The following is a 143220-nucleotide window of genomic DNA, read 5'->3' as shown; positions in this document are numbered from 1 at the left end:
ATGGTGTACCAAGATAGAACTAATTACCCCCAAAGTAAACAGTCACCGGATTTCAGCAGAGAAGAAAGTATTGCTAGAACGCAGGTAAGAAATTATTGCTAAACGGTTCACTTTTTTGAAATGTAAATGATGGTTTAAGGTTCTAGTTTTTGATATTTATAGAAACAAATCAGTTTAGACAATTCAAGTCAACATGGTTATGCATTAAACATTGCTGTGTAAACATTACTGATAATTCAAGATGGTTATCCATGAATCATAATTGCGTAAAAAAGGCCCTGATTTTAGGAGAATCATCATTCATTAGGTTATTACTTAGTAGTTTGTTTGTAAAAGAGTCAGAGACCAAGTCAAGTTTTGACAACACAGGAATATTCATGTAATTTACCCAATTTCCTTCTATTACTAACTTTATATACCAAATTCTTGCCTTTCCGTCATAATTCCCTCCAACCCAAAATGAAAGGCCAAATTAACCCGGCAAACTGATTTTAAACACAGCATATATTCATTTTATCTCATTTTCTAAACTCTAAAGTTATTCAGCTAAAATTCAAGAGCATTGTTATTAGACAATGAAGTTAACATATACAAGGGGAGTCTCATTACTAACATCAACTCCTGGACCAGACCTAACGTTCATTTTATAGCTAACATTTATAGAGTTCAATTTCAAACAATTTCAAATTTCTAATTGGTGAACTATGCTATGAAATGCCAAATTGTTAATGGTCTAAGAGCTTCTAATTTCACATAAAAATTAATAGATTTGACCACAATTGTACCTCTTCAAAAAATAAGTACCATTTGCCTTTTTCATAAACTCAACCTTGAAAGATAGTCGAACAACAGGAAAAGAACCACCCATGCCACTAAAAATAAGACTACAGGATGTGTGGATTTTGATCTCACTAAAAATGAAAACAAAATCAGATCAAAACCAAACAAACAAATAAAATAACCACCACAAACCAAAAACCAAAATCCTCAAAAACATAAGTTATACCTAAAATGAATGAGCTTGAGATCATTACCACCTTGGAGTGCGGAAAAAATGTAATAACAACACCAAGCTCACCTGGGCAACCCACTCTTTAGGCTCATCCTCCTCCATAAACACCACTAATTCCGACCTCCTACTAATCCATACCGGCGTTGCCTTGCCGCTCGAAATCCCCATCCCAATTCCCTTACCATAACCCTCCCTCCCAATTCTTTCCCCCAAATCTTTGCCATACCTACCACCGTGGAATCCGCTCTTTGAATCTCCTTGAAGAAATAGACCCACCATTTGATTCCTCATAACTCTTCCAATTCTCACTCCTCCCTCCCGCACATGGCTTGCAGTTCTTGTACGCCCCAGATGCCTTCATTGCCATCCACTTTATCTGCGAGCTCCAGCACGTGTCTTTTAGAAAATTTTCCTATCCCTTCCCTTCCCAAAGAAAAGATCAAAAACAATATTAGTTTTGAACTATGTTTAAAAGAAGTGTTTGTCAATTACTTCATATTTTTAGGGATTCAATTACTTGAGGTCCTTGAGGATTATTGTGAGAACTAAATCTAGCATCACCTAAGTTGTTTTATTTGACCCCAAGTCATCTAAAAGGAACTCTTCCATAATAAAACTCTCCCTGGGTTAAAGATTGAGTAGCTAACCAGATAAGAGATATCTCATCTGTAATCAATCTATATTGTCTCAATATCCTAGCTTGGCGGAAAATTCAATGGGTTCTTGTTCAGCTAGACCTTTTAAAATTAGACAAAAAACAACCAATAGAGGGTTATTGTTTCTCATACACCCATTTACCAATTACTACATCCTTTAAGACAATGTATCATTGTCATGCAAATCATGCTTATATAATGATATCAGCGTGCATCTAGCTGAATTCAAATTCTCGACTATCCTACTATAATAATAGAACTACATATTCAAGGGCCAAGAAACTTCAATTGAAATTAAGAAGGTTGAAGAAAAGACTAAAGTGATATATGTTGCATAGAACTCCTTAGGAGAAAAAGCTCATTACTCACCCAAATATCAACTGAACCAAGTTCATTTACAGCAAAATCAGCTAACTTTCTCATGTCATTAGGGTTGCAAACATCATATGGTATGCCTACCACTTTTGCATATCTCTGATTTTTCCCATTTACAACTTTCATTTCCCTAAGACTTTCTTAAAGCTCTTTAACAATTGCATCCACTGAATCAGCACTACCTTCACGGTAGCACACTATGAGTTTGACATTTAAAAAAAAAAAAAAACAAAAGGTGACCTATACCCTAGAGTTCCAGAATACAACCTGCGTGAAATAAGAACCACTCAGTCTCCAGAAGGAATAAATTCTCTAGCAAGTGCTTCACCAAGTCCTCTAGTATTACACCAAGTAATGAGAGAGTCAGACTAAACAAAGATAGAAATGCTTCAAAAGTTCAAAGTAACATTTGGGATACAAGATTTCTGAAATAAATAAACAACCAGACTACCAATTCTTATCTAAGTCGTTTAATAATATCTTTAGATAGGCAAGTCACATTTGTCTAATTATCCATAAATTTCTTGCCTAATGAGTAACATATGCAGATATGTTGTTATCTGTCACAAATAGACTCATTTGTCGATCTCAATTTTCCCTATGGATTACGGACAATCTAAGGTAATCAAAGAAAACATGAGCCAGGAATGGAAAATATCTAATCAAACACGAAATGTAGGCTATCAAAGGCTGCCACTCACCTTTCCTGCATGATCAACATTGCATTTCAATATCACTAACATTCGATAAACACGTTTTAAAAGCTCAAACATAAAATAAAAACTGTAAATCCATTTCATTCAACTAATCCCGTTCTAATCAAGAATAATACAATTCATACCATTAATACCATCCATTGAAGATTTCACAATAGGCTGAGTAGCAATATCGTAAACCTCCCCCGTTGTCGCATTCGGCCCAAATACCTTGTCTGCCATTACCAATACAATCACAAAATTGACTGAACTCCACTCAATCTCTATGCTCCAACTACAAGCAATGCATTATGTATCTAATCAGAAGCATACACTAACAAAACAAACATTACTTCAATAGAAAAACCATAAAAAAAGAGAGAGGGAAACGTAAATATGGTGTTTCTTCTCCTTGGTCCTTACCTTCCCCAACTTTTCCCGGTTATGACACTTACTTTTTTCCATCACAAACATAAAATATTATTGACATCCTTCATCTATGGAAAGTAATATCAGACTATTGTGCTTATCTAATAGGATATCAATCATTCAAGCTAACAATTCAACTACGTCATTCTCTTTGCCAAGACTTGGATAACAAAAGGTGGTTACAAAATTACAATTGTAAAGCTAGCTTCTTGAAAAATCCATCCCCATGTACAAATCTGTGATTGTGGTTGCAGGGCTTAAATGAAATACAAATGGGTGCCAAAGAGGCAATATAAGTGCACATAACATCTTTCGGGTTCTAATAAATAGTCATATAGACAAAGGTCTCAAAACTAACGTACAACCGGAGCAAATAAAACTCCAGTGTTTTCATTTCTATAAAAAAAACCACCTATGTAACAATACTAACTAAACAAATAGAAATAAACAAGTTAGGTAAACTATACTACTTATTCTCTAATATCATCCATGGTGAAAGAAACAAGCCATAATATAAACTTGTACCTATTATGTTGGAATGTAGAACTATAATGATGATCAAGATACTACATTTGGTCTGTGGCCTTTAAAGATGAATCCACTTTAGGCGACTTGAAAAGAAAATTCTGCAGACAAGAAATACGTTGGAATTAAACATTAATACCAGTCGTAGTTCGATCAAGTTGGATTATAAGGTTCAAACATGTACATGAAAATCTACCTTAGGTTTCAAATCACGATGAACTAAACCATGTAAGTGACACTGAGCAGCGACTTTCACATCTAACGCTCCACCACTATCGCGTCTTTCTCTGAATACCGACAATCATTTCTGATTTGAATAACAAAAGAAATTAACATTAGAACATTTATATAACAAAAATATAACATAAACGCTTAGTATCGAATCTATTAGAATGTTGTAACTTAACTCTACTCAATCTCAAAGCTCCAACTGCAAGCAATGCATTATGTATCTAATCAGAAGCATACACTAACAAAACAAACATTAATTAAATAAAAAACCATTAAAAAAAATTAACTCAATTCATCAAATTCTCCAATGAAACCTAATCAAGCATTACAACCCAATAACTGAATTCATCAAAGTAGCAACCATTACACTAATTAAATTGATCCACCACATTAATTAAACCCCAAACACAAATTACCAATTATAACCAACATCAAAAATCAACTGCAAGATAAAAGAGGCAGTCCCCCATCATACCTATGAGCTAAAATTAGCACAAAAATCAAATTAAATAACAATTACATAGAAACCAAATATGCATAAAAATCAAATTAAAGACAAAATTGAAGGTGGGTAATTACTAATGTTGCCCAAATATGCATAAAAACCAAATTAAAGACAAAATTGAAGGTGGGTAAGTTACCATTGTTGCCAAAGATGGCGTGGAAGCAGCCAAGCGTAAACCTGTAATTGGTGGCGCTTTGTAGCCATATCCCCAAACTAATACCTCAAAACCAAGAAAAAAACACCAAATCAATATTCCAAATCAATTAAACCATCCATAATTCAACAAAATCAACAATTAAAAGCAAGAAAAAACCCTAATTCGAAAGATCCGGAGAACGAGAACCATACCAAGGAGTAAGAGACGAATTAATAGTGAGGAGATTCAGAAGATCGGGAAAAAAGAAGACAAGTATGTAACAATGGACAACAAACGAAGAACAAAGAAAATGAAACTGGGAAGGGAAGGGAAGGGAAGAGCAGAAATGGAGGCACCGAAATGGAGAAGAGGAAAGGGAAAAACCCTAAAAAATGAGAGGACGGGAAGCAGAGAAGACTGGAGAGGGAGAAGGGGCGCAATAGTAACGAACTAACGATGGATGAAAAGCGCACGTGGCATAATCCGGAAAGAAGGGTAAATGGGTAGTAAAGAGATATGATTGGGGCAAAACCGTCAGAACACTATTGCTGCAATAGTAACTTAAACTTTACATGTTTTAAAGTGTTAGGACTCTGTTAAAATAACAAAATAAAAACACGTGCACAGTTCTCATTATGCACTCTTTAACAATTTTTCCTTTCTCCTTCTTTGTTCTTCAATTATTTGATTCTACTTCCTATTTGTTCATTTTCTATTTTTCAGCAACTATATATATAATAATTGTACTTATGAGTCATAACCATTAGTCATTTTATAAATACATTTTAGAGAGAGAAAGAGAAGATGATTTATATTCTCTCAACATAAGAGAGATTTTTTGAAAGAGAAAGAGTTAGATGGTGAGTGATAGAGTAAAAAAATATTTTCTCCTTATTCTCTCTCTAAAATTCCTTCTGAATATTTCTTGTTTGTTGAAAATGAGTGAATTAAGAAAAAACACTAGTTCAATTTGGTTAGTTTTCGAAGCAAGAGAATCTCTGGAGAGCGTGATATTTTCCGAGGATTGAGATCAATTTTTTAAGATTTATTAAAAGATATTGATGTTCCTGATACATGTTGATCAAGTGATTAAGGTACGTTTCCTTGTTCTTTCCTCTAATGTTCTTTTTCAAGTTGTTATGTTCTTTTCACAACTTTACTTTTACTGTGTCATCAACATAGTTTGTTCTTTTAAATCAACATAGTTTGTTCTTTTATATCAACGTACATAGATTGTTAAAAAAGAACATATAATGGTTTGAAAAGAACAAATAACACTTAAAAAAGAACATAGTCCGATTTGTGGTAAAAGAACAAAAAATACTTTTTAAAAAAATATAGATTTAGTTTTAAGTGCATCAAAAAATCTTCGTTTCGTCTTTTTAATTAGAACATAAAATCGTTTGAATAGAACAAATAACACTTAATAAAAGAACATAGTTCTGATGCGTGGGATAAGAACAAAAATACATTTAAATAAAAATATAGATCTAGTTTTAAGTACATCAAAATATCGTCGTTTTCGTCTTTTTAATTAGAACACTAAGTGGTTTGAAAAGAACAAATACAACTAATAAAAGAACATAGATTTGTTGTTCTTTTCGTCCCTTTCATTCTGTTCTTTTGTTTGATAAGGAAAAAGAAAATGTTGTTCTTTTCCATGTGTTTTGTTCTTTTTTCTTCTGTTTTGTAAAAAAGTTGTTGTTCTTTTTTTAATTATTTTGTGTTCTTTTTAACTTATTTATGTTTTTTAATATTTAATAACATTATCGATAATATTTTTTTTTGTTTTTCTGTTGTATTTTTCACACGATGTTCTTTTTGAAAAATAATTGTTCTTTTTATAGTTTATCAGGAGAGAGAATATGTTATTTTCATTTTTGTATATTTTCTTTAGTTTTTTAGCATTAGTGTTCTTTTCAGGTTTTAGTTAATGTTCTTTTCGTTTACTTTATTATGTTCTTTCTGTTTAGTTTGTTATGTTCTTTTTCGTTTTCTTTTAATGTTTTTGCGTTTTGGTGCAGGTGCACGTAGATCTACGTGCAGGCCCCTGCACCATCCGCGCGTTGTCTTTCCCTAACCTTTTATCCAAAGAAAGGAACTTACGGAGTATATCCTTTCATTTCCTTCCCTCTCCTTTTCTCCAATTTCTGCTATCCTAACAAGTTGTAACTATCGGTCTTATAGCAGAAATCCGCAAACCGAACACACTTTGTAAGGTCAAAATTCTAAGGTATGTCTCTGATAATAACATTAGTACTTCCTCCGTTCTTTTTTAAATGACACAATTATTTAGGCATGTTTGCAATGCACGATTTCAAACATTAATATCTCTAATTGTGGATCGAAAAAAATTATAAAAAGGTGATATTTAAATAATATTTACTGATACGAATCTAATAAAACCTCATACGACTATGTTTTTTCTTATGTATAAACCACAAAAGAAAGTCAAAAAGGAGTTTGTGTGAATAGTGTCAATTGTGTCATATAAATAAGAACAGAGGAAGTATATCATAGGATGTGGCATGCTATTTTCATGCTTCGTTGACTTTGCTGTGTGATTCATGCCACATTCTTGGGCCGTTCTAAATAAATTACGGGCCAACTCTAGTGGATTACAAGTTGTAATTTACTGGACTTTGCCTTTCTAGCTAAGATAAATTATGGCATCCTAAAATCAAAATTTAGAAATTTGTCAACTAAGCCCATTTATGAGGGAATATTTGGTATTGTGAATACAAAGTACAACAATTCGGTTGAAAAGGGACTGGGGTTGCCACGTGTTGGGTTTATCGATTCAAGTAAGTTACGAATGTTATAGGGTAAAATCAATTTTCGGATTGCTATCGGGTTGAATGCGGGTCCGGTTCGGTAAAAGTTATCATAAGCAAATCGAGTTGTATGTCTCCTCGGGTTGCTAACGGGTTCAGATCTTAAATTAACGAGTTAAATCAGATTTTGGGTCAATGTTAGATCGGGTCGGTTTTGAGATTCATATTTCTCGGACATATTCGATTCGGTTGTCGGTTGGTTTTGGTTAGTTTCTTGAGTCGAGCCACGTTTTAACAGCCCTAAATGTCCCCAAACATGTAGGTTGGCCTTGAGGATGTTCGAAGTAAAGCCATTGCGAGTTTGCGACGCCTAAATAGGCCTAAAGGAGAGTAATAGGTGGTCTTACTAGGTACAACCATACAAGCATGAAGCATGCAGGTGTAACTAATGAACATACCTTGTAATCTCAATTTGTTGGTTATTTAGGGCCTTTAAGCCTTGATGGCTTAATAAGTCGTGGACCTTTGGCTGTCCTTTGGACCAATTCCTCTATATATTGACCAGAAAAGCCTTATTGAGCTTTGTCAATATTATGGCCATGTTGAAATTCAATTAGACACCCAAGACCTAGGAGTCTAGGATACAATTATCTTTTTCCGACTTTTTTATTGCATTGTTTTGTGAAGTGTTTTTTTTTTGTGCTCGACTAGGTAATTATGTTAAGGAAAATTTCACAATTATTACCTACCTTGTTGGTGACTTTGTGAATTACTTCCTACATTTTTAAAAGTTGTAAATTACTACTACATCTTTATCAATTGATGCAAATTACTACCTAGTTGTCATATTATCTATCTTATAACCAATTAGTCAACTAATAACACCATAATCAACCTAATTATATATTAATTATTTTAATTCATAAATAAAAATTAAAATCAATTAAAATAATAAACAATAAAGTCTTTACCAATATGATATGACATATTTCATGTCATAATTAAAAGAACAAAAAAGTAAATGTGAATGTTATTAATGCAGTAATCCGAGAAATTGTCCGAACTCAAAAGCTAGTTTATAATATACTTCTTAACTAATGTTTTAACTAACATATAAAGTATCAATTATGGTCAAAGTTTTTAAGCTTTGACCACATACATAAATAGTACTCCCTCCGTCTCTTTTTGTTTTTTACGTTTTCTTTTTGGGTATTTTAAAATGTTGTTTACATTTCCTTTTATACTATCACATAAATGACTTAGTATTCTATCAAAATTTGTGTCCATTATTATTTTAACCAATCAAATTCATTGGGTCATTTAATTTCTCACACTTTTCCATTGGGACATTAAATTTTTCGCATTTGCCAATATCAGAATCTTGATAAAAGTGAAAACATTATAAATAAACGTAATTTATCTCGTTTAAATAAAAAATTTGAGGAATTTCAATGCAAATTAATTATTCGTTAAAAAGCGTGAAAAATACCAAATGTAAAAAACAAAAAGAGACGGAGGGAGTAAATGTGAAAAACATTATGGAACAAAAGAAGTAGGTAACTACAACGGTAATTGGTTAATTCTTTTTTTTCCTAACTCATCTGATATGGACTCAACAAATGAGGTTTTAGCATAGTGGTTAAGACCGAGTGCCTATGTATGATACGTCTCATGTTCAAATCTCCCCGCCCCGTTTGTAATATGTATTGCCCTTGTGGCTCATTTGCACACAAAAAATCTGATATGAACTCAATTTTCCTAAAATAAGAGAAAATAAAGTGACCAGATTAGAACCTAGCTAAATTGGTTTTGATGAAGAATAATTGAAAAGGAATAATTGATGACCAGATCGAGACGAGGGTTGGAGTTTCTTCTTCCATGGTTGTGATAATTGGATATCATTAAGATGTACGTAGAGTAGCTTTTGGAGGGGCGAGTAGGTGTAGTGTAGCCTTGATTTCGGGTTGGTGATGAACCGATGATGATGAAAGATGAAGAAAATAGTTCCTCTGTAATAAAGAAAAGGTTAAAAAAATAAACAAAAATCCGAGTTAATTTTTACGGAAAATTTAAAAAAGTTGACCGAAAATGGTCCTTAAGAACATTTTGTGCATTTTTACATAATCTCGGAGATACTTGGTGCATTTATGAAAGTTGATGTTATTTCTCGCATTTCATTAATCTCGGGGAATTTAATGAAAAAAATGGAAATTTTATTATGTTTTGTGTTAGATTATGTGTATACAATCTTTTGTAATTGATATTGATTGTTGCTCAAATTGAAATAAGACGAGAGGTTACCTTAGTTGGATGTCATGTGGGATGTGACGCCCGTGTCCATGTACCAATTGTCATCCGGAACATTGAGCGACATAGTGTGCATAGCCGCTTCGATGTCGGTAGGAGCATAGCTACTGCCATTCGGAGCACCCCCGTAATTGCTGTTGGGCCAAGCTGCATAGGCCTGATGGGTTGGATGCTTACCAAGAATTCTAGAATTACCTGTTGGGCCTCTGACTTGATTGTACATTGGTCTGGCCCATCCAGAAGTTGGGTAAGGGCATGGAGGGGATGTCCATGAGGGGGGAGGGCAGTAGTTCCACGGTTGCTGCCACACCACGGTGGGTTGTTGTGGTTGCGGCTGGTGGTTTCCGCGGCCACCACCACCGCCACCGCGACCCTTTCCGCCGCCGTTACCATGATACTTACCTTTGCCACGACCCTTCCCTTTGTAATTGGGTCCTCTAAGCTACTTCTTAGGCATTGCTGTCACACGTCACTCAGGTGGCCTATTCTTGTCTCAGAAACAATATGCTTCAGATATTATTAAGCGTGCAGGCATGGCTTCTTGCAAGCCCTCTTCCACTCCCGTAGACACTAAGGCGAATCTAGGCGCCTCTGCGGGTCCCCCTACTGATGACCCTTCTCACTATCGCAGTCTTGCAGGTGCACTTCAGTATCTCACTTTCACACGGCCAGACATCTCCTACGCCGTTCAGCAAGTCTTCCTATTCATGCATGATCCTCGCCAAGAGAATATGCATGCCCTCAAGCGTATAATTCGCTACATCCAAGGTACTCTAGATCTTGGTTTGCACCTTTATCCATCATCCGTTTCTACTCTTACATCATATACAGATGCGGACTGGGGAGGATGCCCAGATACGAGACGCTCGACGTCCGGCTACTGTGTCTTCTTAGGGGACAACCTAATTTCTTGGTCTTCCAAACGTCAAGCTACACTCTCCCGCTTTAGTGCAGAAACCGAATACAGGGGTGTTGCTAATGTCGTTTCAGAATCTTGTTGGATTCGAAATTTGCTATTAGAACTTCTATGCCCGGTAAGCAAAGCTACTTTGGTCTATTGTGACAATGTTAGTGATATATATCTCTCTGGAAATCCGGTTCAACATCAGCGCACTAAACATATTGAAATGGACATTCACTTTGTACGCGAGAAAGTTGCTAAAGGACAAGTCCGTGTCCTACATGTCCCTTCCCGCTATCAAATCGCCGACATTTTTACGAAAGGGCTTCCGCTAGTACTCTTTAATGATTTTCGGGACAGTCTCAGCGTACGGCGTCCTCCCGCTTCAACTGCAGGGGTGTGTTAGATTATGTGTATACAATCTTTTGTAATTGATATTGATTGATCGTAATCTTTTGTAATTGATCCTAATTGATCTTGATTGATCTTGTAAATATCCTTGTGATATTAGTTACTTAGAATAGCTTATGTGTATACTGTATATATACTCATTCAAGCAATAACAGTCGGCAACCGATTAACTTCCTTTATTTTGTTTCACAAGATTTTAAAATAAGGCAACAAATAATAAAACAACTAGTGTGTGGCCCGGCCCGGGCGATGCCCCGATCGCTACATTGAATAGTTAAAATTTTAGATTTTTCTTGAGCTCAATATTTGACGAAATGCATGTATACCTTAAAGTGAAAAACATCAATTAAGTTTGTCAACTACACAGACACACTACGTCATTTATCATGCCAAGTAATTTTTCATTTAGATCATCTTACAATTGTATAATTTGTTTTCTAGTGGAACTAAGTGCTTCAAATTAATAACACCAAATTAGATATAAGCAGCCATGCAAGGTATTTCTATAGTTGATGCTTAAAAGATTCATGACATCATGTTTCTTCATAGTTGTCCTAATTATTTATTTTTATTTTTTTCAAAATATTCCATAGAAAATACTGTAAAAAATCAAATAAAAATTTAGTTGCTTTAGACTTCATGTTAACATTTATTTATAAATTAATGTGAAGAAATAAACCACAATTGGCGGTTGGTTAAGATGGTAATGAGAATTATCATTCAGACATGAGGTCTAGAGTTCGAACCTCGTTGTATTGATGGTTATCCATGACATGACATACCACTTGGTGAGTGAATGATGTGGCGCAGAGAGAAGACAAATTTATGGAAATGACCGCAAATAAGAAAAAATAAATCACTATCCCAAACAAGGTGAAAGACATGACAGATTGATAGAAATGATGCCTTATTTTATTTTATTTTATTTTGACATGAGCTTAAAGAATTAAACTGAGGAAAATTATTAAAAAGACAATAAAGTTAAGGAAACTTCTTCGGCAAGGTATGAGCTCTCTGTACTCTTAAACGATCCACCTTGTGTATACTACACCACTAAAACGTTTTTCCAAACCGTTTAATCTCTGCAACAGTCAGAGCAAAATGGACGTCAATCAATTCTTGCTTTATCACCATCTCAAAGAGCAATTAAGAATCAGTAAGGATTGTAACCTTATCAAGATTTTCCTTTACGTACAGCCCAACTTAACCCATAAAAATAAGTCAATGATTTTGAATGCAAAGCAGAATATGTCGTTCCCGAAAAAAACTTCTCCAAGGATTCTGGGGACGTTATGTTGTTTCCTTTCTCGGGCAATTAATACCATCCCATTTTTGCATTGCTGGTACGAGCATGCCAAGATCCATCAACTAGAATCATATACATTGCACCTTCTACATCCGTATCCACAATAATAACTCTCTATATATAAACCTTGTTATTAAGTTGAAGGGATCTCTGGAGGATGAAGGAAACTTAATGAATGATCTTTACCTTTCTTTAGAATGCCATAATGCCATGTTGATTGGTCTCCTCCTTAATGATGACAATGTAGTGATATTATTTGTCTCACATCTGTAAAATTCTATATATTATTCTTAATTGGCATTCACAGTGCCCATATTGTGCTACAAAAATAAACTGTCATAGGACTATTTCTCCCATCATGGCGGTAAAATTGCCCCATATAAAATCCTTAGAATCGATTTTCGGGCATCCATTCACATATATATTAAATTGAGATGGGCTAAGTGGGTTCTTGGGCTTAATGTGCTTATAATTGGGTTGATAATAAGATTATATATTATTAATCAAATACTAGCACTTAGCATGTGATACGAGCACAAATTAATTAACGATATAAATATGTTAATTAGCGTTTATCTTTTGCATTTATTAATAAAACTTACTTTATTTCGTATTAATTATTATTTTAAAAGGATTTTATCAAATGAAAGTTTTGGGATAATCATCCGTTTGTTTCCTATATATACTAATGCAAAGATTCACCAATTGCCTATTGGTTCAGTGTTGAGTGAGGTTGAACTTGGCAGGGAGAACCCCGTCAACCCCGTGTTCGATCCCCCGCAGCAACAATTGGGAGGGGACTGGAACCTATCCACCTAAAATTCGCACCGAATCCGGATTAGCCACAAGGGTGAACCGGGTGGAAACAACAACAACAAAAAAAAAAAAAAAAGGGCCTGGCCTAATACTCTCTTATACTTGTTATAAAATATTCTCGAAAAGACATGTTCATAATTGAGATGGTTGAATTTATTGTATTTCGTTTATATGATTAGCCAATTCTGAGGTGGATTAACTTTGAATTTCATCAACAATATATTGGATATTGATATTATCCTAAGGACAAAGATTAACTAACTCATTCTAATTTAGTTTCTGTAATTTTCATTATTGTAATTTAGTAAGACACTACGGAGTATTATACTAAAACAAACACCAAGAGTGATACGTGTCACCTAAGGGTGAAAAATTTTCCCACCAAAAATTCTCTTCTTTTTATTCATTTATTTATTTTAGTTAACTTTTATGAAAAAGATTTTGTATTTTGACTAAAAGTTTAACATTCCCTATTTATTTGATCTTCAACATAAATTTTCAACTGTAATTGATTTTATTTCTCAAAATAGTATTTGTAAAGTCATAAAATATATCCTAATTTTATTAATCTTTTGAAAATCAGCAAGATCGTTTGTACTACGTATTACTTTATTTTTGAACTATTATTTTGTTACTCAAATATTTTACAAAAATATGGTAAAATAATTTTTATGAATATTCGTGTGTGCACGGGATCTAATCTAGTAGTATATGAAAAATAATTAAATTAAATGAATACATATAATACTAGTATATTGAAACAAAACTTGTACTAGCTAATTCATTTATTGCAAATACCATTACGATCAATTACAAATAACGATAATAAACCACAACTACTGAATTACATAATTCATATAGAAATATGGATCGCAAATAAAATACACAAGTACGTAGTACTATTTTGGTTCTTGACCAAATATTCGTTCATTATTAGCTATAATATGTAAAATCAGAAATTAAGTTTGAGATAATAGTTTCAAGATCGATCTCCCAGTGTTGACTGATATGTTTTCTGCGGAGAATTGGGAGCGAAGTTGCTCGATCACCATCTCGTCCACCTGAAACCCCTTGGTAAGGACATCGTCCAGAATACGTGGGGTAGTCGCAAACACACTATCATCGACATTGACTCGCCCTGGATTTTGGCTTCCAAATGAGGCATAAGCCAAAGCATCTGTGTTACCAAGATTTAATTGGAAATGGATTAGACTTTGAGGGAACACAATAACATCACCCTTCTTAAGTATCGTGTTATATAGCTTGTAACTGGAGGTCACAAAGCCAGCATACATAGTTCCCTCCACCACGGCAAAAATCTCCGAGCCACGTGGATGCAAGTGAGGGGTATTTAGGCCATAGGGTGCAAAGTCTACCCGAGCCATGGCCACCCCTTGTGTGTTGACACCGGGAAATTGGTTTATGTCGACTAGTGTCGCATTTGCTCCCTGGGCGTTGTTTGTGTCTCTAGGTATGTTAAACCTTTTATACAAGAAATCATTTACTGTCACGTGATTTGGGTTCTTGCAAAGCCTCCCATTAACAACTACTGCAAAATGTTCATTAAAATAAATATTAAGTACCAATTAACGAATGGTTTAAAATAAGCAAGAACATTAGTTAGTATCTTATTTAATTTGTTTTTATATAAAGATTTAAGACATACACTTATTGAATTGTTTAGAAAATTAATACTCAAAGATTTCGATGATCAAAATAAATGAAATAGTTTTAAAGGTACAAAATCTACTGTACATTTGGGTTTACTTGTACAGTTGTGCTCTACATTAGGTGCACCAATAGGTAACGTGCCTTTCTCTTATTTACTCATTTGTAGTGTTTGCCTAACTAGCAAGAGGAGAAGAGAAAGACCTATCCTCCAAAGCTCATTCTAAAATTTTTAAAAAACTAGTTGTTGGAACGTGCGCTAGCGCGCACGTTGCCCCAAGATATAAAAAACTATTTTTCGGAACACTATACAAATCATAATCCTAATTACTCTATAGAAATGGTTGAAAGCATGAAAACAAACACCGCTGATTACTTGATGTAGGTTACATATATAGAAATCATGGCTAAGCATAAAAAAAAATACATGACTAAATTAAACACGACCGGCCTAATAGCATAAAGAATAGTCGTGATGGTTCCTCGCCCAACTTTGTGGCAACTTACAACTCTGCAAGAAAAGATACATGATTACTTAGTTAATCAATGGTGAAGCAAGAAAGCAAGAAACTTGTCTGTCCTGCAGTTATTGATTATACACAGACTATTGTCGTACTCAATCACCTGATATAAGGCCTTATTTTTTTCGTAGGTTTCCTACAAGAATTGAAATAATTATCACCCATACAAACAAATATATTAAACCAACTTGCATAACAAATAAGGAAATTTTGCTATATTTGTAGTTCTAATTTCTATCTTACTTCATACGATTGCTCATTACTGATTCAATATTCCATCGTTCTTAACTATTAAGTCAAGACATTATTTGTAGCCTAAAATAGCTTTTTCGCTCCCAACTTTGAACTAAATAACTTAAGCCACCATATGAAACCTTTTACATGTTTTATAAGCTTAGTTTTAACATTGTAAGACACATTCAAATGTATTTATTCACATTTAATGCTTATTGGGTCGTTATATAACCTATTTTGCCTAAAATGGCATTTTCTCGCCCAACTTTGAGCTAAGGAACCAAACATATCATTTTAAACCGTTTACATGTTTTCTGTGGCACATTCAAGGTTTCTAAGACTCAATCTAATGTACTTATTCACATTTAAGGCTCATTTGGTCGATATAGGTCATATTTAAGCTAAACTAAGGCATTTTCGCTCCCATTTTTTAACTAAATGACCTAAGGGCTGATTTTAAACTTATTACATATTTTATAGGCCTAGTGTTAACTTTCTAAGACATATTCAAATGTATTTATTCACATTTAATGCTTATTGGGTCGTTATAGGTCCTATTTTGCCAAAAATGGCATTTTATAGCCCAACTTTGAGCCAAGGAACCAAACTTATCATTTTAAACCGTTTACATGTTTTATGAGTCACATTCAAGGTTTCTAAGACTCAATCTAATGTATTTATTCACATTTTAGGCTCATTTGGTCGATATAGGTCATATTTAGGCTAAGCTAAGGCATTTTCGCTCCCCTTTTTTAACTAAATGACCTAGGGGCTGATTTTAAACTTATTACATGTTTTATAAGCCTAGTGTTAACTTTCTAAGACATATTCAAATGTATTTAGATATATTTAAGGCTTATTTGATCGTTATAGGTCATATTTTGCCTAAAATGACATTTACTCGCCCAACTTTGAGCTAAGGAACCTAACTTATCATTTTAAACCGTTTACATGTTTTATGTGGCACATTCAAGATTTCTAAGACTCATTCTAATATATTTATGCATATTTTAGGCTCATTTGGTCGATATAGGTTATATTTAAGCTAAACTAAGGCATTTTCGCTCCCATTTTTTAACTAAATGACCTAAGGGCTGATTTTAAACTTATTACATGTTTTATAAGCCTAGTGTTAACTTTCTAAGACATATTCAAATGTATTTATTCACATTTAATGCTTATTGGGTCGTTATAGGTCCAATTTTGCCTAAAATGGCATTTTCTCGCCCAACTTTGAGCCAAGGAACCAAACTTACCTTTTTAAACCGTTTACATGTTTTATGTGTCACATTCAAGGTTTCTAAGACTCATTCTAATGTATTTATGCACATTTTAGGCTCATTTGGTCGATATAGGTCATATTTAGGCTTAACTAAGGCATTTTCCCTCCCATTTTTTAACTAAATGACCTAGGGGCTGATGTTAAGATTAATACATGTTTTATAAGCCTAGTGTTAACTTTATAAGATATATTCAAATGTATTAATTCACATTTAATGCTTATTTGGTCGTTATAGGTCCTATTTGGCCTAAAATGGTATTTTCTCGCCCAACTTTGAGCTAAGGAACCTAACTTATCATTTTAAACCGTTTACAAGTTTTATGTGGCACATTCAAGGTTTCTAAGACTCATTCTAATATATTTATGCAAACTTTAGGCTTATTTGGTCGATATAGGTTATATTTAAGCTAACTAAGGCATTTTCGCTCCCATTTTTTAACTAAAGGACCTAATGGCTGATTTAAAACTTATTACATGTTTTATAAGATTAGTTTTAACTACTAAGACACATTCAAATATATTTATTCAAATTTAAGGCTTATTTGGTCGTTATAGGTCCTATTTTGCCTAAAATGGCATTTTCTCGCCCAACTTTGAGCTAAGGAACCTAACTTATCATTTTAAACCGTTTACATGTTTTATGTGGCACATTCAAGATTTCTAAGACTCATTCTAATCTATTTATACACATTTAAGACTCATTTGGTCAATATAGGTCATATTTAGGCTAAACTAAGGCATTTTCGCTCCCATTTTTTAACTAAATGACCTAGGGGCTGATTTTAAACTTATTACATGTTTTATAAGCCTAGTGTTAACTTGCTAAGACATATTCAAATCATGATCATCATACAAATTGTAGCGTAGCCTAGATATATTGTACATATCTAATCTCAAGAATAAAAATTGAAGAACAATTAAGCTAAAACAATTCATTAGATAAAAGCCCCAAATTAAAGTACTTGAGGAGATTCATGTAATTGAGGGGATGGTGCCTTTAAAACCAATTTACTGTTCATTTGTTCGTCTTAGGCCAACTCATATAATGTCGAACTCTAAAAGTTAGTGAATTTGTACATCTACAAATGAAACATGGGTTTACGTCAGCAATCAGTAGTATATATCTCTATTTTCTTCCACACCTTAATACGTTGATCAACTAATGTCACTAAAACTCTTCGAATATGCATCAGACTCATTTTAAGTCTTCTACTAAACAATACAGCCCACCTAAAGATGGCTGTGGGTCGGGCCGGCCCGAAGCCCGACCCGACCCGGCACGAAAAAAGCACGGCCCGGCACGAGCACGCAAAAAGCACGGCCCGGCACGGGCACGTAGTCGTGGGCCGGGCCTGGGCCTTACTTTTTTGGAAAAAGCACGACAAGGCACGGCACGACAAAGCACGTTAAATTTAGCCAAATTAGCCTTAGGCACGACGGCCCGGCCCGGCCCGGCACGAAAGCACATGGGCTTGGGCCGGGCCTAGGCCTTATTTTTAACTTTTCGGCCCGGCACGAAACAACGTGGGCCTGGCGTGGGCCCGACACGGTTAGGCCACGGCCCGGCCCGACCCACAGCCATCTTTAAGCCCACCTGTCCATCTTACTTAGTAGAGTCATTAGATCACCTTAATTTTCCACCTTCCTCTTATACAAAAGGGAAATCAAATAGATTATCAAACATACCATTAAATACGTAAATACACAAAACAATTACTCCATCATACCTGTTAGCTTCTAATAAAACAAACCCAAAACCCCTGGAACGCCCAAGTCTTCCGATCCCACATTACTCTAGCATCTCTGCAATGAACAAGAGAAAATCAGATTCATAGTGCCCACCAGCAGTTGGGATATGAGAAAAAGCTGCCTAAATGGTAAGCTCGGAGGATGAAAAGCATCTTACGAGCAGGTTTGATAAGGAGAGAAGCATGCGAACAATGTAGCATCTGTAACCTCAAGGCTCAAATTCCCAACAAGTACGTCATGATGATCTGAAAGGAAAGTAGAAAACATGATCCATTATAAATACAAATCCATATAGGATAAATGAAATGGCCAAACAAAGAATACCACGGACACAAACATCTACGCGCCACGTACTCTTCGTGTCCTCTCTTTAACTGCTCGCATATGCCCAATTAACTTTGATAGGTTGTCCGGAACTGAAATTTACAACAAAAAAGCTCACCTAAAAGCTATATGATCAGAAAATTTAACTAATAAAATATCCGCACGTCATACTTACAGATGACGTCCATTAAGACTGACAATATTAAGAGAAGCTGATCTTCGATCATAGTAATCCACAAAGCCATAGGACGACTGACAACACAAGTGATGAGTGGAACATTAATCAACAAAAAAAAGAGAGCTAATGTAGACACTTCAGGCCAGTCAAACTTGTTAGGTTATGATACATATGATATTACATAAATCATGCGGAAACAACCATTAACCCAGGATTACATATTATTTACACATAATCATATAGCATAATTTAGATGCATACTCTTTGTTGCGTGCCCTCCCTAGCTGCGCCCGAACCAAACAAGAACAAGTCTTTAGGACTCCAAGTGTCGTCCCTCCGTAGATAGTCCACAGCACGTCCGGATCCGCCTTAAGATTGACCAACTAGAATCGCCCTTAAGGTACTAGAATTTTCGGCACTTTTGAGCAAGATGTGTGGCTGAATTTTTCTCTCAAAAACTCACTTTGAATACTTTGAAACTCGTTATAAATTGTGAACCCAGGCCACATATTTATAGGGTTATGGAAAGGGAATTGGAATCCTATTCAGATACAAATTAATTAAACCTATAATCCTACAAGAACTCTAATTTAATTAATTTATCAAATAGAATTAGGAATTTAATCATTAACCGAACTCTGCACGTTTTAGGAATCGTGCATGAACACAAACACTTACGCACACACACACGGCAGCCACGATGGGCCGCCCATGCGTGCGTGCGAGCAGCAGCCCACGCAGCGAGGCCTGCGCGAGCCACAAGCCCACGCAAGCACCCGCGCGCGCTGCGCGCGCTGTGCGTGCTGCCACGGCCTGCTGGGCCTGGCCTTGCGCTGGGCCTGGCGTGGCTGTTTGTGTGGCGCGCTTGGCTTGCTGGGCGATGGCCTGGCTTCGTGCTGGGCCCTCGTCCGGCAGGCCTCGTCCGATGCTTTTTCGTACGATACGCTTCCGATTAAATTTCCGATTCCGGAATTCATTTCCGATACGAACAATATTTAACATTTCCGATTCCGGAATTAATTTCCGTTTCGAACAAATATTTAATATTTCCGTTTCCGGAATTATTTTCCGATTCCGGTAATATTTCCGATTCTGACAATATTTCCGTTTCCGGCAATATTTCCGATTCTGGTAATATTTCCATTTCCGATAATATTTTCCGATACGTACCATGTTTCCGTTTCCGGCAACATCTACGACTTGGATAATATTTATATTTCCGATACGATCCATATTTCCGTTTCCGGTAATATCATCGTTTCCGGAGTATTCATTTCTTGCCTGTGACGATCTCAGCTCCCACTAAAACCAAGATCCGTCGATTCCGAATATCCATAGATAGAGTATTTAATGCCATTAAATACTTGATCCGTTTACGTACTATTTGTGTGACCCTACGGGTTCAGTCAAGAGTAAGCTGTGGATTAATATCATTAATTCCACTTGAACTGAAGCGGCCTCTAGCTAGGCATTCAGCTCACTTGATCTCACTGAATTATTAACTTGTTAATTAATACTGAACCGCATTTATTAGACTTAACATAGAATGCATACTTGGACCAAGGGCATTATTTCCTTCAGTCTCCCACTTGTCCTTAGGGACAAGTGTGCATTTCCTAATTCCTTTGTCGCTCGATGCTTGCTCTTGAACATAAGGTAAGAGTTGTCATCCTTATTATGTCCAGAGGTGTTCCTCGGTTTCAGAGTTCAACTGATCAAATAAACAGATAATCATAGCCTATGATTCATCCGAGCACGGCCATGCATTTCACAGTTTCTAGCTCTCCGAGTGGCCTTGTACAACTTTTAAGCATCTCATCCCGATTTATGGGAGGACAATCCCAATCTTGCGATCTTGAGATTAGACTTTGTTTGATAGGTGATTACCTGAGCGTTGCCTTTATAGCCTCCTTTTACGGTGCGACGGTTGGTCAACGTCAAAGCAACCAGTTCTCAAACAAGTAATCTCAAATCACTCAGGTATTGAGGATTTAGTATCTAATAATTTTAATGAAATTTACTTATGACAGATTTTCATCTCTTACAGTAAAGTTTCATAGGTCTTGTCCGATACTAGTCTTCCCAAAGTAAGTATCTATGCAAATGATTATGACATTGCCATGTCCACATAGTTCAAGAAACAGAACTACTAGTCATCTTGCATTCTAGTCGTCTAACGTTTTCTATTCGTCCAATTTTATAGAAAACTCCGAATAGGGACCATTTTCAACCTTTGACATTCAAGTTCACTTGATAGACATTTCTTAGTCACAGGACTGGTCCTGACAGTCTATCTTGAATATTTCGTCAAATTTGAAGGGACTCATCATTTAATACTAAACCAAGATTAAATGGAATATGAAAATACATTTCATATATGATAAATGTTCAACCCCAATGTTTTATAACCATGGCCCTCAAACCCATCTTCTAAAACAATTCATGGAATTCAAAGCTATGCTTGATTTCCAGTGCTACAACGTGAGTGTTGCTTCTCACTTGTTGCATAGGTTTAGTTATCATGCTTTGCCAATCTTAATATCCTTTTCATCGAATGTTCTTCGAGATATGATGATAAGATCTTTTCGAGTTTGTTTATTATGTGATCTAGTCTTTCTTACTTCGATGGTGGTTTTACTCATTTTGCAATGAAGAACCATCAAGTTAGCAGACGTTTTTCTTGCTTCAAGAGTGGTTCTACGCATTTTTCAATGAAGAACCATCAAGCCAGCAGATAGGTGATCTACCCAACTTCAGTGAAGAACTTTAAACAACTCTGTTTTATTGCTTTGTAGGCAATAATTACTTTTACTTCAACTTTATAGGTTGCTAGTGATGCTTTGTTTGGAATTACTTATCCAAGCAGTTCACAGATATGTGGAATACTTTCCAGCTGTATCTTAGAACATAGAAATTAATATTTTAATTTCCCACGCAACAACTCATGGTCTCCAATCCATGTTGCCATTTCAAAACACGATGCTCTATAGCTCGTCCTTATCAATGGTTAACTCCAAAGGGTCTTGCTTGATCCTTTGCCAGTGTTTATGCGTGTAGCATCAATATTTAGCATATCTTTATTTCCTTGAATCAAGAATTATTCCTATGTACCATTTCAAGTACCATAAGTATTCTTGATCTCAATCTAGTTGATCTTCACTTAGATCAATAGAGATTGGTATATGTTCGTCATGCCTAAAGTCATACGATACGTTTTTGGCGATCCTCATATTATATCATACATGATAAATTCTTTTGCAGAATAATTCCCAATTGAATTCTATTCATGTAACTTTAGCTTATCTAGTTTCAGTAGATACTAAATTCAGCTAAATTCTTTGACATATAATATAGGTTAAGAATCTCATTTAGACTCTTTGATGTTTAACTTAGTAAATGCTTATACATAGTTCAAACATCCTTTACTTTTATTCACATGGGTCAAATATCTCCAATGGAGACTTTCGTGTTTGATTTAGTAAATGCCATTACTTAATCCAAAACAATATCATAAGATCTTTGTAAATAGATCTTAATACCCAGTATGTACTAAGTTTCGCCATGGTCCATCATTGATGAATAATTTCAAATCTAAGTCATTAGCATTTGAATGTTATTTCACAATAGAGAGATATGTGTGTGATACACATAGGACCAAATAAGTTTTTATGTACTCCCACTAAACTTCTTATATATCTATAAGAATCATGTACATTTTATGAAACTAAAATACCTATTAGCTTCACTAAAATACAGTTCCAACTCCCAATTGCTTGCTTAAATCTGTACTTAGATTTCGTAAGCTAGCTTTCTTTTCAAGCATTTATTTGGATCCACAAATCCTATGACATTCCATGTACATAGTTTCTTCCATCATTTGATTGAGGAATACGTTTTGTCATCCAATTGTCATATGTACCAATATGCAATCATTGCTTGAATTATAGACTTGAGCATTATGATTATGCATGAGGTTTCAACACAATCCATGCCATGAATTTGCTTGTAACCTTTAGCAACTAATCTAGTTTTGTGTGTGAACACAATTCTTGTTTGATGGTTTTTATCCTTAAAACAAACTTGCAACCAATAGGTGTGAAACTATTCTTGCAAATCAACAAAATTTCAATTTTGTCATCAAAACATTGAGTATGTTTTATGGCCTCTAACCATTTAAAACATTTGAGTCTATATATGGCCTCTAACCATTTTAGGGAATCTGGGTTTCGTCATAGCTTTCTTACAGGTCACAAACTCATTAATCTACATGATAATAGTTTGACTGTAAGTTGTAGGTTTCTTCACTATCTAATAGAAGAATTGCATAGTTTCAGTGACCTGAACTCCATGTTTCTTCACTATAGAAGAATCTCATAGTTTCAGTGATTTGAACTCTATGCCTACTTGGGTATAGAACATCAAACAACAGAATATCAATAGCCACTTGAAAGTCCTTTGAATATTCTGTTCTCCTTGAAGCACTTGTAAAGTCTTCTAAGAGAAGTCTATTCTTTAAAGCCACTTCTAAAGTCCTTAAAGAATAAGTTCGGGTTTTCTGAAGCACTTCGAAAAGCCTCCGGAATGTCCGTTTATGTTTGTTGTTCGCCTCGAAGACTTTCGAGGAAGACTTTCGAGGTCTATTTTCTCCCACTTGTCATTTTGGAAACGAATCTCCAAAAGGACATTATTTCGAGCAAACAAACATTATGTTCTCAAAAATTCGTGGTAGAAACAATACCCTTGTGTCTCATTTGAATAAATCACAATGAAACATATATCTATACTTGGGCCTTAGTTTGTCGAATGACAAACACTAAGCTCCCACTGAGTTTTGCAACTCTCTAGATATATTTTATGAAAAGTTATTCTGAAATTACTTTTCAATAGCTTTGACGAATTTGGTTTAGTTGAGCATTTTGTTTTAGAAATTATAGGAAAAGTCTTTATGATTCATCATTAATCGAATCAAGTACTAATTGACTTCGATTATTCCAACTAAGATATGCCATATCTTATGGACCTAGATTGTGAAATTACAGCACACAATCATTGATGATCATATTTGGTCTTAAGTAATCATCAACATGATCTAACCTAGATCTTTATGATTTCTTGCCAAGTGGATTTATACTTCTGAATCTTTGAACTAGCCAAACAGATTCAAACTTATATCACATTGAGTAAATAAACCTATATTCACTCAAATCCATGTGAAATAATAAAGTCATAAAACCTTTCTTTAGCTTTGAACTCTATCGTCTAGGCGTTCTAACAATAGTTCATATTCTTTGTTACTTTCAACAAGTAAGACTAGCTTGTCTTAAGTTGATCTAGAAATCAACCAACTTTCAAAAAGTCCATCAAAATAGAGCTTATGAATGTTAACTTGTTGATATGGTCTAAGCAACAATGCCAAAGATTAATGGAACTCAAATCAAGGGTTTGATTTGAACCTAGTAAAGTTCTTTAAAGAGTTGTTTGTTTTAATCAAGCATATTGACTCAACCTGTAATTGACCATTTCATTCAAATAAACAAACAAACATTGTTTTTGTTTTTCTTGAATGTGAGTCTTTCTGTGTTTGAAGCAGAAATTTAGGTATGCTGATTATGGAACAAAATAGCCATTAAGTTCCAGCCTTTGAAAGGACTTAAAACAAACTAGATGACCCTACAACTAATGTAACATTGCCATGCTTCATTTCCCACTTGTAGGTCATTAGTGTATCCTAGCTTCCATTGTTTGAGTTATTACCGAAGTAAGAACCTCAAGCGGTATATGATACCAAGGAAGTTTGATTGCTAGGTCACTTCTCTTTAAACATAAACTTATAGGTAGAAACGGAATCGTAAATTCCTTTCATTTGTTCCTCGTTTTCCTATTTCTTGTACCCTTTCTTATAGTCTTAAGAATTGAATTCTTTAGTGTTGACTTTTATACTTTGTTAGACATGTCCAATGTCACCCCAACAAGGTTCTTACCATTTAATTTATGTTGAACATTAAGTTTCAACTAGATGATCTTACCACAAGCTTCTAAAGTTCTCTAAGTATCGATCTATTCGAATGTCTAGGGACTTAGACTTATTCGAGAATTAAATGGACAAAGATATTAGGTTGTTAACCATTGGTAAAGCTGAGCGTATTAAACTCAATGCTTTATGATCTCAAAACTACAGTGTATTTTGAATTCACAAGCACCAATTGGTTTGCCATTCGACTTTGATGTTCGAAAACAACCATAAAAGTCGCTAAAAGAAACGTACATTTTAAATTGATCATTTTCTCTCATTTCCATGAATCGTTCTTGGATTCACTACCAATCGAGGAAATTTACTGTTACCTTTCTAAAAGGATTTATTGCAGTGCAAGATATTTAATTATAAACAATAATTAAAACATACATTGAAGCATGCAAAGTCTAAACATTTATCATGAGTAATAACTTGAAAATCAAAGCAATCATGCAATTTCAACAAGTTATTAGCATTTTATTCAAATTTATTGTTCCGGCAGGTGTGAATAAAATGATTCCAAGATCCTAAAATCATTGAAGAACTAAGCACAGTTTGTCGACTTAATCCTAAAACATCTTAGGTAAGCAAAAGCCTTTTGCTAATAGTCTAGAAACTACTCTTGGTTGATAGGTACGTCTAAGAACTTATTAGGTAAACCTATCGATTTTGCCACGACATAAAAGGACTCCTTACTTATATCGTTGAGTTTCACCAAAACTAACATGTACTCACAATTGTTTGTGTACCTTGCCCCTTTAGGACCAATAAGTAACACCTCGCTGAGCGAAAACTATTACTAGATTGATGTAAAGGATATCCAAGCAAGTGTATATTTTGGCATGGCACCTTTTAACTCAATTTTTAAGTTTGGAACTTAAGGCTCTTACTATGTTGGTTAGATTTTAAGTGAACTAAAATCCTTAATCATGCAACATAATCAAGCTTTTGATCTCATGCATTTTAAGACATATTTAAAAGCGATAAATAACTTAAAACATGCATAAGATAAATGTGATCTAGTATGGCCCGACTTCATCTTGAAGTTCTGACTTCAAAGTCCGTCTTGAAAATCTCCGTGGGAGGCACCATTTTCTTCAAATAGGATAAGCTATAACTAATTACAACTATTTGATGGTACGCAGACCATATTTGAATTGAAAAATAACTTTGGTACTTCAGACCAATTACATTCAAATTAATGGTACGCAGACCATATTTTCTATCCTATTTGGGCCATACTAGTCACTTCATAACCTGCAAAACAGTACACATACAATATATACCATTCACCCATTCATTATCATGAATGGCCCACATAGCTGGTTAGTAAAACACATTATGCATCACGTAAACATTTGCAGCAATTAATCAAGGGCACCAATAATCTACCAATTATTCAGTCCTTATTAATTCTAATCAAGTTGTTTTAACCTTAAGGATTTGTAGACCTAATCAAGAGTTTATGACTAAAAAGCGCTCCCACTTAAACCAATAAATTCATATGCTTTACTAATTTTAAACATAAAAATGTATTTCTAGTCTAACCGGAAACATACAAATTTAATTAAAATTTAAAGCTCATATGAATTTATAATTGAATCCAAAAGTTTAATTTAATTTCAGTCGTGTTTAAATTAATTCATGATTTTAATTTTAGTAAAATAATTAGAATAAATAAAATTTATTATAATTACAATATTCAAAATTAAAATCCAAGAAAATAATTTAAATTATTAATTTTAAAATTAATTAAAATTACGTGAACTGAAATTTTCAAATTAAACATTCAAAACGATCTAATCGTAACGCAAACACCCTACGCATTGCACGCCCATGGGCCGCTCGCACACAGCCATCGCTGGCCATGTGCGCGCAGCCCATGCGCTCGTCGCATAGCTGCTGCATCTCCATCGCAAGCCATCGCACGCTGTGGTGCTTGCTGCGCGCGCGCCAGCGCTCGTCGCACGCGAGCCATCGCTCGCAGTGCGCGCTCGCCAGCGCTCGCTGTGCGCGCGAGCCATCGCTCGCTGGGCGCGCGACATCGCTCGCTGTGCGCGCGACATCGCTCGCTGGGCGCGCGAGATCGCTCGCTGGGCGCGCGAGCCATCGCTCGCTGTGCGCGCGACCAACGCTGGGCGCAGCGCTCGTGGCACGCGAGCTTGCGCTCGCTGCGCGCGAGGCTGCGCGCTCTTGCGCGAGGCAGCGCGCGTTGTGGCGCAGCTCGCTTGCTGCCCACACGCGACTGCCTTGGCTTGCCTTTCGCCCATGCCCATTCGTCCATTGCTCGTGGCCCACGACACAAGGCAGGGCTGTTGCCTTGTGCTCGTGCACTACGCCCTTGCTCATTGAATTCGTGCCGCACGGGCGACGAGCTCCCTTGCTCGTCGTCGCATGCCCGCATTATACAACACCCCTTAAGGGTAACACGAAGCGTCCATTGCTTTGTGCGTGCAAGTTATATGAACGAATCGCATAAAAATTTAAAATTTATATTTAAAATTAATGACAAATTAATAAATAATATTAATTTCATAATTTTAGGGCGAAAAATCAAAAATTTATTATTCAATTGATTTCCGATTGTTATGGATTCAAGTCTAGGTCATAAAAATTTAAAATTTATCATAAATTTACAATTTTTATGGTGGTTTTTAATCATAGGTTTCTAATTAAATTATAATTAATTATGAAAATCAAATTAATTCTAAATTATTCTAATTTTCAACAAATTAATCATATTTACAAATCAGATTGCATAATTAACAAGGCTAGGCATTCAAACTTGTTAAACATATGCAGTAGGTCAATCAAAAATTCAAGATTTATCAACAAGAATCGCAAATATTTAATTTAACATCTTAAATATACGAAATTTTGCATTCGAAAAACTAAAACCTCCGAAAAGTCATAGTTAGGCTTCGAATTTGAGAATTCTGGGTTCGGCAGAAAATTACTATTTTTGTCAAAATTTTAGAATGCCTTTTACATGCGGAATTGACACAAAAATCACTCGATTTGGATGAGTAACGAAGAAACTGCCGAAAAACTGCGTACGTATAATTAAATAAACGCAATTTGCAATTAATTAACAATTACGAAAATTAATCACCCCTTTTAATTCTTGCAAATTTGTAATATTTAACCATGTTCATGCAATTTAGATTATGAAAATAATAAGGGGCTCGTGATACCACTGTTAGGTTATGATACATATGATATTACATAAATCATGCGGAAACAACCATTAACCCAGGATTACATATTATTTACACATAATCATATAGCATAATTTAGATGCATACTCTTTGTTGCGTGCCCTCCCTAGCTGCGCCCGAACCAAACAAGAACAAGTCTTTAGGACTCCAAGTGTCGTCCCTCCGTAGATAGTCCACAGCACGTCCGGATCCGCCTTAAGATTGACCAACTAGAATCGCCCTTAAGGTACTAGAATTTTCGGTACTTTTGAGCAAGATGTGTGGCTGAATTTTTCTCTCAAAAACTCACTTTGAATACTTTGAAACTCGTTATAAATTGTGAACCCAGGCCACATATTTATAGGGTTATGGAAAGGGAATTGGAATCCTATTCAGATACAAATTAATTAAACCTAGAATCCTACAAGAACTCTAATTTAATTAATTTATCAAATAGAATTAGGAATTTAATCATTAACCGAACTCTGCACGTTTTAGGAATCGTGCATGAACACAAACACTTACGCACACACACACGGCAGCCACGATGGGCCGCCCATGCGTGCGTGCGAGCAGCAGCCCACGCAGCGAGGCCTGCGCGAGCCACAAGCCCACGCAAGCACCCGCGCGCGCTGCGCGCGCTGTGCGTGCTGCCACGGCCTGCTGGGCCTGGCCTTGCGCTGGGCCTGGCGTGGCTGTTTGTGTGGCGCGCTTGGCTTGCTGGGCGATGGCCTGGCTTCGTGCTGGGCCCTCGTCCGGCAGGCCTCGTCCGATGCTTTTTCGTACGATACGCTTCCGATTAAATTTCCGATTCCGGAATTCATTTCCGATACGAACAATATTTAACATTTCCGATTCCGGAATTAATTTCCGTTTCGAACAAATATTTAATATTTCCGTTTCCGGAATTATTTTCCGATTCCGGTAATATTTCCGATTCTGACAATATTTCCGTTTCCGGCAATATTTCCGATTCTGGTAATTCCATTTCCGATAATATTTTCCGATACGTACCATGTTTCCGTTTCCGGCAACATCTACGACTTGGATAATATTTATATTTCCGATACGATCCATATTTCCGTTTCCGGTAATATCATCGTTTCCGGAGTATTCATTTCTTGCCTGTGACGATCTCAGCTCCCACTGAAACCAAGATCCGTCGATTCCGAATATCCATAGATAGAGTATTTAATGCCATTAAATACTTGATCCGTTTACGTACTATTTGTGTGACCCTACGGGTTCAGTCAAGAGTAAGCTGTGGATTAATATCATTAATTCCACTTGAACTGAAGCGGCCTCTAGCTAGGCATTCAGCTCACTTGATCTCACTGAATTATTAACTTGTTAATTAATACTGAACCGCATTTATTAGACTTAACATAGAATGCATACTTGGACCAAGGGCATTATTTCCTTCAAAACTTATATCACAAAGACTCGTTGATAGACAACAGTAACCTACCTTCTCTTTCCGAATCAGCTTTCATCCTTCAATCATACCGGTGCTTGAGAAAACTTCCTGGTGAAGTGGATCGGTGACTTGTTCCCAACGTACCTACAATTGTGCGTCACAGATAAGAATTTCAAAAGATTACAACACGACTACAAATATACCTCAAGGTCCTTTGCAGCAGACATATTTTGCACTGACTTGAAGTTACAAGTTTACATAAAGCATTAAACTCGTAACCTAACAGGATCTCAAACACTATGTAAAAAACATATCTCTAACAAAGAAAACTAAAAAGGATGAACAACAAATTGACTCCCAAAAAGAGTGTTGTTACTTTTGGGTATGCTAGATTTAATGTTCTCAATTTTCCATTAAAGATAGCTGTAATGGAGCTATGGCTCTTTTTTCACATAATTGATTTCAAACGGCAAGTTGATTGTGGGAATAGCAGAATAGCAGAATGCAGGAAACCAAATAAGGCCATCCATGATTCCAATAATAAGGCATATGATATGTTTAATCCTTATAAATAGACATTAAATGGAACTTACAGATAGATGAATGTTCTTTGATCTACAAAATTCGTGCAGCTTTACTTGTTGCCAGATGCCATTCTACTTTGTTTACCGCAGGAGGAGCACGAGAAACTTTCAGAAACCATTTTGAATTTCTGTTCAAGAAAAGAACCAAAAATCAAATAAAATAGCAGGAAAAGGAACGTTGAAATAGTAAATTTAGCAATTCAATTAAACCAGCCATAATTTAATAAAATCAACAGTTAAACCCAAGAAACAAAACCCTAATTCGGAAAATCCAGAAAAAGGAGACTCAGAAGGAGTACGCGTTTTGTGATAGAACAACAAACAAAATAGAATCAAACAGTAGCAACACGACATACAATCAAATAAAAACCAAGAACAATAGCCAGCCTCAAGCAATTCAACATAGAAAAATCCACATATTCAAATTCTTAACACCAATAAACCAAAATTTCATACCCATAAAAAAGAGGGGAGTAAGTACTAAACCTCAGTGGTGAGTCATATCAAGCTTAGACTTCTCAAAGTAACAACAAAACAACACAAACAACTCCAAACTTCCCCTTCATAGACGGAAAATTAAAATCAAAAAATTATAACCCATAAATAAATTAAGAAGTAATAATCAACTAAACCCTATATTTAATCGAAAAAATCAACAAAATCCATAAACCAAAAACCAGAAAAATAATTTAAATCGGGCAAATTGAAGAAAAAATAAGACAAAGACGAAATTTGTATACCTTAACCACCAGCTATAGTAGAAGATTCATCAAAAACCCTAGCCGCCATTGTAGTATCAAGTTCATCGAAAACCCTAGCCGTCAAATCCGACACCAACATCGAAGGAATTATTCTGTGTAGAGTACTCGTAGATCAGATTAGAAGAATTAAACAAATTCCTATATCCATGAGAAATACTCCACATCGGTTCCTCTTCTTCCTTCTCTTCCATTTCAGATCTCCAAAACATGGAGTTGAATGTGAAGATCGGAAGTAGAAGACAAGAGAAAGGAGAAGCAGCGAAAATTTGAAATGCAGTGAAAGAGAAGAGAGAGCAAAAGGAAAGATCGGAAGAGAGCAGACACAAAGTTGGAGGAAGAAAGATCCAGGAAGAAGAGAGAGAAAAAAAAGAGAAAACAAATGAGAAAGCTGGGCAGAGAAGCTAACGTGGTTTCATTAGGAGAGAATGGCAACTCAGTAATAAAGAGGTAGAAGGGGGGCAAAAAAGGTAACACACTATTGCTGCAATAGTGAATCAAAGTTTACATGTTTTAAAGGTATAGGATAAGATAAGAAATTATCCTTTGACGAACCTATAGTTCTAGCTAGGTGCACAACAGAGGTGTTTAAAGGAAAATAGATAAATGATAATATTTTTAGAAACAGAAAAAATATGTAAACGAGAAAATGTTATATCTGCAGAATTAGGATCATTAACACCCACACAAAAATCTTGAAGGGGTGTAGGATCGGAAGCATTGGCCACGTAAAACATCGTAGCAAAGGCAGCCATGCAAAAAGTAGTCAAGGCCAGTTTTGGTATGTTACTTCCCTTAGTATTCACCATATTAAGCGAGAAAAAGTATAAGTTTAAAATGAATTGCTTTTTAATTATTTTTGGAATTTGCCTATCTAATGTGTTTCCCACTTCAGAATGATATATTATAACTGCGTTTATATTTTGTGAAGAACTAATGATATCTAAAGGGTATTTATAGTTGAGATGGCCGTAATCAAATGTGTTTTTTCTTTTAAAAAGTCATAATTTAATAGTATCTTTGGAAAATAAAATTATACTACGTATTAATTTAGAAATGGAAAAGTTAGACTTTGCTCTTAGAATAAAAAATTATGTAAGCATTTAGTTAAGTAATGAGGTCAAGTATAAATTTGATCAAGTACATACGGGAGACCTTGAAACGAAAATAATTATGACATGAAGTACATTGCACTAGATATGAAAACAAATTATGAAAGCGGCGGAGCCAGGATTTTTGAATCAGGGTGTCGATATTTTTGAATTGGTCGGGGTGTCGACATGTTAGTAAAACAGTTATTTATTTTGTATTAATCTATTTTTTCTAATAAATATAAGATATAAACGCTTTTTTGTCACAAAATTAGGTGGTCGGCGGCCCACCCTTAACACCCCTATATCCGCCACTTATTATGATCGTGACATACTCCTATTAACTAGTTTTACATACGATATAGATATTTTACACACGATGTAGACATCTATACCTAGTCTATAAAAAGGATAACCATAGATAATTGAATGACACGTGTCACTCCCATCTTTTATCCATACATTTATTTTTTATTTCTAATTTTTTTTCTTTTGTTGTTTGTTATACGAATTATTTTACAGCCTCAACACCTATTCCACAGTTCCACATCATCTTCCTCTTTAACACTCGATATTAGTTCATCATTTAATTTGTTTTTCAACTTTCACCTTTACAATCATATATTCCCACCAAAATCACAAAACCTCAATCAAATTAGCACTTACAGACGACTAAATAACCACTATATAATTGCCCGTTCTTCGAACGGGCTTAAAATCTAGTTTGAATCTGAAAATGATTGCCCAATCCTAATTATTGTGTCGGCCGCCTTCAAGTTTAACGTGACTCGCTAACAATGTGCTATCTACGTCCACATGTAGAGGGGAGGAAAGTTTTATAGATCTTGGAGAGGACAAATTACATAATACAACTAGGTTATGACCTAGAGAGTTTATATAATACTCTAGACAGATGCTGAAAAGCCCAGAAAATAAGCCCCAAACAAATAACCCTAGGGTACAATAACAAATATCGTGATAGGGCGATGCAGCAAGGGGCTTGACTGATTCAAGTCATTATTATAACAAAAATAAAAAATTATGTAAGCAGTTAGGTAAGTAATAAATCAAGTCTAAATTTGCTTAAACAAAAGGTCTTGCGCGCACAAGGTGTACAATAAATTTATTGTACACCAAGATAACTTTTACCCATTTTTTTGTAACTTTAACATAGTTTTGATTAATTTTTATATTAGTAAAAAAAAAAGTTGATAGATTAACATTTTAAAGGGTTAAATGATTAATTTCATACATTATTAGTGATTTTGAAGAAATAAGTTTTATTAAAATGAAAAAATTTATCACTAAAAAAAGATAACTTTTACGTATATAACCTTAAATTTTAAGCATTTTGAGTCAACTTTTACTCTGATGTATAATATTTATTGTACAACCCTTGTAAATAAGAATTTGTGTTGCCTAAATACATACGTGGGGACAGTCAAACGAAAATAATTAAGACATATATTGCACGAGATTGATAAATCATGTTACGATGTAGAGATTTAATTTGAATCAGAAAATGATTGCCCAATCCTAATTATTGTTCCGGCTGCCTTCAAGCTCAAGGACAATATTTACCAAATTATGAGTCAAGCCATGCAAAATTGATCATTTCTAGACATATGTACAATGTATGTGGTATGAATTATAATATGAGTTCATGCGTGATTATCCATTACTTGCTTAGTTTCCTTGCGAATTCTTTACTTCCATATATATTGGGCTTGTTGATAATTAGAGGATACATGTTTGGTGGTTTGGCTAGTTGTTCGCTGTTAGATATTTGCTGACCAGATGAAGCAGTTAGAGGGTTGGAGTTTGTTCTTCCATGATTGTGATAATTGCATATCATTAAGATGTACGTAGAGTAGTTTTTGAAGGGGCGAGTATGTGGTGTAGCCTTGATTTCGGGTTGGTGATGAACTGATGATGATGAAAGACGATGAAAATGGTTCATTTGTAATAAAGAAAAATGTTTAAAAAAAAAGGAAGAAAAATTCGACTTAACTTTAACGGAAAATGATCATTGAGGACATGTTGTGCATTTTTACAAAATCTCAGGGGTTCTTGGTGCATATATGAAACTTGAAGATACTTTTCACATTTCATTCAACCTTAAGTGCATTTAATGAAAAAAATGATATTTTTGTTTCTCAAGATTTAAATGAGGCATCGGATAATAAAACAATCTATACTATATATAAAAAAGCGTTTTTAAAGAAGTTTATGTGCCACGTGGCGCTCTGTTTGTGGGATATTTCATTTTACGTAAACTTCATATATTTAAAAATTTAGAAATGGAGCATGTATAAGATTCGAACCCGCGACCTCACGTTTAAACAATGAAGTGTTTACCATTGAGCTATAACACATTACATGCTAACATTGTAAAAAAAAAAAAAATATACTAACAAATGTAATAAAAATGAATTGATTAATAATATTTTCAAAATACGAAATAAGAATAATATAAATGTTACTAATGCAATAACCCGGGGCATCGCCCGGGCCTAAAAACTAGTTACTTGATTATAAAATGATGCCCTTACTCAAATTACATGGCAGATTGATAGAAATGAACACAAATAAGAAAATACAAATCACTATCCCAAACAAGGTTAAACAAATGATATGACAAATTGATAGAAATTTAAATAAAGCCTTATTTTTTGACATAAACTTAAAGAAATAAACTAAGGAACATTTTTAAAGTTAAAGTAACTTCTTTAGCGAGGTAATGATGAGCTCTCTGCACTATTAAACGATACACCTTGTGTATACTACACCACTGAAACATTTCCCCAAGCAGTTTAATCTCTGCAACAGTCTAGAGTAAATGGACGACAATCGATTCTTGCTTTATCACCATCTCAACGAGCAATTGAGAACCAGTAAGGATTGTAACCTTGTCAAGATTTTTCTGCACAACCCAACGTAACCCATATAAATAAGCCAATGATTTTGAATGCAAAGCAGAGTATGTCGTTCCTGAAAAAGTTTCACCAAGGATCCCGGGGACGTTATGTTGTTTCCCCTCCCGGCCAATACCATCCCATTCTTGCATTGCTAATACGAGCATGCCAAGACCCCTCAACTAGGATCAAATCCATTGCACTTTCTGCATCCGTATCCGCAATAATAACTCTACATAAACCTTGTGGATAAGTCAAAGTGATCTAAGGAGGATGAAGGAAGCTCAATGAATGATCTTTACCTTTCTTCAGAATGCCACATTGCCATGTTGATCGATCTCCTCCTTAATGATGGCCAGAACTGTAGTGATATCAGTTGTCTCACCACTACAAAAAAAATTGTATTTTTTATGACAACCTAATTACGACAGGTCAAAAGTCCCGTCGCAAAATCGATGGGGCTAACAACCAAACAAAGACGGAAACAACCGTCGCAAATATCTTTTACGATAGATTTACGACGGGATTTTTCATTAACGATATCCCCCTTTTATGACGGGTTCGTGACAAGAAATCTTGTCATTAATCAACGATTATTGGCCTTTAACGACGTGATTTCCCGTCGTTAATGGTACAATTTCTTGTAGTTAATGGTACAATTTCTATTATTTTTGACATTCATAGTGCCTATATTGTGCTACAAAAATAAACCGTCATATTATTATTTATCCCATCATGACAGTTGAAATTTCCGGATATAAAATCCTTTGAACCGATTTTTGGGCATCCATTCATATATTAAATTGAGATGAGTTATGTGGGGCATTGGGCTTGATGTGCTCATTAATCAAAGAATAGCACTTAGCATGCATATGATACGAGCACAGGTTTAAAATATAAATATGTTAATTCGAGTCAATCTTTTCCCTATATTAATGTAACTTACTTTATTTCGTATTTAATAGGATTTTATCAAATGACAGTTTTGGGATAATTGTCAGTTGGTTTCGTATATATACTAATGTAACGCCCCGACCTCTAATTCAATAATTAACACATAATTAGCAGCGAAATTAACCTAATTGGTCGGGACATTACCTGCCGTAACTTCCTTTTCGGAAATTACAAGGCAAACATCAATCATAAGCCTTTAAACACTCCAAAACAATATATATAATCTTTTATATTACCAAAATGAAAGTACATGACTTACTAAAGTCTTTAATTAAAACTTATTAAACTATTAGAACCGTAAATATAAACTAGGTGGATAATATTAAAGTGAAACTCCTCGCCTCTACTCGTTTCCATCGATCCCCGCAGTACCTAAAATGGAAAACAAAACGGTGAGCCGAAGACTCAGTAACGAACTATTCTAGCAACATAAATTCATTTCAATTCATTTTATTTAATAACACAGGGAGAATAGAATAATGTAAAACAATTTATAAAGTCCTTTATTTAATTCATTTTCAACTTTAGGGTGCACATGCTAGTCGTGGCAAGTATGACATGGTGGAACGTCTTCCACGATGGACCGCTGTCCATAAACATGGGGCCTTGGCCCGAAAACATGAGAGCCTTGGCTCAATGGGCGGATGCCCCATGGGTACATGCATGACCGAGAATCGTAACCTGTGAACATATACTGCCCAACGGACTAGGAATTTCACTTTCATTTATCATGTTTCGTTTAATTTTACATTTTAGTCTTTTTACTTCAGTTGAAGTAACATAATTCCTTTGGATCATAAGATCAAACATCCTTTCTTTCCTGGTTTCTTAAAAACAGCATTTTATAAGAAATTCAATCAATCATCATAGCATTTTATAATCAATCATAAAATAAGGAATAATTCCATCAAATCATATTATAATAAATTATTCAATAAAATCATATTTCATTTCCCGCAATTCATAAAACATGTCAAAACATTCATTTAATAAATCAATCATACGTTGTAATTTCATAATCACATTTATAAGGGAATTGCGGGTACTAGCAATAGCCGTTACCTCACTTCCGCGATTTGCTAAGGGTTTTCGTTGGTTCGTTCGTCCTGAGCTCCGAGTCCAATTTCTTTAAATAGTAAACAATTGAATTAGTACTAGATCGATAAATAATTTAAAATCAATACTTTATAACTAATAAATTCTATAAGTAACGTATTTTATAAATAATGAATTTTAATGAAAATATACTTTTCGAAAATATTATTAATCGGAATTTCAATCGAAATATATATATATAATTAATTCATAAATCGTTTTTCATGAATATTATTTAAATTCTATTTTTGTTAAATAAGCTAGTAATTTACTTTATTAAAATCGATAATTAAACCTGAAAGATAATAACGATTTATTAATAACTAATTAGATTATAAAATTTTGTTAAAACATGAAAATTAGTAATTAAGAAATCTGAAGATAACAATTCAGTTTCCAACTCACCAAGGCCCAATTTGAAATGGCCCGATTCTTAAATTTGGGTTTTAAGGAGAATAAAATCAAAGTTTTAAAATAAAAACCTTGTTTTGGATTTTCTGGGAACGAAACACACGAGCAGGGGAAGGGGAAAGGGGCCGAAAACAGGGGAAACGGAGCAAGGAGGGCACGAGGAGGAAGGAGGGAAGGGGGGTGAGGCGTCTGGCTGGGCGATGCAGCGCCGGAAGGCGACGGTGAGGGCGGTGGTTTGCGGTGGTGGTACAAGCGAGAGAAGGAGGGAGTGCGAAAATGAAGGGGAAGCAGGGGAGGGGTTGTGAGGGAGAGTTCTGGCGATTTTTGGGCGGAGCACCGGGGGTTTGTGTGGCGGCGGAGGTTGGTGTGTGGGTTGGTGATGGTGGGCGGTGGTGGAGTGCGATGGGGGTGGTGCTGCGAGTTGGAGAAAGGAGCAGGAACAGGGGAGGGGCAGGGCGTCGCGAAGGGAGGAGAGAGAGCAGGGGGAGGTACGGTGGGTGTGCGGTGGTGCTGGAGGGAGACGGTGGTCAAGGTGGTGGTTGGACGGAGGTGGCAGTAGTGGTGGCTGGTGGTTGCAGTGGTGTTTGCGGTGGTGGTTCGAATTAAGGAAGAACAAGGGGATGATTTTTTTCTCAGTTTTGTGAATTGATTTTTGGTAATGAAATTGATCAGAAATTGAAAGAAATTTGTAAGTTTTGTGAAGGATTCTAGAAGAGGAAGGCCTTGGGGCTCAAGAAAATGTATGGGGACTGATTTGAGGTAAGGTGGGATATGCGTGGGAAGCAAGGCAGTAAAGCAAAAATGGATTTTTTTTTTTTTTTCTTTTTTTTTTTTTCTTTTTTTTTTTTTTTTTTTTTTTTTTTTAAAATCCACAATATTTGGCAAAAATTCAGAATTTGGAATAAAATGTTTAATTAAAATAATTCCTTAAAAATAAATAAATTATCGTTAACGAAAATAAATAATTCGGTTTATAAATTTATCGTTTAAAATAATTCGTAAAAACGAAATTCGATTATTCGTAATTTAATTAAAACGAAATTAAGTTGATAAATATTTTTAATTTTAATAAATCGAGTTTAAAATTTCGGGGTATTACATCCTTACCCCCTTAGAAAGAGTTTCGTCCTCGAAACTGGAGCTCAGTCGGACTAGCCATTCATAGAAATCATACAATTCATACTTATTCGTTCTATTCGCTAGACAAACATGGCGGAATAACATTATAACATAATCATTCAAAAAGCATATTAGAATTCATACATCTTATCGTTTCTAAACGAATAACTGGGGATATTTAGCTCTCATTTGCGCTTCGACTTCCCATGTAGCTTCAGATGTCAAGTGATTGGCCCACAAGACTTTAACCATTGGAATTACTTTGCTTCTAAGTCGTTTCTCTCTTCGTTCTAGAATTTCGATTGGTTTCTCCTCGTAAGTCAAATCGTTTCGCAACATCAAGGGTTCGTGCGTAATCACATGGCTAGGATCAGGAACATATTTTCTTAACATCGACACGTGGAATACATTATGCACCTTTTCCAAGTCGGTTGGTAAAGCTAGTCGGTATGCTACTGCACCTACTCTTTCTAGTATCTCATATGGCCCGATGTATCTTGGGCTCAACTTTCCTGTTTGACCAAATCTCATTATTCCTTTTGTTGGCGAAATTTTCAAGAACACGTGATCTCCAACCTCAAACTCTAGTGGTCTTCTTCGTTGGTCCGCATAACTCTTTTGCCTACTTTGCGCTGCCATCATTCTTGATTGGATTAAACGAATCTTGTCAGTAGTTTCTTGAATCAATTCTGGTCCTATAACACGTGCTTCATCGATATCACTCCAACATAATGGTGTTCGACATTTCCTTCCATAAAGTGCTTCGTAAGGTGCCATACCAATGGTGGCCTGATAACTGTTGTTGTACGAAAATTCAACCATAGGTAGAAACTTTTCCCAAGTTCCTTGAAAATCTAAAACACATGCTCTCAACATATCCTCAACAATTTGGTTAGTGCGTTCTGTTTGTCCATCAGTCGTTGGGTGAAATGCAGTACTGAAGTTAAGTTTCGTCCCAAGAGCTTTCTGCAATTCCTTCCAATAGGTTGATTGATATCTTGTATCACGATCAGAAACAATCGAACTAGGCACTCCATGCAATCGCACAATAGTGTTCACATATAGTTCAGCAAGTTGATCTAAACTCGAATTGCTCTTCATTGCTAAGAAATGCGCTGACTTTGTTAATCGATCAACAATGACCCAAATAGCATTCATTCCCTTGGTTGATCTTGGTAAACCTATAATAAAATCCATTGAAACTGAATCCCATTTCCATTCGGGCACATCCAGAGGTTGCAACAACCCTGCTGGTCTTTGGTGCTCGATCTTGATTCTCTGACACGTCAAACATTTAGCCACATACTCTGCCACTTCTTGCTTCATGTTGCTCCACCAATACACTTGCCTTAAATCCTTATACATTTTATTTCCTCCAGGGTGAATCGAGTATGGTGAACTATGAGCTTCTTCTAAAATTCTCTTTTTCAACTTCTCATCATTAGGCACACATAATCTTCCCTGAAACCTTAACGTGCCATCTTCTTGAATGACAAAACCAGGTGACTTCCCGTTTTCCACTTCACTCCTCATTCTTTCTAATTGCAAGTCCTTACATTGCGCTTCCTTAATCTTATCAATCAAAGTTGGTTTCATTACCAACACATTCAAGCAAGCATCTCCTTTGATAAACTCAATTTCCATCTTTTGTAGATCATCTTGGTTGACTCGGGAGAAAGTTAGGATAGAATTTAAGTGAGACTTTCGACTTAATGCATCCGCAACAACGTTAGCCTTTCCGGGATGGTATTGAATATCAAGGTCATAATCTTTAAGAAGTTCTAGCCACCTACGTTGTCTCATGTTGAGTTCTTTTTGGGTGAAAATGTACTTAAGACTATTATGGTCGGTGAAAATTTGACACGAAACTCCATACAAATAATGTCTCCAAATCTTAAGGGCGAAAACAACAGCTGCAAGTTCGAGGTCATGGGTAGGGTAATTTTGTTCATGAACTTTGAGTTGGCGTGAAGCATAAGCTATAACTTTTCCGTTTTGCATCAAGACACATCCTAACCCATTCTTGGAAGCATCACTATAGATTACAAATCCGTCAGTTCCAGATGGAAGGGTAAGAATAGGGGCAGTGGTAAGACGTTTCTTAAGTTCTTGAAATGCACATTCACAATCATCATTCCACACAAATTTGGTATTCTTTCTAACTAATCGAGTTATGGGCAAGGCAACCTTAGAAAAATCTTGAACGAATCTTCGATAGTATCCAGCTAAACCCATAAAACTCCGTACTTCTGGTACATTAGTTGGTCTAGACCATTCCACAATTGCTTTTATTTTCTCAGGATCAACAGATACACCTTTCTCAGAGATAATATGTCCTAAAAATGATATTTCCATAAGCCAGAATTCACATTTCGACAACTTAGCATATAACTGGTTTTCAATCAACATATCTAACACTTTTCTCAGGTGCTCCTCGTGTTCCTCATTACTCTTAGAATATACCAAAATATCATCAATGAAAACGACCACAAACTTATCAAGGTATGGTTTAAAAATACGGTTCATTAAATCCATAAATACAGCGGGCGCATTGGTTAACCCAAAAGGCATCACAACAAACTCATAGTGACCATATCTAGTTCTAAAGGCTGTCTTTGGAATATCCTCAGGTTTAATTCGAAGTTGATGGTAACCTGACCTCAAATCAATCTTAGAAAACACTTTTGCACCTCGAAGTTGGTCAAACAAATCATCAATACGGGGTAAAGGATACTTATTCTTAATGGTAATCTTGTTTAACTCTCGATAATCTATGCATAACCTCATAGTTCCGTCCTTTTTCTTCACAAATAAGACAGGGGCTCCCCAAGGTGAAACACTAGGTCGAACATATCCTTTTTCAAGTAACTCATCTAATTGTTTCTTTAATTCTTGTAACTCAGCTGGTGCCATTCTATATGGTGCCTTAGAAATAGGGGTAGATCCTGGAATTAATTCAATGCTGAAATCTAATTCTCTTGGTGGGGGCATACTAGGTATTTCTTCTGGAAAAACATGTGGGTATTCACAAACAACAGGTATGTCAGTAATGGAAGGTACAGGGGTATTTAGGTCAACAACACTACATAGGTAACCAGATAACCCACTCTCAATCATTTTACGTGCTCTCAAAGCATGGACAATTTGAATCGTTGGTTTTCTTACTAACTTATGGAATGAAACTCTATCTCCACTTGGTGTTCTAAGGGTCACACTCTGCCTCGAACAATTAAGGTTAGCTTCATACTTAGTCAACCAATTCATTCCCAAGATTACATCAAATTCAGATAGGTCAAAGGCTACTAAGTCTGCTAGAAACTCTACTTTTTCTATTACAATGGGACAATCTCTATACATGGTTCTACATTTCACTATTTCTCCACTAGGAAGGAAAACACTCATAGCATGAAAGTCACAACATGGTTTCAAACTTAAACATTTAGCAAACAATGGTGAAATAAAGGAATGTGAAGCTCCAGAATCAAAAAGAACATGGGCAGGTAACGAATGGATAGAAAAGGTACCGGTGATAACATTATCATCCTCATCTGCTTCATCTTGTCTCATCACAAAAACTCTTCCAGTTGGCGGTGGTCGAGGTGGGTTGCGGTTTGAACCTCCTACATTGTTGTTCCGACCACGATCGTTGTTAGTTGAAACTGGTCCTCTCATGGTTGGCGTCACTTGATTTGGGCAATCTCTGACGTAATGATCATGGCTTCCACATCGATAGCAAGCATTCGTGCCAACACGACATTCACTCTCCACATGACTCCTTTTTCCACATTTGGCACATCCTTGCGACCGATTGTTCCTTCCTTGAAATCCTTGTCCCCTATTATTTCCTTGATTACCATCATTCCTCCTTTGATTTCCCTGGTAACTTTGGTTGGGCTTCTTTGCTCCTCCTTGGCTTTGGTTATCATTTCTCCTTTTATACCCAACATTCTTCGCTTCTCGAAGTAGTACCACTCGCTCCACATTAGCTGCAATATCAACCATATCCTGGTATGAAGTAAACCTCTGAGTGGACAACCTATCCTGGTACTTAAGGTGCAGACCTCGTTCAAAACGGTTCATCCTGGACTGCTCTGTCGACACCAAGTCTGGTGCAAACCTTGACAACTCCATAAACTTATTTGCGTATTCCAACACGCTCATTGTTCCTTGTTGCAAGTGTAGAAATTCATCTTCTTTTTGTTTCCTCAAGGATGGTGGATAAAACTTGTCTCTCATTAACTTCTGGAGTTCGTTCCAACCAAATCCAGGCCCATTCTTTCGTTCCTTGTTAACTTTCCACCATAATCCTGCTTGGCCTGACAAGTAGAACACTGCGAAATCAACTCTCCATTTCTCAGGGCACTGCAGGGTTTCAAACAACTGATCAATGCGACTTATCCAATCCTCGAACTCAACTGGATCAGGCTTGCCATCATAGGATGGTGGGTTGAGTGACGAAAAGTTCTTGAACATCGTTGCGCTCTCGTTTCCACTAACATCTTTCTTTTTCCGAGAATCATGGACTAATTCTGCCAACATTGAACTCACATTTTCCAATCGTTCCATCCTTTCCTCGTGGCCATTAACATGGACATACCCTTCATGAGTGATGTCGTTATCATCGTGAACATGATGCTCGTTGCGAGCTCCGTTGGTAACATCGTTGATAGCATCGATGGTCGACATTCTGCATAACATATCTTATCAGGTTAAAGCGAAATAATAATATAAAATAAACCCTTTGATCCCGTTCCTACACTCACACTCATATTCATTTTAACTTAGCAAGATTTTAGAACATTCTTTTTAACTCATTCCTTAAAATTCTTTACTTAAAGCCTAATGAATTCTATTCGTGCGAAAACCCGTAAGGTTTAGCACTTATGGTCCAGAACCTTTGCTCTGATACCAAACTGTAACGCCCCGACCTCTAATTCAATAATTAACACATAATTAGCAGCGGAATTAACCTAATTGGTCGGGACATTACCTGCCGTAACTTCCTTTTCGGAAATTACAAGGCAAACATCAATCATAAGCCTTTAAACACTCCAAAACAATATATATAATCTTTTATATTACCAAAATGAAAGTACATGACTTACTAAAGTCTTTAATTAAAACTTATTAAACTATTAGAACCGTAAATATAAACTAGGTGGATAATATTAAAGTGAAACTCCTCGCCTCTACTCGTTTCCATCGATCCCCGCAGTACCTAAAATGGAAAACAAAACGGTGAGCCGAAGACTCAGTAACGAACTATTCTAGCAACATAAATTCATTTCAATTCATTTTATTTAATAACACAGGGAGAATAGAATAATGTAAAACAATTTATAAAGTCCTTTATTTAATTCATTTTCAACTTTAGGGTGCACATGCTAGTCGTGGCAAGTATGACATGGTGGAACGTCTTCCACGATGGACCGCTGTCCATAAACATGGGGCCTTGGCCCGAAAACATGAGAGCCTTGGCTCAATGGGCGGATGCCCCATGGGTACATGCATGACCGAGAATCGTAACCTGTGAACATATACTGCCCAACGGACTAGGAATTTCACTTTCATTTATCATGTTTCGTTTAATTTTACATTTTAGTCTTTTTACTTCAGTTGAAGTAACATAATTCCTTTGGATCATAAGATCAAACATCCTTTCTTTCCTGGTTTCTTAAAAACAGCATTTTATAAGAAATTCAATCAATCATCATAGCATTTTATAATCAATCATAAAATAAGGAATAATTCCATCAAATCATATTATAATAAATTATTCAATAAAATCATATTTCATTTCCCGCAATTCATAAAACATGTCAAAACATTCATTTAATAAATCAATCATACGTTGTAATTTCATAATCACATTTATAAGGGAATTGCGGGTACTAGCAATAGCCGTTACCTCACTTCCGCGATTTGCTAAGGGTTTTCGTTGGTTCGTTCGTCCTGAGCTCCGAGTCCAATTTCTTTAAATAGTAAACAATTGAATTAGTACTAGATCGATAAATAATTTAAAATCAATACTTTATAACTAATAAATTCTATAAGTAACGTATTTTATAAATAATGAATTTTAATGAAAATATACTTTTCGAAAATATTATTAATCGGAATTTCAATCGAAATATATATATATAATTAATTCATAAATCGTTTTTCATGAATATTATTTAAATTCTATTTTTGTTAAATAAGCTAGTAATTTACTTTATTAAAATCGATAATTAAACCTGAAAGATAATAACGATTTATTAATAACTAATTAGATTATAAAATTTTGTTAAAACATGAAAATTAGTAATTAAGAAATCTGAAGATAACAATTCAGTTTCCAACTCACCAAGGCCCAATTTGAAATGGCCCGATTCTTAAATTTGGGTTTTAAGGAGAATAAAATCAAAGTTTTAAAATAAAAACCTTGTTTTGGATTTTCTGGGAACGAAACACACGAGCAGGGGAAGGGGAAAGGGGCCGAAAACAGGGGAAACGGAGCAAGGAGGGCACGAGGAGGAAGGAGGGAAGGGGGGTGAGGCGTCTGGCTGGGCGATGCAGCGCCGGAAGGCGACGGTGAGGGCGGTGGTTTACGGTGGTGGTACAAGCGAGAGAAGGAGGGAGTGCGAAAATGAAGGGGAAGCAGGGGAGGGGTTGTGAGGGAGAGTTCTGGCGATTTTTGGGCGGAGCACCGGGGGTTTGTGTGGCGGCGGAGGTTGGTGTGTGGGTTGGTGATGGTGGGCGGTGGTGGAGTGCGATGGGGGTGGTGCTGCGAGTTGGAGAAAGGAGCAGGAACAGGGGAGGGGCAGGGCGTCGCGAAGGGAGGAGAGAGAGCAGGGGGAGGTACGGTGGGTGTGCGGTGGTGCTGGAGGGAGACGGTGGTCAAGGTGGTGGTTGGACGGAGGTGGCAGTAGTGGTGGCTGGTGGTTGCAGTGGTGTTTGCGGTGGTGGTTCGAATTAAGGAAGAACAAGGGGATGATTTTTTTCTCAGTTTTGTGAATTGATTTTTGGTAATGAAATTGATCAGAAATTGAAAGAAATTTGTAAGTTTTGTGAAGGATTCTAGAAGAGGAAGGCCTTGGGGCTCAAGAAAATGTATGGGGACTGATTTGAGGGAAGGTGGGATATGCGTGGGAAGCAAGGCAGTAAAGCAAAAATGGATTTTTTTTTTTTTTCTTTTTTTTTTTTTTTTTTTTTTTTTTTTTTTTTAAATCCACAATATTTGGCAAAAATTCAGAATTTGGAATAAAATGTTTAATTAAAATAATTCCTTAAAAATAAATAAATTATCGTTAACGAAAATAAATAATTCGGTTTATAAATTTATCGTTTAAAATAATTCGTAAAAACGAAATTCGATTATTCGTAATTTAATTAAAACGAAATTAAGTTGATAAATATTTTTAATTTTAATAAATCGAGTTTAAAATTTCGGGGTATTACAACTAATGAAAAGATTAAAGGCCTAATACGCTTCTATATATATGTACTTTATTATAAAATAGTCTCGAAAAGATATGTTCATTGAGAATGGCTGAATTTGTTATATTCCGTTTATATGATTAGCGAATTTTGAGGTATATTAACTTTGAATCCCATCTACGTACAATATATTGGGATTGATATTATCCTAAGGACAAAGATTAATTAACTCGTTCTAATTTATTTTCTGTAACTCTTCATTATTGTTATTTAAAACATACAATTAATTGAATACATATATAATATAATACTAATATACTGAAACAGAACTTGTACTAGCTAATTCATTTATTACAGATACAGTTATAATCAATTAAAAATAACGAAAATAAACCACAACTACTAAAATACATAATTCATATAGAAATATGGATCGCAAATAAAATACACTAGTACGTAGCACTATTTTGGTTCCTGACCATATATTCGTTCATTATTAGCTAAAGTATGTAGAATCAGAAATTAAGTTTGAGATAACAGTTTTAAGATCGATCTCCCGGTGTTGACTGATATGTTTTCTGCGGAGAATTGGGAGCGAAGTTGCTCAATCACCATCTCGTCCACCTGAAACCCCTTGGTAAGAACATTGTCTAGAATATGTGGGGTAGTCGCAAACACACTATCAGCGACATTGACTCGCCCTGGATTTTGGCTCCCAAATGAGGCATAAGCCAAAGCGTCTGTCTTACCAAGATTTAATTGGAAATGGATTAGACTTTGAGGGAACACAATAACATCACCCTTCTTAAGTATCGTGTCATATAGCTTGTAACTGGAGGTCACAAAGCCAGCATACATAGTTCCCTCCACCACGGCAAAAATCTCCGAGCCACGAGGATGCAAGTGAGGGGTATTTAGGCCATAGGGTGCAAAGTCTACCCAAACCATGGCCACCCCTTGTGTGTTGACACCGGGAAATTGGTTTATGTCGACTAGTGTTGCATTTGCTCCCTGGGCGTTGTTTGTGTCTCCAGGTACGTTAAACCTTTTATACAAGAAATCATTTATTGTGACGTCATTTGGGTTTTTACAAAGCCTCCCATTAACAACCACTGCAAAATGTAATAAATATTAAGTACCAACTAACGAATGATTTAGTATAAGAAAGAACCACTAACGAATGTTATAAATATTATTATGAGTATTGTTATAAATATTAACATTATTGTTATTAGGAGTATTTATTATTTATTATTTATTATTTACTATTCATTCAGTTCAGTTCAGCTCCATTCAGCTCCATTAAATTTAGTTTAGTTCAGTTTAGTTCAGTTCAGCTTCATTAAGTTCAGTTCAGCTCAGTTCAGCCAAATAAAATTCAGAAGAACAGGACCTAAGCTAGATAGGGATGATCATGCATGGTAACATATATACACTTATACATATGTAACATATGTCTAGAGATAATCAACTTTGCACGGCTTGACTTGTAATTTGGGTAGTTTATGGAGATTTTGTCCTTAAGCTTGAAAGGCAGCCGACACAATTAATTAGGATTGGACTCATGTTCAGATCTGATCTTTATGTCGTACTCCCTCCGTTTCGGAATACTCGCATCAGTTTGACTGATATATAGTTTAAAACAATTTAATTAACTTATTATTTAATTAGGATTTTTGGGTGTAAATGAGCCACAAGGACGGGGATGAGAATCGATCACAGATCACCTGAAATCGGGATGGAAGCTCTAACCAACTGAGCTACCCATCACTCTCATTATTTAATTAGGTGGTAATTGATATTGGGTATTTTTTAAATATAGTAATTAGTGAGAAATGTGTCCACTTTTTGAGAGTGTGGGGGTGGGGGTGGGGGGGGGGGAGTGGGGGTGAATTTTTCAAATGTTTTTTTAGATGTTAGGAATACAAGTGGTACCTTAGGTAAGTGAGATAAAGATTATAAAATTAGAAAAATATGTCATTTATAGAAACAATGCAAGTATTCCGGGACGACCTTATAAGGAAAGCGGTGCGAGTATTCTGGGATTGAGGGAGTACCTCTTATGGTTTGTAATAAATACATCATTTTGACTTTTGCGCTATTCATTTACTAACTTTCACCAATTATTTTATTATTAATAAAGACAAATTTTTATTTTTAATTATTAATGGATTAATCTTAATATATATTTTTAAAATATCTAACTTTTATAATTGAAATAATATGTAATTAAATATATTGATTGCCAAAGTTTATATATAAATAGTATAGAAAATCATTATAAAATAGAGTAATATCTATTGTGAAACAGAATACTTATGTACGTAAATATACTATAAAACTCTGTATCGGCTCTTTTTATGTGTCATGATCATGATTAGTTTTGATCTCGTGCAATATACTTAATTTATTAACAAAAAAAACATAATAAATACAATTATACAACATTGTAGTATGGTAACTGTTACAAGAAAATCAGCAAATTTAGACTTGAATAGTTGAATAATTACTTAACTAATTGCTTACGTAATTTTTATTTCTAAGCATGATCGAATTGAATTTATTTTTAGCATTCCAAAATTACAGCAAAGTCTAACTTTTCCATTTCCAAATATAATGATTTTTTCTCAAATATACTATTACATTATGATCTTTTCCATTTACATTATGACTTTTGTATGAAAAAACACATTTGATTATGGCCATCTCAACTATATATACGCTTTAATATATCATTTGTTCTTCACAAAATATTGCACCAAAAAGAAAAAGTTCTTCACAAAATATAATCTCAATTATAATTAACTTATACATTACTTGTCTCGCTTAAATATGGTAAATATTAAGAGAGGTCGCATACCAAAACTGGTCATGACAACTTTTTGCATGGCCGCCTTTGCTACGATAATTTACGTGGCAAATGCTTCCGATCCTACACCCCTTCAAGATTTTTGTGTGGGCGTCAATAATCCTAATTCTGCAGGTAAAACATTTTCTTGCTTACATACTTTTGTTGTTTCTTAAAATATTACTCGTATCATTTATCTATTTTCTTTTAAACGCCTCAGTTGTGCACCTAAAAAGATTTTATACCTTTTTACACTGTTTTATATTTGTTTTATCATCGATATTTCCGAGTATTCTTAATTTTTTAAACAATTCAAAAAGTTTATATCTTAAATCTATATATAGAAACAAACCAAATAAGATACTCACTGAGTCACTGATGTTGTTGCTTATACTAAATCTTTTGTTAATTGTTACTTAATATGTACTTTAATGAACAATTTGCAGTTGTTGTTAACGGGAGGCTTTGCAAGAACCCAAATGAAGTGACAGTAAATGATTTCTTGTATAAAAGGTTTAACGTACCTGGTGACACAAACAACGCACAGGGAGCAAATGCGACACTAGTCGACATAACCCAATTTTCCGGTGTCAACACACAAGGGGTGGCCATGGCTCGGGTAGACTTTGCACCCTATGGCCTGAATACCCCTCACATGCATCCTCGGGGGTCGGAGATTTTTGCCGTGGTGGAAGGAACTATGTATGCTGGCTTTGTGACCTCCAATTACAAGCTATATGACACGATACTTAAGAAGGGTGATGTTATTGTGTTCCCTCAAGGTCTAATCCATTTCCAATTAAATCTTGGGAAGACAGACGCTTTGGCTTATGCCTCATTTGGGAGCCAAAATCCAGGGCGAGTCAATGTCGCTGATAGTGTGTTTGCGACTACCCCACGTATTCTGGACGATGTTCTTACCAAGGGATTCCAAGTGGACGAGACAGTGATCGAGCAACTTCGCTCCCAGTTCTCCGCAGAAAACATATCAATCAACACCGGGAGATCGATTTTAAAATTGTTATCTCAAACTTAATTTCTGATTTTACATACTATAGCTAATAATAGACGAATGTATGGTCAAGAACCAAAATAGTACTACGCAGTACTTGTGTATTAGTACTTGTGTATTTTATTTGCGATCCATATCTATATGATTTATGTATTTTAGTAGTTGTGGTTTATTTTCGTTATTTGTAATTGATAGTAACGGTATTTGCATTAAATGTGTTAGCTAATAAAGTTATGTTTCAGCAAATTTGTATATTTTTTATAATCAAATTAATTCACGATAAAAAGTCATACGACATTTACGTAAACATGTGAATCTAACAAATACATAACAAACGAATTAAATAACATATACAATTGCTCTTTCCCTATTTCTCCTCAACAATATTAGATATTTGGATCGATTGCACTAGAAGATCTCAAGTGGATATTTGGATCGATTGCACTAGAAGATCTCAAATGATGTATTTATCGGGTGGGGTGGGGGGGGGACGCGTTGCACTCCTTTTCCCTTGACCAAGGTTTTGTCCCACTGGGTTTTGTTGGCAATGGTTTTAATGAGGCAACATATCAAACGTATTATGAGGAACATTCTATACTCTTTTTTCCTTCACTAGGTTTTCATCCCACACGATATTCCTAGTAAGGTTTTGACGAGGCATAATCTTCAAGGGGGGGTGTTATTAGATATTATGTGGATGTTCATTATACCCTAGTATCTTTTTGGAATATTCTAGATCTAGGGTTTATTGTTCTCCAAGCAAACTTTATTCTATTGTACGTATATATACCTCATCGAGTCATCGTACACTTGCAATACACTTCCCAGAAACAACCAGTGTAGCTTCTTATGATTTTGTGTTTCATATTAACTAGCTTTTGAGCCCATTAAATGAACGTACAACTATATAGTCATCTTTTAAAATGTTAATTTTATTGAGGATTTAGGATTTTAGTGGGATATGTGATTTATAGAGGTGGAATGAAAGTTGAAAAAAATATATAAATTAGATGGTGAATTAATATTGAATGTTAAAGAGGGAGATGAAGCGGAAGAGGGTGAATGGATATATGAATTAAATGTTGAATGAATGTTGGATGAGAAAGGTGAAGTGGAAGAAGTATTGAAATTGTAAAATATTTCGTATAAAAGGAAAAATTCAAAAAAAAAAAGAATTTATGGATGAAAGATGGAGATGACACGTGTCATCTAATCATTTGTGATTTTGCTTTAAATACTAAGTATAGATACATATGCTTTGTTTTAAACGGTTTTACTTTTTTTTTTCTTTTTCTAACTTGACATATTTTCCAGAACTAGTAAGGGTTCATTGTCGCCACCACTACTAGAAAAAGGGCGTTTAACGACGAACAATTTTCTCGTTAAAAGCCTCAATTTTCGTCGATAAAACCTTTAACGACGGTCATGATGTTCGTTGTAACAGGTTCCGTCGTTATTGGCTTTAATGACGATGTTCATCGTTAATATTTAACGAACATTAACGATGAAACATCATGTCGTCGTTAACCATTAACGACGGATTACCGTTTCGTCGTTAACAATTAACGACGAATTAATTTAGGATTTCATCGTTAAAAGTTAACGACGAACTATTGTTTCATCGGTAAAAGTTAACGACGAATTATTATTTCGTCGTTAAAAAATAACGACAACATGATATTTCATCGTTAAATACTTATTTACGATGAACAATTAAGAAATACCGACCAAAATAATCATCATAAAATGTCATCCCAACGGTTAAAAAAATTAAATTTTTGGCAATAACGACGAACTATTCTGTAGTTAATATTGCAATCATAATAACATTATTTACATTCTTCAAAACACCTACATTTTCTCTATGAAACAATATACAAAACTATAAATCAATCAATTAAAACAAATGAAAATTTCATTAATCAAAAAAAAAAATTGACAATAGAACTTCAAGTTATGAGAACCCAACAATCACATATCGTTGTCTTTAAATTCTAAAAAACTAATAAATAAATAACTCATGTTCAATATAATAGAACAAAATAAAATCTAAATAGTTGAAGTCTCCTCTCTTGGAGCCTTAAGCCGTTGTAGTAACACTTCTTTAAATGATAGAAGTTCATCTTCAACTGAACTCATGTGGCTCTTAAGTGCATTGTTTTCTTCTTGTACCATATCACGCGATTGGTTCTTCTGCCTTTATTTTCTAAATTTCCTCCTACAACACATATAACCATGGTATTTAGTAGGAGAAAAGAAAAAAAAATACAGAGTAAAGTGCAGCATCAGTTTGTGTAGGATCAGGTTGTGGATGAAATTTGTCAGTTTGTGTAGGAGTAATATAAATCTGTCACTCATAACTTTCCCACTCACCAAACATGTCAGTTTGTGTAGCAATATTATAAATCAATCAGGTTCGAAAGAACGAATGAAGGATATACTCAGCTACTATTCCTTGTACACTTAGATAGTACAAGATAACCAGAGAATGAAGATACAATTTCTTTTTTTTTCGATATACAAAAGAAAAGAAAAATGGAAATGCTTACAAGAGAAAACAAAATTGTGTAAAGAAAACGAACCTTATACACATTTACCACCATATCAAGCTCAGTTTTTCATTCACAACCACTTACCATATTAAGTCTACGTTTAGCACGATCAAGAGTTATCTCCTTCCTGCAGAATCCATGTAGGTATTCTTAGAGAATTCATGCCAAGATCCAAGCTGCAGGACCCCCTTTTGTAATGCCTTCAGATTACAGGCACAGTTTTTGGCCTTCCGTGAGCACACTACATAAAGAAACTGTCAAAATAGACTCAGAACAGAACCTAGAGATCCCCATGGTTTTGAGACTTACTTGAAAACACAACGATGTTCGGCTCTTCAACAATGAGGGAACATTCAGACGACATGAGTGTGGTCATATACACTCATGGACTCATGGTGATATTAGAGAAGTCAAGAGTTAATCTCACAACACAGCTTAACATGAACCAGAGACAAACTAAGCGGGTTAATGCTGATATTTTTAACTTGTTACTTCAAAAGTGCTAACACTATTAACCCTTTTAAATAAATAGGTCGGGCTAAAGTTAAGTTTTCAAATAAAAAAAAAAAGAAAAGAATAGTACCTATTTGAAACCTACATATTTTTTTACAATTTTGAAACATCATCTTAAAATATCAAAATACTAAAAAATAAGGGGTTGGCCGAAACTGAAAAACACAATGGCACAACAAAGCCAAGCACAATAAAGTATTTTAGTGCTGAGATATACAGGTCAACGTGACGAAAATGATTGATCAAACAGGTTGATTAAGTTTCAAGTCTTTCGGCCTGTTAAATTGAATGGGTTGGGTTGGTTCAAGATATTCTCAATCCATTTATCTTAATATGAACATGAAATTGATAAAAGATAATTGCATAAACCCTTTTCCAGCTTTGAATAATAGGCTAAAAATGGGCAACCAAGCAGGCATAATGGAAACCTAAGCATCGTGACCCAACAACCTCTGGCCCAAAAAGTATAAGGTGAAATAAACTCTACTGCATAATAAGATCACAAAAAAAAAAGGAAATACATAAACTACTTGAAAGCCCACTTTAAATTCAATGACGAGATTGTCAACAATAACAGAAAATTTAGATGATGCTTTGAATTGGAAGTCGAGAATAGCTGGTGGAGGAAATAGTACGATTACCGTAATAAGTGTGAGAGAAGATGCTCGCTCATTTAGAAAACTTAGGATTTTGCAAAAATCGACAAATACATACAAAAGTTATTTTGAAGTGAGAATAAATTGACTGCATCTTATTGAAAGCTCTGACTGCTTAATGAGACTGAGAGCATAATGTTAAACTATTAGGTGAAAAGTAGCTAACCAGATTCTCATAGAGGAAATTCATAGGGTTTTCTAAATGTGTTTAATCAAATGTTCCAAGCATAAATCTTTCCTATATGAATTACTTGGAAATTGATTCATTTTTTGTTTGTCTTCTGTATGAGGCGTGATTTATATGTCTTCTATATGAGGTGTGTCCTATGTATGCAAGTACAAACGTGTGTCTTCTGGTCTGCTATGTGTGTGCATGTTTTTGCTTTAATACTAATGCCGTGAGGTGTTTGTGTGAGTGTGCATATATGCGTCATGCATGCATACATGTAGATGTGCATATGAGTGCTAGAAAAGGGGGAGGAAAAAGGATAAACATATGGAGAAAAAAAATTACTCCGCAAATGATCTATAATCTTGAGTGAAAATGTTGCATATCCATCCCCAATGCTTTATGTGATCAACATAATTCCACAGTAGTTGGTAGGCTATTTCAGGTAAAACCTACAATTGAAACTTCTGCACTCAGATAAAGTTACAAATAAATCAAGAGTGGCCTCTGCCTCTCTTGTCTCTCCACCATTCACTTCCCCCTCTTAGCAGAATTTCCATCATACCAAATTTTTTTCTTTATCCAGATAGTTTATTGACTTCAATTCACCAGAAAGAACCTGAAAACAAACCATACAATTGTAAGCATACAATGTCTAAAGAACCCGTAGACCTCCAACAACAACAACAATAAAAAAAAACATACAATATCCTGCAAAACTTGTATAATGGTGGTACCTTGTGACGCATTTCTTCAAGTCGGATTCTCTCATCTGCAGCATGCTGAAAAAGAGGCCAACATCAGGTCATAGATCCCACAGTATGCTTAAAGGCATTGATGTATAAGACAAAGTTATCCCATTAAAATTAAGTAGCAACCAAATGCCAAAAGAAACATTGGTACACAAGTAGACTCCATACTTACAAATATGATAAGAAGCAGCCAATGTGGCGGACCTGATGAATTACTTCTAAGGTTCCATTCGCCACTATTGGAATAAATTTATTATCAACCTGCACAAGCACCTTTTCTTTCTGCAAGCCATTTCTATTGATAGATTTTGGACTAATGAATCACAAACAATATCAAGCATACAAGACTAAATATCCAGTATTTCATTTTCCGCTTTGAGGTCATTTAAGTTCCTCAATTTTCTTAAAGATTAATAAATAGAACAACCATAAAAATTGTAACAAAAAACCTAAATTACCTTGAATTCGTAATAGAAAAACACTTCAATGAACCAATTGTCCTCCTTCTACCCGCGTCTCACAATTACTCTGCCTTTTCCTCAATCTTTTGGGGTTAACCTAAAATTTTAACAGGAATTTTGGAAGCCATTGAATCATAAAAAATAGCAACCATATGATAATTTCTAGCTAAAGAAGAAAAACAGAAAAACAATCTAAAAGAACCAAAGAACCAATTCGATAATAAAAAAAATATTAGGGGACTAATCCCAAATAATTGATGCTAAACAAATTGGAAAAACAAATTAACTTACAGATACAATAGACCAATCCTTTGATTTTCTGTAAATTGCCTTGACAAATCTTCAAACCCAGCCAACTCCTCTCATGATTTGCGAAATTCTTGGAATCATCGAACGGATGCAACTGCCATAATGGAGAGGAATTTTCGAGAGGTAAGAAACGAGTTGTGTTGAGAAATCGATAAGGGGTTCAGGGCACATATGCTTTGTGTTATGACTAAACTCAAAGGTACAACACATATTGAGTATCCAACAACTGAACTAGTGTGAATAGTCTTTTAGGGGTGGGATTTAGAAGATCAAGTCAAATCTAGTTGATCAAACACTTGACAAGTTGAACAAGTTAGAGACCTTGGTGAGTCTTAAACAAGATTCATCAAGCTCTCATAACTTACATACAAAATTCAATGTACAAGCAATACGAAATACGAAAAATATCACTACAAGAGCAGATTCCAAAAAAAAAAAAAAAAAAACACCCACAGCTGACCTCTTCGGTTTCTCAAGAAATTTAAGATAAATTGGAAATTTTGTGTTATTGGGGGAATATCTCAATTCATGATCTCATAATTCATAAGACGAATCATCCAGAGGTGAAATCTGTTCTTCTTTCTCCCAAGAAATTTAAGATAATTTGTTCTTCTTTCTTTCAGTTTAATTAATCCGTAAACGACTTAGTTTTATATGGTTTTTTTGTTGTTTTATTTAATGTAATTTTAATGTATAATAATAATACAGAATCAGCATGTCAAATGATTTGTTTGATGTTATTTTTTTGTTAATTTACACATGTTTTTAGTTCAATTATTCCGTAAACGAGTTTGTATAACATGTAATTACAATACAGAATCTGGGATCTTTCCACTATGATCGTAATATAAATGACCAATGCTTAGAATTAATATGGGCCACACAAAATTCTTTTCTTTTATCTTTATCTTTAAATTTAATGTAAATAATATATTTTAATGAATATAATCGTTTTATCTTTAAATTTAAATACACAATTTATTTTATGTAAATAGTTTTTGTAATTTATGAAAATAACAAAAATTAATTATTTGGATATTCTGTAATTAATAAATAAAATAATTAGGAGAGTTAATTGACAATTAACTTTATTTTTCTCTCCTCTTACTTGAGCTAATCCAATGTTATCACTAATTATCGCCGAAGTTCCGATGGCCGGCCAATCGAACCCGTCGTTCATCGTTGTTCTGTTCATCGTTCATGGGTGTCGCTAGAGTTCTTTAATCGTCATAATGGTTTCGTCGTTGTTCCTTAATCCGAAAAGCTGGGTTTGGTTTTGTGTTTGTTAGATCTGGAAATCAATGGGAAGAAGAAGAGGGAGGTGTTGAGAAGCAAAGAGCAATTAATTTCGGTGCTTATTCCATAGAATTTGCAACGATTTTTGTAGCCATGGCCGTAGAAACGAGAAACGAAAGCCTTTGGTGGCTGCCGGGAAAAATGGAGTCTCGACGGAAGTTTGGAAATTTGTCGGGCGTGTTAAATCTGTTGAAAAATAATAATGTTTTAGTGTGAAATCTGGAATTACAGTTGATTGAATGGTTGTCATGGCTGGAATTTGTTGCTTGGCAAAAGTTGCAGGTCTACCGCTGCCGTGGGAGAAGGAAGGAACAAACACATATTGGGAGTTACCATCCTTATGTTCATATGGATGCTACCAACTTCATCCATGGATAGTATCCAAACACGATAAAAAATAATAATTTAGGGCAACATGTCAGTAATTTCCCCCTTTTCTTCCGACAATGAAACCCTTCTACTCTCAATTATGCTTTCTTATTTTGTCGTTATTGGTGGAATTTTTAATCACGATGTAACCAATACCACAAAGGTAATTACCATAAGATATCAGGGTAGGTACCAAGATTATGTCGATTGAAATTAAATATATTCTTAATCAACTCTTTATTCAATTTCTTACACTAATTTGAAGATGTCTTAGTCATCCTATTTTTCTTATCTCCAAATGATACTACTTGCACGTGTAAAATAACCATTAACGATATCTTGTTCTTATTTATGTAAGATTCTATTACAGCTGATTATTCATTTGGAACTTGATCCGAGCCACCCTCTCAATAACGGGTAAAAGTTATATTAATGTGTTTTCTCTCTCAATTGTAGTTGATATAGAAAGAGGTTTTAATTAACACGTGTCAATTGTAGTTGATCGAAATCGAAATAGGTTTTAAATAACACGTCTATTTCCTCATCAAGTAATAGTGTACCATTTACTGGGCATTGGAGTTGATTATCTTTGTGTTACCTATAGTAACTACATTCTAACACGTGGCGATAAAAACGACAATATTCATTACAATTTCTATTGTTGTTATTATTAGTAACAACAAAATTCAACTACGTATCCAAAGCGATTATATGCAAAACACTACTATGTATCATATTGCTAGGCTTATATTTAAGCTTCACTATTAGTTTCATAGATGAACCCGCCGACCCCTTGTTAGTGTTAAACCAAATATAAGAACCCATATGTCTCTAAGAGTTATCAATTAGAGTTAATGTAACATGATAACTTACTATGTACACCCTACTCACTAGTAGTATTCTCTACGGACACAATAAGTTCAACACACGTATTCATTGCAATAGAAATTGTTCTTAAAAATGTTTACCCATGAGAAAGCCCTCACCCTAATCCATGTCCGTTATTTTGGTGGGGAAAATACATATGGAGATCTATTTTATAGATGAAAAAGATTTTAACTAAATCTCATACCCAACAACCACAAGATTTACCTTTCCACTTTGAGACTTTGATGTGGGTCACTACCTAGAATTATCTTGGTCATTACCTATAGATGATAACTTAAATTTACAACCACTCCACTTTGAGACTTATGATGTGGGTCACTACCTAGAATGGTCCTGGTCATTACCTACAGATGATAACTTAAATTTACAACCTTTCCACTTTAAGACTTATGATGTGGGTCACTACCTAGAATTATCGTGGTGATTACCTACAGATAAAAACTTAAATTTACAACCATATTTTGCTGGTGGCAACTACTGAGACATTACTCGGTAATGACCAAATGGTATACAACTATGTTGATATTCATCCATGTTCATAGTTCGTAATTACCCACACATGTTCACCAGTTTATAATCACTTTATTTGAGAAAAATCATAGTGTTTATGTTTAGAAAATAATAATTTTATTATTATTATTTTAACGAATAATACCTCCGTTTCAAAATTACTCATCTTTTTAGTCTGTTTCATGCACTTTGACTGGCACCTAGTTTTAGAAGAGTGAGTTGAATTTATTAAAATAAGATGAAAGTGGGGGTAGTGGCTGAATTATTTATTATAGTAAATGAATGATGTGCGTAAGTGTAGGGACCACAAGAAAGAGAGAAATATTAATATAATTAGAAGTGGGGACCAAAACATATCAAAAAAAAGAATACGATTTTTTAAGTTAAGTATATGGCCCTGTAACCTGTTTGGCAACTAGAGTTTAGCGTTTAGCTGTTTACTGTTCACACTAGCAGTTAGCTGATTCTCTTTTTATTTAGCAGATTTGACTGCGGATTTGACTAGCTGTTTATGTAAATGTGTTTCGTAACACTTAGCTGATTGCTAAAAATTGTTTGCTATTTAATTGTGTAAAATGACATTTATAGACATTAGTTTTTTTGTGGCATTCTTTATTTCTTAATAATTAAGATTTAAATGTTAGACTTGCTAATTTACAATATCAAATACTCATACAATTAGTACGGGGTAGGTAACATTAATATGGAGTATTAAAACATAAAAAAATATAAAATAAATAAATAAACAACGAACCATCCAGAAAGTGGATGAAATCCCCACCCCTTATTATTTCAAGGAAGTAAAAATCGCGGTCTGTTATGTTTTTGTAAAAACATAACAACAAAAATATCCAATGAAATGGTACATGTTTTAATCGAAATGGTACATGTTTTAATCGAAATGGTACTTCGTTTTTAATGAAATGGTACTCTTTTTAATGAAATTGTACATGTTTTTATCGAAATGGTATTATATTTAACGAAATGGTACTTTTTTTTTAATGAATGGTACTCTTTTGAAAAGAAATGGTACATATTTGACGCTGTAATGTGTTTGCTCACACATCACAGCATGCCGCCTCTCCAACCTCTAATATTTCTCACATCCTTTTTAAAAAAATTAAAAAAATTATGGGGGACTTTCTTTCCTCAACTTTTGCCCCATGCTTTCCTCTTCAAAATCTCCGTGACTCCGTCCTTTTCTATCAGATTCATCATCCTCATAAGTCTTTTTTACAGTAAATTATTACTTATTCCATGGAATTCTTGCACAAGAAAAATCTATGTTATTAGACATACTCATAAACATAAACTTAGTGTCGATCCTTCCTTCTTCTTCTTCTTCTTCTTCTTCTTCTTCTTTTTCTTCTTCTTTTAAACTCAAAAATAACAAAACAATTAAACAAAAATTGATCAAATAATCAAAAGGTCTTCGATCTGCAAATTTCAGGGACTTTGAAGAGGAAAATTAGAAGTTACGAGCTTTGATCAGCAAATCCGAAGACTTTGAAGAGGCAAATCATGCATTTGGAGAATTGCGAGAAGGGCAAAAATGTCTTTTAAAACTATACAATTGCAAACCTCTGAAGAAAATGGTGCTGGGAGCAGCGTGTTGAAAGTCCGATGATTGAGGCCAATCCTCCGTTTTAGCCCGGTTTAGTTCACCTTATTACTTATTTCTGATTTAATCAGATTAGATCAGACCAGATTAGAAAAAATAAGTTCAGATCAGATCAAATCAGAAAAAATAAGTTCAGTTCAGTTCAGATTAGATCAGATCAGAAAAAATAAGTTCAGTTCAGATCAGACCAGATCAGATCAGACCAGATTATTATGATGATGATGATTATTATTATTATATATTTATATCATTGTTATTATATTTAATATTTTATTTCTATTATTGCTTTAATACAAAAGAATGTTGTTGTCGGTGCAATTAAAATCTACTCCCTCTGTATTTATTTAAGGGATACACTTGTCTTTTCCGGCCGTATTTATTTAAGAGATGCACTTGCCACTTTTAGTAACTTATTAACACCACCATCTAATTAAATAATCTATCTAATATATCTTATGTTCCACCACCTTATTAAACAAATATTTTCAGAACTACACCCTACCTCCCACCCCCTAAAATGACATGGTCCCCACTTATTTTACCTATTAAAATATCTAACCCAATTTCACTTGTTTTATTACTGAATTTCATTCAATTGTTCTTCTTAATACACGTGTCTGGCCAAGTCTACCCCTTAAACAAATACGGAGGGAGTATTATTTAAGGCATAAAAAACATTAACAAAACATTCAAATTCATCATGTCCAAATTAAAACCATTAATTCCAGATCAGAAACGATATGATCAGGTCATGTCCATATCAAAACTAATTTGTATAGATCAGAACCATTATATATCCAGACCAAACTGATAGGATCAGATAATATCCAGATCATAATTGATCTGTACAGATCATAACTAATCTTTACAGATCATGTCCAGATCATGTTCAAATATGCAAAGATCTTGTCTACATCAGAACCGATCCTTACATAACCAATATGTTCAGATCAAAACCGATTTGTACAGATCATTTCCAAATCAGAATCGATATGTCCAGATTATAACTGGTCTAGATATCGACACTGTAAGAATTATGTTCAAATCAGAATTTATCTGCAAAGATCATGTCCATATCAGAATTGATTTGTACTGATCATGACCAGATCAGAACTGGTCTGTACATATCATGACCAGATCATAACTAATATGTACAGATCATGTCCATATCATAAGTGATCTGTATAGATCATATTCAGAGCAGAACTGATATGTCCAGATCCGAACTGATCTGTACAGATTCGAACTGATTTGTACAGATCATGTCCAGATCAGAACTGATATGTACAGATCATGTCCAGATCAGAACTAAATTGTACAGATCATGTCCAGATCAAAACGGATATATACAGATCATGTCCAGATCAGAACTGAAATGTACAGATCATGTCCAGATCAGAACTGATCATGTCCAGCACAGAACAGATCTGTACAAATCATGTCCAGATCAGAATTGATCTGTATAGATCATATCTAGATCAGAACTTATATGTCCAGATCATAACCGATCTATCTAGATCATGTCTAGGTCTATCTAATATAAGGAATAGTTAAATCATGATCAAAGTCAAATAAATAATGAGTAACAATATTATAAATTTGTGTAATATTTATTTTACACGTAAGTCGTTTAATATTAATAAATGTAGATTTTTGTTTAAACTTAATTATGTAGAATCAGATCAGATCAGACCAAATCAGATCAGACCAGACCAGATCAGATCAGAAAAAATACGTTCAGATCAGATCAGATAAGAAAAAATAAGTTTAGATCAGATCAGATTAGATCAGATCAGGAGAAATAAGGTGAACTAAACAGGGCCTTAATCCTCTTACTACCACACACCAATATTAGAGGTTGGAGCAGTCAAACCTCCAATAATGGTTGAATCCTCTAAATTTCGCTCAAAACGTTGTTTACCAAACGGGGCCTATCTCTTTTAAAATACAGAGGGAGTATTTATTACTTCCTCGGCTTTTTAATACTCGTAACGTTTGTGATTTCTACATTATTCACATATTATACTTTGATCATTGTTGGTGATTTATAAGTAAGATAAAACATAGTCACTTGGGGTCTTATTATATTATTCTTAATGTGTATTTTCAAAATATTAACTTTTTATAATTTTTACTTAAAGAGAATTAAAGATATTAACGATCAAAGTTGTGCATTGGTAACGAAAAATTAACAAACATTACAAGTAAAAATAAACAAAGAAAGTATTAAGGGGGCGTTTGGTTGGAGGTTTTCAGGAAAGGGAAAGGGAATGATGGGGTTTCATTCCATTTGTTGTTGTTTGTTTGGTGGTTTTTGTCATTCCCTTTACCCTATTTTCTTTTTCACTTACCCCCAAATCCCTCTACAATGATACCCTACCACCCCCCAAGGTTTGCCATTCCCTTTCCCTTTAATAATTAATAATTAATAATTAATAATTAATAATTAATAATTAATAATTAATAATTAATAATTAATAATTAATAATTAATAATTAATAATTAATAATTAATAATTAATACTCCCTCCATTCCTTTTTGTTGTACCCATAAGGAATGTTGGGGGTTTTTTAAGAAAACTGAATCTTGGGTTGTATTGGGATATGAGTAATGATTGGGTGTAAGAATAATGATTGTGTGTAAGAAAAAGAATAAAGTAAAGAGAGAGAAAGTATTAAATTAATTGGGGAAAAAGTAGATATTTATTAAAGTATTGAATTAAATCAACAAACATTTCAGTCACATGGGCTAGGGGACCCAACAGAAATTACATGGACCAATCAGATTACAATGAGTCACGTTTTTTTTGGCTGGAATATTTGCCCAAAAAACAGACTCCCAAATTTCCCTCCAAAATTTCCATGAAATTTTCCCAAAAAATTAAACATTGACTTAGTGTTTCCCTCCAAAATTTTGAGGGGTAGAAAAAGTGATATGCCTTTATAAATAGGCTGACTTTCCCCACAAAACACCAAAATTCTGATCCAACTCAAGTTCAATAAATACAAACACACACCAAAATTTATTCCTCAACTCAGCATTAAATAGCTAAAAAACAGGGGACTTCATGGCTTCAGATCAAGAGGAAGACGATTTCCTCGGTTTTTCTGATGATGAAGGCGACGGCATTAACTCCGATTCTGACTCGGAGGAAGGTGATGATGCTGCTGACTTGGTACAAGCTTCTCAAAATACTGCTGCTGAATTTGGGGACATTGGGTTTAATGAAGATGTACCAAACAGCACTGAATATGTACAGCAAGTACCAGAAGTAGAAGGGGAAGGGCAGCAGCAAACTACCAACTTTCAAGAGGTACCATTTATTTTTGATTTGAACTTTCCACCACCATCAGAAAATGCATCACCTCATCATCATCAAACAGCAACACACACAACAGATCATCACAAGCCAAGGACTCCAAGAATAAATAATGAATTGAGGCTAGAAATATTGGTGTTCCTGCTCAATAGAAAGATTCCAGATTCAGAAACTTTGTTGTATGGGGCAATAAGGGATGCAGTCATAGAATATGATTACACCAGAAAAACCATAGGCAAAATATGGGACAAAGCAAAGAAACAGAAGGCAGCAATGAATTCATATATTGTGCAAAGCCAATATCACAGATGTGGAAGGAAAAAGGTTCAAGTCTCCTATGACTCAATTGCAAAAATAGGCATGGGGGACAGAACATGCATCGTAGATCTTGCAAGAATGCTGAATTTGGGACCAACAACAGTATGGAGGCTCATCAAGAGGAAAATTATAAAGCCACACTCAAGTCCCTTGCATCCAGGCATTTCAGAAGCATGCAAAATGGCAAGGATAAGGTGGGCAATCAGACTGATAATGGACTACACTATACCACAGGAACCAACATATTACAGCATGTATGACTTCATTCATATTGATGAGAAGTGGTTTTATTTGACTCAAAAAAACCAGAGAGTTTATCTTGCAAACAATGAACCCTATCCACACAGAAGTGCAAGTTCAAGAACCAAGATACCAAAATTCATGTTCATGGCAGCAGTAGCCAGACCAAGGTGGGGTGAAAATGGGGAATGTGAATTTGATGGTAAAATAGGCATATTTCCATTCACAAATGCAATTGCAGCCAAGAGGACATCAAAAAACAGACTCAAGGGGACCATTGAAACAAAGCCAGTGAAGTCTGTAAATCAAATAGAGACAAGGGCAATGATGATCAACAACCTCCTTCCAGCAATCAAGGCCAAGTGGCCACCACATGAAGGGGAAAAGGTCATCTATATCATTCAAGATAATGCAAAGGCACATATATTGCAAAGTGATCCTGAATGGCAACTACACTACAAACAAGATGGGTTCACTTTTGTGTTGACTCAACAGCCAGCAAACAGTCCAGATTGCAACATCTTGGACTTGGGATTTTTCAGGTCAATACAATCACTTATGCACAAGAAAATGCCTAAAACTGTGGAGGACTTAAGTGGAGCAGTGTATGATTCTTTTAATGAGTTGCATCCTAAGACATTGTCTAATGTGTGGATGACATTACAGTTTGTTTCTAATGAGATTCTAAAACACAAAGGCAACAATGATTACCAACTTCCACACAACAAGAAGAAGATTTTAGAAGATGAAGGCAGACTGCCAGAGCAAGTCAAGGCACCTATATGGGCAGTTAATGAATGCATGCAACTCTATGATGAATGGAAAGCAAACCAGTGAAGCAAAGTGAAAACAATTAGATAACTTTTTGTGTTTTGGGGACATGTTTTTAAATTGACAAGTAAAACCAATGTGTCACTTTTGTAAGCTTAAATGCAAGCATAACATGTAGGCAAAACATTTTGTAAGCATATCTTTTGGAAGCATCAATGAATGAATCTCATGTTTAAGTGTAGTAAAGTTTGTTTTCTTCATTCTTATTCACATCAATATAGAGTAATCAAGGCAAGGCAATAAAAAAGGCAGCATTGGCAGAAAAAGTACAAGGCACAAGAGGTAAGGCAGCATTGGCAACACTATAAACAAGGCAGCATTGGGTTCTTAAGAACAAGGCAGCATTTGCAATATCACAACTCTAAACACATCGGCTTCAAAATGGAAATAAATAATAATATCACATCATTTTCAGATGGAAATTATTCCCATTTTGAAACCGATGCGTCAAAAGATGTAATTTTGACAAAAACAATCAATTCATCATTGATAACACATGGAATATGCCTCACATAAACAAAGATTCATAAATATCTCAGAATGTCCCCAAAAATCATTGAATCAAACCCTTTCCAATTAAACTTAGCTCCTGAAAAACATCATGGATGCTAATGGTGCATGAGTTTGATTGAAAAACAAAGGGTTTGACACTCATAAAATGAAGACTCATCACAGATCACAAGGCATAAGTACAAAAACTTTATCACATCACATCTCTAAGCACATCGGCATCCAAATGGAAAGAATGCATATCACATCATTTTCAGATGGAAATTCTTCCCCATTGGATGCCGATGTGCCAAAAGATGTAATGGACAAGGAAACAAGAACAAAGCAGCAAAAACAAGGAAGCAATGAACAAGGCAACATCATTGACTCTCAGTTAAGTTGTTTTACATCATTGACAGATTTGTTTCTAAATGATTTACAACCTCACCACCAATTCACCAAAGGGGATACTAGATCAATCAATGATGTGACATGATCTGTATTCCCTTTGGTGATTGGTGGTGAGGGACATGTTTAGAATCAAATATCTCAGGTTATCAACACATACATCACAGATCAGAAACACTAACTTCATTGAATATCAGAAACACATTATACATGTTTTGCAATACATGAATTGCCTCTCCTGTCTAACCTGACATAAGATCTCAGAATGTCTCCAAGCATCATTGACACAAACCCTATCCCCTAACACTTAGCTCCGGAAGAGCATCAATGATGCTAATGGTGCACAAGTGTTATTGGAACATTGGGTTTGAGTCTCAGCAAATGAAAGACTCATCACAGATCAAGCATAACAATATCAATCAACAATGCATCAGATCACCATGAACTGATCAAAACATAGGGTTTGAACCTCATCAAATGAAAGACTCATCACAGACCTCCACTGATTCATGGGACATGAAGCATTAAACAGATCATTAACATGTAGGGTTTCATTTCTCAGACATATTGACACACATCATTGATCAAGTAGTTTCAATACTATCATATCTTTAACATTCTTCTGCCGAACGGAATGATTGATATTCACATTCCATTGTGTGAAATGACATTCACTCCGTTCGACAAAAGAAGTTAAAGGACAATTATCAAAACAAAGATCTCAGAATATCAACAATCACATCATTGAAGATCACAAACCTCCTAATATTGATCTCAGAATGTCCCCAAGCATCATTAAAACAACTCCAAACCACAAACACTTAGCGCCCGAGAAATATCATTACTGATACTAATGGCAGCACGAGCATTTGTGGTTAGTTGGACTTGTTCCTCAGCAAAAAAAAGACTCATCATCGATCACAACAAATAAAGGGACATTATTGTATCCTAAAGGGACATGCTTGGACATTAAGCATTCAACACCAGGCCACACTGAGAGGACTGAAATAACCCAAACCCTATCCCCAAATTATGATCATTTCATGCCCTTACTAATCCAAAACATAGTTATACTGATCAAATCTCATGCTCACCAAAGCATCATATTTATCATACACAAAACATACCATAAAACAGGGGACATTAAGCCATCAAATCATGTTCATCACACAGACAACATTCCACAAAATTTCATAACCATATGGAAACACCATCATCCAATCATCATTATCAATATCAATTTCATAACATCATTATCTAACATCAACATCCATACAACTAATCACAACATCATCATCCAAACAACAACACCCCTGGCCAACAACAGATCACAGTTGTTGGCATCCACCTTATGACTCCACAGCTAGCCAGCATTCAATAAAATGAAAAAAGGGAGAAAGGAGACAGACTTATCTAAGCATCATCAGACGCTGAAGCCGATTTTTTTCCCTTCCCTCCTTTCTTTGAGGAGGGATAACCAGATGAAAGTTGTCCTGGAGACCCAATAGCATCACCATTCTCATTTTCACACTCTCCAACATACACCAGATCAAATGAATCAGACCCACTTGGTTCCTTGCAATCAACAGGGGACAAACAACATGATTAGTGCCCTCATAAAATAACAGGGGACCATGAATTAAAATCAGATTTAATCAAACAACTCAAAATAAAGTTCCAAATAATTTCAGATCACCATGGTTACCACATGCAATGAGATAAATGAGAGCAAATCACACAATAATTCCATTAAAATCCAACTAATTATCCGAATACATCCAGATCCCATTTTTACCCAAAAAATGTGAAATAATATCCCAAAAACATCCAGATCCCATTTTTAACCACATGCAATGGGAAATCAGATCAACAAAACACAGGAATATTCCGATTTTCTTCAAATAATTTCCAAATACCTCCAAATAAAATAAGAACTCAATTTTAACAACATGCAATGAAAAAACAGAGCACAAAATACCCATAGAACTCAATTTTAACAACATGCAATGAGAAAACAGAGCAAAGAATAACATAAAAAGCCCGAATGAATCCAACAGATCTCCAAAAAATTCCCAATCATTTCGAAATAATACCAGATCTGCATTTTTAACACATGCAATGGGAAATCAGACCAACTTATCCAAAAAATAATCCGAGTTTAATGAACAATACTCCAAATAAATCCAACATTTATCAAATCCCACTTTTTTAGACATGCAAACAATCATCAAACCATGTTATTAAAACCGACATCAATAACCCTTAAAAAATCGCAAAAAATCAAAAGTAATACCTCATCGGAATCTCCTTCACCGAAAAAACGCAGATCTGAGGGAGTGGGTTTCCGATCGTCATATTTTGACTCAACCTCCTCTCCTGGCTCCACTTCCCTCTTCCGAAACCATTCTTCCAAATAGTTTCGAGTACTCGTATTTTCTTTTTGGGCCAAATACAGATTGTTTTTATATTCGGCGGAGTAGGAATGCTCGTTATTGGGACAGTTGCACTTGGATCCCCAATCACAGTTGGAATCGGGGATTCTTTGACCAGTAGTTCCCACCCCAGAATCACCTCGAGTTCTAGAAAAAGAAGAACCCATAACGTACCAGAAAAACAAAGATCAGCGACGATTAGGGACCAAAAAGGGGACAAAAATAGAGGGGATCTGATCGGAAAATCAATCCGAGTAATTTGTATGAAAGTTTTTCGGCAAAAACGTTTCAGATTTGTGAGATTTGGAGAGGAAAACCTAGATCAGAGGCGGAAAACCTAGGGTTTTCTCAAGAACAGGGGAGGGATTTTAAGAGAGAGAGAGAGCGAAATAAGAGAGAGAGAGAGATCCGAAGAGGTGAGAGAGAGAAATCAGAATGAGAGAGAGAGAAATCAGAATGAGAGAGTGAAATCAGAGGGATGAAAGGGATGGGTAATAAAGGGAGGGGGGGGTAGGGTTAGGTTAAATAATTAAATAAGGTGGGTGGGGTAAAAGTGGGTGGGAAAGGGTAGAATCTTAGGGTATTTTTTGTAAATATTGGGGAATCTTAGGGTAAATTGGTAAAAAAACTATGGCCAAAAATAGTAAAGATTCAGTAGGGGAACAACAAAAAGAAACGCCAAAAAAGGAAATGGGAACAACAAAAAGGAATGGAGGGAGTAATTAATAATTAATAATTAATAATTAATAATTAATAATTAATAATTATTTATTATTTATTATTTATTATTTATTATTTATTATTTGTTATTTATTATTTATTATTTATTATTTTATCTTACTTAGGAGAGAGAGAGGGAAGAAGAATGGACAAATACAAATCAAACAACATTCTTAAACAAAGGATTTTCATTCCATTCTCCTTGATTCCCATTCTCATTCTCATTCTCTTTCCCTTTCCCTTTCCCCTTCTCCAACCAAACGGCCCCTAAGTTATTTAGAAGTGAGAGGGGGGAGAAGAATGGGAAACCACAAACCATTCTTAAACAAATTATTTCTCATTGATTTCCATTCTCATTTTCTTTCCATTTCACCTTCTCCAACCAAACGGCCACTTAAACCCTCCCCCTCTTCTTTACGTATTCCCTAAACCCCTAATCACCGCCATTAACGCCACCTTCAACCACCACTAATAAACCAGAATATGAGAACCCTAGACGAACAAGAAACCACCATCGTCTTCGAGAAGCTCTTCAAGTTCGTCGGCAATAACCTCAAGAACATCGTCGACAACCCGTCGTACGAAGGCCCGGCCCAGGACCCGCTCCCAGGCCGCTACTGCTTCCGCCTCCAGAAGAATCGTGTATACTACGCTAGTGAATCGCTCGTGAAACGCGCAACAAACGTTTCGAAGGAGCTGTTGGTTTCGCTAGGAGTACAAGTCGGGAAGTTCACCCACAATGGCAACTTCCATCTCACAATCCACGCTTTATCTCTCCTTGCACCGAATGCGAAGCACAAGGTATGGCTGAAACCCACATCAGAGATGTCGTTTTTGTATGGGAATGCTGTGTTGAAGGCTCATTTAGGGAGGATTACTGAAGATATTAATGCTGGTGATGGGATTGTTGTTTATTCCATGTCTGATGTTCCTTTGGGTTTCGGAATCGCCACCAAATCGACCAAGGATGTTCGTAAATCGGACCCGCAAACTATGGTAGTTATTCATCAGGGTGATATTGGTGAGTATTTGAGGTTGGAGGATGAACTTTGATTTTGTTGGGGGTTTTTGGATTGAAGAAATTGAGACATTTTTGTTAGTAGGTATGTATGCTTTGTGACAACTGATTTGATAAAGATGATTACAATGTTAAATTATGATGTTATAGCCTTGTTTTCAATGCTTCAATGTCTAATATTAGTGCTAATCACAAACAGTTGGATTATAAAAGCTCTCTTTATATATATATATATATATATATGTTTGTGGATTGACAACTTGGAAGTGAGTTGGTTCTTGTCAAGCCTAGTTTCTTTTTAGTGTTGCTAAAGCCACTTTTAGAAACCAGTTCATGCCTTTTTGAATCCGAGTTAATTTTTTTTAGCTTCTGTGGATGTATTTTGTGTTTTTAGCTGGTCTTTTACCTATGTGGTTGCCTCCTAGGTAACAAATCTCCCTTTTTTTCCCCTAGATCTTGTGCACAATTGTGTAGGTGTTCACATAGCCTTTCGGGTGACAATAAGGACAGTGTGCTGGTTTCTCTTGCTTCTATTACTATGGGGAATTGGGGATTGATTTAGTGGGACTCGAATGTAGTTTAAGATGTCACGATTACGGAGTTCATGACTGGTTGGGAAATAACACTAATTCTCATATCAAAATGTTGGTCTCTTGTGAAAATTGACAAATTATGTTTCATCTCTCACTTTGTTATCCACCTGATAGTGTAGAGCTAGTTGAGCTGTTGTTTAACTGTTGTGGTTTGCTTTCACAGCCTACCACTTCAACAGGACAGGACTTGCAATCAATCACAAAGAGCCATGTTTGTTTCTGACAGGTTCTTAAAGAAGTTAAATTTGGACTTGATATTGAATAGGACTTTGATTGTAACTTGTAAGTAGAAATGGACACAGTGTTTCGTATTATAGAATACTGGAAAGTGTTGAATGGGGAAGGTTTTTGTTGAGGTTTAGAGCAGTTAGCTGTTTATCTGTGCTTTGCTTTATGCTTAGATGGAATCATTAGTGTGTTTCGGCTGTCATTGGTAGCATGAACAAGTGTAGAACAACTTTGTTACAAGATCTGGCTTGAGTGTACTCCTTTGTTGAAAATCTTGAAACTCGAATATGGTTGTGCCTTTTTTAGTGTTTGCTTCAAGAATAGAGATTATATGATGTTGGTTCAAGTTTTATCAAATTTTACGCAAGCTCTAATCAAGCGCCTTATAAAACATGTTTGACACTATTAGGTCATGTGTGCAAATGTAATATCCCTGGAACTATGCGTATTGATCTATGTTGCAGATCTGTTCAAGTTCATTTGTTTATGTGAAGTATCCAACTATTTATTCATTCGACACGTACATCTGCTTAACACTTGTGTATGTCACATCAAATTTCGTTATGTGTTGCTGTCACTGTGAAGAGTAGTCTAACCTAGACTGTCAGCTAAACTTTTTGAGTGTTGCTTATGCCACTTTTTGGAGCTTTGCCCTTGTGCATATCTACAAGTAGATTTCCCATTATTCCAATGAATCATCTGTGACTGTAGTAAGTTGTAAAAAGGATAGCTTGCAATGCTCATGCCTATTTGAATCTAGGTTAAGTATTTATAGCTACTTCGGATGGATTTTGCGTTTTAGCTGGTCTTTTACCTATGTGGATGCTTCCTAGGTAATAAATCTCCTTACTTCTTTTCTAGATTTTGTATCTGGAACATATCTAGCTCGTTCGTACAAGATATACTTGCCCCTCTTTAACTTTATCGTACATGCTTCATTCTATGTACCCTGCTCTTATCTCCTTGTAAGAGTGTCTCTTTTGTGACTTTTAGGGAGTTGGGTCTTCTCTTGGCTAGGGGTCATTCAATTCTGGTGTCGGAAAAGTATGGTGGTGTAGTTTTTGGAAATATTTTGTGAATATTTTGTTATTATATAAAGGCCTTGGGAGTGAGACTCTTCTTGCCACTGTAACGTGATTTGGGAAAGCACATACTTACAGAATGAACAAAATGTTTAATTTTTTTGTGAAGGTTTTATTTTACATTGGTGAGGCCTTGATATCCATATTGGAATATTTGAGATATTATTTTGGTTCCCTCCTGTATTAAGGTTGTGGCTTGCATACATCTTTGTTTTGGAAACATCCTCTGATAGAATTTTAACTGTTAAGGGGTAAGGTGCATGCATTTGGAGATCCCATAACCTTTTCCAGTAGGATTCATATTAGGTGGAGGTTGTTCTTTTTGTTGGTTGATTGTGTTGCTTGTCTTATGTCATAGGATCTTATTGCTAAAATCCACTAATTTGAATTGTTTTAATTGTTCGTATTTTACATTGCTGTTATTTTGATTTGTTTATTTTTTATGTGTATGTGTGTTGATTTTCATGTTTAACACTTCAAACACCAGAACACTCCTTTCTTGCATTATCTTTTCAAGTTTTCCCCTTTACGCCACCGAGTTTAAAAGGACTAGGTTCCTCTGTGGGTTGAAGGTCTTGTGGGTTTTTATGTTTAAAAGAAATAGTGCCACCAATTTGTTTTGAGGAAATATGTACTGTATATTTTTTCTATGCTTTAGTAGTATTCTGGATACATTTGAAATTTCGGATAAGGATAATTATCTTTAGTAATTAGGGTTGTCTTCTATATTTGATCTGAATTATTTGAGAAAATTAGAGATTTTACTCTTTTAGTGGAAGAGTAAGGGAAGATTGTTTTCAAGTTGCATATATTTTCCATGCTCTGGTGTATCTGGATGGAGTTGAACAGCAGGATTTTCAAGGACCAGTTTTTGCCGGAAGGATTTGTCTGGAACTAAATTGTCCTCATCTTTTTCGGGCAAGAAATCTTCTGGAGTTCATTGAGATGTGTCATACAATATTAAGTGTTGGAAGGCTATACTTCAGTCGCTGTTTGTTTTATAAGGACATCTCATTCTCCCAGCTATACATTTTGGGGTTGGATTACAGATGTTAGATGAATTATTCGGTATTTTTAATCTGGTAACTTAGATTTGTTATGCTATAGTTTGGGGATGAGATCATAAGAACAATGAAGTCGAAGTTTTTGCTTTTTATTAGGTTAAGAGAGTGATTTGCCTTCCTTCTCAGATTTTCAGTTTTATGGATTAAATTTTGTTTTCTGCTCTCGTGATCTTGTGTGAGCAGCTGTGTTCTCAGATTCAGTTTTGGATCTGGGTTCGGGATCTGTTAGAGTAAGAGTGTTTTTATGGAAGTGGTTGGTCAAGAACTTTCTCTTCCTAATGTCATTTTGCTTCAGTCCTGCCTTGGTTCCTAACCTGAGTTCAGGTTTTTTCTCTCCTAAGTAATGAATCTCACTTTCCTTTTGCAATGCATGAATCACTTTCCTCACACCAGATATCAAATGGTTCAGATATGTGAGATAATGGTAAATTATCGTCTTTTTCATCATGCCAATATGTCATATTGATTCATGTTGATATTGTTGTGCTTCCTTTGAGAGTATGAACTGTCATATTGATTCAGTTACTATATGTGTACGATAGTTATTATTTTGTTGAGTGATTCGAAATGTTTGTTGTTTTGTTGAAATTAGGGTTAATGTTTCACATAGTTAGTATATAAATGATATATTCACCTTTAATTTATGTTGCGAAATATTATTTTTAATAGTCACTGGAATGTTCGTTGTGTTTATGTTAGTAGTAGTTTTTAGAGTAACTATATTTTTTTAAAAAATTACTATAACTTTAAAACAGTAACTATGTGTTTAAAATAGTCACTATATTTTTTAGAAAGTTATTATAAGTTTAAAACAGTAACTATGTGTTTAAGATAGTTATTATGTTATGAACAGTTTATAGTGACTTTTTGATAAATAATAGTTACTATACGATTACATTATGTACTATGTTATTTAGAGTATGTATTTGTCCGCTTCTTAGATAGTGACTATATGATTATAATGGTTACTATATGTTTTCAATAGTTACTATATTTTAATAATAGTCACTATATGTTTTATATAGTTACTATATGGTTTATATAGTTACTATATATTTGATATTTGTATAAGAAAATAATACGAAGTATCAATCACATGTTATTCCAGGTCCTAAAGTTGCACTATCTATTGACGAATCTCCAAAAATACTTTACATATCATTTGTATAAGAAGAAATAATGCCTTAAATTTAGAAAAAAGAGACAAAGGCTATGAACTTTAAGAATTGATGCAGCAAAGCACAAGAGGTAGAAATAGTGTTTGTTGTTTGGGTGAAATTAGGGTTAGTGTTTCATATAGTTAGTATATAAATGATATAGTTACCTTTAATTTATATTGCGAAATAATGTTTTTAATAGTCATTGGAATATTCGTTGTGTTTATGTTAGTAGTAGTTTTTAGAGTAACTATATTTTTTAAAAAAAGTTACTATAACTTTAAAACAGTAACTATGTGTTTAAAATAGTTACTATATTTTTTAGAAAGTTATTATAAATTTAAAACAATAACTATGTGTTTAAGATAGTTACTATGTTAAGAACAGTTTATAGTGACTTTTTGATAAATACTAGTTACTATACGATTACATTATGTACTATGTTATTTCGAGTATATTTTTGTCTGCTTCTTAGATAGTGACTATATGATTATAATAGTTACTATATTTGTACAATAGTTACTATATTATAATAATAGTCACTATATGTTAAGCTAGTTGTTGTGTGATTATAATGGTTACTATATGTGTACAATAGTTACTATATTATTATATTAGTTACTTTGTCTTATATAGTTACTATATGTTTGAAATAAGTACTATGTTTATTTTATCATGATTTGTTACCATATGTTTATTTTCTTCAATAGTTACTATATTAATTATATAGTTACTATATGTTTGAAATAGATATTCTGTTTATTTTATCATGACTTGTTACCATATGTTTATTTTCTTTAATAGTTATTGTACGTTTTATATAGTTACTATATTTTTGAAATAGCTAGGTACTATGTTAGTTTATTATGTTATGTGCATGTTTTTATGTTATTCTATATTTTTAGTGATATAGTTACTGTATTATGGATAAAGTTACTATATTATTATCACATCAACTATGTCTGCAACTCTGTGACTAAATGACCATCAATAATATTTATAGGTATTATATCTTGTATTATAGTAACTATATGTTTGGTATAGTTTTTTATGTATATTATAATGTTCTTTTTATGTTCTTTGTTGTTTTCTATGTTATTAGTAATAAGAGTTACTATGTTATGATCACAACAACTGTATGATCATAACAATAACTATATCTACAACCTTGCTCGTATATGACTATCATTAATATTAAGAGTTACTATATCATGTATAATAGTAACTATATATTTTTAATAGTTATTATCTTATCATTATGTTCTTTTTATGATCTTTCTTTGTACTCCATGTTATTATTAATAAAAGTGCCTATATTATTTTGACAGTAACTATATAACTATAACAATAACAATAACTATGTATGCAATTCCGCAAGTATTTTACCATCGTTAATGGTAAGAGTTACTATATGATGCATAATAGAAACTACATGTTTTACATAGTTACTATGTTATTTTTTCATCCGCCCCATCCCCGCCCGCCCCGCCCCATCCCCATCCGCTCCGCCCTATCCCCACTCGCCCCACTTTATACCCGCCATGGGTGATGGTGCGGATGTGGGTTTATTTGTTTGTAAGTGATAATATGAATTTAGATGAGACTTTTAAGTTTTTTTGTTTGAATTTTCTTTGTTATGGCGGATACTTTTTTTCGATTATATATGTTACTTTTAGTATATGGTACTTTTTCTAAAGTTAATTTTTTCACTACTCCGTATATATGACAAATATTTTCTAAATGAGAAAAATTAGGAGGGTATTGGCGCGGGTATGGGGCGGGGGTGAGATGGGGATGGATACCCAGGCGGGTGGTGGGGCGGGGATGGATTTTAGTTTGTACCCGTTGGGGCGGGGATGAGGATTAATTTTGTACCCGCCATGGATGATGGGATGAAAAATTTAGGTGAAGATGGGGATTGAGGGACCTACATCCGCATCCGCCCCGCCCTATTAACATTCCTATGGTCAAAGTTATGCATTGCCAAACATATTAAATCAAAACGGTGTGAATATTAAAAGACGGAGGGAGTAGAAGATTTACGAGCCCAACACACACAGTGGCAACAAACGTGCAGTTTAGGCAGATGATCATATCTGAAAACTGAAATGGGACATGTGGGGTCAAACAAGCACCGGCATGGGAGGTGACGGTATTCCAGCTAATCACTCAATTATGCCCCCAATAAAGTCCAACAAAAGGGCCTAACAACAATTTGTATAAACACGCTCCCTTGTAATCGCATAATTGAATCCCCTCGCTTGATTTTAATTTATACTCCATCTGTATTTATTTAAGAGATACACTTGGTCGGACACGGGTATTAAGAAAAATAATTAAATGAAATAAAGTAATAAAACAAGTGGGGTTGAGTAGATATTTTAATAAGAAAACAAGTGAGGACCATGTCATTTTAGGGAGTGAGAGGTGGGGGTTGGGGTGTAGATATATTATTTAATTAGATGGTGAGGTTGCTAAGTTACTAAAAATGTCAATTGTATCTCTTAAATAAATACGGCCGAAAAAGGCAAGTGTATCCCTTAAATAAATACAGAGGGAGTAATGCTCTTATAGCTCAATCGGATAAAAAATTGTAAATCTTCTCCCTCATTTTAATTTATATAAAAGTTAATCAAAACATATTAAAAATTTTAAAAAATTATTCTGATATATAATATATTTGTATACATATACATGACATTTTGAAATTATAATACTTTTATAGCTCGTTCAGGGAAAAAAGAAAAAAAAATCATTGCAATTACTATTAGTTTACCCTTTTTTTTCTTTATCCTCAACTACGAGTAGTAAACAAATATTCCAACAAAAGTGTACCTTAGCTGAGCTGCTAATTTCCAATTGTCTATTTGTGTACTCTTCAATTTATCAACCTTTTTTGCTGTAAATTAGACCCTTTTTGTTTTTCTAGAATACTATCACACCCACCTCATTTTGTCAATCTTTTTCTTTCATATGAATTACAATCGACTAAACAAACAAATTCTGTTCACTCTGTTTCTTCAATTTAACCATGGGATCATCCTCAGATCGATTGTTTAACAGACAAAGAACCATTCACCAGATTTTCGGAGGCAAAATTGGTAATATACTAAAAAATTATCAGTTTTCTGTTATATATAGAATTGTTCAATTTCCGAATTTTAAATACGGGATATAAAATCTCAGGTTAATGCCATTGTTGTCTACTGCAGTAGCTGATGTGGTGTTATGGAGGCAAAGAAATATAACAATGGGAATTTTATTGATGATATTAACGGTGTGGTTAGTATTCGAGCAATCTGGATATACTCTACTCTCACTTACTTCTAGTGTTCTGCTCTTGTTGATCACCATTTTATTTGTGTGGTCCAAAGCTGCTTCACTTCTTAACAGGTAATCATCCCTTTTTACATTTTTAATTTTGCCAATCAGATTATTGTTTTGCATTATTTTAAGTTATCGAAATCGAATATTCATTTTGCAACAAAATTATTGTATAGGTCAAATAAATTCAAATAAGATGGTATAAGTTGTAACGAAATCCTATCAATTCAGTAATTTATAATCAGTTTTGATCAGGTCAATCAGATTTAATAAGTTAAGATAAATTCAGTTAAAATAAGTTGATGTTTCATCCGGCGCCCTTATGGTGTGTGGTTTATAGAGCCAATAAAAGAGAAGAGTCTTTGAATATAATGTTTACAAAAGTAGAGTTTTCTGACACTGATGCGTGAGCAACCATGGTTCTTCTCTTAGTTCTGATGTATACATAGTTTAAGGCCTCCGTTTGATAGGGCGTAAAATATTTTCATGGAAAACGATTTTTCCCTTTTCAACCATTTTACGTTGTTTGGTTAGGTAAGCGATGGAAAACAATTTTCCATGATTCCTCAAATGTGAAAAACCCTTTTCCATTTGAAACGGAGGGAAACCACTTTTCCTTCTTTCCTCCTTAACTCCCTCGCCTTTCTTCCCCTCAATCTTCACCATCATCTCCCATTTTCCTTTTAAGGTACCAAACAAAGGAAAACTAGTTTCGAGTTGTGTTTTCCCTTGAAAAATGTTTTCCATGGAAAATCATTTTACATTGAAAACGTTTTACGCTCTACCAAACGGAGCCTAAATACTTAGTTGTAGACCATTCGTCAAATGTATTAGAGAAGACCAAAATTTGGCTTCAGCAATCAGCAGTCTAACTTATCATCATCATCATCATCATCATCATCATCATCATCATCATCATCAGCTCTGAGTCTTACTCCAAAAAGAGTCTCTTTCACTAATAGAAGAAGCATTTGGATCTTAACTAATACGGAGTACTTGTTTGTGTTTTACTGCATTTGACAACTAGCTTATTCCATGTATTTGACTGCAAAATGCATCATCATACAGTGGAATGTGGATGTTCATGAGATACTCAAACCTGACAAAAATTCAATCTCAACTTAAATTCGATCATGAATCTTGTTGAGAATAAATTTAAACTCGGGTTTAGCTTGTTCTGACTGTCTGAGATCACTTTTAGAAGTTAGAAGTTAGAACAGTCCATAGAACCCAATTCTTGAGGCCGTAAGCATAAACCAAAATGAGCAAAACTCCACAATAGCTTCCTGAATGTTTAAGGATTTAGTTCACACTCGTTAACAATGTACTTGATCAATAACATAAAAGCAGCTAGCAAGTGTTACGGCTGTTATTTACCCCAAAGTCGTATGTATGTGGTCATATGAAATGGCTTGTACATCCTTAATCTTTCATCTTGCTTAATACATTGGCACATTGCTAACCGTGTGCATTAGTTGACATCCAACAGACCAGCTCCACCGTTACCAGATATGTATCTGAGCGAAGAACTAGTAGCTGAGGTGGGAGAGCTAGCTCGCAAAAATATTAACGTGTTGGTACTAGTTTGCCGGAATGTTGCTCTAGGTAAAGATTCAAGGCTGTTTCTCAGAGTTGCTGCCTGCCTGTTGCTCATTTCTGTTGTTGGTGGCTTCACTGATATTGTCTCACTATGCTACTTTTGTAAGTTTCCATTTACAGATCCATCTCTTAATTGTTTCTAAGTAGTGTTGTTGTTCATGCTATACTTTTTCTTCTTGGACTTACCTTTTTCATTTAACATGCAGCTCTTGTTCTTCTTCTCACAATTCCAGCACTCTATGAGAGGTACAATGACCAAATTGATACACTTTTCATGTGTGCATACAAAACCCTACAACGAATTCGTGTCAAGTGGGACTATTATATCACCATGATAAGAAAGTTGGATCTTGAAAAACTCCAATGAGATTATGAGAATATGACTTCTAATCCATTTTGGTACATATGATGATTGTAATTTTTAAACAAGCTTGTAATTTCATATCAATTTCTATATTTTATTTTGGTTATACATATATAGCATTTTACTTTCTTTTGTCTTTTTTTGGGGAAATCCAACTTTTGTTGGTTTCATACCCCGTTCCCCCGATTTTGAATATTTTACATCATTTTAATTTTAATTTTAATTTATAATAATATCCATATGCTGGTACTAAATTTGATCATATTTCAATTTCGTCCCATCAATATAGAAAAACAGATGTAGCTATTTTAAATGTTGTCCGGACTCGATAAGCTCCTATGAAACATCTCTATTATATAAGCCAACTCCTGAGGACATTTTAGTAAATTAACTTTTCGTGTCCTCATGAAATTTCTAATATACCCTTCAAACTTCAGCTCTTACCCAAACCCTTCGCACCCCTCCCATAGTCCCGTTCGTTTTGTTCTCTCTCTCTCTCCTCCATCAGATCTCAAACCTCGCTTCTCCTTCGATCTTCGCCGTCTTCGCTTCTCAAACCTCACTGACCGCACAATCTCTCTCAACTCACGCCTTTTCTCTCTCCTCTAAACTCCATGGTAATTCTGCAACTCCCAAACCCTAGAAATTCAATGAAGAACCCTAACAAATTTCGAAGATCTAGATTCCTCATTGTGGAAAAACAACGATGCAGGCGCACAAAGTACGGATTGCAAAATAGGGTTCCAAATCAAGACGGCATGTCGATTCTCGCAGCGGAGATGGCAACAGCGGGCTTCTCCTCCGCCGGGCTCTCCCAAACCCTCCAAACCCTACAATAAAAAATGAAATGCGATCCATAAAGCTATGAATCCGAATTACAGTATCTTTACAAATAATTCAAATCCTTACTCAAGCTTTTCGCGGATCAAGCGGCTCTCAGCTTCAATTCAGTTAGCGGCATTGCCTCTGACACACCTTGGTGATAAGGCCATGTTCTTGGCTCACATGACTCCGTTTTACCCTAAGGAGCTCACCGTTCTTCTTCGAACTTCCGGGAAGTCATTGTAAGTTCCCTTACAAACACTGATTTTATATTATGAATTTTTGCTATTTTTTTCCAGATTTTTTAAAATAGGATTCAACTGCAATTTTGAATTTTGCTCCAGAAATTTGTGGGTTCTTTAATCCGAAATTGAAGTTATATGTGAATTTATGAGCGTTAAACTTTGTAATTCTGAGAATTCTGGATGAAAATCCTGTTTATTTAGGTTAATTTATTGAACATCGATATCAATTTCTTTAAGCGTTAAACCGTTTAATTTGATTCCTGACACATACCCTAAATTTCTCGCTTTCAAAGAGGTAAGCTCCCTCCCTCTCTTAATTTCTTCGGGTTTGGCGACGGCGGTGATTGTTCAAAAAAAATTGGAACTTTTTCTTTTTTCCAGTGGGATTGTTCTTGAAATTGTTAGATTTATTTGAATTAAGCAATGTGAAATTGGGTAGGACTCTAATATTTGATAGCTTGACTTGCATTTGCTGGGATTTTGATTTAAAAAAATCGATTTTTTTCTGGGTAATTGCAATCTGTCAAATTTCTTGCTGTTTGTTGCTGAACAGTCATTTGAATATAATATAGATTTGTTCAGGATTGAAATTAGTATGATAGGTTTTGATTATAAGGAAAAGAATTAAAATCTATCCAGCTGTTGATTCCTTCTGCCATTAGAATTTAGGAGTGGGAATTTAATGGTGAAAAGTGTCTCAATTGTTTGTAGGTGGGAATTTAATGATCAGGACAGGAAAGCGTTAGAAGAAGACCCTTCCGTATTTGATTATGATGATATAAAATCGAAAATGGTTCAGCTGAAAGCCGAAAATAAGCAGCAGCGCCAGGTAATTGTCTAATAATTCAGTCATGGTGTTTGTTAATTTGGATATCAATAATTTTTCTGATCTTTTTGTTATTTCATGTAGTTATTTGAACAAATGGAATGAATAAGAATGAAAATGCAACACAAATCCAACAGAGCATCTACATCTGGCACGACTACATGTATATTCAAATTTGCACTTATGTTCAACTTTTAGGTACTTCACGCTTCATAATACGTATTGTCATTATTTTGAACTAAAAAATTACGAATCAAGTTTACTAGACAACAGTTTAGTGTCATATTATAGTTTCTCTATGAATCATGGGTTTGTGCTTGACATCAGTTTAATGGACATAAATTTAGATAGTTTAGTGTCATATTATAGTTTCTCTATGAATCATGGGTTTGTGCTTGACATCAGTTTAATGGACATAAATGTAGCTTGGACTATTGGAGAAAATGTGATTTATGTCGTGTCTGCCCGATCATGTGTATTATTGGTTTGCTGAAGGAATGCAGTCATTTATGGTTCATCCTGTTAGAAATAAGTACTAATTTATGTAATTCATAGATTTTAATTATGGAATACCTACTACTTTGCAGTGTTTATCTTTTGAAATCGGTGTTATGAATCAATTAGACTGCATGTGTAACTTTTAGATTGTATATTTTGTTGATTTATTTGCAACGACGCCATTTTTAATTTAGAGTGAACGATGATGCGAAATTATACGGTAAAAACGGTGGATTATTTACATGCCATTTTCCGCCAAGAGGAGGAGAGAGAGTGAGAAAAACATGGGAGGAGGAGAGTGAGAACGTGGTTTATGGGGAGTGTAGGGGGAGAACTAGAAATGTCTGATTACTCAATATATTGCTGTAAAAATTATCGATCGAGCTGTAAAAATTACTCAATATTGTTTGCAACAGTTATTATTTGGATCGAATGATTTCTGGGAATATTTGTTGTTTTGATGCTTTATATGATTCTATGTTCATTTTCCTGTGAGTCAGATTACGAGTTTCGTTGATTTTTGATGGTAATTTGATATTTAGGTTAAAAATGACTACAAATTCACTGTTTTGTTGTAGAAATATCAGAGATGTTGTATTAATCGATGTTAAAGTTCCCAGAAATTTTAGCAACCTAGCTTCTTCAATTCAATTCAGTTTTGATCAAATTGTGTGATTTTTCAAAATTTTCATCGATCTTTGTCTGGATTTGGTTGAATTTTTTGCAGGTCGAAGTCGAAGGATGACTCTGTTATATTTTTTGAGAGAATATCATGTGAGGAATCCGAAAAAGTTGAGATGATTAGCTTCGAGAAGAGCAGTGATACGACGCCCTGTCAACTCATCGCTCGATGCTTATGGCTTTTGTTGTTGCTCAAAACTGTGAGATAAAGGTTAAGGTAATTTTTCTGGATTTTCCCCCTCTCTCTCTTTAGCTGAGGTCTTTTTGGTGATTTGGAGATATTGACAAAATCAGAATAACTGGGATTTATTTAGAATGCAATGGCAATAGCCTATTATAGACTTAGCTCAAATAAATGTATTTTTTTTGTCATATTGACATTATAGAAACTTTGTATCTATGATGTCAATATGAGAGAACACTCAAATGGTCTGGTGACTGCTGTTCTTATTGCAGAAACCTCAGCAAACTAAATCTCCTCAAAATCTCCGCATGTTTTCCTCAATCATTAGACCAAATTTCAAGGCAAATTACCAATTTCTTTATTAGTAGAAGACATTTGTTTCAGTAATTCGTTCATAAGACGGGAAATTTTGAATAAATTATGCTCCAGTATGTATTCCTGAATAATTACCTAAAATGGAAATGTTAATCTTGGTTGATGTGAAGGCCAATAAATTAACTGAAGCAATAACCTGGGTATACTGATGTTTAGACATTCAACTCATTTTTTGTCTGATTGAATGTTTCAATTGTTATTGTGATTTTCCTGTTGTGCATTTTGACTAAGAGCTACATTATTGTGTTTGTTGTTGTTATTGTGATTTTCCTGGGTATACTGATGTTTAGCAAAATTAGACTGATGTTGTTTGCTATGCATACCTGATTTTTTCGTGTTTGTGTTGAGTAATTTTCTGATGTTGGTTTGTTGTCTGCAAATTGATGTTGCAGAACTTGGATTGTTGATTGTAAAAGAGTTGCCACAAAAGTAACATGCAACCTTATCTTCATCCGTGAAGATGAAAGACTGGAGCAAAGCGTGAATCTCCTAAATGCCGTCACTTGATTGACATTAGTGATGTAAGACAAAGTTTCCACCTGCTGTTCTAAACCTATCATATCAGTAATTTGGTTACAGTAGCAAGATTTTAACCTATAAGAGAATCCTGATGGCAGTAAATGTGCCTGCTTTTGCGGCAGAAACAAACTATTTTATATTTTTAGTTACTTTGGTACTAAGATTTTGATTTTTAGTCATGTAAGCGCATGAATATTAAATTGTTTTACTATTTAGATTTTTTTAAATAGGAACGATTAATTTTTTTTAGGTGTATTTTGTGATCATTTTTTCTTGCATAGTGCTCCATATTTTTGTAATACTACAATCTCCATTATATTCGCACGCATCTCACGGTTTTAGGGGATTTTTTTTTCTTTTTTCTTTTTTTGCTAAAAATATTTCACCATATTATGGTAACTTTTATATTGCCTATTATCCGATGTATTATAAAAAAAAATTGGTTTTATACTCACGCACGCATCGCGTGCATATAAGACTAGTTATTATATGGTTGAGGTCTTAAGATGATTGAAGTTTAAGGGAAGATGTTTGGAAATTGTTCAAAGAATGATGTTAGTTTATCCGCTTTAAAATAGTTGCAATACTTTGTTTTTTGCATTATTTACATAATCTATTTTGTTTACCTTTTATGATCTATACTTTAGAAAAAATATTTTCATGTGTAATCTTGTTAGATTCGTCTTAATGTATAGTTTGGGAAAATCAATTTTTTATAATTTTTACTTATCGGTAATTGAATATATTAATTATTCAACATATGCATTGACAAACGTGAAAATCAAAGTGTTGCAACTAAAAAGAATCGGAGGAAATATAATTTTTCTTACATCTTATGGAGTAAGTAAAAAACCTGCCAATTTAAGAGCATGAGCAATGATGAGGTTGCTCAAAAACAAAATAAATTTATCTCTCTTCTACATCACCCCTCCACATCATTTTCTATTATCTTGAGTTACTATTATGAGTCACCTTTTATATTTTCTACAATGGTAAACCTCATCAAAACTCCCTCTCCTACATTTATTAATTATATACCAATGATGTCTTGGCTTAGTGGTTAAGACTGAGAGCATGTGTACAATAGGTCTCAGGTTCAAATCCCCCGCCCCTATTTGTAATTTTATATTGCCCTTGTGGCTCATTCGCACAAAAAAAAACATTTATTAATTATATAAGCTGAAATGGGAAGCAAGTAGGTGACAAGTGTCAAATTTTCGTTGGATGTTGGCTCGTGCGAGGCTGTCATTGACCTAGCAGTCACTACAACCTCATACCATGTGCCGGGGATGTTATGGGGCACTTTCTACAATGGTGAGCTTACCCACAAATAGAAGATAAAGTATTGGAGTCACTAGAAACTCGCCATTGCTCCTGCTCTAACTGAGTCAAATATTCTTTGAAGTAAAAAAAAATTGTGATAATGTTTTGTTTTGTTAATGAGTAATTATAACTTGCGCCATCTATATCACATATCGACAGTGGGTCCATGATAAACACGCTTCCTCGACATAGATTAGACATTATTGTCGAGTTTATTGGTAAAGATTTGACATTATAACCCAACTCCTCAAGATCATGAGATCAAACCACTCTTTAAAAGTGGCTAAGTGAGGATGTTCTTATCTTTAATGAATTTCACCTGCAAAATTGGGTAAAAATACCGACAGAAGCCGAGAGCTTAAGGTAACGGTTCAGTAAGATCCTTTTCGAAAACCGTGAGACTAGGTCACTAGAGGATAGAGATTAGAGACTACTTGACTAGCACAAGCTGCTCCACAAGCCAAGTTCTTAAACCATAAACCCCACATAATACAAGAACTAGGGTTTATCAATTCATCACAACCTTAAACCCAGCCATTTGATTTTGATTATCCAAACCCTGTTTAATGGCAGTTGCAATCACTAAACTTTCTATGTTAACAAGACCCACTTCTCCAATTCGTCCCTTCGTTTACTCAAATCCGAATCTTCTTCGTCTCATTTCTCTGCCCCCTTCAATTCGCTGGAATTCTGCCGCACCAACTGAAACTGTTGTTGATGAATCACAATTTATCATCAAACCCTCAATTTCAAATAACCCAGGTAATTAATTTTTTTGAATTGGGGCTTTTTTTTTTTTTTTTTGAATTTGATTGAATGTTGAAATTTGAGACTGTTTGATCAACATTATAATGACAATTTTGTTGTTCAAATTGGTAGGAAGTGGTACAAATGTTCGAGAATGGAAGAAAATGAGTTCCAAAGAACTTGGAATTTGTACATCAATGATTTCTGAGCCTGCCAAGGTGGCCCTGAAGAAGCTGAAGAAAAATGGTACTGTATTTTGTGATAATTTGGCATGTTCTGTGTTATGCTGCTTACATATCTGAAAATTGGTATTTTAACAATTGTGATGTTCCTTGGATTTGCTTGATTGTATACTAGGCAATGTCTTACTTGTTGCCGATAGATAGTTGTAATGTTGTAGTCTATCCTGATTATGGGATTACTATTGTCTCGTTGATTAAAAAGTTGATGATTACATGAGAACTAGCGTTGGTGCTTGCGTTTAGTTTATGTTTTATCAAATTGCTGAGTACTTCTACTAAGGAGTTGAGTTTATTTGGGAAATTTCAATGGAACTATGGAAGAGACAAGTCTAAAGTGAGGTCGCAGGAGTTTTGATTTCGTGTAACCTGTGTAAAATGCACATTTTTTATCATTCACCTAGGAGTTTATTTGGGGACACGCATCATGCTCCTGGATATAAGATATTGTTCAAAGAAACATAACGTACAGTTTTAAAACAGAACATATCTCTTCATTATTTGTAAAGATAACATAAAGTTCATAAACAAATAACATTGTCTTTCTGTTGTTATTGTAAAACAGTCTTCTTTCTTTCTCTTCTCACTCTCCCTTTGGTGCTAGGGTCTCCATCACCATTAGAAGTTATACTAGCATTACAGCGGGGCTATTAGTAATATTCAGAAATCGAATGGTTGCTTATTAGTTGCTTATTAGTTGCAGATATAGGATCACACCAAGCCAATAAAATTGAGGCCATTGTTTTCCAAATAAAAGTTTCTTATTGAGATTGTATAGTACGAAGTATGTACTTTTCCCTTGTTTTAAAACATTTACGTTTTGTTATAGGATATGAGGTGTATCTAGTTGGAGGCTGTGTTCGAGATCTTATACTGAAGCGTGTCCCCAAGGATTTTGATATATTGACCTCAGCAGAGTTAATAGAGGTAATTTGTGATCCTGTCAAGTCAATCAGACATTAATGCATTCGCGTTCTTTTTGAAATACCAGTTCGACTTATTGTACTAATGAAGCACAGTGTGTCATGTTTATCTCTTGCTTTATCTTTTATGTGTTTCTATCCCTATATATCAAAGAGTTACTTGTGCTTCATTTTCACCTTTGCTTGCAGGTTAAAGGAACATTTCCACAGTGTGAAATTGTTGGGAAAAGATTTCCCATCTGCCATGTCCATATCAGTGACCATGTTATAGAGGTTTGTCATAAGATTTTTTTTTCTCAGTTTTTCTCCCTTAAGCCTTGGAACCATTTATGTAGCTTTCCTCTCTTTTTTTTCCCTTTCCATGATATTTGAATTTGTATCGATATACTAGGTCTCAAGTTTTAGCACTGGCCAGCAGAAGTACAACAGAAACTTCAGTTTTCCTTTAAGAGGATCTATTGACTGTGATGAAAAGGACAAAGTTCGATGGAGAAACTGTATGGAGCGGGACTTTACAGTTAACGGGTGGCTGATATGACCCTTGTAATTTAGATTTCTTTACTACCTTTTGCACTCAAACCCCTCCTCCTTTTTCAAGTAGTTCTTCATTTCAGATCTGTTGATACGATATATTTAACCGATAGCAGATAGATTAAGAAACTGCTTATGCGAAGCTTATGGTGTAGGTACGTAGGCAAACTCTAAAAAAGAGTCCCAGTCAATAACTTTATTTTAAACGTAAGGTAGTTTACTCGCTAAGCTCTTCGAGCTTTTGAGCTTAAGCGAAGCTTTCGGACCAAAGCGAGTGCAACTCGCTAAATCCCTTGCTTGTTTTTATAGCTAAAGCAAAGCTTTTTGGCCGCATTCTTTTCATCTACCTAGGAAAAAGTTTGAAATTTCTTTTTAGAGGTAAAAGATCCCAAGACGCGCATCCCCGTTACCCTGCACCTAAATGAAAGAAAAACAGGCTGTGTGAATTTCTCTTTATCTGTGTCCTTCTTTACTTTACCTCTAAATCCCTTGCTTGTTTTTATAGCTAAATCAAAGCTTTTTGGCCGCATTCTTTTCTCTACCTAGGAAAAAGTTTGAAATTTCTTTTTAGAGGTAAAAGATCCCAAGACGCGCATCCCCGTTACCCTGCACCTAAATGAAAGAAAAACAGGCTGTGTGAATTTCTCTTTATCTGTGTCCTTCTTTACTTTACCCTTTGTATACCTTTCTTTCTCTAGATGGTCCAGTTACTACTTGCAACCATTTTCAGATCTAGTGTTCATTGTTTTGCAGGTTGATGTTTGATCCTTTTGCAAGATTAGTTTTTGATTATCTTGGGGGACTGGAAGATATTAGAAAAGCTAAAGTATGTTCAGTCAATTGATTATTTTACCAAAAGTGGGTGTATATATATTTTTATCTATTTAAATATTTTGTCTTTGGCACAGTTGCAGACTACAATCCCTGCTAGCATTTCATTTCACCAGGACTGTGGTGAGTTCCTTTCTAGGCTTCTGTACAGTAGTTCTATGTTGGAACTGCTTTATGAGACTTCAATGTTTTGATTGCAAAGTAATTTGGTAACGCATAGGTCATGCAATACCCCCCCCCCCCCCCCCCCCCCACTTCTATTGCTATCCAATAATATTATTAATTTTGGTATGATATGCTAGCTACCCCTATACAATCTCATCTTAGAAGATTCTCAAGGTTACGTGTATGTGTTTGCAGCTCGCATCCTGCGTGCAATTAGAATTGCAGCCCGGACAGGATTTTCTTTAGCCAGGGAAACTGCTCAGTCTGTTAGAAATTTATCTTTTTTAATATTAAGGCTGCATAAGGTATTTATGATTCACCTTTTACTCTGTGCTTGTGGGTCATTTTTAGTTAAAGTGCTTGATAGAAATAAGATAACAATTTTATGTTGTAGGGTAGAATACTTATGGAGATGAATTATATGCTTGCTTATGGTTCTGCTGAAGCCTCTTTAAGACTGTTGTGGAGGTTTGGACTGCTGGAACTACTTCTCCCTCTTCAGGTATATACATATATGTATTCTATTTCTTTGTTCCCTTTTTTCTTTTTTTTTATCATTACTTGATTATGAGGGACCATACTGATATGTTGTTTTAATTCCTTTTGGAAGGCAGCATACTTTGTTCGCTGTGGCTTTTCGAGACGAGACAACGGATCAAACATGCTTCTGGTAGTATTTTATTTCCTTATAAAGCTACTATTTAGTTCTTGAATCCTCTCAATAGGCATGGTTGGCGTTTGCATTATTCTTTCTAATCACTACTCTGTAGACTCAATCTCATCTTGTCCTTGTTCTCTCTTTCCGAGTTTCCAGTTTGTTATTTTGATGTGCCATAATCTATGAGTATATGTATGATTTAAATCAAATTCACTTTTGTTGGACCTTCATACCACAAGTGGCCCACTAAAGAGGATTTTCATTTTCAGAAGACTGAAAAGGCCCTGCCATTCTCATCGTCCATGTAAACCTAACCTATATGATGATGTACTAAATAAATCTGTTCTAATCAATGGTGTTTTTGTGTGTGTGATTTGGTGTGGTCTGATTCAGCTGAAGTGTTGGTTACAATTATTTGAAAGCTTTGCAATTATATCCATGTCGGAGCATCTAACTGTTTCCTTTCTAGTTTTCCCTTTATGGTTGAATCTCTCCGCTATCTAAACAGGATAAACACCTGCATGTTAATGCTTTTGTTCTTTGTTATATCATGTCATTTTTTTAAGGTTGTTAAATCATGTCATAACACTAATTATTTTACTTTCAGACTTTGTTTGCAAACCTGGACAAACTTTTGGCACCAGATAGGCCATGCCACAATAGTTTATGGTAAGAGTTAGTCTGAAAACTTTTGCTTATCGAAGAAAGGGATACATACTTTTTTTTTGATGCAAAGCTAGGAATACATAAATTAAAGTGATCTAACTGCATACTTTCTTTTGTTCATGAGGTGCCGCTTTGAAAGAGCATTTGTTGTTTTATTTTATCCTCCTATGCAAATTTTGTCATAATTTGGTGGTTATTTTGGTCTGTTGCCTGAATGGAGTTAGTAGTTGGTTGGACTCTTTTCTTAATTATGAGATAATGTGAGTCAGACAAAGTCTTTTCTTTATGTCAAACTGAAATTGAGATGGTTACATTAAACAGCCTAATATAGGAGATGGATGGAAAGGCTAGACCCTGCCAATTTCATTGTCATTGGACACAAAACCTTTTTCTAAATAAATTGTGGTTGTGCAATGTCTTGTCGTGGTATATGAAGTGGTTGCTGCATTGTGAAGCCATCAATCTTTAGTTACATGCTTAAACCCGAAGTTAGATTTTAACCATCCTTGGTATTTGTTCTGAATCATAAATATGCATGGTTATCAAATTCAGGTTCACAATCTTGGCATTTCATAAGGCTCTATCAGACCGAGCTAGGGATCCTTCAGTTATTGCTGCCTTTGTACTGGCTGTTAATAATGGCGGGGATATTGCAGAAGCAGTTAAAATTGCAAGGGTTATTTCTCAGCCTAATGAAGAGAACTTTCCAGAATTGCTGAAACTTGATAATTTGGACGAAATGGAATTGAGGGATGAGGTTCTGTGTTTCGCGGGATCAGTTAATCATGCCCTTTCAGAGATGACAGATGAGAATGCTGTGTCAAAGGCAATGGCTAAATATCCTCAGGCGCCTTACTCAGATTTGGTAACCCTCTCAAAACTCCTTATTCAGGGCTCTTTATCCAGACATGACTGCAATTTTCTTTTTTTAGTCCAAAATTTCTGATTCAGTCCTGATGGATACCCTTTACTTTTGCAGGTGTTTATCCTTCCAGGGTTGTATTTCAGAGCTCAAATGATTTTAGGATGTGTAGGAAAAGGTAAAGAGAAGGGATATTTGTCCAAGCCGGGCGGTAAGATAGATTATAAGATGTTAGCTGAAGGAGGATTGCAGGAAGTCAGACATATTTTTGCTAGGGTGGTTTTTGATACTGTCTACCCCTTTACCTAGTTGATGATATAACTATTACATAAATACTAATTAATTGATTCACTCAGAAGAAAGAAGAGTAAATTAAAAAAAAAAGTACATCTACAGAGAAATTTCAAATAGTAATACTTATATGTTCTCATGTAAGTAGTTTTGACAGGGATTTTAGTTAGGAGAAGCACTTTTCATTGAATAGAATGGCATGTTTGGTACTTCCTCCATTTTTTTTTAATTGCACCATCTTGAATTTCACGCTTGCCAATGCACTATTTTAACCACTAGTATCTCTCATTATACATTTTAAAAAAATATAAAAATTTGATAATTTTAAAGTATATTTGGAGACGAATCTAACAAGATCCCACTTGAATATATTTTTCCTTACATATAAATCAAAAAAAATAACTATATAAGAATATGTGAATAGTGCTAAAAACAAGATGGTGCAATTATAAAAAAATGGAGGAAGTATAATTTTAGGAAAGGAAATGGAAAGGGAAAAGAAGGGGATTGGCAATGTTAGATTGTTAGCTATTACCATTATTAGTTGTTTATCGTAACAAATTGGAGATTGAGGAGGGTAATAGTTTTGTTACCATAGGATCGGGAGAGGTAATAAATGTGGTAACGGTTACCGTTGAAAAATAGATTGTGTTATCACTCCTCTCATACCAAACATTAGATAAGAGAAATAGTTAAGTGATTTCATTTTCATCACTTATGTATGATGGACGGTTTATACCGGAACTACCACTTCATTTCATGTTGGTCTTCAATCGCAAATTCTCTCCACAAATTCAAAATTGTTCGAATTGTTCGAAATTCGTTCGGGCAATCATTGGTTAAGGCTCCTGATAATTCTATTTATCAAAATTTACAACCCTACTATACTATCACAGTATAACACATTCATTCTACAGTGTAATTTCTGAGGGTTCTAGAACTGAGAAAGGATGAGCAATGTTGATGCAAATATGTACCGAAGCTGAACTCAAGAAGTGTCAAGTTCAGTTGTGCTCGAGTGCGACATTTCATTTTGGACCAAACATGGAATACAGTTATACAGGTGAGTTGGACACTTAAAAGTGTAATCGTGTATAGATGAGTGCCCGAGTAACATCTGTTACAAGCTAAACTTTTGTATAGACTATTAAGTAAGTCAACGTGAGAACCTTAGTTCGCACAAGACATCTCAACCTTAATTCTGACTTGAATCCACACAGACAGTAACACTAATAAGAACCACAAACATGCAGCAGCATAAGCAAACCTGAAACCTACTGCCTAAACTTGGCGCAAAATTAGTCAAAACAGCAGAGATCTCATTCTTCATAGAACATTAGTACATAGGCCGCACGAACAGTATACAAAAAAACTGCCACCCTCAAAACAATCTCTTCCCAACATTCAGTTTTCTAGACTTCAACAAACAATAGCCAGCATCCAATTCCATAGACTCCTGCATGGATGGGTATCAATCAATAGGACATCAATATTGACAGTCAAAATGTAAAAGTCTGACAAAGATTCTTGGGAACATTACAGCAACTTCCCTTAAAACTAACAGAATGAACCTAAGTAAGATTAACCTCCAAAAAAAAAAAAGAGCAACTGTATATACTGTTGGCTAATTAACTAAGCTTGACTAGTGGAGAAGGGGACAGGAAGGGATGAGAGAATAATTAGCTGTGAAGAAAACACCTACATGACATTCACATCAATCGTCCAGGGAATAAGATTTCTGCCCCTTGTCTTTCATGGAGTCTAGTTTCTCAATGCTTGGGTGAAGCTTACTTGTGATATCCAGATGCTGCATTTTTCCAGAGTCAAAATCAATTCTGGAACATGTTCAAAAGGTTGAACTCACGGAAGACAGATTTCAAACACAAGGAACTCAAACTTTGGACGTGGAAAAGAATGTAAACACAGTTGTAGTAGAGAAAAAACAAAAGTTCCTAAGACATCAATCACCACTATCTCACGCGAAATCTAATTCTTAACCAATAAAATACTTGCATATATCTGAAATTAAACATCAATTCCATTTTTCAACATTGAACCTTGATCAATAAAATAACATTTCTCATGACATATTGGTATATTTATTTTAAAAACTACACAAGTATTAAAAAGGAGTAATAAGCATACAAGAATATATTTTTTACACAAGCTTTTACTTCGGTTGATTAGTACTGAATTTTGACAAGAAAAACAAATGACAGTGAAGGACTTGGCAGTAAAACAACTTCACATCTTTGTGACAACGTTGTCGATTGAATTATAAACGTTCTGATTCTTACGTTACTGTAATATACTTGAATAACATAACTCTTCACCATAAAGAAATAAGGGGGACAAAAAAAGAGGAAGAAATAGAAGATTGCATAGTTTTTATTCTTGAAAAGGACAAACCTTGGTGAAAAATGCAAACTCCATCAATCATCCAGGTAATAATAAGTCCCTGCCGATTTCTGCTCCCTGTCCTTTGCGGACTCCAGCTTGTTAATTCTCGGGCGATAATTAGTGGGGTCCCTTCTAAATGTGATATCCAGATGCTGCAATTTTTCCAAGAAAAAGGAGATAAATCCATAATACCATGAACAAAATAAGACAAGAAAGAAATTCAAACTATGCAAAATGCAATGCAACGCCCCTGATATTTCAGGGAAGGCTATGTTGGCAAAATAAAATTAAGATCGATAGCTTCATAATGTGGTGGATTCCAGTGATGACATGTTCAAAAATATTTCCAAACAAGATACATAAGAATAAATCAAAAAACAGTAATTCTTACCGATAAGAAAAGATTCATTCCGTTCAACAACGATTGGGGAGAATTAGCAGTACAATCCACTGACGGTATCCCCTCATAGACAACTACTCTGTCTGCTAAGTATGTTGCCATTATAAAATCATGTTCAACAACAAATGCAGTCTTCTTGGCGTGGAGTATAAATCTCTTTATCACCTTTGAAGCCACAATACGCTGCTCAGAGTCCAGATATGCACTTGGTTCATCTATCAAATAAATATCTGCAGGCTGCATGAGTATAAAATGATTAATGTTAAATGTGCCATCTTATGAAACATAAATATCAGCCATTCACTAAAAGTTGAAAACAAGGATCCATATCAAGGCATTCGATAAATATACCACTGTGTTGACTGTTGAGACCCCCCCTGTCATCTATGATGCAAAAGAACATGCTTCTACACAAAAATTGCTACGATATATTCCCATAATCCCACATGCATATCATGAAACAGAAACAGTAACCAAGAACTGAGACATTAGAAGGCAGGATGCAGAAAAAGAGACAGGAAACCAGCTGCAGAACTCTACCTTTCCCAGACACAAAGTTAAAGCAACTCTCTGCAACTCTCCACCAGATAGATTCACAACTTCTTGATCCATTAACTGCTCAATCTGAAGAGGCTTCATGACATCTGAGTTAAACTGAGGATGAGTATATGAATCCCTTATCTTCTGATGTAAAAGAGCCCTGACAGAGCCCGCGAATTTTGGACTGATTTTCTGGGGCTTGTAAGAGACATTAAATTCAGGTATTTCCACATCCCCAGTTTCCACGTTATCAGGCTTTAGTAAACCAGCCTGAAATTTTAAAATTGCAAGTGGATTAAGAATCTTAAACCATAAAAAAAAGATCTTGCGGATCGACAATTAAAATATTTCCTCTAGCCACAGAACCCATAAATAAATATTTATGAAAACATTATCAGATCTGTTCAACTCTTAATTAATGTAAAGAGAACATACCAGCATACGGATAAATGTTGTCTTCCCTGTACCATTTTCTCCCAACATCACAATAATCTGTGAATCTGTAAATTCACCCTCCACGACACGCATTTTAAAATTACCCAAAACTTTTGACATTGTTGGATATTTGTACCGAGCATACGTCTCAATCTCCTCAGCATTATCTTGAGGAGTCTCAGCAACCTGAAAATCACACACCAGATGGCTGAGAAAGTGACAAATAAGTAGTGAAAGCAGAAGTGTTAATGCAGAAGGAAGAATACCTTGAAAGTAAGAGATTCTTCTCGGAAACGGAGATTTTCTGTGGGCACAAACCCTGCTAAGAATATATTGATTCCTTCTCTAACAGAGAATGGCAGGGTCACAACTCCATATGCACCCGGTTTACCATATAAGCAGCAAATGAAGTCTGAAAGATAGTCTAAAACACTAAGATCATGCTCCACGACAATAACGTAGCTGAAACACAAAAATTGACAATGAAAAAAGTTTCTCAATTAGCTATCTTCCAATATAAAGCCAAAAAAACAGAAGTAAAAAATAATCATTGAAAATACCTTTTGGGGCTCAGCAACGATCTAATAACTCGGGCTGCTTTGAGTCTCTGTTTCACATCCAAATAACTAGAAGGTTCGTCAAACATATATATCTCCCCACTCTGCATAGCCACAACTGCAATGGCAAACCTCTGCAGTTCACCACCAGATAGATCACCCACTTTGCGATCTAGGACTTTATTAAGCTCCAGATCTTCACAGAGTACAAGCTTCATGTCTCTCTCATCTTTCTTATCTAAGACCTCTCCAACATTTCCTTGTACTGCCTTTGGAATGTTATCCACATACTGGGGCTTGATGTTGGCCTATTCATAGACAAGGATTAAAAAAAAAACAAAGAAGAGGCAACACTAACAAGAATTGCTCACATTTATTATATAGCACATTACTCATGACACAATCACGAGGCACAAAAAGTAACTAGTGAATGAGGAAAACAGTAGTAATCAGGTCCAGAGTTTATGCGTAAAATGAACTAAATTTGGAAGTATAATCAATCAAGAGGGTATAGTCACCTTTAGATTATCTTCCAATATGCGCGTAAAATAATTTTGCAGTTCTGATCCACGGAAATATGTTAAGATCTCTTGCCAGTCAGGTGGGTTCTACAAAAAACACATACATCCAATAAATTTGCAGAAGATATCAAGAAGCGATAAACAAAAGCTGTTAAAATGCAGAGCATATTACATTGAACCTCCCCAAATTGGGCTTCAATTTTCCAGCCAAAACTTTGAGAGCAGTTGACTTCCCAATGCCGTTTGTTCCCACTAAGCCAAGAACTTGCCCTGGTCTTGGGACAGGTAGCCTGCAGTTAAAAAATCTTCGCAATTAAAAACTGAAAGAATCAAAAGAAACCAGAATCAACCTGACACAAATGAACTAACCTATGTAATTTGAAAGTGTTGGGGCCATAACGGTGTGTAGTATCCTTGCTCAAATCTTTTGGAAGATTAATGATCTGAATTGCTTCAAAAGGGCATTTCTGTATCCAGTTAACCCAATCAAAAGAAAAGAAAATATCAGGCGCACTCAGCAATGGATATTATGGTTATCTTCGTAAATTAAAACCAAAGAAAATATCAGGGGCACTCAGCAATGGGTATTGTGGTTATCTTCATATATGAGCGTGTGTAAGTGAGTGAGAATAAAGGAAAGGAGCATAGTGTATAAAGTTGACCTTGACACAAATACCGCATCCAATGCACAGTTCCTCCGAGATGAAAGCAAGTTTTGTTAATGGTGTAACCTCGATACATAATTTCCCTGAAATTGATAATGGTAAATACCAACAATTGGTCACGTATCATATGGTTTACAAGCATATTGGTTTACACATTTACATTTGCATACCTGTCTTAACCACGGGACAGCTCTTTTTGCACTCCTGACGGCACTTTTTAGGCTTGCACCGATCTGAGCTCACTATAGCAATACGTGTCAAACGGTCTGACATCCTGCTTGTTGTAGAGTTTAAGGAGAAAACCCCAAAACAAACCTGGATACGTGATATATGATTACCAAGAATATCAAGAGAGTAAGAAACTTCAACCTCCACACTATAAAAAAAAAAAAAAAATTACAAAAAAAAAAAAAAGGGAAAGAATTGTTATTACTCGTGCTTTTTGCAAGAGAAAACACATAACTACACATTAATAGGAAATGAGTTGCAAATCTTGCAATAAATAAAAACAAACAGACAAAACCTATCTCGTTTGTGTAACAATCATATTGAAGCTAGAGTATGCCAATCTAGAACTAAAACAAACAAACTGAAGCTCCTCTCCAGGTAGCTCAACTCGGGCTTGCGAAAGACAAATCTTTTGATTAATTATCCTTTTCTCCTTATAGTCCTTAAAACACAATCTCATAAGCTCATGGAACCTCTCAGGTGATGCACTGATGCTATCCCAGTCAATACAAAGATGTGTGTTCATAATCAAAAAGAGAAAACTGACAAAAACATACTCAAATATCACAACTTCAACAAACATTCAGGCCCGTCCATGAGGCAGGGCAGGAGGGGCATCCGCCCTGGCCCCAAGGAGAGATGGAACGGTGATTGTCAGAAAAATTGAATCATATTTAAAAGGATTATATGAATTTCAAGTAGAATTTCTCATGAAAAGCACCAAAACAAAGCCAACAGGATATGTTTAACAATTTGAAGTCCATCATTCATTCATTATCGCCACCCCAGTGCCTTCGAAAGAGGCTCTCGCGGGGTGACGTACGCAACCTTACCCCTGCCATTGCAGAGAGGTTGTTTCCAATTGAAACATAAGTGATCCAACAATTTGAAACCCATCATATCACAAAAATCGAAACATATCATAAAAGTATAATACGAATTTCACAACGCCAAAACAAAGATAAAAAAAAAAAAAAAACAGAATATATTTAAAAATTTAGAAAATTACAATCTTTGAATCAATAAAAGTTACAAATAAAATTAACAGAAAAATAGATTGCAGATAATTACCGAGAATAGAAGCAGAAGAGAAGGGGAGGTGGCCGACAGAGTCGGCGCCGACTATAAATACAACTGCAACTACAAGACGATGCTTTTGTTGTTAGGGTTTTAAGGGAAGGAGAATCCGGGAGGACTGAGGAGGAGGAAGGAGATGCCGAACACAGGTTTTGGAGTATGAGGTGAGAGAAAATTATTATGAGATCAACACTTATTTACTTGTAATTTTGTTTTGAGTCCGTATCTTGCAGAGTTTTAATACAACTCTATACGGAGTACATTTTAAAATCAATGACTATATGAATCATTGATTTTTCATTTAATGGTTTATATGCTCAAACTCTACTTTGTAGAGTTATTTTCGAACTCTAGAGAATCCAAAACTTCTTTTTTAACCAAAAAAAACATACGTCGCCCCATTCTAAAATTATTATATCCTCCCTATTTAATTAAAGATAATTAAAATTCTATCAAAAAAAATCGTAAAAGATATTAGAAGATATACTTCCTATTATATTAATTTCTCTCTCTTGATCCCTACACTTACCTATATCTATTTTTTATTACAATAAATAATTCACCCACTATTAATTTCTTACAATAAATTTCTTACAATAAAATCAACACGCCACTTTCATCTTATTTTAATGAATCTAACTCACGCTCCTAAAACTTCGTGCCGGTCAAACTGTACCTTTTAATTTAAATACGGAGAGAGTAATACGAAATACTTCGTTCGTATAAAAGTATTTACAAGTGGTGTATAATAAATATATTTTTTTCACAAATTCTTATTTACAAGTGGTGTACAATAAATATTATATACCGGAGTAAAATTTATCCCAAAACGCTTAAAAGTTACCCTTATATAGGTAAAAGTTGTCTATTTTTTAGTGATAAAATTTTTCATTTTAATAAAAATTATTTCAAAATCAATAATAATGTATAAAATTAATTATTTAACCCTTTAAAATGTTTATCTATCAACTTGTTTTTATATATAATATTAAAGTTAATAAAAACATATTAAAAATTGCAAAAACAAGGTAAAATTTACAAAAAAAAAAAACTGGGTAAAAGTTATGTTGGTGTACAATAAATATATCGTATCAATTTACAAAACATGAGAAGATATTTAGCTCCAGCGTTGTTCATTCATTCTTTGGCTTCAATAGCAGGAGAAGGTCCACTTGTAGTCGGCCTATAATGAAAAATAAGATTTCTAATTTATTTTTGAATTAAAAAAATCGAGTGCCACGTAGATAATTAATTAGGTGCCACGTAGATATTTAAATTAATTAATAATTACTAATATATACAATTCCATCCAAAATCAAACGTTATAACAATTAAAAAATAAATCTAAAATAAAATTCATCAAAAATCAAACACTAATCTAAAATAAAATTAAATCCAAAATCAAACATTAATCCAATATTAGAGCGCCACATAGGAAATCTAATGGTTTCGGCCAATGAAAAATAAGACTTCAAAATTATTTTTGAATTAAAAAGTCGAATGCCACGTAGATAAATAATTAGGTGCCACGTAGATATTTTTATTAATTAATATTAATATTTCTTATATACAATTTCATCCAAAATCAAACACTATAATAATTATTTTAACGTAACAATTTAATAGAAACCGGGCTAAAATCTAATTTACAAAACATGAGAAGATATTTAGCTCCAGCGTTGTTCATTCATTCTTTGGCTTCAATAGCAGGAGAAGGTCCACCAGTAGTCGGCCTATAAATAACAGAAAATGAGAGAAAAACAGATGTTACAAATATATTGTAAAGACAGAATAAATATATCGAAAAGACGGAGTCAGGAACATACAGGCCAACAGACACTTTAAAAGCATCATAGATACACCATTGAGCACTAGTAAGGGTTCCAATCATGACTATACGAAGGGGAAGGCCACGCGTAAATAAACCCAATAGTCCTAACTTCTTCACAGCCTGCAGAATTCATGTGTTATTGGAAGCACATAGTTATTCTATACAGAATCAACAAGATTGTCAAAATATTGTTCAGTAAAGAATGATGAAATTTATGAACATACATCGCGAACAGATGCACCCTTAACATTGTTGAGGAAGGACACCAAGTTGTCTGCAGGGTGTGATACAACAGTACAAAATACACCAGTAACATATCCACCAGCAAAGCTAACTCCAAGTTGTAGTCTTTTGCTACACTCTTCTTTAGGTGTAGGAATTGCATGCTTGTAGATTAACTCCACGATGGTCTCAAATGATGCAAATTTCATCATTGTATCTGCAATCAAAAGAAAGTCAATTTGCCAAATCATTGGAAGTAAGATCCATTCTTCCTAAATAGGTCAATCATATAGACATGAGAACTGGTGAAAACAAAAGAAAAACAAGTTCACTTACATGGAATCTGACGGCCCCAGAGAGGAACTAGTCCTTTGTACAATCTGTTAGGAAGTTAAAGGTTCAATTTTGTAGGCAAAGGAATTGTAGCAAGACAGTAATATTGAGAAATAAGAAGGGGAGGCCAGCTGCTGTGGTTGAGAAATCATACCCCATAACACCTTCAGACTTGACAAACTTAGGGAGACCATCAGACAGGCCTCGAGCAAAACCAGGTTGAGTCTGCACACGGACTTTCACAGCCTCAAAGGGGCAAAGGGCAACATCAGCAATCACCTCTGCAGATGCTGAGCCAACTAAGTATATCAAGGTTTTGTGTTTGACAGCGTTCTCAGGACCCGCGATATCTGAATAGTACTTCTTGAAGAACTCATAACCCCCATATTTAAAAGCTCCTTGAGCACTGTACCCAAGAAAGGTTGGAGCCCATCCCCTGAACAAGCCTTTGATCCCTTGCTCTCTCACCGAAATTCCAAACCCAGAGCTTATGTTCTTATACTTTGTTGGATCAATCTGAAAATGTGGCAAATTTTTAGTTTTCCTTCATATAGATGAATTAGAGACAACACAAATGAAATTGAATCAAAGCAACATATATAACTGATAGAACATCCATTATAAGATTAAAAACACACTACATTTTATAAGGATATGTCATAGTGTAATACCTCATATTTTTCGGAATTTATAAATATATTTTATTGTATTTATAAAGTATTTTTATGAATTTAAGAATTTAAATTGCATTTAATTATGATTTAAATGTATTTTTATTTAAATAAAATAATTATTATTTTATTAAATCCGAAACGAATTTATTATTTGAATCGGGAAATTTATTGGGTCGTATTTTTAATTCTAAGCCCAACTCGTCTAGTTGTTGAACCCAGCTGAGTTTCTAAGCTCAAATCCCAATTCAAACCCAATTACGTAAATTGCAAAACCCAATATTTAATTTCTGAACCTAGCCCATTAGGGATTGGGGAAGCCTATAAATATAACCCACTTCATTAATTGATCCCCACTTCCCAACATAATTTTCTCCCTCCTCCCTTGCACTCTCTTTCTCTTGGCCCTCTCCTCTTGCTCGTCTCCTTGCCCGCACAGCCGAGCACCCTTGTGCTCGTCGCTGCACCGTGCCTCCGTGCACTCGCCCTCGCCCTCACTCTCCTTGTCTTTGTTGCTCGTGCCTCACACGCAGCACAAACCTCGCCTCTCGCCCACACTCTCTCGCTCTCTCATGCCCTCTGTCGCACAACACCACACTCTTGCATGATGCTGCTATTGCTTGTTGTTGTTGTCGTCGCTGCTTGGTTCCCTCGGCGCAACACACACACTCGCACACCCTCACTCACTCGTGCCCTCACTCGTGTTCGACGCCCAGCACCCCTTCCTGCCCCTGCTTCGATCTCGTCACTCATCGCGCACGACACACACACACACACAAATCGTGTGTTGTGTGTATTATACTCCATATATTTTGATCCTTTTTGTGCCCAATCAATTTCAAATCGTGATTGTCTCGTGCTATAGGTCGGTTTTTATAATTCTCTTCTTCCTTACCTATTCTCTTTCAATTTCCTATTTTAAATTATATTATTATTATTGATTTTGATGTATTAAACTGTTAGGAACGGTTATAAACACCGGATTTTGATAATTTATGTGTCTGGATTGATGAGGAATATTTTATAGTGAAGTACAAAAATTTCAGATTAGTTTATTTAATGAAGTGTCAATTTTTATTATTTTAAAGTGATTTGTATGATTAATTAGGGTTAGGGTTTTAATCCCAATTTACTGATGGATTGATTTACATAATTTAATGTTAATTTCAATTATGGAAATCAAATGTAATTTTCATATTTATTTCAAAGCCTAAAAGTGTCGATTTTGATGATTTTAAGGGTGGAAAATTAATGTTCTTATACTAGGACATTAGTTTTTCAATTGAGACTGTTATTTTAATTATGAGGAATTAATTTCTAACTAATCCAAAGGTTTTAAAATTTATAAAATTTGCTGGAAATTTAGTAAGCATGGATAATAACTAAGTTTTATTATTTTAATTATAGGAGGTGATTTCTAACCTTGAGTCGTGATTCACAAAGTGGCCTCCGTACTTAGATATTCGAGGTACGTACATGTCTAGTGTGACCACCGATTACATGAGGACTATGTGATATTTTATTATTGTGAATCATGTGACTTGGATTAATATTATATTGGATTCATGTTTGATGTTGTGAACAAGCATGTTATGGATTATTATTGAATTTATGAATTCTATGTGAACAAGCATGTTGTGATTATTACTAATCGTTGAATTCAGGGCCGGCCCTTGGGCATGGCATAAGGGGCAACCGCCCTGGGCCCAAGGGAAGAGGGCCGAAATCATGCAATCTACAAGTTACCTATTTATATAATTTTTTTATGAAGATATAACAAATTCCAATGTGTGGCTCAATGGTTAAAGCGCATAGATCTTACTCACCGCAGGGTTGCGGGTTCAACTACCAGTCACATCTTCTTTCATTTTTCTTGCCAATTTTTACCGTCCTAATATTTTTGCCCTTTTGTTTCTTAATTACACTTGCTCAAAAATTTGCATATACTTGCGAATTTTTTTTTACAATACGATCATAATTCTTTTTTCTATGATTTTTTTTTATTCAGCGTACTTTGCGATCCGTAGATGTTTCGTTGTTAACTTGTTATAAACTTGTTATTTTTCCGATGTTAGTGTGATAATTAATGTTTGAGATATTGTAATTCATGTTCAATAATACAAGTTCGAATTTTTTCAAACCTTATACTACGTATGTTTTTAATAGAGTTTAAAATTGGGAAATAGAGAAAAAAAAGAAGTTTTTTGAGAGTAATATCATATCACTTTTTAAATAAAAAACATACCCTATTTACAAACAATTTTTTTATTCTAAACCTTTAAATATATAGGGCCCCAATTATTTTTTTTCGCCCATAGGCCACAAAAAGGTCAGGACCGGCCCTGGTTGAATTTAATGTCAAGCATGTTATTCAAGTTTTTATATGCATGTATGGGTGTTTCACATGCAAGGATTTATGTTTATGCTATTGTACGTAATGTCTAGCATACTTTGAGCCAAGTATTCGTGCTTGTTGCACTATTTATTCTACCCCGTCTGTAGGGTATATTCAGGAAGTCTACGTGAATTGAATTAAGGATTTTTTGTGCCTTGTGCACACCCCGCTTGTTAACTGGCAATGTTGGGTTATCTCAATAGTATATTGAGAAGGAACAATGGGAGTAATATCACTTGAGTCATGTGTTTTGATCACAAGTCCTAAAGGATTAAAATGAAGTGTCATTGTTTGGTTGCTTGTATTTTATGTCTTGATGTTGTGTCTTGAGTTCACCTTTGCACATAAAATATTAATTAACGTAAAGTGCAACCAGAACAAGCTTCAAAACTCTTGGAACGTATATACCTTGAGTATGAACAACTGGGGGGGTCTTGCCGGAAAACTTGTGTAATACCTCGTATTTTTATAATATTTATAAATATATTTTATTATATTTATAAAGCATTTTACGATTTATTAACATTTAAATAATATTTAAATGTATTTAATGTATTTTAATTAATTAGAATATTTATTATTTTAATTAATTACGAAACGAATTTAATTCTTGAGTCGGGAAATTAAATGAGTTGCAAATGATTTTTAAAAGCTTCGGGTTTTAAATAAAAAGTCCAGTTCGTTTTATTAATCAAGCCCAATCCAAACAGTTTAATTTAAATCCTAAGCTAGCCCAATTCATTTAATTCCTAAGCCCAACTCAAATATCCTAAGCCTAGCCCATCAAGGGATTAGGGAGCCTATAAATAGACTCCCCCATCATTAAATAAACCCCTAAAATTTCATAAAGCTCCTTTTTGATTTCTTGCCCAACACTCCTCTCTCTCTCTCTCTCCTCTTTGGTTCGGTCCGCCCGCACGCACAGCACGAGCACGGTCGTGCCTCGTGTGCTTCTCGCCCTTGTTGCTCGCCCCTTGTAGCTCGCCACTCCCTCTCTCTCGCCCTCGCGCGCCAGCGCCCACACTCGCCCTCTCTCGCTCTCTCCTCGCGCACAGCGCGCGCCCCTGCAGCCCTCGCGCCCTCGCGCCAGCCCCTGCGCGCAGCTCTGCTCGTCGCCCCTCTCGCCCCCGCGCGCGCACACACGACGTGTGTGTGTGTGTGTGTTGTTCGTGTTCGTAATTCAATTCCTTTTTCGCCCAATCACCCTGATTCGTGATTGTTCCGTGCTATAGGCCGGATTGGTATAATTCTCTTCTTCCTTACCTATTCTATTTAAATTCCGTATTTTAAATTATTATATTAATATTGTTTTGAGTAATTAAAATGCTGGGAACCGGTTATGAATACCGTGGTTTGAGGATTTGTGTGTTGTGATTCATTAGGTTTGTTTTAATTATTAAAGAATGAATTTTCAGATTTGTTTATTTAATAAAGCATGGATTTTTACGATATTAAACTAGTGTTATTGGGATTTTCAAGTTAGGGTTTTAACCTAGACCTAATGAGTCAATTGATTAGCATAATTTAGGTGATGATTTTAATTATGATAATCAATTATATTTTCAGATTTGAATAAAGGTTTAAAGTGTTGATTTTTATTGATTTTAAAGGCGGAAAAAGTATGTTTTTGTACTAGGGATTGATTTTGCAAATTGAGACGACTTTATTATTTAAAAACGATTGAATTCTAAAGTCTAAAGGAAGTTTTAATTTTTATAAAGTTGCTGGAAATTTAATGAACATGGAAATAATTTAAGTTTCGTTATTTTGATGATAGGAGGTGATTTCTAGTTGAGTGCTCGTTATTGCAAAGTGGCCCCTACGCTTAGGTATTCAAGGTACGTACAAGTCTAGGGCGACCACACCTTTTTGTCAATGACATTACATGATTGTTGATGATGTGAATTACATTATGTGGAATCATGTTTATTTTGGTGAACGAGCATGTGTTTTGTGATGTTGGATTTATTGAATTAATTGTTGAACAAGCATGTTGAAATTATTATGAGTATGGATTTCATTGTCAATCATGTTGTTCAATATTTATGCATGTATGGTTCAATTCACATGCAAGGGATGGATTAATTATTTGTATGCTATTGTACGGGATGTCTAGCATACTTTGAGCAATTTATTTGTACCTCGGTGTACTATTTATTTTACCACATGTGAAGGGTTAGCTCACGTAAGCCACCGCACATGTAGGGTTCAGTTGGGAATATTATGTATGAAATGAATTAGGATTTGTCGTGCAAAGGCACAACCCTCGTGTTAATATGCATGATGTGGAGTCTCACTTTGGTGAGGAGGAACATGGTAGTAATATCACAAGTGTCTTGCTTGGTTGATCACAAGTCCTAAAGCATTAAAATAAGATTGTTTTGGTTGTTGTTTATTAATTGTATGTACGCATGTTGTCGAGTCTTGAGTTCGCCTTGAATAAAATATTAATAAACGTAAAGTGCAACCAGAACAAGCTTCAAAACTCTTGGAACGTATATACCTTGAGTATGAACAATGGGGGGAGTCTTGCCGGAAAGCTCGTACTCCTACTAATGATACAAGACATTGTTTCATTTATATTATGCGCAGGAATTCCGTCGGTATGGCCCGACACTCGGTATGGCCCGATTTTATTATTAATATATTTGGTGTATGGTTGGCTCCCATCACCTTTTTCCCTTTGTGGATTATTCTTTGGCCCGTTCGAAGCTTATTCTAATTAAATTGTGAGTCAAGAGTCGAGTCAAGAGTCGAGTCTTGTATCTCATGATTGTTTGATTTGTTATTATATGGCTTTTGCATGTTGATTAGTATTTAGTGAGTGATGCATGCTTTAGTTTCATTACTCTATGCTTGTAAGTACTCAGCTTTTGCTGACTACGTGCTTTGTGTGTTTCTGGTCATGGCCTTTGCCTTAATGACCCTATGATGATCCATCATTTGCACTTGCATTGTTGGGGAGTAGAATAATATAGCAGGTTGGTAGATCAAGTACGATCGAAATCATGTGGCTTGGGATGATTGAGAGAGTTGCATGTTTTCGTTCTTTGAAACTATTTTATTTAATGTTTTAATTATGTTTGAAATGTTTGAATTCTTTATATTTTGGGTTTTGGGCCGTTATGGTTCCAATTGTAGGAGACCTCAATATTAAATTTATTATGTTTTTAAAAGTTAGTTGACATTAAATTCCGCTGCGTAATTCTGGTAATAGCCTTAGCCGTTATCACGGTGGCGATAATATTTTAGTAATTCCTTTATTTTAAGTTGGAAAATGGTTTTATAAAAGCAAGGAATTATTAGGGTGTTACAAAGTGTACTCCTACGAATGATACAAGACTTTGTTTCATTCTTTTTATGTGCTGGAATTCCGTCGATATGGTCCGACAAGTTACTTTATTTATTTTGGTGTTTGGTGGGCTTCCAACACCCTTCCTTTTATGGATATTTATTGTGGGACCGTTCGGAGCTTATTCTTAATTAATCTGTGAGTCAAGAGTCGTGTCAAGCGTCGAGTCTTGTCTACCTGATTATTTGTTTATTAAATGGCTTTTGCATGTGGATTATTTATGTCGTTGAGTGAGGCATGTTAGACTAGGATTTTATTCTAGCTTGTTCGTACTCATCTTTCGCTGATTTCGTGCTTCATGTTTCTTGTGGTCATGGCCTTTGCCTTAATGACCCTATGATGATCCATCATTGCATTTGCGTTGTTGGAGAGTAGATTTAAATAACAGGTTTGTAGAGATAACTTGCGGAAGAAGTTATCAAGCATGGGAATGAGATTGAGAGATGTTTTCTTCCGTATTTATAAACTCTACTATTTTCTAGTCATGACTACATAAACTATTTAAACTAGTTTTAAACTGTTAGTTAATGGATTATTAAATGTTTTTGTTTTGGGTCGTAATGGTTCTGATTTGTATGGAGGCCATTAACTATTATTGTGTTTTAAAAGTTAGTTAAATTCCGTTGTGTAATTCTGGTAATAGCCTTCACCGTTGTCATGGTGGCGGTAATATCTTAGTAATTTCTTTATTTTAAGTTGGAAAATGGTTTTATCAAAGCAAGAAATTATTAGGGTGTTACACATAGTCCTTGAACGGGCTTTCCGGAAAATGAATCAAAGCAGTTCTCTCGTACTCTAAGAAGTAAGCAAGTAGAAACTACCTAGACCTGCAGGTCTTCTAAAAAAATGGTTCTTGTTTATGCTTGTATAGCACGGAGCAAGGAAACATGCTTTCAATGTTTTGCCATGTAGGAAGTTACGTTAAATCGGAAAACTCTTATATCTTTTTGTCGCGAAAAAAATGAAACTTCTAAGCGATATCCGGAGAGAGAACAACGGGAGGTTCAGTAAAAAACATTTACCGCACAAATACTCTCAGCTCTTAAATCCAATTCAGGCACCCACGCTGTTATTAGAAGTTCGTGGTTGGAAAAGAAAAGAGTGTAAAAGGTGAATAGTATTTTTGTCTCACATTGAAATAATTCTTCTATTCCTTCTTGTTTATATATTGGGTTGAGGGCATAACTCTTGTTTGAGAAAATGCGAGAGTGGTATGAGTGGACATATAACACACGCGTGCGCATTGGCTAGCCGAGTCGGGCTCGGGACTTGGAATCTCGGGGAATATGATGCGCGGGCGTGGGGTAGGTTTTGTGGGCCTTGTTGTCCCACTTTTTGTACTAACGACGTAACTGTTTTGTCGTATGATCATGTCGTGTCGTCAAGTATTGTCGTGGCTGCAGGATAGGACGTGTCGCCTGTTAAGGTCGTGAGCAAATGCAAGCAACCAACGACAAGGGGAAGACGACCAAGAATTAGGTTAAGATCAAGGCCTAAGGCCCAAGGTCCAGCGCCGTCAAGAGGCTTGAACGAGTCAAGGAAACAACCGAGGTTTAAGTGGACTGTTGAGGATAGGCGAGAGACGTGGAGAGGCTGATGTCCAACGACCTCCTATTTCCTAGGGATTCTAGTAACTAACCTATCTGTTGGGTTGAAGCTATAAAAGGACGAAGCCACAACAAGCAGAAGACACGTTAACTCAAGCATTCAAGCAATACAACATTATCATTCAATTTAGCCATTATCAAGCAGTCATTGTATCTTTATTAATGTCGCATAAACACTTTCTTTTTACCTAGATTATTAGGGATATTAGTGGATTGGTAGCCTCATTGCTACCCGCGGTTTTTCTCCCTATTCCTGGGTTTTCCGCGTCACCATCTCCTTGTGTCGTCTCTCTTTTTCTTGCTTTCCATATTTATTTGTTAAGTTAGTGTCGACCCAATTAAGCTAAGTGTTGCCCCTTAGACGAAATTTGGCATAAATAGGCTTTACCTATTCTTTTTGGTACCTGACTATTTTGGTTAAATCCTTGTTACGAGAATCTCGTGAATTGATTACGTAACCGTTGGATTAAGTAGCCTTAATGGCATCCGTTACAGCCTTCATCATTCAGCCTGTTTTTTTAATTACTGTTTGAGTTCCTAAGTTTGGTTACTCTCCGTTGCTTCCCAAAATTACAATACACACAATTTCCAGAAAATCAAACACGTTATTTCACTCTCTAAAATTGCTATCTTTTTTATCATATGTTCCGACTCCAATCGGGTTCGTGAATGCACACAAATTCGGAGCTGATCGAGCTAATCATGGAGGGTGATCGCTTTTTGTTCTTCTGCACTGAAAGGTAACGCATAATCGTCTTTTAAAACAGTGGGTGTCCACAACACAACAACTGTTCCATCAATTCGTTCATTCAATCAGATAAGTTTGTTCTAATTTTTGGTATTATCGCAACCGCTCTCACCTATAATCCAATATCTCGAAACAATTAAGCTAAAAAGGTTAATAAAATGAAATTACCTGCATATTACACTTGACAAGATCAAGAGGAGTGACAGCGGTATGAGTTAGACCACAACTGAGCATGCCACCAGCAGTACAAGCTGCATAAAATGCTGGTGAGTACATCTTTATCTTCTCACTCGGAGCTGCAACCATTATGCTATTCTTTGTCGACACTACTCCATTTGTTGTTGTAGCTGTTGTTGATGATGAGGAGGAGTATAGGAAGGAGGGAATCATAGAGGAGCGGCGAGAGTTCTCGGAGACCGCCATCATTAGCACAAACTATGTACAAGGTTAATTAGAAACTGATGATGGGTGGGAAGTTGTGTTCACTTGTTCATAACTTCATATAAAGAGTTGGAATTGTCTGAAAATTCAAAACGCATATACGTGTTGACCAAGAAAACCAGGAAAACCGTAAGCAGCCATGTATTTTTAGTGCATCCTTTGGTTTGAGTTTACGAGATTTTGGATCCTCTAGAGTTCTAAAATAACTCTACAAGACTACAACGTAGAGTTTGAACATATCAACCATTGAATGAAAAATCAATGGTTCATATATTATCTTTCCAAAATTTCCCATATTTTTTCTCATGAATATGAGCCATTGATTATAAAATGTATGGTTTAAAGGATCCGGACTCGAGAAACTGGCATCTGGTGAAAATTGACTACAATAAAATACAGTCTATTGCGCAAATTTGGAAATCGTCAACGTTATCTCCTCTAGAACCTTGTTACATTTCTCAAAGGAACCACCGTATGTCCGTACGTATGCGGTATTTCTATGAAGAAAATTACAGTAATCGCAGTACACAATGCATAAATTGTTATACAACCAACATAAGTTGGTGGAGTTGGTGGGAAACTCACCTTGTGACTTGGAGGTCACAAGATCGAGCCCCATCAACTGCGAAATGCTTGGGAGTGGCTCAAGCGATAACCTGCGGAGCTGGCTGGTTCACCTGTGCTAGGTGCTGGTTTAGTTAAGGTCCCTTCTTCTTACCTAAAAAATAAAAAAAAAAAAAAATTTGTTATACGCCGTACTGCATAAAATGTACGTTGTCAAATACTCCCTTTGTTCCTTATTGTTTGTCACATTTGACTTTTTCTTGTATCCAAAATGTGACTTAAAACGTAAATATCTCAAATTCTAAATTTCTAATCGCATAAAAATTCTAAAAAGTTAATTTCAACCGAGTCCAATCAAATCTCACATACTATATTATTTCTTATTGATTAATGATAATTTAAGGTCAAACTTTTAAACCAAAAAATACAGTAGAGCAAACAATAAGGGACCGAGGGAGTACATCTTTATCTTCTCACTTGGAGCTTCATGAACATTATACTCGTTGATGCTCCACAATATAAAAACAATAATGTCCATGATCAAAACGGAGAGGATTCGTCGACAATTATGAAAATGTAGACTTGTAGAGGTGTAAAGGAGGGAAGGGGATCATGACAGATGGATAACAAGAGTTTTTAGAATTTGACATTATTAGAGCCATTTCAATGGTTAACTACAGCCTACAGCTAAATTTATCACATTAGATTTCTACAAAAAATTTTATAATGCGGTTTTACATAAAAGACCACATTGGTATCATATAAGTTAAGCAATGGAACTAATTAGTTAAACACTGAAACCAATTAGTTAAGCAAAGGAATTAATTAGTTAAGCAATTGAATCAATTAATTAAGCAATGTAACAAATTATTTAAGAAATTAAACCAATTAGTTAAGCAACCAAAGTGGTCTTTCCGGTAAGGCGGTCTTACACAAAAGTTGTCGTTAATTTTCTAGCTATAAAGTTTCTCATTAGTTGGCTACAATACCTTGTAGCTTTTACTCCGTAATATATACTACCTCCATTTCAAAATAATCTTTACACTTTCCGTTTTAGTATGTTTCATAATGTTCTTTACACTTTATTTTATTCTATTTTTTGACATGAAAAATTACTACCTTACCCTTTTTACCCCACAATATTTACATTTTTAACTCACTTTCTCTTATTTTATTCAGTTTTTTTTACACCCACCCACATTTTTTCACATTTCTCTTACTTTATCCATATTTTATTATATTCAACCAACTTTTCTACTATACTTTTGTCTTAATATTCTTGCAAATAGCAACCGTAAAGATCTTTATGAAACGAAGGTACTAAGAAAAAACATACTCATGCAGGATCTTATTTAATTCGTCTAAATGAGTAATTTAAAACTATTGAACTTTTTATAATTTTTTATTCATAAATTATTAGAGATAAAAATGATATAAAATGTGCATTGACAAATGTGAAAAATAAATACCGGGAGATCATTATGGAACAGAAGAAGTATATTTATGTTGATATTTATGTTTATATCAGCATCTATACTACTACTTCTGGTCCAAAAAAAAAAAAAAAAAAAAAAACTACTCCCTCCGTCCCTTAATACTCGACCTGTTTTGACTTTTTGCACTATTCACATAAATCACTTTGACCCTATTTTATTTATAGTGTATGAAAACGAATGTTAGTATATATTATATTGTTGGCTTCATCTTAATATATACTTTCAAAATATTAATATTTTTTTAAGTTTTTATAATATGTAGTTAAAGAAATTGGTGGTCAAAGACTCAAAGTTGTGCATTGACAAGCGTGTCCGGTCAAAACAGGTCCAGTATTAAGGGACAGGGGGAGTATACTATTACTACTACCGTAGATGACTATATTTGGCCCTCAACCTGATTCGGAAAGTCCAACGATAAAATTATAACACAAATATCAACAATGCACTCTGATTAACTAAAGAACGGCCCTCGATGGACTGAACAGATCATTCGGACCAGAATATGTCAATGTAGTAACTAAAAATAGAAAACTATCCGAAATACACTGGAATACGTATATAGTCGCATTTGCATCCCGATACATCTTTAATACTCCATACGTCTCATATTACTCGTTACACTTTCCTTTTTCATCCCTCCTGTTCGATTTGTTACACTTCCAAATTAGGAATGCTCCTTATTATTATATTGTCTATATATCTCATCCCACTAACAAAGTTTGGTCTCACACCCTCTCTCATTCAATTAAAAACATATTCCACTAACTCTTGTCACATATACTTTTCAATAAAATAACAATTGATGGCCAAAAAACCACTTATCACCTAAAAATTTGTGCAAAGGTAAATGTAACGATTAATGTGTGGCGGAGGGAGTACGTAATTGAATATTGTCAGAATATGCATTTTCGTTCTAAAAGATTAATTGTTCGCATGTAGTGTAGTAAACATGGACACGCCACAATATTCTAGTGCTTGTCTTCAGGCGCTAGGATAAAGTAGCCTAAATACCCATCTAGTAGGTTAAAAGTGATGATGACATTCCTCACACTCGAATTTTTTGGGTACAACACATTTATATATGTTAACCCAAGTTACTAAAACATGCTCACCTATGCTTGAAATACGTCGGTTAGTTTGTTATCAAATGATACGTCCTTACATAGCCAAAGTTGTCTTATAAAAATATGATTTGGATCACGCACATTATATGATTGCGCAGACCTTGGAATAAGCTTTATATGGCCTTATCATACGTTCAAATTGGATTTAAAGTAAAGAAGTTATAAGACTTTAACTTGGACTTTGCCAAAACGAACCACCTCTGCACTCTTTGGACCATAGATAGGGTTGGAAAGATGGTTTTCGTAGCTTTCCAACACGATATCATTTGCTATAATCTGAGTCTGTTTTAAAAATTAAAGGCAAAGTTGCGATAGAAATAAAGTAGCGCAGCCAGTTCGCTTTTCAACTAAATTTACTACTTGTTGTGGTAGTTACGCACAATTTTCCCGCGTTAGAAATATTCTAGCGCATAACAGTGCTAGAATTTTGTAGCGCAACTAAGAACTTTCCAAAATTCCTCGGATTTCGCAATCCTATTATTCGTCGACCAGTCTGCACTATAAATACAACCCTTCCAGCCTACGAAATGTTCACAATTTTAAATCAATTCTTCTATACTCTCTGTAATTCCGTTAGTTAATTGGCCAGTTTCGTAAGTCTACACTACTAATGCTACTGCTTGTGAGTTTTATAAAACGGATATGCTTTTGCGCCTTCGTGAATTAGAATTTCATTCCACCATCTTCCTCCGGCGCGACGCTATGGTTCTACGCCTTCTACTCTTGGTCTAGAATTTTTACTGACATCTCAATTTCGCTTTTCTACTGCGCTGAATTGTGGTTTCAGGGGTGTTATTGGCGGTCTAGGAGGTGGAGGATGGTGGGGTCGTGGGTCGACAGTGGTAAGGTGGTTCCGGGTGGGTGTTTCTGCGGTGTCTTGTATGTGGATCCACGGTGGTTGGGTTGACGATGAGAGTGCTGCAGGTGGTTGATGGTGTTTCATCACTTCATGGTTGATCAAAGGTGGTCAACAGTGTTAAAGGAAAGGGAATGAAAAACCCAGGGTAGGGTATCAACTTAGAGGCATTTGCAGGTAAGTGAAAAATAAAAGAGGGTGAAGGGAATGACAAAAAACGTCAAACAAACAACAATAACAGAGGGAATCATACAAGTTCATTCCTATTCCTTTTCCTGAAGACCCCCAACCAAACGCTCCCTTATACTTATTATCTTATTCTTTTCTTAGCCCTTAAACACTAAATCCATAACGTTACTCTAGGGAACTTTGATATGAGGCACATAGGAATATAGTAAGGTTACTCTAGAGGGAACGAAACAAGAATCAGAATCTATCAGTCAGTCAGAAATTAACAAGGGTCTTCAAAAGCTAAACGAAGATATAGCAAAAACAAGTGCTAAGTTTTGGGAACACAATATAATTCTAACATTATATTATATTGCAAAGTGAAATTTACGTTATTTACCGCTTTTATCACCCTTTCTAAACTGTTCACCGTAACTAATATGTTCGATCACGACTGATAAGATATTATGGAAAATTTAGATTATTTTGTTAGGTATCTTTAGTCAATCTAAACGCATCATTTCGACATAATGTTTAGTCTATATTATTTGTTCATTAAAATAAACTCAATAGTAATATCACAAAGTTTCAAACTAGTAAAGACCATCGAGGGATGATACCGGGCACTCTCTACTCTACGGATGTATGTTGGGCGCGATCTCGATCTCCAATCGAGATCACAAGGGAAGCAATTTGTTTTGTGACCAAATATTTGAGCCTCTGCAGATCTCGCAAATGTGATACTCTTATATTGAAAATTGTAGGGTTTCATTTTTCACGCCCCTATCCACGAGTGTCTAGTCCTCGTTGGACGCCTTTTGAGTGCGAATTTGACTAAAGGAATGTAGGAATTGTCTTGTTTGTGAAGGGGTCAACGAATGGGCCAAAGACGAGAGTCGCCAATGGATATTTATGGAGGAAGATAACTGACTGGATGTATTTTTCATGGATAATGACCCATTTCTTGGAAGACCAATAAGCAAAAGATAGTTTTAAAATCTTCCTATGTGAAGCTGAATATGTCACATACAACAAGCGAGCTGAAATGGCTATATGGAGTCTTATATGATTTGGCTGTGGATGTTCCTACTGTTGCGATAATACCAAAAATCAGAACAAACTTATCTGATTGGTGAACGGATTGATGAACAATTGTTGCGTCGTGGACACCCACTGTCCTAAAAACGATTATGCGCTACCTCCCAGTGCAGTAGAACAGAATGCGGTCGCCCTCCAGAATTGGTGCAACTCCGAGTTCGCGTGGACTCACAAAACCGGATGGAGTCTGTACATATGCCCAAAACCGAGAGAAATTTGAGAATAAGAAAACAATGTGTTTTTGAGAGAATTTTTTTGTAAAACGTTTCTGTGTATTGAAGGAATAAGCAGGAGATTGATTAAATAATCAATCTCCGAAAATATCAACAAACAAAAAGGGCAGAAGATTAAAGACGTTGCAACAATGTTTAAACCAAAACAGTCCGGTACCAAAAAGAATAGGTAAGGCCTACAAAACCACCCCACGCTCGTGCATCACATTCTCATGATCCAACGACCCAAACCCGACCCTACCGGCCGGAGCGCGTGTTATGTCCACTCATACCACTCTCACACTTTCTTAAACAAGAGTTACACTCACACCCCCAATGTATAAACATTGAGAATATGAAAAGTTCTTTCAATATGGGACAAAAATACTCTTCTCAGTTTACACTCATTTCTTTTGTATTTCCCAACAAGAACTTCCAACATCTACACCTATTGATCTTTTCTGTGATAAACAACCCAGCTTACTACCTACCATAAACTCAGGCTTTAAGTGAGAGAACAAAGCACCTTGAAATACACTGTCATTATATGAGGGAAAATGTGCAAGAAGGTTTTATCAACACAATTCATATCAAGTCCTTCTTACAACTACTCCCTCCGTCCCATAATTATCTTCCTGTTTGACCAAAAACACGGATTTTAAGAAAAGTGGAATATAGTACATGAAAAAGTGGAATAAAGTACAAATGATGATTGAGTTGTATGGAAAAGTGGAATAAAGTACATGTGAAAGAGAATATAGTACATGGGAAAAGTGGAATATAGTACATGGGTGGGGTTTTCAATTCAATTTTAATTAATATAGTACATGAGAAAGTGGAGACCTTAGTAGCCAAAATTAGAAACAGGAAGATAATTTTGGGACGCTCGTTTAGAAAAGCAGGAAGATAATTTTGGGACGGAGGGAGTAGCATGAATATCAACATGCATAATCACTTGTCTTCCAAGTTGGGACTTCTTAGAGGGCATGCTGCAACTTGAAAGGGGTGTAAAGAATGCAGTCATGTGAGTCTTAGGGTGTACAACATTCCCAAGTACCATGATACATGAGATCATTAGTCACATGATCCTAGATTGATCCTTGTTTTGTCCTATGTACAACTTGCTTTTTTGTTTGTTGATGGTCTAGGATTTATGTATAAAGTTTGGTTGCTGCGCAGCTTTGTAAGATAACAAACACAATACAAAAAGACAGAACTGGTGATTACCAGAAGAAAACCAAACTTTGAGCCTTTAAATTCTTTAGTTAAACATAATACAAAAAAATTATCATCATCACAACAGTACTGTTTATTTGTTTTTGGTATCTATAAATGAATCATGATAACCACGTCATAGAGTTGGAAAAAATAATGTAAAAAACTCGCCTTCTATCTGTCAAAACAGGTATTAGTGTACAAATCATGAGAAGATTGTCTATTGTTGACGAACACTCTGGTTCATTCTTTAGCTTCAATAGCAGGAGAGGCTCCACCGGTAGTTGGCCTATAAATCACAGAAAATGAAAGAAAAAGATGTGTTACAAAATATATTTCTAGGAAACCATACACCAGTATTATAAATATGACTCAATGTGAGAAGACAGAGTCAGGAACATACAGGCCAACAGACACTTTAAAAGCATCATAGATACCCCATTGAGCGCCAGTAAGGGTTCCGATCATGACTATACGAAGGGGAAGGCCACGCGTAAATAAACCCAATAGTCCTAACTTCTTCACAGCCTGCAGAATTCAATTGTGTTATTTAGAGTTATTGTCAACAGTGTTTAGTAAAGAATGATTTTATATAATAGGGATGAATCTGGTGAGCATACATCGCTAACAGATGCACCCTTAGCGTTGTTGAGGAAAGAAACCAAGTTGTCTGCAGGGTGTGATACAACAGCACAAAGTACACCAGCAACATATCCACCAGCAAAGCTAACTCCAAGCTGCAGTGTTTTGCTGCACTCGTCTTTAGGTGTAGGAATTGCATGCTTGTACATTAGCTCCACGATGGTCTCAAATGATGCAAACTTCATCATTGTATCTGCAATCAAAAGAAAGTCAATTAGCCAAAATCATTGAGCTAATTTCATAATACAATGTAAAGTAACTCAATCATATAAGCTAGCTAGTAACATCCAAATTTAGGTGTAAAATCCATTCTTCCTAAATAGGTCAATCTTATAGACATGAAAAGAAAAATAAGTTCACTTACATGGAATCTGACGGCCCCATAGAGGAACTAGTCCTTTGTACAATCTGTCAGAAAGTTAAAGTTCAATTCTTTAGGCAAGGAATTGTAGCAAGACAGTAATATTGAGATAAAGAAGGAAAGGCGAAATCATACCCCATAACACCTTCAGACTTGACAAACTTAGGGAGACCGTCAGACAGGCCTCGAGCAAAGCCAGGTTGAGTCTGCACACGAACTTTGACAGCCTCGAAAGGGCAAAGGGCAACATCAGCAATCACCTCTGCAGATGCTGAGCCAGCCAGGTATATCAAGGTTTTATACTTGGTCGCGTACTCAGGACCTGCAATATCTGAATAATACTTCTTGAAGAACTCATAACCCCCCATTTTAAAAGCTCCTTGAGCACTGTAACCAAGAAAAGTTGGAGCCCAACCCCTGAACAAGCCCTTGATCCCTTGCTCTCTCACCAAAATTCCAAACCCAGAGCTTATATTCTTATACTTTGCTGGATCAATCTGAAAATGTGGTAAAGTTTAAGGTCTCCTTCATATAGAAAGCACAAATGAAAATAAATACAAAGCAACATAACTGAAAGTACCTGCATATTACACTTGACAAGATCAAGAGGAGTGACAGCGGTATGAGTTAGACCACAACTGAGCATGCCACCAGCAGTACAAGCTGCATAAAATGCTGGTGAGTACATCTTTATCTTCTCACTCGGAGCTGCAACCATTATGCTATTCTTTGTCGACACTACTCCATTTGTTGTTGTAGCTGTTGTTGATGATGAGGAGGAGTATAGGAAGGAGGGAATCATAGAGGAGCGGCGAGAGTTCTCGGAGACCGCCATCATTAGCACAAACTATGTACAAGGTTAATTAGAAACTGATGATGGGTGGGAAGTTGTGTTCACTTGTTCATAACTTCATATAAAGAGTTGGAATTGTCTGAAAATTCAAAAGGCATATACGTGTTGACCAAGAAAACAGGAAAATCGTAAGCAGCCATGTATTATGCTTTGGTTTGAGCTTATGGGAATTTGGCACCTGCTGAAAATTGACTACAACAAAAGTTACAAAATACAGTTTCCTGCATTTACTTTTCATCCATCAAATTTGGACATTGTCAACTTTGTCTCCTCTTGAATGCTGGTAAACCTTGACTTCCTAATGGTCCGTTAAAAGTTATCATTCGATATACTTCGTGCAGATGTGCAACGGTTGTACTGAATATTCTCCATTCAACAAATGTGGTAGCTCTGTTCCTGCTCGTGTGCAGTTGAAAACTTAGGTTGGCCTTCTATTCAGACTTTTGGTGCAAATAGTTGCTCTAATTCACCCGTTGGATTATTCTCATCATTACAAGCATGGCCGGCTTTCGGACGAGAAACTTCCCTCCAAAAGAATCATGCGTGTAACTAGTCTTTTAGTCGTACAAAGTACTTTATTTATTTATTTATACTAGGTAAGAAGAAGGGATCTTACTGAACCAACACCTATCACAGGTAAGTCAGCCCAACTACGCAGCTCTTCACTTGAGTACTCCCAAGCATTTCGTAATTGATGGGACCTGACCTTGTGACCTCCAAGTCACAAGGTAAGTTCCCACCAACTTGTTGGTTATACGAAGTACATGATATGCCCAACTTGGTGAGTTGTTTTTACATTGAGCTTAGGTTGTGATAAATACAAAGTAATTTCAAGAGTAACTTCGAATTTGGGGTCGCACAGCGGATTATACTCCAATTCCTGTGCACCACCACAAATCAACTGTACAGCTGACTAGAAATAATTTACAGTACACAGTACTAACAACACAAATGGAAATAAATTAAGACATAATTCTGCAAGAGTAGATAAAAAACAGAGATTTTACATAAATAGCATAAATCAGTCCTCTTCTTCATCTTCATCATCATCATCATCATCGTCGCCGGGTAAGCCAGTATCATCTCCAACACCTTCAAGCAACTTGTCAACATCCTCTCCTAGTTCCAATAATCTTGCAGTAAGTCTCTCGACTTTGCTTTGCTCTTGTCCTAAGCAAACAAGCAAATCATTCAACTCTGCCTCACTTTCCTTCTGTGCTTCCTCTCTAACTTCCTCTTTAATTGCCTCAATATCTGGGTAAGAAGTAACTCCCCCACTTCTCAAAGACTTGGCCTCTTTATCAAGTTGAGAGTTGGCCTGTTCTAGACTGCAATAAGCATCAGATAAGCTCTTCAATTCAGATTCCATCTTACTGGCCAAATTCTGGTACATGGAAACATCATTTTCAAGTTTCGCGTTCTCATTCTTGAGCATCTCAAGACGCTGAGATGCTGCACGCACTTCTCTACGGTACGTCTCCACCTGGACTCTCTCTGATGGCCCACTAGTTTTTTGCTCAGACCTTGTTCCTGTCTTAGCCATGTCTTCAGCTAAGCTTGCATTGCGGCTTAGGAGATCCTTCACAACACATAAAATACTGTTCAGCTTAGCTTGCGTTTCAGAAAAGTGAAAACAATTTACTCAATAGAGAACACTAAAATTGGAAGGACATGAAACAGATTATGGTTTTAGTCCATTCAGACTTAATATAGTTTACCTGGATCTCAGAGCACTGTTTCTCCACGAAGGATTTGAGACGCTTGATATAGTCTCCATCAGTTTCTCCACTTCTTCGTTCTAATTCAGCAGGAACAACTGCAACCTTTGCCTTTGGATTGCTATAAACATCCACAAATCTCTCTCTTATGTTAGCCTCCAAGCTACCAACCAGGGCAACAAAGCCAGAATCAAAGAGTGACACCAAAATAGGATGCTCCTCATTATCATTCCTATTCTCTGACATACTAACATCATCTTCTTCATCTTCAATATCCGCCATACTAGCACCATTTGATCTAGTCAAAGGTTTGTGCTGTCCAGAAAGCTTCTTGGAGGAAAAAAGAAAGTTCCTTTGCATCTCATCGAACTTCAGAAAGTACGAGGTAAGCCCAGATTTTTGGCTGATTGCATCGACTATGCCATAAACATCCTTACCACTTTCAATACACTTGTTGTAAAGAACACACTCTCCCAAAAGAACAGCTGCTAGCCCCCGAGTACATACTGTTGCAGATTGATTTGAGAGCAACTCAAGAAGATAAGTGAGATGGGGGCGTGCATCAAGAAAACATTCCACTGCAGTTGGGCAATCAACAAGCCATATTATCAAAAGTTTTAGAATCATTTCTTGAATGTAGAGATCTGCTTTTCCACTTGACTTTCCATCTTTACTTTCCATGGAAAAAGAAACAGCCAAGTACTTCACCATACGGTGCATCAATGGCTCAGGAGTCCCCATAGACTGCATTGTTGCCCCCAGCTCAACTTTTATAGCCTGCAAATTGTAATTAGATACACAATGACATTTAGGCACAATATATCAAAATATTAGCATAAAAGTGTCCTGCTATAAGCAAATTAAGGTGAACCAGGAAAGACCAAGGGGTAAGAAGATACGGGTTTTCCAATCAAAACAGAAGTTTAGAAAACAGATATGGTTCTGAACTAAAAAGTAGCTTCACTGGTGGCAGTTCATCAATTATTCCTAAATCCTTGACCCTTCTGCCCACAACAGATCTACAACCATCAAATCTCTGTTTTATTTTCACTCTCCTCATAATCAAGTAAATCAACAATAGATCTACAATTATCAAATAATCTCTGTTTTATAATATATACTCTGTATATATATAAATAGTGTTTGATCCTTGAAGAGATTTTGCCGAGGCGGCTTTCACCAAGTGTTGCTATCGTGGAAGGTAATTCCTTCTCTGTTCCATTGTTCCTTACCCTTTCTCTCTCCTATCGGAGCTCCTTGCCGTCTGGAAAACCTCTGTCCAAGATATTGTTCCATTGTAGTGACAAAATTCGAGTACTAGATGATAGATGGAAGAGAGAAAAAGTGAACTACAAAAAGAGAGAAGATTAAAGGATGTGTTAATTGGGAGGAGAAACTAAAACAGGGTATGGTGTTGCAGGAGTCCAGAGGTTAGGAAAAAAGGATATTATAATAAAAAATAATAAACAAAAAAGAAGGGTTAAATAGGGAACATTAGCGTGAACGCGCCCCCACCATCAAAAGATGGTGTGACCCAGTCACTTAGTTTGGGCAACCCAATAGGTTAGACATTTTCAGATACCAAACTGTCAGAAACCAGGTCTTGGTCTAGCCACTATCAAGCTTGCAGACACACTCTCATACCCCTAGTTGATCTCTCTACTCCTTCCCTGGACTGGACCAAAAGAACCTCTCATAAGCTTCTCCTTCATCCGTGATTGTTATTTGGGAGGGCAATACGGATACACAAAAGTAGGAAGCGGTTATGAATTAACATAACTAAGACATCAAAAATGGCAGATTATAAGGAAGAAGAGGATGATTTGATAATTAGCTCGAAAATACAGAAAATGCAAATGATACTCAAGCTTTCAAGCTCTCCCAAATGAATTCTCAAAAGTTAAACCAAATTCTCAACAATATTCAGCATAACGTTTCCTCACTAATATAGCTACCCGTAAATAAGATACTACCTAGAGTGTCCCCTCACCTTATTAATCCATTACAGAAGCCAACCATTCTTAGAATCCATGGTTCTCACAGGAAATTTTGGTTGTATTGCCTCTTCTTTTTCTATCTATTGCATCTTCAGAATAGTCTATATCTTAAAATTAAATTTGTAGTAAAATTTTAAGGATTTAAGCATTTGGAATAAAGCTGCAGTAGCAAAGTTGTTCCCTGCGGTGGCTCTGGAGAAAGACAAGTTGTGGATAAGATGGATTAACTTATACTATGTAAAACATAGAGATATCAGATATCTGGAGCGTGAACATTCCTGCTGGTCTGGAGTGCAGAAAGGTTCTAGTGGATAATACAAATACTCAAAGTTTTGCCCACAATGATAAGTGTTATTAACAAGTTTTATAAACATCTAAGAGGAGATTTTGTCGCTGTTGATAATGAGGGGAAGTTGTCATATCAGGCTAGTAGAAGGAAATGGAAGCAGGTTTTTCTCCATAGTATGCTCTACAGAGGATTTTGTAGACAGCTTAGGGCTAAAAGGAAACAAAAGCTCTTTTGTAATACTATTATGTTTTTAAGCTCATATGAAAAGTGGCATGCAGATATAATAGTGATCTTCAAGATATTCTGTTGATTTGATTTGGTGCTTGAACATGAGTTGGTGGGAAGGCTTTAAGACTTCAAGATATTCTGTTGATTTGCACCAGTTTAGGAGTTGTTTGTAGTAGTGGTTAAGTTTTGGTGTTTATTTGTTAAACTAAGTTGGCCTCAATTGGCTTGTACCTCTCTTTGGTAATCAATAAAAGTCTCTCATTAATTGCCAAAAAAAGGAATATCATAGCAGAATCTCAATCTTCAGCTAGTATAAGGGGTAAAGGTTGTGTACATTTGATGAATTGATGTCCCCAAACCTTGCCTCAAAAGGATTAGGTGGTTTTTCTTCTTGTTGTGTTAATAGCACAATCTCAGAATGTAGAGGCATAAATTAGCAAGTCAAAACGATAAGCCAATTAAATTGATTGCTCCATAATTGTTCCCATAAGTAACATAACTACCAAACTACTTCTTCATTTATTCATTACTTAATCCATATGTGATACTGAGATTTTGAGACAGAAAGATTTGCACCAACAGAAAAGGATACTCAGTTACACACTAACACTGTGTTACTAACACTATATTACAGAGGAAAAGCAATCAAGCCTTACAAGAATGAGGCGTGCGGACTTCTCGGTATAACTAGTACAGGGAAAGAAAGAAACAAGAAAGTATACCTTTTCTTTGCACTGGGCGTTGTCCTTCAGCATATGAGACAAAACACTAGCAGCCCGTGCACAAATCTGCACCAACAAACATAAGTTGCTGACTGGTTTACCAAGTAACTAAAATATACAGATGGAAATTGAAGGAAGTATCATATTAGAGCTAAATATGGTACGTTTAAAAAAAACAGGGACCATAATCAAACAAATACAATGTTTTTTCTGTTCCTTTTCCCCTTTTCTTTCATAGGAAAGAGGGCTCTTGGAGGTTATAGTGAGAGTGAGATATCATTTTATATTTGGGAGGCCTACACGATAATTACATGCCGCTTAAGTTCCCTGAATGTCAACACTGCTTAGGCAACTATTTGGAAAACAGCAAGACTAACAGTTAATGTTCAAGATTGATTCATGAAGTCAGCCACAAACATAGGTTTACATTTTGTTACAAACACCATCACAAAATGCACTTGTATAATCCTATTATGTTAATTTTTACAGGTTCTTTAATAATCCACTGATGAATCATATATCAAAGTTACCTCAAGATCGCCATCACTTTCACTCATTGTCAGACCATGGAGCAACATACTGCAAAATAGAAATCAATTATGAGTAACTGACAAACTTGATCAAACAATACAGCAAACAAAGCAGGTGAAAGAGAGCATCAATTCAAATTTAACTTTATCAGCAAGAGAAAAGAATTGACTCTGGCATGTCAGAAAAGAACCTTCCGAATGACATGTTTACATCGTCTTCCAGCGGCGCATGAGCCATTGACTGTGGCTGGGGAGTCAATGTGGATGCTAATAGTCTCTGACCATCAGGATTGTTCTGTTTCAAGCAAGATAGATTAAAAATCACTTCTAACCATAAGTGAACAAGTAAGCCCTTCCCAACTCCCAAAACACTAATATTAACAAGCTTCTGGATGAGGTAGTGGTTTCTTTAGCACTACCTGTTTGTAATTCTCTCCCCGTTCTTTTCCCACTACATTCTTTTTAATACTTGGTGATGTACATGCTTTAGGGTACCTACCTCACAAAAGTTCTTGAAAACATAATCAGCATTGACAAACTCTTGCAGGCTAGAAGTTCGCAAAATGATTCGAAGAATGGAATTTAGAGCAAGTTCTACTTGTGGCTCTTCTCCAAGCACTTTACTAGCAAGCTCATCAACGTTCTTAGGATGTCGAGCAATTAAATCACCAATACAGTGTAGCGCCTGAAACAACATAGCAACACTATTGTGAAAATTGTGATTGCACATACCACCAGCAGAGAAGATAGCAGCAAGAAGAGTAGCATACAGTTGTATCATCAACAGAGAACTGAAAGGAAGAATATATCATACCGCACAACGAACAGTAACTGGAGCCCATTGGCTCTCAACTCCTAGCATAAGAAGATGATCCAATACCTTTCTCTGCAAGAAACCACTATAAGATATGGTAAGCTTCTAGAGGAATATTAATCCCCATGAGACGCAAGGTTTGACAAACCTGAACCAAGACTGTTTTGTTGGTCATACAATTTGTATCTTTCCCTGATTCAGCTTGTGGGCCACTGGCGATTAGCAGATTAACAGTCTCCAACGTGCTGACCAGATTGATTGTCTACTGGTATGATGGTTTTTCCAGGAGATTGAAAGATACCAATGAGTTATTCAGAATACATAGTATAATTATTATAAGCAAACAAATAAATCAGGTTCCATAAGTTTCCAACCTTCTGCTGTGTAAAGCTATAAGAGACTCCTCGCAACTTCAAAAGTGATACAACAGGATCAAATCCTAGTGTCTCCCTCAAAAGAGTCTAATCCACATGTGCGATAGGACGTAGTTAGCAACAGAATATAGTCAATATACCACCATTTCAACAAATTGAAAAGAAATTCACCTGATTAGAGGTATTGTTACGCAAAATATTATTCAACAATTGAAGACAATCCTGTGGGGCAATTAAAGTAAGCATAAGCTCTAAGCACCTTTAAAGCTAGCATAAGATTTCATACACTATCAAGATAAAACCAAAAAAACGTGACATATTGACAATAAATTTCCAAAAATTCAGAAAACAAGGAGAAGAAAAGCCTCAGAGCTCTAAGTTCAGAAAATTTCCAAAATTCATTTCTATCATAATATCAGGTTAAGAAAGGATGTTTTATCTCTCAAAGACTGAACAAGAGAGAGAGAGAGAGAGAGAGAGAGAGAGAGCACATGATTTGCATAGTTGAATAATGTCATGCATTTCACTTGTTCACTTCTTTTAGGTACACTATTCCTCTACGGAGAAAACTCATTTCTTCTTAATATTTATACGGAGTATAAATTTATTTATATAAAAATTAAAAAACAGATTCTCAAAGAATGGGACAATGCAAAATAGCACACAGTATGAAATCAGCTCTCACCTGAACAACAACTCCACCATCCGAACCCCCTTCCTCTTTCATAATGGTAAATATCTTCTCAAAAGCCCCTTCAAACACTACTATTTTTTGTATTTCCTGCAAAAAAGAAACATTAGTTAGTAAGTAAAAGCAATGCATGCCATCTTCTGAAGTAAAATTTCAATATTGGAGTTCCAACCTCTGCTTCACGAGTCAGGTATGTAAGAAGAAGCAAGGCCTCATTGCGGATAACCTAGAAAAACGACCAAACAAAAGGTTTCAGCAAGGCCAAAAAGAATATCAGGATGGAAGCAAACAAAAATAAAAGGTAAAGTAAGAGAAAAAAGAAGCATTTTGGACATGGAATATGTAGGCAATCATTATATAATACTTCCTCCATTTTTTAATAATTGCACCATCTTGGTTTTAGCACTATTCACATATTCTTATATAGTTATTTTTTGTGATTTATATGCAAGGAAAAATATATTCATGTGGGATCTTGTTAGATTCGTCTCGAAATATACTTTCAAATTATCAAATTTTTATAACTTTTTAAAATGTATAATGAGAGATATTAGTGGTTAAAATAGTGCATTGGCAAGCGTGAAATCACAGATGGTGCAATTAAAAAAAAATGGAGGAAGCATAAAATAGGGATGTCCCGGGGTATATTGACATCCAACTTAATCTTTGTATGAATAACTGAATGTAAAAACCTACAATAAACTATGTCAGACACGTCAAAAAATCCAAGAAGAAATAAATTTACATCAACATATTTACCTCACGGTCCATCAGCATGTCCATCAATCGAGTTATACCTCGAGGAATAGCCAAAATTGACTCTTGTAACCTGGACATCAGCACATTATAAATCTCTATAGAACTCCACAAATAATACTGTACAAAAGGGAAATATACAGGTAAACAACTACCTGCTTAGCGAATTTGTGAGAAGGGCTGTCAAAACTTGGAGCGTGTAATATCGCACATAAAAGTCATCCTCTGCCTGAAAATTGGAAGAAAATTGCATATTAAACAGGCATGACCTCGGTAAATTACATGGCTAAATGAATGAGAAACAACATTTCTTACCAACAAGCTAAGAAGGAGAGATATGTTGTCTACTTCTCTTGATAGTAAATCAGCATTCATTTTGGATGGCTCCACTTCAATCTTTGCCATTTTTGCATGATTAAGAGGAGTTAAAGAACTAACAAGGGTTTCTAAAGCACCACGGACCTGTATGCATCCAGCAGATAACATGTTAGTGACTCAACATGCGGCTATGAAGACAAAATCTAATGGGCTTTGTCCAGCTTATTAAACCAATCAGAAATGGTATTTACTAGATAAAATTGAAAACAAGTTTTCCATTGAAGCACAGTGGAGTAAAGCAATGGTAAGAAAGTTATCAGTGTCAATATGTTAGGAATTTTTTTTACGAAGATAGTATAACTGTGTGAATAATGCAACAACCCCCCCCCCCCCCAACCCGACGATCTGGATTCTGGAAGTTAAAGTATAACTGTGGTTGCAAGCTTGAACAGATATGTTTAGCAAAGATACACAAACAAATACATCCCCAGCCCCAACTCTCAGGTAAGCACAAGAGAAAGGAGCAGGGATGTAGTTTACTTTCTGTCTTTATCAGTGGTAGAGAAGTAGATATTGTCAAACAACAACAACAACAACAAAGCCTTAGTCCCAAAATGATTTGGGGTCGGCTAACATGAATCGTCATAGGAGATCGTCATGTGACCAATCAAACCAGAAAGGAGCGGGAAGTTAAAAGAATAAACAAGGAAGAGGAAGAAAGTGGAATTAATGAACTACATATTGCCAGAAAATGAATAATCACGAAGCCACATTAATAGAAAAGGAATTTTATTAATTCCAAGTATTATACAGAGGGATTAATAGTGGTTTTATACTACAAGCTGTCCCCCTTTAATAAGACTTCATCTACAGATTTCAAAATCCTCATCAAATCACACGTAATTTATTAAGCCTGGTGTATCATCTTCAAATGCATAAACTTAGCTCCTACCAGCAACTCTACAAACAATTTTTTACTAGCTGATTATAATTTAAATATATTATTCATGCAAGAAAAATAATGAAACCTACAGTTCAAAATCAAATGTCAAACTTAGTCAGATACACAGCTTGCATATCAGAGCCCACTAGAATTCCCAAAGCTGCAATGAGTTCAACATCCAGAAGGATTGGGTACATTAAGATTTGCCTCTCATCTTCTCGGTTAACACAGCAAATAAGCTTTAAGAAAAACATTATGTCCAGGGACGAGTCTAGTGGATTGACAAAAGAGAGGAAAACAATAAATGCTTTTAAGGAGTATGTTTGAACAATCATAAAGGAGTGTGGTGAAGAACTTTCATAAAGAGTGTATTTTAGTTTCCAGGAAAAACATTGACCGGTATTAAAATTATAAATACTACGTAGTAGATATTTGAAATGAATCCAACAAGATACCACATAATAATGTTTTTTCATATATATCAGTGGGGGAAAAGTCATTTTGACATGATAACATCTTAAAGCGTTATATATGACAGTGGAGATACATAAAGTGACCATATAATAAGCACATACACAGTATCACATGCATAACCAAATGTTAATAGATAGTTAGATACAAAACTAAATAAATGAGAATTCAAACCATTTCCACATCATCTCGCTCATCCTTCAGCACACTTAGTAATACAGGCAAGCCTACATATCCAAAAAAAAGAAATCAATCCAATGTATTGTAGCCTAGAAAAATTCAACAAAGAGACAAATAACCAACCCATTGCTCCAAAAGCTAATTGTGCAGAATGGTTTTCTGCAACAACAGATTGAAGCTCGACCAATGCCATCCGCCTATCCTCAGCCTTGGTACCATTATTTATCCGATCAAGCAACCGTTCAACATAACTATCAATCAAATAGAACCAGTAATACAGCATATAATAAGTTAGCACTAGAAAATTCACCGACATAACAATAATACTATTCACGAAAATTGCTGGCTCCACAACTTAAAAAGGCAACATAAATCTCCTAACAGTTAACACCATACATACATGCAGATATCGGAGAATCTAAGCTCTATAGTTTCCATCACTCCTTTCAGAGCTCAAATAGGCCCAGCTCTGCACCACCACGTCTATTACCTTGCCCAGTTACCTTCTCTCCCCCGATATTATTTTTTAGCAAAGCTAATCGGTAAATTTGCAGAAAATTTAATTGTTTGATAGAATGCTTGCTAGAGGTGTCGGAAACTTCTTGGTACTTGGCAGAGGCCGTAGAGCTAAGGGTGTGTTGAAAAAATAATTTTTGCTGGTTCACAAACAGTTTAACAAGAGAAGAACCAACCACGTGATGGAAGGAAGAAGTGGCAGCTAAGGTAGAGGCTCTCGTCTACATGGTCATTCTTAATAAAACCAGTAACACTAATAAGCTGGATAACGTACCACAAAAGATAAATTCCCAAAATATGTGTCATATGCTTTCATGAAGTGGAGACAGCTGACAGCCTCTCTTACATTGCCCTTTCCTACAAAATGAGGTTGAGGCACTTTCAGGTATTTTTTCAAAATTTTGGCATGGCTTTCAATTTTGGAGGGATTTTGAAGGAAGAAAACCTTTAGTGTTTAGAAGGCAAGGTTAAAAGTTTGTGCTGTTTTGCATCATTGGGATTACTTGATGCAAGAGCCATTCAAAATGCAGACTCTTCATCACAGATTTCCACAGAATAAGTGATTACATGGCATTTGTCAATAATATTATATTCAAGAATTGTAATGTTTCAATTTTTTTTGATTGGTGGTCTCCTGAGTCAACTTGTCCTTAAACTATTTCTGTTCTATAATTTCTCCAATAACTCACTTGAAACCAAAAGGTGGAAAAATATCCAAAGAAAACGATGATATATCTAGCTTTGTAATAAGAGACTTTAACTGGTTACAAATTATCGAATTTCCTTCATCAGCATCAAATTTACTTTCCTTTTCATTTTTTATGAAAAAGTTGTCAGAAAGTACCTAATAAAATATACTTTTCTGGGAAAAACTACCTTATAAAAAAAAAGTTAACTTTTAAGTTTTTATTTTTGTGAATCAATCGGAATCCAAGAAGTTGACTTCATTTTTTCCAGCGTTGACCGATCAAAAGACTTGCACTCTTTTTCCCCTTTTTGTTCTTTTTTTCCCTCCCTTTCTTATTCCTCTCCTCGCTTTTGTCCTTAATACTACTTCTTTGCTCCATTTCTTCGAAATTTATACTACAAATTCTTCATTTATTCAAATTGGTTGCTCCCGTTACAATTAAAGCTAAGATCAGCAAGATAATTGTAAAACCTCCCTCTTATCATTTCCCAATTTGTCAAAAAAAAAAAAAGTAATTATAGGTCAATTTAGGGTTTGTTAGGGATTAAATTCAATTCTTCTTGTATTTAACAAAATTAGATAGAAATTCTTCAGGAAACATATCCTCTAAAAGCCTATCTTCAAAACATATAGGTTTCAAGTGTCACTGGAGGTGTAATTGTGGGCTTCTTGTTGCAAAATTATAGCCTTGACTTGTGCCCATTCTTTTCTCTTGATGTACAAAAGAAAAAAGCTACTTCGTATAGCCCATTCTAAATTTCATAACCACTAGTTCTATTGCAGTTTATGCTTCAAAGAAGTATGTCTTACCAAGACGCCAAATGAAAAACATACAGAAAGATGGTTAAATGTCAACTAAACTGTTGTTATTAAACAGGCACTAAAGTTTTCTGGAAATTGCAATTCATCGCGTGCTCTGACTCCACTACAATAGAAGTCTCCATCTGAATCCTAATCTCCATTGATAATAGTCAACTATTTTAATCTCCATAATGCAAATGCTTATGAGTCCTTAATCCAGTGGATCCATCATCAATGTAAATGAGGAGAGAGAAAAGGAAGGAAGATGAAAGGGAGGTAAGGAGAACCAACAAATGGGCGGGGGGAGGGGGAGGGGTGGGTCACATGCAAGTCACGTGATGGGCCAATATTAGGTATTTCAACTACCCGGATTCCGGCTAAAGGTACCTTTTCGCGAGAAAAAAAGTAAAAGATAGTAGAGCCACTTCTCTAAAAGTGATAAGCAGTTTGTCACAAATATCCTATATTTAATCTTTACTCTTTCAATCAAATTACTTGGCTTGAACCTATATGGAAAGTTTATCTCTCGGTTTCTTTTCTTAAACTCTCCCCCCGCCCCACCCAAGAACCCACATGCTAATATACCTTCCCACAATTGTCCATCTATAAAATTATAAGTTTCTCATACCTATCATATATAATCAACTGAGCCTCAAAATGCATTCAATTCAGGTTTAAACTACTGAAATGTGAAGTTGTGGACTGTCATTCTGATAATAACTACTCCTTCCTTCCGAAATTAATAGTGTCACAATATAATTAGAGATATGACACAATTTTACGTATACCCTTTATCACTCAACCTTAACAAGAGTATTTTGGTAAGCCAACGACCAGCCATAATTTTTTCAACTTTTTGAACACATCCTAAAACAGTAAATGCAACTATTATTTTCGGAAGGAGGGAGAAGTTACACCAACTATAAATCCAACCATCTCTCACAGAAAAGTACTCCCTTTGTTTTGTTTTGTTTTGTTTCATGTACCCAATTTCTGTATCTTGATAGCATTTCAAAAAAAAAAAACGTAGTTCTTGATAGCATTTCAAAAAAAAAACGTAGTTATCTTGATAGAAGATAGGGGTAATATTGCCGCTTCCTCTCTCTCCCTCTTTTCTTCCCTCTTTTTAGGGTTTACAAAAGTTAAGAGTTTTTGGGGCGGAAATAACCAAATTTCTTCTCTTCAATTCTGTTTTATTCTCTTTGTGTTATATCTCAATAAAACTACATAGTTTCAGACTTTCAGTGTAGTAAGTACCCCTATGGTGGGTTTGATTCGAGTTAAGTTTTGTGTGTTTAGTTTAGTTCAGGTTGTTTCTTTGGTAAAGATTCGTGCGGATCGAAGAGGAGGTCAATCTTTCGACTATAATAAGACGAATCACACGGAAATCATATTTGTCACGGCTACAACAGATTTATAGATCCCCTCGTCGAAAAAGGTTGTAAATCACAGCGATATAAAATAGGGTGTACAAAATGTTTGATATACTACGATCGTAGTTACGGTGAAATGAAGTTTTTATTTGATTCGGTTGTTACATATTTGTTAGATTCAATTCTTTATGTAGATGTCGTATGACTTTTTATTAATGAATTAATTTGATTATCAAAAAAAATGTACCCAATTTCTGTAAAGGGTGTGTGTTTTTTTTTCTATCTACTTCTACTTTAATTTATATTTTGGCAATCATATTTTACTATCTTACCCCTTTCCCATTACAATTACACCTTTTACACTCTCTTTTACACTTTACCCACCTTTTTCTTACACCCACCCCTATTACCCATTATTTTACTACCTCTTTCTTACTATTTACACTTTTTTCTCACCTCTCCTAGAAACAAGAGTCTACAGTAATTGGATATAACAAAAAAAGAACAACGGAGAATGTAAATTAGACATTAAAAAGATGCACAACAGCTCACCTGTCTTCATTCGAAGTAGCATTATCATTTCCGAAAACACGCCCAACAACTCCCTGTAAAAAATTTGCCACAACTTTGTAATACTCTTTATTTATGTTAAGCAATAGTTAACATACAATGCAAAAAGACGCATTGACACCCAATGCCTACACAAATAACTCAGGAAATTCACCCTTCATAAAGTAAAAATGAATACAGACTTGTAACACATGTTTTGTCAACATTAACATCAAAATTACCCCATATCTCCAATGGTTATAAAGAGACTCGTGTCTAAGGTAGAGTAAGGTAGCTGCATTCATGGAGCCTTATCCCATAGAAAACAAAAAGGCTATTTCCAGGAAGATGCATTGCATAAAAAGTATGCAAAACCCTGAGAAATCGTATGCCCCTACTCAACACTATGCTTGATATTGATCCATTTAATAATATAGAATCATACAATAGACAGGGGAAATCTCTCTAAGGACAATTTATGATTCTTGTTTAGTGCCAATAAAAGCAAAAATACTACTATTACATATATCATCGCACCCAAAATCGTAGATGACATGTGAAAAATGATAGATGACATGTGAATAAAAGATTGAGATGAACCTTGTATCCAGATACAAAATCCATCCTGCTTGACTTGCCAGTTCGATCTGATCGTGTTCGCGTTAACCTGAACATCAGTAATTGTAATCACAGAGAAATAGTAACTAAAAATTTTTAACACCAATTTATTAAACTAATTATTTCTTATCAAAAGGTCAAATTTTAAGCCTTGCAGCTCTTTATTATCAAGCTACCAATAGGAACATGGTCCATAATTAGTCTCACCATAGTTAGGGACTATATATTCAACTTTTTATCACTTCATTTAATGCATAAATAATCATTTGGGAAATTGGAAAGTTACACTCCTAAGTTAAAGGGTCTTAAGGTCTTGGTTTAGGCCTGTCATTGAGCCAGGGAAGGAGGTGCGGGAAGGCCCATATTCATAGTTTCCAATCCTGACATAAAAGGGTTTATAGACGAAAGCTTGCGAAATTAGGAAGAATGGTTGAAGTGGTTCATCGGTATTGATGGTTAATCATCAAATTTAAGGCATCAAGGATTCGGATATAACCTAATATACTATCTTCTAATGAGAAAAACCACCACTACCACCAGGTCCACCACCTACATTTCTTCAAGCTCCCAAATCAACCAACCTCGTAAATTACATACTTAGTATAAAATTAATTCAATTAATCAAAACTTTAGTATGCCCTTAATTGTTGCACTTTTCTACTGTGCTCCAACCTTAATAAAACAAATCACTGGGATTTAATGAAAAACAAATTGAAAAAAAAAAAAGAGGACAATACGATTTTCAACTACAACTATGAACTGGGTATAAACTAATTAGGGAGAAAAAACACAGCAAAACAAACCCAACAGAACATATTAAATAACAAGATTTCATCATGTGAAACGATCATATCAGGAAAAAATCCATCATCCCCACATGAGACAAGACACATTCGGATCTTATTAAAATAAAAATAAAACAAACAGAAAAATTCCAAGAAATTGATACAAAACAGAAAAGTGAAGAAAATAGATGAGGCGAAGAAGCTATACGCTGTCGTCAACGCCGAGAATAGCGGCGGCGGAGAAGGAGAGGTGGTTCGAAAATTCCCTCAAATTGAAAATCAATAATGGCGGAGGCACCGCCGACAAGAGGTGGTGATACAACTGCAAGCAAGACGGTGGTTTTATTGGACGGAGTTGTTTGAGAAGAGTAAGAGGCAATCAGAACTCCGGACGAAGAGATGAACAGCAGATGCGAGTTGGAGTTTGAGGGGAGAGCAAATTCTTTTGTTATTTTACTTTTTTTTTTTCAACTTTTTCTTCTTTTTTATTACGGAGTAAAAAAAAAAATTCTTTTTTTGACAGTATTACGGAGTAAATCTGAATTTACAGTTACTACACAAAAATCTAAACTACATGCTCCCTCCGTCCACTCGACCCGGTTTGATCGGTACAGAGTTTAAGGGATTTGAATTGAATTATTTAATTTAATAGGTAGGAGTAGTTGATAGTGGGGTACTCACCGTCAAAAAAAAAAAATAGTGGGGTACTCCCTCTGTATTTATAAAAATAAAAAAAAAATAGTGGGGTACTCCCTCCGTATTTATTTAACAGATACACTTGACCGGGCACGGGTATTAAGAAGAAGAATTTAATGAAATAAAGTAATAAAACAAGTGGGGTTGGTTAGATATTTTAATAAGTAAAACAAGTGGGGACCATATCATTTTAAGGGGTGGAGAGTGGGAGTGGTGTGTAGATAGATTATTTAATTAGATGTTGGGGTTGATAAGTTACTAAAAATGGCAAGTGTATCTCTTAAATAAATAAGGCCGGAAAAGGCAAGTGTATCCCTTAAATAAATACAGAGGGAGTATTATTTTAATGTAGTTAGTAGGAGGTGGGTTAAGAGGTGGGGTTGGAGGAGAGAAGGGGTGGAATTTTTAATTATTTTTTGTATGGAGTATGGGGTAGGTGGGTTAATAGGGGTGGAGTGAGAAATAATATAATATTGTTAGAATATTTCCATTTTTAGAAACATGTCAAGTATTAAGGGACGGCCCGATAAGGAAAACAGGTCAAGTATTCCGGGACGGAGGGAGTAAACTCTAATACGAAGTACGAAGTATAAGAGTTCAGAAACTTTTGTGTAAAACCGTGTAACGATTAATTAGACCACTTTTTTGGTACTAACTAAATTAGTGTAAAACATAACTAAAAGTAATAAAATCGTAACTAATTGAATAACAAAATAGTTAAGATATAAAGATAAATAGTTAAATTTATGAGTCGAATAGTTATTATTTTTTAACAAACTTATTATTAACTAAAACTCATAAAATCTTAAGTAATTGATCTCATTGCTTAACTAATCAGTTTCATTATTAACTAATTGGTTTAGTACTTAACTAATTAGTTCGGTTGCATAATTAATTGGTTTCGTTGCTTAATTAATTGAATTTCAGACTTAACTAATTGGTTTCAGTGGTTAACTAATTAGTTGTTCTAGTGTATAAAAGTGGTATAACCGTTAGACCGTCTTTCCTAAAAGTTTGTAACATAAGTTACTCCCTCCGTTCCAAAATACTCTCAACACTTGGATTTGTACGTAGTTTTAGAAATATATAAAATGTAAGTGGATTGAGAAAAGTCCAAAGTTCAATCCAATCTAGTCCAAATTTGTCGGACTGGGTCGGACTTGAAGATTTTTGGATCGGACTCGAAAGATTATAGCAAATATGTTCGTTACTTTGCTTACTACTTTACAAAAAAGGAAAATTAACATAAAAAACTTAGGGGTTGTTTTTTGTTTTCATTTTTTTTTTACACTAAAAACTAAAAAATGTAAACCGCAAAAGGAGCTTTTTGTCAGTTTTCAAAATTAACATGATGCATTCGAGAAAATACCAAAAAGTAACATGTTATAGTTGATGGTACAAAAAATATTAATCTACCAGCAAATGATGAAAACTATCTGCCTTCCCTGGGAATCGAACCCGACCGCAACAATATAATCTACCACAAAATGATGAAAAAGGATATGCCCGCCGTTGAATCGAACCTACAACCGCAATTACCTACCATAATGAAAAAAGATATGCCCGTCGTGGGAATACCCACGACCACAACCACAACCTCCCATTGTTTATAGATTGCTAACCAACCATGGAGAGTGGTGGAATATACCCAACATAAGGGCGTGAGAATAATTCTTGCGCGTGGATGTTGGCGCGAATATTTAGTTGCGCTTGATCCTGTGCGCAAGAAAAGTCTTGCGCACGTTTCTTATCCACGCGTTTTATCCAGTTTTCTTTCTGATTAAAACTCTTTTTTACGCTTTTCAATCTCATTTCGGTTTATCTCCAACTAACTCATTTTTTGCTTTTCAATCTCTTTTAGGGGTTTAGTTGGAGTGCAACTCTGCCCCTTTGACGTAAATCTATCTTGGACGGTTTACTATATTTAGCATATACTTAAAATGACAGCTATTATAAATAGAAGTTATTATAAATGCAAATATGGGTTTGGGAATTCGTCCGTCAGTCTCGTTTGTTGCGATGTACCAACTCAGCTAGGCTGCGTATTGATCTCTTTCATGCAAGGAATAAGTTATCTCTATTATATATAAGGGAAGAGCTGAGGGTAATTTCGTAATCACACTTTTGGTATCCCTATGAAAAAGACAATAATACCCCCAGTTAATGCACAATTTAATTAATTAACGCCCCTACTAAATACAAAGTTTAAATTACTACTCCATTAATTATAAAAGACAATATAAAAGACAAAAGAGAGTGTTTAGACTTTAAGTTGATAATCAATCTCTTATAATTACGTTAAATTATTAAAAAAAATGGTGGGAGTATTAGTTAATTACGGAATTATTATCGTTTCGTTGTTTAAGTTTTCAATTTATGCATAATTTGCGTTAGTTTTCAAACTATGATCATGCATAATTGTCTCAAAAAATTTGGTGGATCTCAATCTATCGTTTCGGTTTTTAAGTTTTCAACTTACGCCTTTTGTTGCCATAGATTTTTCATACCATTTTCTTAACTATTCGATTAGTTACGAAGTCTTGAAATAGATATTAAGAAATTGGTTAAGATACTTTCAAAAGAAGAAAAAAAAGAGGTAATAATTTTACGATAGTAAATACTCCGTATTAATTTCTCAATATCGGCCTACATGCATTCTAAAAATTAACCCACGCATCGCGTGCATAAAAGACTAGTAACTAGTATTGTAAGATGCATGTGATCCATGTGGAGGGAGGACTTTTAGAAAGAAATATTTTGTTTATTATGAAGAACCTGCCTTGAGTTTCAACCATTCTCTGTTGACTAATATACGGAGTAAATACTCCGTATTAATTTTACGATAGGTATTAAGAAATTGGTTAAAATGCTTTCAAAAGAAGAAAAAAAAGAGGTAATCATTTTACGATAGTAAATACTCCGTATTAATTTCTCAATATCGGCTTACATGCATTCTAAAAATCAACGCACGCATCGCGTGTATAAAAGACTAGTAACTAGTATTGTAAGATACATGTGATCCATGTGGAGGGAGGACTTTTAGAAAGAAATGTTTTGTTTATTATGAAGAACCTGCCTTGAGTTTCAACCATTCTCTGTTGACTAATATACGGAGTAGTTGAACATAAATATTATTTCCCATTTTTTTTTAAAAAAAAAGCTGCATAAGTTTAATGAACTTACAAATCCTCTAATCATTAGAATCTTGCTCCTTTGAATTTGATTCCAGCACTCATGACATATGAACCAGCTTTCTTGCTGGTGAAGTTGTCGAAAAATTTAAGTATCCTAAGTTGTATACTTTAGCACTAATCAGTCAGTAATCATCTAAAAACTACGAAGTATCTTCTTATTAGAGTTTTGCAGGCTGTAGTTTCAGAACTAAATCTGTTTCAAGCAAATCTAGTTAACCACCCATGGATAATTTAGTCGAATAAATGAACTGAAGAGGTGCAAAGCCCTTGATGTCTGTGCATAAGGTACCATATGTCAGAGTCGCAAATGTCAGTAAGTTTCCATATTCAGTTGCCCAACCTCCTACCTGTAAGTAGATAAAACCCAGAAAAATGCAGGCTTAGTTGACATCTGAGAACAGAAAAGGAAAAGGAAGGAAGGCTGACATCAACAAATTTACCTGTCCTTTGTGAAACCAAGCTGCATAAGGGACAGTGGCCTTGTATTTAAGGTCATGAGCAAGCTCACGAACAAGGGTACGGGAGCCAATCAGTGGCACTACAGAATCTTGATCTCCACAGATGTTAAGGCATGCATGCCATCAAAACATAAGAAATCATTACAGCATCTTACTTTCTGGTATTTTCTTAATATATTTAGATAAATCCAAACACGAATACCATTCGAGAGTATCCTTTTAAGCAGAGGAAGCATGTCCAAGCTGCCATCATTGTCATTGTAGTTCAGAATGCTGTAAAATTTAACACAGTCAGAAACTCATAAATGACTGATAAATCCAAGTACAGTATAGTAATATAGTTTACTAGAGTAGTTCCATAGAATTACATACCCACTGCACATAGACCATTCATAAGGCAGATTAGTCCGATTTGCGTGTAAAGCTTTCTGTACTACTCATTTTAGTGGCCGGGCTGGAAAACAAATAATACTTGTAATTAGAAACAAAAGTTCAACTGTTCATAATAATAAATTAACCAAACGTTTTGGCGGAAAGATATTTTGGAAGGATAGTTATCTTACCATCTTTTCAACCCAAGTTATAGTTGTTGATGTAGTCTCCAACAATGGTGTTTGATTCGTTATGAGGACTAGGAAAGGTATAATCTTCAAAATCACATTTATTCATGATGGCAAGGCCAACTCCATCAGATACCATGGGTCCCATGAGACCAGAAGAACTCGTATAAGAAGTGGATTTCCAATCTGATTCACAAAATAGAAAGCATAACAGATTGATTATCTACATTGTAGTAGATTTAACAGAAACTGGGACAACCATGGATCTAGAAACTCAAGTAAAACCACTACTTACAGAAAGTCTTTTCAAGTTGAGCTTTGAGTTCTTTGAACGAGCATTATTATCCAACACAGCAACAGCAACAGCAACAGCAACAGCAACAGCAAGTTGTGGTATGTAGTGCCCTGCAGTATAGAGTATAGACCAGGAATCTAAGGGTAAAGTAAAACACGAAGAGAGCAGAAAGTAACGGTCAAAGCTAGTAGTTGGGACACAATCAGTATCCTTTAGGCTTCGTTCTTTTCACCTCACAAAACTAAGATAAAGAAGAATCGGATAAGAGCTGTTTATACAAGAGGTTTCCAGAATTCCAGGTGAGCATGGTTAAGGCAAAGCATCCCAATCAACTAGGACAGCAGAATATCATAATCCAATTCTCCCTTGTCACATAGCTCAGTAAGTATTAAACAGAGAATTCAGTGGAGTTTTTCATGCTGCAAAAACATGAAATAGATGCAAGCTAGCTAAGAACGAACCTGCATAGCTCTCCCCAGTAAGAAACAGATCCCGAGATTTGAATTCAGGAAACTTCAGCCACCAATTCACTAAAAATGTGAGCATATCCTTAGCTGTCATGTCAAAAAAGTTGAACATCTTACATCAGAAACAAGCATGATACTTGCAGAATCACAACATACAAACAAAATTTGGCCGGAACGTAAGAAAATGATTATAGTCATACCAGAGGTTGCATCCCCGGTATTATAATCAGATCAAGTGTTCGAATACGACCATCCCACTCCAGCAGGCGACTCAACAAACAGGAGATTCGACGCTGCAAACAACGAAATCACCATCACAGGATATAACACCACAAAATGTCTGGAAACTAATGCAGTATTCAACAGCACAAAACATGAGTTAAACTTTAAAAAAAAGTTTTCAAATTTAAACCTTTTATTCCATGACATCAAATTTCGCCTTAGGCCTCTTCCATCACCCTTGTGGAAGAATGATCCCAGTTCTGTAAATGCACCACCTCCCATGGAGGAGCAACCAGGTCCTGCAAATTCATTATTTTTGCTTTGAGTTTTGACAATTCCATTTCTATTAAATTTTGATAACTGAAAACAGTTAGACACTAACACATAAGCTCCAAAACTTTCTAAAAAAGAAACAAAAAAGAAGCCTCTAAATTTGTCCTGGACTAATTACAAAATCACACACAAACACAAAGTAAACATGACATAATAACATGCCCTATTCAAACAACATTCCCACCTGCAGCTGAGTATTTTTCAATTCATTAATTAAAAGTCATACGACATCTGCTATTGGAATCAGATTCGTACCTCAGAGGGAGTATATACTATATACAACATAAGCATTGGAAAAAAAGCAGCCTCACACCAGTGATCACCAATACATTAATGCAAGTTATGAACTTTATCCTCCACACTATCAATCCAGCTAGCTCCAGGAAACTTTAAGACACGTTTTTCTTTCATCTGCCTTCTCAAAGAATCAACCTCACTCCAATTACCTGAGGAAGCATGTATACTTGAAAGCAAAATGTATGCTGATGAATTATGAGGGTCCAGATCAATCAGTTTTTCTGCTGCTCTCTTTCCCCTTGCATCATCTCCATGTAATTTGCAGGCACCAAGATATGAGGCCCAAATCTTAGCATCAGGTTCAAACTGCAGCTTTTCGATAAAGCCCTCTGCTTCCTCAAGAAAACCCCATCGACCAAAAAGGTCAATCATACAGGCACAATGATCGTTTCTTGGCTGAATACCACACTGGTTAACCATCATATTATAGACATGACGGCCTTCACTTATTTTGCCTCCATGACTACAAGCACTAAGAACACCCAGGAATGTCACCTCATCAGGATTTACATGTGACTTCATTAATTCACCAAACATCTTTAGTACATCCTCTACATAACCATTTTTAGCTAATCCTACTATAATCGAATTCCATAGAATGACATCCAATTTACTGTCTACTTCCTCAAAAACCTGCACAGAACTTCTCACATCTCCGCATTTGGCATACATATCTATAATAGCACAACAAACTAACACGTCTGAATTAAAGCCAGAGCGCAAAACAAAGCAGTGGATTTCAGTACCATCTCTCAATGAGGTTAAAAAAGAGCAAACTTTGAGAATGCTAGCAAATGTTGCTTGGTCAGGCAAAACATTATAGCTACGCATTTCTCTATAAACCCCCAAAGCCACTTCGTGGCAATTATTTTGACTTAAACCGGATATCATAGATGTCCACAGTATTGCACTCTTTGGTTCAGGGAACTCCAAGAAAAGTTTATTGGCATCTTCATTGCTATGGGAATCCATGTACATACCCAATAGAGATAGACCCAAGTATCCATCGTCATACAGGATCCCTTTCTTTAGCAAGAGGCAGTGGATTTGCCTCCCTAGATTAAATCTGCAAGGGCTTTGACATGCACCTAAAAGATTAGCAAAAGTGATTACGGATGGGCATAGTTCTTCGGCCAGCATAAGCTTGTAGATTTTTACTGCCTCCTCCATATTGTCCTGAGAAAGTCCAGCAATCAAAGCATTCATAGAAATCACACTCCACTTATGCATCCGATAAAAAACCTCGCGTGCAGTCTCTGTCACCCCACACTTGACATACATATCAATAAGGGAGCTTCCTGCGAAAAGGCTAGTTGCTAAGCCATATTTCACAGATAAAGAATGTAACTGTCTTCCTCTGGCAAGATTTTTCAAATTAGCAGAAGCGCTGAGTATACTTGCCATTGCAAACTCATCTGCTGGCGTACCATCAGATATCATTCTCCGAAACAAGCCAAAAGCCTCATCCTCTTCTTCCTCTTGGACATACCCAACGATAATTGCATTCCACGAAACATTATCCCTACCCTTTATAGTCTCAAAAAGCTGCCTTGCTTCTGCTAAACTTCCTGATTTAGCATACATATCAACCAATGCATTGCCTACAAATAAGTTTGATTCAAAGTTGGTCTTAATTATCACAGAATGCAATTGGCTTCCGAAATCCAGCCTTTTCAAGCAACCACATGCACTCAAAATGCTGGTATACGTAAATTCATCGGCTTGCAAACCACCATCTTTCATGTCCATGAACAATTCAACTACCTCACTAGCAAACCCGTTCTGTACATAGCCCCCAAGCAATGCATTCCACAACACAATGTTTCTCTGGTCCAAGGAATCAAAAACTTGCCTTGCAGACTCTGGCTTATGACATTTGGCATACATATTTAATAGAGAACTTCCAACATAAACATTACGGTCAAGCCCTTGCTTAAGTGCCTGAGCATGAACTGGTAATCCAATGTCAAGACGCTTCAAGCTAGCAGTGGCACTTAAAACACTTCCTAAAGTAGAACGAGAAGATGGTACACCCATTTTTCTCATCATTAGGAAGAAATTTACAGCTTCTGCCTCGTTGCCTCTTTTTGCATACCCAGAAATCATAACATTCCAAGCTACAGTACTTGGAAGAGGCATTTGGGTAAACAACTCTCTTGCCTTGTCCAACCTTCCATCATTAACAAATGCACTAATCACGGTCACAAATGCCACGTGATCAGGAACACAACCTAAACTTTGCATACATTCAAACACTTTAAGTGCCTCATCAAGTAAACCCATCTGAACATAAGCTGTAATCATGGCAGTCCATGAAACCAAACTCGGACTGCACAACTGATCAAACATACGCCTCGCATCACCTAAAGCATTGCATTTAACATACATATCAGTCAAAGAACCTTCACAAAACGAATGACACAAATAACCCATCTTTATAACATCACAGTGTACTTGCTTCCCAAATTCAATCAGCATCATCCTACCACAAGCAGACAACACAATGGCATAAGAAAACGGATTCGGAACCACACCCAAATCCCGCATTGATCCGAATAACTCCACAACTCTATCTAACAACCCACTTCTCAAATACAGTGACATGATTGAATTCCACCCCTGTACATCCCTCAACTCCAACCTCTCAAAAACTCTTTTCGTATACCCTGCATTACCACATTTAGCATACAAATCCAGAATTGCATTTCCCAACTTCCCATTTAACCCAAACCCCAAGATCAAGCTCCGAGCATGGATAACTTTACAAGCATAAAAAGCTTGGGATATTCTCTGAGGCATTTCATCGAACACTTGGCGTCTCTTGACTTTGCCACATTGTTCCAAGCATAATCTTAGAAGATGGTCATAAACCCCATGTGCAATCTGATATGGGGGTGTGCTGGAAATATATTTTTCTGCGAAAATTGGTGTGAATTTGCAGAAGTAACGTCTAAATTGGGAGTTTTTCTTGTACATTGTAGCTGAAAACTACAAAGGCGGTAGTTTTATTAAAAAATAATTGCAAAAAGGTGCCCACCGTTGGGATCGGAACCCAGAAACCCACGTCTCAACTTCTTATATTTTTTAATTGCAAACCACCCGTGGTGGTGGTGGCCATGGACGGTGATGTGATACAAAATCCCAAATTCCCAACTTGCTGCGTTCTTCCACTTGAATTAGGCGGGCCGTCGGCAATTTTGTTGAATTAAAAAAGTTAAGTACGGAGCATATCCCGTCGGAGAAAGTATGGAGTGCATAAAATATTCGGATATTTCATGAAATGCCCCTGAGTTTTGATGTAATTCACCAAATGCCCATCAAGTTCCAATAATTCACCAAATACCCCTGACAAATGACTTAATACCCAAAATACCCTTACTGATAACGGTCCGTTAGTCCGCCGTTAGCCTAGTTTCAAATGCCCCTTTTTTTTAAACTTATTTCACCAAATACCCCTATTATCAAACTTATTTCACCAAATGCCCCAAACTTAGAAATAGGTATTCTGGTGTTCCAACGGCTAGTTTTTGATATTTGAAAAGTAGCCGTTGGTCTTGCTTGGCTATAAAAACCCATTTTCTGAATGTTTCTTGTCATTTAGATGTTGTTTTGCTTTGCTCTGCTTTGCTAATTTCATTAGATTTGTGTCATGAGTTTTGTATCCAAATCATCATCCACACACAATGAGTCCACATACATTAGAGTACCTAACAAAGTTTGTTATTGTGGTAGGAAATTTGCCATCCGAAGCTCCGATACAACGCTCAATCCACAAAGGTTGTACTACAA

The 143220-nt window shown here is 35.4% G+C and overlaps 13 protein-coding genes and 3 long non-coding RNA genes across 24 annotated transcripts; 6 read left to right on the top strand and 10 right to left on the bottom strand.

The window, feature by feature from the left end:
- Positions 1-783: 783 nt before the first annotated feature.
- Positions 784-5000, bottom strand: LOC130461104 (uncharacterized). 3 transcript variants are annotated; one of them, XR_008921444.1, is made up of 6 exons: positions 4777-4998; positions 4565-4641; positions 3889-3999; positions 3693-3793; positions 2885-3033; positions 784-1435 (listed from the first exon to the last, which is right to left on the bottom strand). It is a non-coding gene; the product is annotated as an uncharacterized lncRNA (long non-coding RNA). The 3 variants fall into 3 exon arrangements; XR_008921443.1 differs by lacking the exon at positions 784-1435 and adding an exon at positions 2268-2379; XR_008921440.1 differs by lacking the exon at positions 784-1435 and having other exon boundaries at positions 2219-3033; positions 4777-5000.
- Positions 5001-9900: 4900 nt separating this feature from the next.
- On the top strand, positions 9901-10952 carry LOC110784571 (uncharacterized mitochondrial protein AtMg00810-like). The gene is made up of 2 exons (XM_021989029.2): positions 9901-10069; positions 10159-10952. The coding sequence occupies exons 1-2, from the start codon at positions 9901-9903 to the stop codon at positions 10950-10952; spliced, it is 963 nt and encodes a 320-aa protein (XP_021844721.2).
- Positions 10953-14010: 3058 nt separating this feature from the next.
- Positions 14011-14630, bottom strand: LOC110784570 (putative germin-like protein 2-1). Its single transcript, XM_021989028.2, has one exon. The coding sequence runs from the start codon at positions 14462-14464 to the stop codon at positions 14039-14041; it is 426 nt and encodes a 141-aa protein (XP_021844720.2). The 5' UTR covers positions 14465-14630; the 3' UTR covers positions 14011-14038.
- A 15035-nt stretch (positions 14631-29665) lies between these two features.
- On the bottom strand, positions 29666-31901 carry LOC130461010 (uncharacterized). The gene is made up of 3 exons (XR_008921297.1): positions 30987-31901; positions 30256-30318; positions 29666-29806 (listed from the first exon to the last, which is right to left on the bottom strand). It is a non-coding gene; the product is annotated as an uncharacterized lncRNA (long non-coding RNA).
- A 14507-nt stretch (positions 31902-46408) lies between these two features.
- On the bottom strand, positions 46409-47776 carry LOC110784569 (germin-like protein subfamily 1 member 16). The gene is made up of 2 exons (XM_021989027.2): positions 47761-47776; positions 46409-47120 (listed from the first exon to the last, which is right to left on the bottom strand). The coding sequence occupies exons 1-2, from the start codon at positions 47774-47776 to the stop codon at positions 46531-46533; spliced, it is 606 nt and encodes a 201-aa protein (XP_021844719.2). The 3' UTR covers positions 46409-46530.
- Positions 47777-48772: 996 nt separating this feature from the next.
- LOC110784590 (putative germin-like protein 2-1) lies at positions 48773-50061 on the top strand. Its single transcript, XM_021989041.2, has 2 exons — positions 48773-48991; positions 49303-50061. Exons 1-2 carry the CDS (start codon positions 48841-48843, stop codon positions 49890-49892), a joined length of 741 nt encoding a protein of 246 aa, XP_021844733.1. The 5' UTR covers positions 48773-48840; the 3' UTR covers positions 49893-50061.
- An 18943-nt stretch (positions 50062-69004) lies between these two features.
- On the top strand, positions 69005-70005 carry LOC110784589 (uncharacterized). Its single transcript, XM_021989040.2, has one exon. The coding sequence runs from the start codon at positions 69205-69207 to the stop codon at positions 69772-69774; it is 570 nt and encodes a 189-aa protein (XP_021844732.1). The 5' UTR covers positions 69005-69204; the 3' UTR covers positions 69775-70005.
- A 6649-nt stretch (positions 70006-76654) lies between these two features.
- LOC110784637 (reticulon-like protein B12) lies at positions 76655-79278 on the top strand. 2 transcript variants are annotated; one of them, XM_021989093.2, is made up of 4 exons: positions 76655-76964; positions 77076-77256; positions 78677-78888; positions 78993-79278. In XM_021989093.2, the coding sequence occupies exons 1-4, from the start codon at positions 76895-76897 to the stop codon at positions 79151-79153; spliced, it is 624 nt and encodes a 207-aa protein (XP_021844785.1). In that variant the 5' UTR covers positions 76655-76894; the 3' UTR covers positions 79154-79278. The 2 variants fall into 2 exon arrangements, with proteins under 2 accessions (XP_021844785.1, XP_021844786.1); XM_021989094.2 differs by having other exon boundaries at positions 77050-77256.
- Positions 79279-79581: 303 nt separating this feature from the next.
- LOC130461921 (uncharacterized) lies at positions 79582-83673 on the top strand. Its single transcript, XR_008921949.1, has 5 exons — positions 79582-80214; positions 80929-81046; positions 81128-81241; positions 82269-82439; positions 83174-83673. It is a non-coding gene; the product is annotated as an uncharacterized lncRNA (long non-coding RNA).
- Positions 83674-85071: 1398 nt separating this feature from the next.
- On the top strand, positions 85072-90745 carry LOC110784635 (uncharacterized). The gene is made up of 13 exons (XM_021989092.2): positions 85072-85385; positions 85503-85616; positions 86439-86536; positions 86722-86805; positions 86924-87057; positions 87817-87889; positions 87972-88017; positions 88255-88364; positions 88454-88561; positions 88670-88729; positions 89325-89386; positions 89936-90248; positions 90363-90745. Exons 1-13 carry the CDS (start codon positions 85190-85192, stop codon positions 90552-90554), a joined length of 1590 nt encoding a protein of 529 aa, XP_021844784.1. The 5' UTR covers positions 85072-85189; the 3' UTR covers positions 90555-90745.
- An 859-nt stretch (positions 90746-91604) lies between these two features.
- LOC110784634 (ABC transporter E family member 2) lies at positions 91605-97553 on the bottom strand. 3 transcript variants are annotated; one of them, XM_021989090.2, is made up of 14 exons: positions 97354-97553; positions 96225-96369; positions 96052-96137; positions 95759-95856; positions 95562-95679; positions 95387-95476; positions 94872-95176; positions 94578-94773; positions 94312-94497; positions 93877-94146; positions 93328-93573; positions 92946-93088; positions 92239-92343; positions 91605-91992 (listed from the first exon to the last, which is right to left on the bottom strand). In XM_021989090.2, exons 2-12 carry the CDS (start codon positions 96325-96327, stop codon positions 92969-92971), a joined length of 1818 nt encoding a protein of 605 aa, XP_021844782.1. In that variant the 5' UTR covers positions 96328-96369; positions 97354-97553; the 3' UTR covers positions 91605-91992; positions 92239-92343; positions 92946-92968. The 3 variants fall into 3 exon arrangements, with proteins under 3 accessions (XP_021844782.1, XP_021844783.1, XP_056683875.1); XM_021989091.2 differs by having other exon boundaries at positions 96225-96430; positions 97354-97540; XM_056827897.1 differs by having other exon boundaries at positions 92239-92371; positions 97354-97540.
- A 1316-nt stretch (positions 97554-98869) lies between these two features.
- Positions 98870-109008, bottom strand: LOC110784588 (mitochondrial phosphate carrier protein 3, mitochondrial-like). The gene is made up of 6 exons (XM_021989039.2): positions 108687-109008; positions 99900-100261; positions 99749-99792; positions 99415-99629; positions 99186-99310; positions 98870-99092 (listed from the first exon to the last, which is right to left on the bottom strand). Exons 1-6 carry the CDS (start codon positions 108942-108944, stop codon positions 99047-99049), a joined length of 1050 nt encoding a protein of 349 aa, XP_021844731.2. The 5' UTR covers positions 108945-109008; the 3' UTR covers positions 98870-99046.
- A 5157-nt stretch (positions 109009-114165) lies between these two features.
- LOC110784587 (mitochondrial phosphate carrier protein 3, mitochondrial) lies at positions 114166-117591 on the bottom strand. 2 transcript variants are annotated; one of them, XR_008921689.1, is made up of 7 exons: positions 117276-117591; positions 116831-117192; positions 116699-116742; positions 116313-116527; positions 116096-116220; positions 115864-115981; positions 114166-114452 (listed from the first exon to the last, which is right to left on the bottom strand). XR_008921689.1 is itself a non-coding variant. In XM_021989038.2 (6 exons), the coding sequence occupies exons 1-6, from the start codon at positions 117531-117533 to the stop codon at positions 115936-115938; spliced, it is 1050 nt and encodes a 349-aa protein (XP_021844730.2). In that variant the 5' UTR covers positions 117534-117591; the 3' UTR covers positions 115701-115935. The 2 variants fall into 2 exon arrangements, 1 of the variants encoding a protein (XP_021844730.2); XM_021989038.2 differs by lacking the exon at positions 114166-114452 and having other exon boundaries at positions 115701-115981.
- Positions 117592-118318: 727 nt separating this feature from the next.
- LOC110784633 (golgin candidate 6) lies at positions 118319-133360 on the bottom strand. The gene is made up of 20 exons (XM_021989089.2): positions 133118-133360; positions 132107-132173; positions 131510-131562; positions 127703-127830; positions 127574-127626; positions 125983-126129; positions 125823-125896; positions 125671-125740; positions 125084-125137; positions 124906-125001; positions 124392-124442; positions 124221-124307; positions 123995-124108; positions 123847-123918; positions 123532-123717; positions 123224-123327; positions 123033-123081; positions 122503-122568; positions 119267-120043; positions 118319-119127 (listed from the first exon to the last, which is right to left on the bottom strand). The coding sequence occupies exons 2-20, from the start codon at positions 132128-132130 to the stop codon at positions 118570-118572; spliced, it is 2763 nt and encodes a 920-aa protein (XP_021844781.2). The 5' UTR covers positions 132131-132173; positions 133118-133360; the 3' UTR covers positions 118319-118569.
- Positions 133361-136720: 3360 nt separating this feature from the next.
- Positions 136721-142919, bottom strand: LOC110784632 (pentatricopeptide repeat-containing protein At3g09040, mitochondrial). 3 transcript variants are annotated; one of them, XM_056828900.1, is made up of 10 exons: positions 139581-142919; positions 138992-139100; positions 138780-138872; positions 138574-138666; positions 138113-138222; positions 137821-138003; positions 137630-137711; positions 137460-137530; positions 137240-137352; positions 136721-137146 (listed from the first exon to the last, which is right to left on the bottom strand). In XM_056828900.1, the coding sequence occupies exons 1-3, from the start codon at positions 142405-142407 to the stop codon at positions 138851-138853; spliced, it is 2958 nt and encodes a 985-aa protein (XP_056684878.1). In that variant the 5' UTR covers positions 142408-142919; the 3' UTR covers positions 136721-137146; positions 137240-137352; positions 137460-137530; positions 137630-137711; positions 137821-138003; positions 138113-138222; positions 138574-138666; positions 138780-138850. The 3 variants fall into 3 exon arrangements, with proteins under 3 accessions (XP_056684878.1, XP_056684877.1, XP_056684879.1); XM_056828899.1 differs by having other exon boundaries at positions 137240-137530; XM_056828901.1 differs by lacking the exons at positions 136721-137146; positions 137240-137352; positions 137460-137530; ... (2 more) ...; positions 138113-138222; positions 138574-138666 and having other exon boundaries at positions 138843-138872; positions 139390-142905.
- LOC130461326 (serine carboxypeptidase-like 42) lies at positions 137012-138673 on the bottom strand. The gene is made up of 6 exons (XM_056829379.1): positions 138574-138673; positions 138113-138222; positions 137954-138003; positions 137460-137530; positions 137240-137352; positions 137012-137146 (listed from the first exon to the last, which is right to left on the bottom strand). The coding sequence occupies exons 1-6, from the start codon at positions 138671-138673 to the stop codon at positions 137012-137014; spliced, it is 579 nt and encodes a 192-aa protein (XP_056685357.1).
- Positions 142920-143220: the final 301 nt, after the last annotated feature.

The sequence above is a fragment of the Spinacia oleracea genome, chromosome 5, assembly GCF_020520425.1.
Source record: "Spinacia oleracea cultivar Varoflay chromosome 5, BTI_SOV_V1, whole genome shotgun sequence".
In the NCBI taxonomy this organism is placed as follows: Eukaryota; Viridiplantae; Streptophyta; class Magnoliopsida; order Caryophyllales; family Amaranthaceae; genus Spinacia; species Spinacia oleracea.
The sequence above is the reverse complement of the archived record's forward strand: the minus strand, read 5'-3'. Positions and strand labels throughout refer to the sequence as shown.

Bases quoted from the DNA above. Each gene is read 5' to 3' on its own strand.
- LOC110784587 (XM_021989038.2), bottom strand. From the start codon at position 117,533: ATGATGGCGGTCTCCGAGAACTCTCGCCGCTCCTCTATGATTCCCTCC. The intron at 116,743-116,830 runs GTATGATTTCGC...ACTTTCTGACAG, and splicing joins AAGTCTGAAGGTGTTATGGG to ATTGTACAAAGGACTAGTTC. The intron at 116,221-116,312 runs GTATGCTCACCA...TGAATTCTGCAG, and splicing joins AGGGTGCATCTGTTAGCGAT to GCTGTGAAGAAGTTAGGACT.
- LOC110784571 (XM_021989029.2), top strand. From the start codon at position 9,901: ATGGAGGGGATGTCCATGAGGGGGGAGGGCAGTAGTTCCACGGTTGCT. The intron at 10,070-10,158 runs GTAATTGGGTCC...AATATGCTTCAG, and splicing joins TTGCCACGACCCTTCCCTTT to ATATTATTAAGCGTGCAGGC.
- LOC110784635 (XM_021989092.2), top strand. From the start codon at position 85,190: ATGGCAGTTGCAATCACTAAACTTTCTATGTTAACAAGACCCACTTCT. The intron at 85,617-86,438 runs GTACTGTATTTT...GTTTTGTTATAG, and splicing joins GAAGAAGCTGAAGAAAAATG to GATATGAGGTGTATCTAGTT. The intron at 88,562-88,669 runs GTATATACATAT...TCCTTTTGGAAG, and splicing joins AACTACTTCTCCCTCTTCAG to GCAGCATACTTTGTTCGCTG.
- LOC110784570 (XM_021989028.2), bottom strand. From the start codon at position 14,464: ATGGCTCGGGTAGACTTTGCACCCTATGGCCTAAATACCCCTCACTTG.
- LOC110784633 (XM_021989089.2), bottom strand. From the start codon at position 132,130: ATGGATTTTGTATCTGGATACAAG. The intron at 123,718-123,846 runs GTATGATATATT...ATGTTGTTTCAG, and splicing joins CAGTTACTGTTCGTTGTGCG to GCGCTACACTGTATTGGTGA. The intron at 122,569-123,032 runs GTAACTTTGATA...TTGTTGGTGCAG, and splicing joins AAAGTGATGGCGATCTTGAG to ATTTGTGCACGGGCTGCTAG.
- LOC110784637 (XM_021989093.2), top strand. From the start codon at position 76,895: ATGGGATCATCCTCAGATCGATTGTTTAACAGACAAAGAACCATTCAC. The intron at 76,965-77,075 runs GTAATATACTAA...TGTCTACTGCAG, and splicing joins GATTTTCGGAGGCAAAATTG to TAGCTGATGTGGTGTTATGG. The intron at 78,889-78,992 runs GTAAGTTTCCAT...TTTAACATGCAG, and splicing joins TGTCTCACTATGCTACTTTT to CTCTTGTTCTTCTTCTCACA.
- LOC110784632 (XM_056828899.1), bottom strand. From the start codon at position 142,407: ATGTACAAGAAAAACTCCCAATTTAGACGTTACTTCTGCAAATTCACA. The intron at 139,101-139,580 runs GTAATTGGAGTG...ATGAATTTGCAG, and splicing joins AAGTATACATGCTTCCTCAG to GACCTGGTTGCTCCTCCATG. The intron at 138,873-138,991 runs GTTTAAATTTGA...CGTTGTTTGCAG, and splicing joins TTGATGTCATGGAATAAAAG to CGTCGAATCTCCTGTTTGTT.
- LOC110784588 (XM_021989039.2), bottom strand. From the start codon at position 108,944: ATGATGGCGGTCTCCGAGAACTCTCGCCGCTCCTCTATGATTCCCTCC. The intron at 100,262-108,686 runs GTAATTTCATTT...CCACATTTTCAG, and splicing joins TTGTCAAGTGTAATATGCAG to ATTGATCCAACAAAGTATAA. The intron at 99,793-99,899 runs GTATGATTTCTC...ACTTCCTAACAG, and splicing joins AAGTCTGAAGGTGTTATGGG to ATTGTACAAAGGACTAGTTC.
- LOC110784590 (XM_021989041.2), top strand. From the start codon at position 48,841: ATGGTAAATATTAAGAGAGGTCGCATACCAAAACTGGTCATGACAACT. The intron at 48,992-49,302 runs GTAAAACATTTT...AACAATTTGCAG, and splicing joins CAATAATCCTAATTCTGCAG to TTGTTGTTAACGGGAGGCTT.
- LOC110784634 (XM_021989090.2), bottom strand. From the start codon at position 96,327: ATGTCAGACCGTTTGACACGTATTGCTATAGTGAGCTCAGATCGGTGC. The intron at 95,477-95,561 runs GTAATATGCTCT...TGTTTTTTGTAG, and splicing joins CCAATTTGGGGAGGTTCAAT to AACCCACCTGACTGGCAAGA. The intron at 93,089-93,327 runs GTAAGAATTACT...GAAAAATTGCAG, and splicing joins GAATGAATCTTTTCTTATCG to CATCTGGATATCACATTTAG.
- LOC130461326 (XM_056829379.1), bottom strand. From the start codon at position 138,673: ATGACAGCTAAGGATATGCTCACATTTTTAGTGAATTGGTGGCTGAAG. The intron at 137,531-137,953 runs GTATCTGATGGA...TAAATTTTACAG, and splicing joins CTGGTCTCATGGGACCCATG to CATTCTGAACTACAATGACA. The intron at 137,147-137,239 runs GTAAATTTGTTG...ATCTACTTACAG, and splicing joins CTTGGTTTCACAAAGGACAG to GTAGGAGGTTGGGCAACTGA.
- LOC110784589 (XM_021989040.2), top strand. From the start codon at position 69,205: ATGAGAACCCTAGACGAACAAGAAACCACCATCGTCTTCGAGAAGCTC.